We start from the raw sequence: 144,179 nt of genomic DNA on the forward strand, positions 1-144,179 counted from the left end.
TGTGGCAGCCTGAAGCTGGAAGCTCTCTAACCCAATGGATATCTGGAGAACTTTTTATATGCATACAAGGCATTCCTCTTCTGTCTGTGAAAATCTTTGTTCTGCATCTGTTATACTGCATCCTGTAGCAGTAGACAGTAGGTCTTATGACTTCCCTATCCACCAGTAAAGCAGCACCTAGGCCATAACTGTTGACATCAACACACAACTGTTTTTCATGGAGCTGCAGTGGTGGTGCTGCGGTAGCGTTGTCGCCTCACAGTAAGACGTAGTCCTGTTCGATTCTCAGCTAGAGCGTCTTCTGTGTGGAGACATGCATGAATGGGCGTACCTTCATTGAAGGTTGTGCGTCAGGGCCGGCAACTCGGCATGTAAAAATCTACTGCCAATCATTAGCGGACCGGAGTTCCGCTGTGGCAGCCCCTAACCGGGAAAAGCCGAAAGACACAAACATAGTAGGTAAGCATTAGAGCAGACCTTAACATTTTTTTAGCTTTACTGAAAACTTGGGCTTCAACATTCAGCATTTTGGAGTTGGTTGGTGTGTTTTTTTCGCTTCAACATTTCCCCAGTAACAAACACAAATCTTTCTTTTTAATAAATCTCCCAGTGGACATAGTGTGAAAAGATGTGGTACAAGTGTGCCCAAGAAATTTATATTGCATAGGGTGGGATGCTGCACAGTCACAGAGCCTGGATCTTTTAGTTCTACTATGGCTTTGACATTGCTTGTTTGCATCTGGTTTTATTCCACCAGCAAGTATTATATTTCTGGCTTACCATAACTGCATTTATCTCTGTTTAGCTCCAAATCTGGTTTGTAGCACTCATTTCACACCAAAATATTTCTAGTACAGTAGGTATACTAAATAACAGTCTTTTGAAACAAAACCTTCCAGTCAGAGCAATAAAAGTTGTTGGCTTTTGACTATCACTGTCTAGGGGTATGTGATCATCTGTCAATACCTACTTGAAGAATAAAATATGGAGAACAATCCAGCTCTGATGCAATATCTGCAGGCATTGGTAGAACAGACCTTCTGTATGACTGCATCATTTAATTTTTTTCAGTCAGCACATACTCTCACATTGCCATTCCTTTTTGATAACTGGTACCATTGGAGCACACCATTCAGTAGGTTCAGTCATACATTTAGTCATACTAAGTGAGAGAAGACATTTGAGTTTTGCCTTTGCTTTTGGAAGTATTGGAAATGTCATCATACTGGGTGGTGTCAAGGCATATGAAATAGTGTCTGACTTTAACTTTATCTTTACTCAATCACAGTTAAACAGATCATCTTCTCCAAGCACATCCACATGAATTTATTTTACTCTGGCATTCAGCCCCAAAATGCATGCTACAGTCCTACTGAGCAGAATTATTACCATACAGGCATTTAAGACAAAGATCCAAATTTTGTACTTATGCCCTTTCCACTCAGCCATTGTTAGGAATCATCCTACACACTGGGAGTTTGCCTGCAGAACTACATATTTCCATTTCTGCTTCATGCAACTGAAAACACATTGAGATGTTTCAATAAGTACCATGTGATTCTACAGTAACATCAGCCGCTGTATTTCTTTTAAAGCTTACTGGGGTTCTGTGCAGTGGGAGGTTGATTTGCCAGTCTGATTTAGAGTTTGGTACAGCAGTCACTGAAACCAAGAAAAACACTGTCAGCACTTTGCTCCATTTTATTCTCAGTGGTTACATTTTAAATAGTTTAGTTTTACTACAACAGCAAAATGTCCCATCTTGTTACATTTCTTACACCTTTTGCCATGTGCAGCACACTGCTCTGACTTAGCATGTGAATGGTTACATCTTGTATAATTGTCCAACCTGCATTCTACTTCTCACACACGCTTACTCTGCACAATATCATGCTTTTTACTGAACTTTCTATTTTCTTTGTGTTTTACCTCACATATCAACTGTATTTATAATAACATTTTGTCTCTTTACTAATTTTGTCCCTCTAACAATCTGAATTGCCTTTTTCAAAGTTAAATTCACTTCAGCTTCTTACTGCAAGAAATCTGGACAAAGCCTAAAGTAATGGGGGGGGGGGGGGGGGCAAAGGCTCAAAACAGGAACACATTTAAAACATTGCTCTTATAAACCCGGACTTAGAAAGTTGTTAGAATAACAGGATTTGTATTATCATGCATTTTCTGAAGGATATGAAGTCTGCAACTCAAAAGAATGTCATTATTTATTGACTTCAGTCCTCAGTGACTTGCCACAAAATCACAAATTTTATGAGGAACAGACCAAAAATATGATGCATAAATGTGGACAGTTAAGAGACATACTTCTAATCATAATGTCCGAGACACTTCAGTATTAGATACTCCAATCACTATTCTGTCTCTGATTTGGTCAGATTTTGTTCAGTTAAACCTAAAATTAGACAGTTCATATATAACACCTGACAAAAGTTTCAGCAGATGAACACTTAGCTCAGACACATATGAAACACCCTTTCATAAGTAATATTTCTTTTTAGCACTGTGTTCATTATGTTTGCTTATTATTGATGCATATGTATTACTCTGACCGTCAGCATTTAAATGACTTCTACTTTACCCATGGCATGAAGTAAAAGTGTTTAGATTTATTTCTTCTCTTTCCTTGTCATTTTCCTAATTTTTGATAGCAAGTTACAACCAGTCAGTGCTTTGTGGCTATTGGGAATTTGGACTATGCTCCTTAATGGTTTCATAGAAACTGCATATGAAGCTATGGACCTAAGCTTTGATGCAATGTGAAACAATATGAATATCTGCCTTTGTGATGGCCAGATGTGTGGTTTTGTGAAGTTAAATAGCTCTGGAGGATGGAATTTTGCCATTGTCAGTTTTCATTTATTTTGGGCTTTTTGGCTGAATATTTGTAAAAGCAACTTTATTAAGATCTTGTGTATTGTATCTATTGTATATTATGTATTTATGGTCTTATTGTTAGCTTCAATCCCATCTGTGCCTAAGCTTCCTGCAATGTTTTTCTGTGTGGAGCTTTTCTCCCCTGGGCCTCCATTGAAAATGGGCTCTAGCTCAGTCGGACATACCCGGTTAACAAATGTCAAATACATTTTTTTCGAAGAAATGCAACTTTCTGGTAAAAATTGCTTACTCAGTTCTGTGATAACTCCTTGGCTGTTTGCCATGGCTTCTGTCTCTCAATGGCATTTCTCTTCTTAAATTTGTTCCATTTAAGTGAAAAATATCCCTCTGGACTGATGCCATGTAATGCCATCAGCCTGAGATATTCAAGAATGGCACAAGACTCAAGCTTGCAAAGTTATAATTCAGTTTTAATTTCACACAAAATGTCAACTAAGACACAGTTGCCATCCACAGCTTCTAAATCTTATGTGTCTGAAATGTTATATATATTATGAGTACTCAGTAATAAACACACACACACTCCTGACTGCATAGCTGTCAGCTCATTTTCTCAAGAATCAGGGACAAAACCAACGCTAATTTTCCATGGCAGTTAACAGTGAAGGTGGATGCCGTGTTACCACAGGCATCCTTCCATTCCATCTACCACACACATTCTAAAATGCATACACACAAACGCACACTGCATTCCCCATACCTGTCCATGTGTTTTTAGAATGTCTCACATGTCTCCATTTTGCTGCTGTCACAAATTACGGATGATTACAGTCAGTCAGTAATGCCAGACATTGGAGTTTCACACATCATATCCTTCAGTAAATACATGGTAGTAGTGCAAAGCTGTTATACTAGTGACTTTACAAGTTTGTAGGAAGACCAATTTAAAAGCTGTCCCTAATTTTCTCTAACCATTACTTTTGTCTTTTATCATAATTTAAGTCAAGAGGTATGGCTATGTTCTGGGCCCCTCTCTTTTGTATGACAAGAACTGGTGCAGGTTGAATAAGGCCTGAGATACTCATTAAAAAAACTGCTGTGCTAACCTCTCATTTAATGCAGCAGGTTAATGCTGAGGTTTCTAGTGGCAAGGGTGCAGGGTATAAAGCCCCTTTCCCTTCCTTTGTATTTTACTTTTTTCAACTCTTCGTTTGTTTTACATTGTAACTATGGTGTCTAGTGCTGGTGCAAATGACTAATATCCTCTGTGGGAGGGAACAGGGCAAGAATCCCTTTTAGTGTCTTTATTGAATGCTGCTTATAGTATACCTGGTGTCTAGTGATTCACTGCACCATTATTTTACTTTTTATTTTATTAAGTGCCTTTAAGGCAAAAGATATAAAGTATCCCTGATGGACAGTGTTCCCCTGTCCCTTGTCATCACACATATTCCTGATGGCTAGTGTTCCCCAGTCTCTTGTCATTACACATATCCTTGGTGGCTGGTGCTCCCCTGTCCCTTGTCATCACACATATTCCTGATGGCTAGTGTTCCCTAGTCTCTTGTCATTACACATATCCTTGGTGGCTGGTGCTCCCCTGTCCCTTGTCATCACATATATTCCTGATGGATAGTGTTCCCCAGTCTCTTATCATTACACATATCCTTGGTGGCTAGTATTCCCCAGTCCCACATCATCACAGATATCCCTCATGGCTAATATTCTCCCTATCCTTCATCATCACACATATTCTTGGTGGCTAGTGTTCCTCCGACCCAGTGTTGCAGGCTTTACTTATTAGACTATGGGTGTGTGGAAGTAATGACATCCACCCCAGCCCATGCACATGTATACGCGTACAAACACACTCACATTCACGCACTCATAAACTCATTCCATGCACACAAAGACACACAGACACACAGTCCCCTACCCACCCAGTGGCACTCATGGACACATTCACCCATACACACTGTGACCCACCACTGCCAACCAATATGTGATGTGGATATCCCACCTGTGGGCCACTAGTCAAGGAGCCTCAATCCTCACCACTGGCACCTGTGGAGGGACATTCACTGAGAAGATAACAGATACACACAGTATTTCCAGATGCAGCTCTCTGCATCAAGTGCAATTTCCCTTAAGAGCACACAAAGACCACACTCAGTCCGGGGTTGGGTTCTCTCTCTTCCTCCAGATCCCCAATAAGACTCCCCACTGGCACAGCTATAGAGTTGAGATTTCAGTTGTGTGACCTAGCCAAGACCTCCAGCACCCTCTCTGTCCAACCAGTGCTTCATGTCCCTGCTCAAGTAGCTGACAAGCACACATTTTGGGCTTTGATTTACACACACACACACACACACACACACACACACACACACACACACACACACACACACACACACACACACACACACTCCTGGGAAAGGCTGGCACAAGTTTACTAGCTATGCCCCCTTCTACCCACACTATAAGGTAGTTTACACTACCACCAGTCACTCGACAGCTACTTTAAAGCCCTTAACAAAGGGTGACCAATTTTAATGTGTAATATTAATATTAATACAAATGGTAGTTTGACCAAGAGCAAGGCTGTTAGGAGTAGCCCACACAGTGTTACCAAATAAATGTTCAAGTACTCTCAAAACTTAAATATCTCTACAAAGATCAGCCACAATCAAAGGTTTAAATATATTTAATAATAAATAATAAAAAAACAAGAAAATACTGAGTATATATTCACAGTGACATCAGAGCTCAATACACAGGAAATATTTAAAGTAAAATAAAGAAAAAGTAATATCTAAACTAAACTTTACTATATTCCTGACTGTATCTAAGAAAATTACTGCATCCTAAAAACTTACTAACGGACTGAGGCAGATGATGTGGTGAATGATGGTTCTTCTTGTCAGGTCCAAGACAGAATGCAGAAAGAGACTTCTCAAAATAATATTTAAAATATTACTGCTGGGATAGCTTGCAGAATGACATTATTTCTGGTCATCTGACTTCTAGTTCTCATGCAACCCCCCCCCAATTGCTGGCAGTATTTAGCATCTATCTGTAAAAATACACAGACAAGAGCTTTTGCTCAGATCATTGGCAAGTGCTGGAAGTCATAAAACAACTGCATCCCTTCATGCTTCTAGAGTAGCAATTAGTTCACCCCAAAGACAATACAGAAAGCCTCCTAGTACAGACTTTGTATCTCTGGCTGCCTTGAAAGTGAGATACTATCTATATAGCCTAGCCTACAAAGTCATTTAATTTCAGATATTTTTCTAAAGTTTGCTGGACTGAGGTTAACCCTTGAGTTTCTGCTGTTAAAACAGATACATTTAAACAGTTACATTAATGCATGTACATTTCTCTTCTCTGCAGTAGGCACACTGTGGTTACATTTCAAGCTCAGCACTTTACAAATACATTTTCAACACACACATCTGTACAAAGAAGTTTGATATACACATGACATAAAGTTCTAATACATTTGTAACAGAAGCATCTTGTATGACATACACTTCTAATGCATTTGTAACTTCAGCATCTTGTATAAATTAGTTTGATATTCACAAATGACATATAATTATTTACAAAATTCCAGCTAGCTGTGCTGGCAGGCAGTACCTCCTTTCATGACACACACACACACACACACACACACACACACACACACACACACACACACACACACACCTACCTGACTTACATCCTCACTAACACCCTTACTGCTACCTCCCAGGCAGACACACACACACACACATCCACTTGCACATGCAACCCTTCACATACACAGACTCACACACCCCCTAACACTACCTGACAACTAAACTCCCATGCACTTACCTCTAATGCAATGGATGAACACAGCTTTTTGTCCATGTTCATTACCATGAGTGGTCAGTAACACACCTGCTTATTTATGCTGCTGAGAGACTCTCTGAATTACTTGGCTGTGTAATTGCTTTACCACAGGCAGTTCCGAAAGGAAAGCCCATGACTAATTAGCATATGCATCTCCCTCAGACTGTCTCATTAGCATCTAGCACAACCACAGAAATAGGACTATGTGGTGCTGCACTTCATCATAGTAAAGCTGTCTCTGAATGTGGAAATGATGTTGTGAGGTATACACATCATGTACACCTCTTGCTAACCTGTCTCAATTCGAGTCCATGTTTTGTCTCACCATGCATTTTCTGAAGAATATAAAATAATTGTATGAAACTCTAATGTCTGTTATTATTGCCTGATTATAATTTTCAGTGATTTACCAGAAAAACAAAAATATGAGGCCAAATCGGGGAACGTACAGTTTTCCAAAACCCTACAGATCAGAGTTCGAATGCACGAATAATGACATGTTCACCACTTGCTCCAGGGATTACCTGGGGCAAAGTAAACCGAAAGCAAGGATTTTTGCAGGGGGGCAAGCCCCCTTATACTCACACCCCCTACAAATTATATATACTAACTCCGAGATTGCACAACCCCTGGGAAAAGGAAATAGTTCCCTACTCAGGGATTGTTGATGTTGCATGCCTAGTGGCCTCCTGTATGTGGGTCTATGTCAACCTACTGTATGTCTGGACACTCTACATTCAATACAGTGTCTTTCATTTATATACACTTTATGTATATATATATATATATATATATATATATATATATATATATATAGTTGTTTGTCTTTCGGCTTTTCCTGGTAAGGGGTCGCTACAGCGGAACTCCGGTCCACTAATGATTGACAGTAGATTTTTACGAAATGCCAAGGTGCCAGCTCGATGCCCAACCTTCAACAAAGGCACACCCATTTACAAACACATGTCTTTCGAACACGAACCGCGGGGAGGACATGCAGACTCCACACAGAAAGCAAACAATGCTACCGCCGTACCACCACGGCATTATATATATATATATATATATATATATATATATATATATATATATATATATGGATCTAGGACTTTTGAATGAAAGTTCAAAAGCCGGAATCCAAAACCACTGTACACACTTTAACAAAAACACTTTCATTGATATAGCTCTTTCATTAAAGTATGTTAAAAAAAAGAAAAAACACTAAATCTACTTGAATGCAGGGGGGCAAGCCCCCCTGCACACCCCCCCTACTTTAATATTCTCACTCCAAGGTTGCACTACAGTGAGGAAAACGGAAGTTTCCCTTACTGCACCATAGTATGACCGGAACTTCGGTGAACAGCACTTTCGCACAAGTATGCTCAACAAATTAGGATTTGGTGAAAGATGCAGTGGAGCATCTGTACAGATCCCATATATATATATATATATATATATATATATATATATATATCTATACACACACACACACACACATACATACACACACACACACACACACACACACACATATTAGCTGTACATGGAATCATTATTGTCACAGTTCTTAACCAACTAAGCATGCTCTATAAAATCTTTGAGGTGGTTTATTTTTACATCATAACTAAAATCTTTGCGGTCCAGCACCTTAACCAGAACCATAAGTAGGTATTCTGGCATCCTGTGCAATTCCCAGGTCTGGTGTCCCCCACTCATCTCTAAGCTGAAAAAAATTATTAAAATTGTAGCAAACCCTATAGCTAAATACCAAAAGTGAAGCTAAACCCTACAGCTAAATACCACACATGAAGCGAAATCCTACAGCTAAATACCACATGTGAAGTCAAGCCCTACTGCTAAATACCATACATGAAGCCAAACCCTACAACTAAGTTCCATATGTGAAGCCAAACCCTACAACTAAGTTCCATATGTGAAGCCAAACCCTACACCTAAATACTACATGTGGAGCCATGGTGAATTTTGATGGATGTTCCGTGGGTGACCTTACTTTGTAATTGGAACAACTGATGCAACAAGTTAAGGTGACCTAAGCTAGCATTTCTGGTTTAATGGTTAACTGCACTAGTAACTCAAATTCTGGAGTTACGGATATTTTATCAGAGAACAACTTCAATGGTACCAATCAATATTTGTTTTTAATACCAGGAGAATCCGAGGGGAATTTAAAGAATGCAAACCTGTTCTTTATCAAAAATTGGCCAAGATCATGCGATCTGCAATTTCAAGAGGTGAGTGCTGAGTCTTCATTGCCATTTAAAGCACAACTCAAAATCTTTGAACAAAAGTTGGTACAGTTTAAAAATCTGCAGGTTGACAGTTGTTATTTGGCTGACTGTGTGAAAGTGAAAAGGGTTCCTAATGGTCTTAGGTTTGTGTAAAAATACCCCATAGGAGAGAACCTTTCTCCATGTTTCACGGGGAGCTTATTCAATTTTTCGACTGTACAGGAGTTGAGTTAATGCATCTGTTAATTAAAGAAAATGAATGCAAACTGGCCAACTTAAATTTTGAAATTAAGACTGAATGACAATTTGGAGAAGGATTTGTTATTTGACATGTACAAAGAAGATTATGTGAGTGTGTTCAAGACATTAGATAGATTAACATCAGAAAACAAAGAGAGGAAGCAAAAATGTTCCTCAGAGATAAACAGGAATATGACACAAAACAGCATACCCTGCTCCAGTAGCTACTAGGACTAATAATCAAATTGGTAATAATGTGCTTGAATTGGTTATTCACCAGAGAGGTGAGCAGAATGGTGAAAATGATTGGAATGACATGAGATTTGACTAAAATGATAACATCTTTGTAGCCAATGATAATTTTTTTTTAGTACCAGGGCAATTACACAGGTCAGAGAGAGTGAGGAGCCAGGATGGACCCCAATGGGGTTTCCAGAGACAGAAAACAAAACAAAGATAAAAGAGGAAGAATCACAGCAGAAAATACTGACCTGTATAAATAAGATTAGTGACAATGAATTTGGACATTTTAAAAACTTTAATTTAATGAAAAATGATGACTCTCTTTTCAAAAAAGGTTTTAATTTTGTGCCTGAATTCAAGACTGACATTGTAAAAACTATGATTAACTTTAAGTTGTTTACCTATAAATACATTTAAGTATGTTTTTTGATGGTAATGTGACAGGTATGCCTATTAGTAAACCCATTTTGAAGAAAAAAAGTACAATTATGCCCCCGTCATACCCTTTGGTTTCCACTTTTGAAAATAAATATTTGTGGAGATCAAATTAGGTCCCTGTGTCATAGCCTTTAAAGGGAATATGGTGAAAATTGAACAAAACAAGAGCACACTCTATTATTTAATATTATTAAAGATAAATCTACAAGGAATATGAAGGCAGACAAGGGAGGGTGTGTGATGTTAATGGACTATATGGATTATTCATGTAAAATGTTTGATATTCTTAATGATGAGGAAGTATATACAAGGTTTCGAGGAATGAAGTTAATATATCATATAAGACAACTGATTATTTGATGGACATGCTGTACCAGGGTCTCATTTCTGTTGATACCTTTGACTTTGTAAGGGTAGATAAAACAGTGATCTCTTCTATTTTAGGATCTCGAAGATCCGCAAGAACAGTACAAATCCCACTCTCATGCTATTAATAGCTGCACACCAGTCTAAAACTCATTTTCTGGCTGAGTAAGTGGATATAAACTGTAAAAATATTCTTAGTGGTTTTGATCACATGCTGCATGATTTGTGGCATTTACTGGAGAAACTTGACCATCTTGAATTTGATGGAAAGATTTTATTTGTGACCACAGATATTGTCAATTTATTTTTTGTTATACCACATAGTGTTGGTTTAGAATTATTTATTGAAATGTTGACTGATGTAACTTCCCTGGATCACACAGAAATTGCTGTCATTGGTGAGTTCATGGATATGATCATTAAGAATGATTTTGTATTTTTCAAGGGGGAGTTTTTCCACCAGATGATGGGAGTGGCAATGGGAGCCAAATGTGCCCCCCATTTTTGCAAATATAGTTTTGACAGTATGGGAAAGACATTTTGTATTTATCACCCCCCTCTTTTATTAAGGTTTTAGCATACTGTAGGTGTTTAGATGACATCCTATTGTTATGGCAAGGGAATAAACATCAGATAGAAGAATTTGTAACGTACTTGGAAAGTACTATGGATTATTTACATTTCACTTATCAAACATCTTTTGAGGCCATCAATTACTTGGATGTCATCATATATAAGGGCCTATTTTACAACAGGTGCTGTTACACTATTTTTAAAAAAAGAAACATTATCCATTTCATATGTGCTTTATTGTAGCTGTCACACTAGATTTCAGAAAAAAATATTGTTAAGGGACTGATAGTCCATCTGTCCAGATTAATTACTGAGGACAGCTACTTTGAATTAGAAATTAACAGTCTGATTATAATGTTTCTGGAGAGAGACTACCCACAGAACCTCTTAGTTTAAAGGAGTTTATATTCCAGGGTAGGGGTGATCAGTATGCCCTTATTTTGGGAAAGTATTTAACCTCTACAAGTGGGGAACTTAGAGCAGCCTATCTATCCCTGGAGGAGTGTTCCCAGCACAATAATCTGGTAGTCTACTGGCTGTTTTGGGCCAATTTCTAGCTCTTTCAGGTCCCCCTGTATAAAACCCACTTTGGCACGTTTTTTTGTGCTTGTTACTACTCAGCCAAGCTCCTTGTGGTCCTGCACAGTGGTGCTAGCAGCAGAGAGGCTAAAAGAGCGACTGCTAACCTGATAAAAGTGTTTTTTTCCTGCTACTACCTGGGCGACTGTCCAATCTAGCTAAACTGCAAGTAATTCTGCTTCTTGAACTGTTTTAAACTGTTTAAAGTTGTTTTTGCACCTGCACTTTTAAAGTTTGCCCTGTTTGTTGCATTTACCTGTTGAGGCTACACACTCTAGTGCGCTAGCCTGTGTTACATATTTATTGCACTTTCCTGCTGTTTATTGCAAAAAAGAAAAAAAAATATCCTTGTTTCCCATCTTTCCTGACCTAGAGTAGTCCAAATACAGGCTTTGCTGTATTCTGGACTTTTGGAAAGTTCCTGTGTTGCCCATTTCCTTTCTTGGATAAAGGGAGGCTTCTTTGTTCACCAGTGGCAGAGGGAAGCTTAGAGCAGCCTATCTATCCCTGGAGGAGTGTTCCCAGCACAAGAATCTGGTAGTCTACTGGCCGTTTTGTACCAATTTCTAGCTCTTTCAAGTCCCCCTGTATAAAACCCGCTTTGGCGCGGTTTTTGCGCTTGTTACTACTCAGCCAAGCTCCTTGTGGTCCTGTAGAGTGGTGCTAGCAGCAGAGAGGCTAAAAGAGTGACTGCTAACCTGATAAAAGTGTTTTTTTTCCTGCTACTACCTGGGTGACTGTCAGATCTAGCTAAACTGCAAGTATTTATGCTTTGTAACTGTTTAAAGTTGTTTTTGCATCTGCACTTTTAAAGATGTTCATCGTGCATACAGCTGCAGTCATAACAGATGGGTTTTCCTGCCGTCAGGCGGGTCCTCGGTCGGCCGAATTCCAAAGTTTAGGTCTGGCGTTGGATGTCGTCACTTCTTCCCTGATGTCAGTGCGACAGGGGTATAAAAGAACCAGCCGACGCCATTTTCTCCAGTCTTTCTTGCCACGCGGTGCCCGAAGCAGAAGCAGTTCTCAAGTGCCGGTCGGCCAGCTCCTGAGATTACGAATATTTTTCAGCCGAAGTCTTCTTGAAAACTAAGTACCCTGTTGGGGAAACTTTCTTGCCTCAGACCGATGTCAGACAAAGGTAATAATTGCATTTCATGTGGGAAGCAAATACCACATAAGGATTTCCATTCCATCTGCATTCCTTGCTTAGGCCCAGACCACGACGTCTCGGCCTGTCATTTTTGTGCTACATTCAACAGACGCACTATTAAGCGTCGGGCGGAGTTCGCCCAACACTATTTTGGCAAAAAGTTTAATTACATTATGTCGTCGGATACTCCGTCTCCAGTTTTGAGTAAAAGACGCAAAGATAAGGACCGGCATACGAGGTCCGCGACTTCTACCGACACCACGCTAAAGCTGACTACAGGTGCTCCGGTTCTCAGCGAGGCACCTACGCAGCCCCTGACTACCGATGACACTCCATTAGCGGTGTCTTCTGTGCCCGAGGTCGCAGGCTCCTCGGCCCACACCCCGACTACAGATACTGATGCCACTCTTGGCGGGGAAACCCAGAGTTTAGACAGGCCTGCCACCTCTCATGGTGTCTTCAGGCCTTCTTCTTCTTTTTCCATTAAGGCTCTCACTAAATCTAATGCAGCCATGCATACTAAAAGACAAGCTCCACAGGGCCCCTCTCAAGGCCCCATGCCTAAAAAGCAGATGCTCAAAATGGCTGAGGATTTGATTACTCTTATCAGGGGTTCTCAACCCCCCTCGGACAAAAGGCCCAGAGTGGAGAAAGAATACCCTTCCTCGGACCAGGCCTCCATTACTTCAGAACATTCTGAAGACCAGGAACATTCATACTCCCCTTTTGAAGATTCTGATGCAGAGGAATCCATTCCCTCTGTCTCCCCCCCTGAGGACTACTGTTTTGGGGAAACCTTGCATACCTTGAGGGAACACTTCCACTGGGAAGGCCAAGATTACTCAGACTCCAAGAAAAGGCTCAGGGATTTCCTCTTGCTCCCTCAGCACAGGCCTCTGGCTATCCCTCCTGTCTTAGACATACCAGATTATGTGTATTCAGAGGCCAGCCTTAACCCAGATTCTTTACCTCCAGCTCCAGTCAAGCCGGACAGGTATTACCGGTTTCCTGATTCACACCAATTCCTATACAAAAGCCATGCGGCTGACCCAGAAACTATTTCACAGGGTCCCAAGGGAATTAAGGCCTCCACTGTCAAAAATCCATTACCTTCAGAGAGGGATTCCAGAGCTTTAGAAAGGTGGGGGAAAAAGGTATACACCTCGGCCACTTTAACCATGAGGGCATTAAACTGTCAGTTCCATATGTTAAAGTATCAACAGTTTTTGTTATCTCAGTTGAAAAGCAAAATATCACAACCTGAACAACCAGACTTGAAGGAGTTGCAGGATTTGTTGCATAGTGCAGAACAAGTGGGTAAACATACCTTACAATGTGGTTTTGATGCTTTAGAAGCCTCATGTAGAGCTGCTGCTACAGGATCAGTCATACGTAGACATGCTTGGCTCAAAGAGCAAACCTTACCAGATCATGTCAAAGCTAAATTACTAGATGCACCTCTTCAAAAAGATGTATTGTTTGGTGTTAAAGCTGAGGAGGTATTAAAGAAAATGGAGGAAAAGGCAAAATCAATGCAAACAGTGAAAGATTTCCTACAGGTACAACCTCCACGTTTCAGTAGAAATTGGCCTTCAAAAAATTGGTCCTTTCCAGCCACGGACAGACCTCAAAGAGGTAGATACAGGCGCCCGAGGGGTAGAGGGCAATCTCAAAGATCATTTAGAGGCAGACAATGGCAAACACCTACACCAAGAGGTGGTGAGGATAGTTCACAGCCATTCAGAAAGCAGGACCAATGACTTTCCCCTTTGCATGCCAAGCAAAGCTCTAATGGCAGCACATTTAGGTGGAAAACTGGCATTATTTTTGAAAAATTGGCATATTGTCACAAAAGACAAATGAATCCTGGACATTATAGACAGAGGCTACAGATTCCACTTTCACACCCTTCCAAAAATGAGAGGCATGCCAAACCTGCCACACAATCAAAGGGCAGAGGCACAAAAACAAATTTCAGATCTCATGGACATGAAAGCTATTCAAGAGGTACCTGCACAAGAACAGGGTCAAGGTTTTTATTCCAGACTATTCCTGGTACCAAGGAAGGGCAAAGATTGAAGACCTATTTTGGACCTATCCATCCTAAACACATATTTACTCGTACCAAAATTCAAGATGCTCACATTACAGCAGCTTCTTCCCATGCTGGGCAAGGAGTCTTGACTGGTAACACTGGACCTCAAGGAGGCATACCTGCATGTCCCAATCAGACAAGATTGCAGAAGATACCTCAGATTTCTTGCAGGTTCAATCCATTATCAATTCTCTGCATTGCCCTTTGGCTTATCTACTGCACCCAGAGTGTTCACGAAATGCCTGGCATCAGTAATTGCCTTCTGCAGACTTCAAGGGATACAAATATACCCATATTTGGACGACTGCCTGATCCAAGCGGACAGCAAGCACATACTTCTGAAACACCTGGCATTTGTAATAAGGTTGTTGAATTCTCTGGGATACACATTCAACAAAAAGAAATCAAGACTAATACCCTCTCAAACAATAATTTTCCTGGGTGCCAGCTTGAATACAAACACCCAGATGGCCTACCTCACGCCAGAGAAACAAGGGCAACTAACCAATACTTCAGAAAACTGGCAACTTTCACCAGGCTGACTGCAAGGAAAATCCTGCAGGCTCTGGGATTCATGGCATCTTGCATCCTGCTAATCCCATGTGCAAAGCTGCATATGAGGAAACTTCAATGGTACCTAAAAAAAATATGGTCTCAACACAGCCACAGTTTGGAAACAATCATACCACTGATTCCATGCCTTCAAGAGGAATTTCTGTGGTGGGCTCAAGCATGCCAAGGAAACATAGGTCTCCCATTCTGCAAGCCTCAAGCAAATCAAGTCATCACAACAGACGCCTCGGACTATGCCTGGGGGGCGCACATGACAGATCTGTGCATTCAGGGCAAATGGTCCCAAAAAGAAAAGCACTTACACATCAATCAAAAGGAAATGCTAGCAGTAATAAATGCTATTATGGCTTTCAAAGACCTACTGCATCCAGGCCAGCTATTGATAAGGACAGACAACACCACAGTGATGTGGTACATAAACAAACAGGGAGGAACCCATTCATATTCCCTGTGCAGGCTAGCTATGTCTCTTTGGAACATGGCTCTGGAATTACAAATCCAACTTCAAGCACAGTTCCTGCCAGGCAAGGAAAACACGCTGGCAGACAACCTAAGCAGAAATATGACAGATCCACATGAATGGAAGTTACATCCTCAAGTTTTTACAAAGATAATTCAAGCATGGGGAAGGCCAGACATAGATCTCTTTGCTACTCACAGAAATTACCAATTGACAAAATTCTGCTCAAGGACCTTTCATCCACAGGCCTGGAAAGTGGACGCACTCTCTTTCAGTTGGACAACAATGACAGTTTATGCCTTTCCACCTCTTCCTCTGCTGCCCAAAGTTCTATTAAAAGCCAGAGCAGACAGACCAAAGATGATTCTCATTGCTCCAGACCGGCCAAGACAACACTGGTACCCACTCCTGAGGACCCTGACGCATTCCCCACCATGGATCCTGCCTCTAATGCCTCTTCTATTGACTCAGCACAACTTCAAAACTCTTCAGTCAGCTGAAAACACTCAATCTAGCCACATGGAGGATTCCTTAAATTCACAACAGACCCTACTCTCCAAGGAGGTGCAGGATGTCATTTTGGAGGCCAGAAGGCCTTCTACTAGAAAAGCCTACTCCGCAAAATGGAAACGGTTTTGTGCCTGGAATCAGAAAAAGGGTCAGAATCCTGGAATACTGAATTTACCTCAAATATTACAGTACCTAGCTGAGATGCTAAGCAGTGGACTTTCATTCTCCTCCATCAAAATCCATGCCTCAGCCATTTCTGCTCAATACAACACTGACCCTCCTTTATTCTCTCAACCTCTCTTAAGACAGTTCCTCAGATGGGCTAAGAATATAAAACCCCCAAGGAAGCAACCAGTACCTGCTTGGGACCTCAATTTCATTCTAGAAAAACTGACCCTGCCTCCATTTGTGCCAGCTGCTTCAACAGAACTGCAATATCTGTCATGGAAAACAGCCTTCCTTCTGGCTATCACCTCAGCACAAAGGGTTTCGGAACTACAAGCCCTCATGGTGGTGCAGCCTTTCATCATTTTCCATCAGGACAGAGTTTCCTTATGGACCAACCCTTCTTTTATGCCTAAGATAGTATCCAGGGTAGCCTTGAATCAGGCTATCCACTTACCTACCTTTAACTCTAATCCACAAAACAAAGGGGAGAGACTGCTACATTCCTTGGACATTAACAGACAGCTCCATTATTATTTGGACAGAACAAAGCCTTTCAGAAAATCAGAGCAACTCTTTGTGTCCTATGCTACAGGTGCTCAAGGGAAGCCTATTTACAAACAGACAATCTCAAAATGGATAGCCCACTGCATACACTTTTGTTACTCTTTTCATGGTAAGACTGTACCTACAGGTATCAGATCTCACTCCAATAGGGCCATAGCTACCTCTACAGCTTTCCTCAGGGGGATTCCTACCAAAGATATTTTGGAAGCAGCCACTTGGAGTTCTGTACATACTTTCTCCAAGCACTATCACCTACCATTATACTCCAAATCTAGAGCGGGTTTTGCCACTGCAGTCTTGCAGGGCATCCTGGCTCCTCCTAGTTCCACTTAGTGCCTACCACCCCTTTTTAGCTTTGGGATTCTACCCATCTGTTATGACTGCAGCTGTATGCACGATGAACATAGTACAGTTTTGTACCTACCATAAATGTAGATGTTCGAGTGCTAATACAGCTGCAGTCCAGGTTTCCCTCCCTCCCTCCCTCCCGTCTTGGGACAGGCCTAATGGCTAACACCTCCTCATACAACATGATGGGGGTATTCTTTTATGGTGTATTTGCTTACAACTACTGTTTTTTGATTATATTGCACTGCATTATTACATAAATTTATGTTTTGCCTTCCTTCTGGGGGCACCTGACATCTGGGGCAAGAAAAACTGAAGAAAATGGCGTTGGCTGGTTCTTTTATACCCCTGTCACACTGACGTCAGGGAAGAAGTGACGACATCCAACGCCGGACCTAGACTTTGGAATTCGGCCGACCGAGGACCCGCCTGATGGCAGGAAAACCCATCTGTTATGACTGCAGCTGTATTAGCACTCGAACATCTACATTTATGGTAGGTACAAAACTGTACTTTTGCCCTGTTTGTTGCATTTACCTATTGAGGCTACACACTCAAGTGCACTAGCCTGTGTTACATATTTATTGCACTTTCCTGCTGTTTGTTGCAAAAAAAGATTATCCTTGTTTCCCATCTTTCCTGACCTATAGTAGTCCAAATACAGGCTTTGCTGTATTCTGGACCTTTGGAAAGTTCCTGTGTTGCCCATTTCCTTTCTTGGATAAAGGGAGGCTTCTTTGTTCACCAGTGGCAGTGGGGAGCTTGGAGCAGCCTATCTATCCCTGGGAGAGTGTTCCCAGCACAAGAATCTGGTAGTCTATTGGCCGTTTTGGGCCAATTTCTAGCTCTTTCAGGTCCCCCTGTATAAAACCTGCTTTGGCGCGGTTTTTGCGCTTGTTACTACTCAGCCAAGCTCCTTGTGGTCCTGCACAGTGGTGCTAGCAGCAGAGAGGCTAAAAGAGCGACTGCTAACCTGATAAAAGTGTTTTTTCCTGCTACTACCTGGGTGACTGTCCGATCTAGCTAAACTGCAAGGAATTCTGCGTCTTGAACTGTTTTAAACTGTTTAAAGTTGTTTTTGCACCTGCACTTTTAAAGTTTGCCCTGTTTGTTGCATTTACCTGTTGAGGCTACACACTCTAGTGCGCTAGCCTGTGTTACATATTTATTGCACTTTCCTGCTGTTTATTGCAAAAAAGAAAAAAAATATATCATTGTTTCCCATCTTTCCTGACCTAGAGTAGTCCAAATACAGGCTTTGCTGTGTTGCCCATTTCCTTTCTTGGATAAAGGGAGGCTTCTTTGTTCACCAGTGGCAGTGGGGAGCTTGTAGCAGCCTATCTATCCCTGGAGGAGTGTTTCCAGCACAAGAATCTGGTAGTCTATTGGCCGTTTTGAGCCATTTTCTAGCTCTTTCAAGTTCCCCTGTATAAAACCTGTTTTAGCGCGGCTTTGCGCGATTTTGCGCATAGTGCAGCATCATTGGGTTTAAACCATTCTCAGCTCCACAAAGTCTGCTCTTCACTTTTTCCCTTACAACTGATCTAGTTCTCATAATAAACACCCTATTCCCACTCTAAAGCCTGGCACTTGCTCACTAAAGCAATTATATAAGTCAGCACTAAAAAATTAAAAGCACTACACCCTCACAAACTCCCCTTAAGTACTTTGTCCCCCATTGGCCCTTTTTTTCAATTATAAAGGAATTCCCAATACTATTCTAGCATGTCCAAGGGTCAGTTGTCAATATCCTCTCCGGTCCAGCTGGTGAATCTGGGAATCTTGAGGCAATGTTATAACTGCCTCATGTACACAGACAACCCTCTCCTCCTCCCAACAAATTCCAACACATGTGAGAGATGCAACCATATAGCCAAACTGGAGGATAAGCTCTCTCAACTCAGTACTGGCGTAACCAGTCAGGAGGAGAAGGAAACCATGCTCACTACAATTCCAGTCTCACAAAGACCTACCACGACAGCAAACCAAACACATAAACACACAAAAACATACCCGGAGGCTCTAAATAAAAATCTGCCTAAGCAGCAGAGACCTCCAAAGCAGACACCCAAGCAACCGCTACCCCAAAACAAAACACGTGCAACACATAGCTCACAAAGCCAGTGTGCCGAACAGTCACAGCCCTTTAGGCTAAACAACACACCTGATACACTTGTAATAGGTGACTCTATCGTCAGGCACACTGACGTCCCGCTCACCAGGCTGAACAAGGAGAAGGTCACGGTGAGCTGCCTGTCTGGCGCTAGGATCCGCCACATAACACAAGCACTCAGGTCACTCCAAGGTAAGTACAAATATGGCTCAGTCATCGTCCATGCTGGTGTGAATGACCTGAGATGTACCTCCCTGGACTACATGAAAAGAGACATAGAGGAGCTCTCTGAGCATGTAGCCCAGGCCGGTATGACCCTGACCTTGAGTAGCATCTTACCCTGAACAAAAGAATGATGCCACAATATGAAGACAAGATGATCAATTTCAACAATTGGCTTAAGTATTGGTGTCATTCAAAGGGGGATCCAATGCCTGTCTGCCTGGGATGACATGCTTGACAAGCCACAATGTTTTGCTAGGGACGGCTTGCACCTGTCACCCCTGGGCTTTTGGATATTGGCAAAGGCTCTTGCCACCCCCATAGTGCCTTTTTTAGGCAAGGCTCAAAAGACAAACCCGCCTCCATAGGTATCACAAGGGATAAGAAACTAAGAGTAATGCTACTCAACGCCAGAAGTCTAAACCTCAAGATGCACGCACTCAAAACTCTCCTTAGCATGGAGAACATTGATATCTGTGCAGTAACAGAAACCTGGTTCAAGGCTCCCGAGAGCACCCCAGCACTACCAGGTTATACCTCATACCATGTTTTTCAGCCCCAAAATTTGGACCGAACCACAAAAGGAAGGGGAGTATCAATATTCGTCAAAGATACCCACACCTCCAGGTTGGTAGCACAGCACGAAGCATCGGAGACTATCCATGTGCAACTAACAGTGGGTAAAACTGCCTTCCAGTTTATAGCCTGCTACAGACCACCCTCCCAAACCCAGAAACCCCACTCAGCCTTCCTGAGGACACTGGAAAATACGAAGATCTCTCCAAACACCATTATATTGGGCGACTTCAACTACCCTAACATAGACTGGGAGCATTACTCTAGCTCCAACACCCTAGCCCAAAGGTTCCTAGAATTTATAAACTCAAATGCTATGGAACAACTTGTTGCCACTCCCACAAGAGGGGAAAACATACTGGACCTGATCATCACCAACATGGGGACTCTATGCTCCAGACCAGAAGTGTATCCCTCACTGGTAAGATCAGACCATAAACTAATCTCACTAGATATTCACATCCCGACCCCAGCCCCTGCCCAGAAAACCACAGTGAAAAACTTCTCTAAAGCAAATTTCACACTCCTCAAAACCGAGGTGAAGTCCTTCAAAGCCCCCGGGCCTGTGGAAAATACGGCCCAGACCGCAGAATCCTTTATAAAAGCATGCAATCCCAAATAAAACCAAGACCCAATCCTCCAAGGTTAGGTGTTCCTGTCTGGTGGACCCCCGCCATAAACAAACTATACAATAGAAGGAGGAAGCTACTACATGATAGAGCAAAATCCCAAAAAGGAAAGGCATCTCTGATCAGTATTAGCAAAAAACTATGGGCACTCATAAAATCGTCTAAGGCCAGCTTCGAGAGAAAAATTGCACAGGACACTAAGGATAATCACAAGGCTTTCTTTAGTTATGTTAGGAACCTGGGTGGGAATTCCCAGATATGCTCAAAATGAGTCCAAAATGACAAAAAATACACCGAACCCACAGACATTGCCAACATCCTAGCTGACAGGTTCAGCGCAAACTTCTCCCCCCCTTCCCCACCAAAAGGGCAAATATCTATCCCAGCAGAGTGCTGCCCCCCTGACATCTCATATGCTCAGGTAAGAGCCGCCCTCTCCAAAGAAAAAAACACAGCATCAATGGGACCAGACAGTGTCCCGGGCTGCGTCCTACATGAACTCCAAGAAGAACTAAACCCAAACATAAAACTACTGTTCAATCTCAGCCTTACTACAGGATATGTACCCAAAGAGTGGCGTACTCAATTATGGGCCTGATGAGGGATGAGTAAAGAGGCACGATGGTGGGGCCTCAACGGATCCTGGAAACTATTGCCCCATAAGCCTGACTAGCTTGGTCTGCAAAGCTATGGAAAGGATCATCATGGACCTCATAAATAAAGATATTGGGGACCTACAGACACTGGATCCTAACCAGTTCAGCTTTGTTAAGGGCAGATCCTGCCTCTTAAACCTGGTCAATTTCTTTGAAACAGTCACCAAGGCCATTGACGAGGGGAAGGTGGTTCACACAGCCTACCTGGACCTTGCAAAAGCCTTCGATACAATACCCCACTCGGGCATTATAGATAAGCTCACCAGCTTAAATATAAAACCCTATGTCACTAGATGGGTTGCAAACTGGCTCAAGGACAGAACCCACATGGTTAGAATTGCTTGGGCCATGTCAGACTCCAAACCAGTTACAAGTGGCGTCCCACAAGGCTCAATCCTGGGACCTCTCTTGTTCGGTATATATTTCTTAGAGGTACAGGCTAACACGGAAGGACTGTGGCTGACCAAGTTCGCAGATGACTGCAAACTGGGCGCCATAATCGACTCTCCAGCCGACACAAGCATCCTACAAAAGGGCCTCATAGAAACAGACAACTGGTGCCAGAGCCATGGCCTCAAGCTAAACACTAAAGAGTGTATAGTCATCCCCTTTGGCAAAAACAAAGTGCCCACAAATTACCACATAGGTGGTAATCCATTAAGTACAGAAGAAGTAATTAGGGACCTGGGGACCCAACTTGATAGCAATCTCTCATTTGACAACCACGTGGCCAAAGTGGTTAGAAAAACATTTTATATAGCCCACCTAATTATGAAGGGATTCACATCTAGATCAGGGGAGGTCATCGTGCCTCTTTACTCATCCCTCATCAGGCCCATAATTGAGTACAATGCCCCTTTTGGGATGTACCTTACCAGACACCTGCAGCAACTGGAAAGACCCCAAAAGTACCTCACCAAGAGGATCATAGGGCTCAAACAGATGCCATATGCTGCCCGGTTAAAGAAACTCCAGCTCTACTCAGTGGCATACCGCCTGCTCAGAGGCGATCTGTGCCTGACGTATAAAGCCATGTCCAACCCGGAATTAATGGACATGCTGCACCTCAGAAAATCCAAATCCCATCGAGCTACGCGCTCGAGAGACTTTAACCTCAGCACTGAAATAAATAGGACTTGCTGGAGGGACAGATTCATAACCCAGAGGCTCCCTTCACTCTGGAATAATATCCCAGTCCAGGTTAGGCAGAGTCCCTCATTGACTCTCTTCAAGAGGAATCTTGATGAGTAGATGGGAGATCGTAGGTTTACCCCTGGTATCACTTCTGTGTCACTGTTAGACAGAGGCACAGTATACTAACCTCGAAAAAGGGCATAGCAAAATTAATTTAAACTAGGTGGTGAAAGCCAAACACACTCTGGCTAGGCTTATAAATGCCCTAGGGCAGATAGCCTAGTATGAACCTATGAACTACCCAAGTGAATTATAAGCAAGAAGGAGTAGGTTCTAAGATGGGAGCATTAGTTATCCCATGTAATAGGGATGCCTACAAAATTAGAAGTATCGTAACATCTAATTGGAATTTAATTTTTACTGAAGAATTGAAGCGCCAAATTGGTAAAACCCCTCTTTTTACTTTTAGTAGGGAAAGAATATAAAGCAACTATTAAAATTAGAGTTTACCAATACTAAATACCATTATAGGTCTAAAATGTTTAATGGGTGTTACTCTCCTACTTTGGACACAATAGAAGAGTCTTCATGGGTTCTCTTCAAGCAGCTTTATTATATACAAACACATCACGATAGATGCTTACTGACTTTAACTTAAGTAACTTATGTACGTACTAACGACTGCAATCATACATGCACACTCTCTGGCTGCACGTGCCTGGTATTTGTATGTGCACGTTCAGTCCTTGATATGCTTCTTAAAGACAAAGCACATGCACAGTGATCTACATCCTCCCTGTTTGAGACATAGATTGCACAACCTTATGAATCTATTTGGCATGCAGATATTACAAGTAGTTCCCGGTCATGCAATTATACAAGGCTAGGTGCATATATACAGTCATGTCCATGTTGTTGCATATTTCACACTTGGGCTTGGATATTCAACCATATCGTGTGACATAAAACTGGGATTTAGGTTTAACAACTGGAGCTGTCTCTATAGAATGTTCAACCTTGGAAGTATTTGGAACATCCTCAGGAATGGAAATAGAGGTTGAAACACACTCTGGGATGGGAACAACGTCTGGTTCGCTCTGAGCTCTTGAGTCTTTATCACAGGAACAATGCTGTGATGATGATTTTGGTACAGGAAGAAGATGCCTGTGATTTCTCCTGTAGTCCACATCCTCAAATTCTACACGGTAGGATCTCGGCTCGGCACTTTAACCTGACCGATACAGTCAAAACCTTTCACTGTTTGTATCTTCACTGTCTCTCCTTCCCTCAACGGATGAAGAAATCTGCTCGATTTATCATAACTGGATGTCTGGATAGAATGCTTCTTGAATAATTGAGCCTCGATGGTTTTGTTGGTCTTAGCTTTAGGCCTCAATAAACTGGAACTAATAGGTAGCGTTGTTCGGGTTTGCCTGGATAGAAGTTTTTGAGCAGGTGAGCCAAGTATATCGTCACGGGGTATGTTTCTGAGATTAAGTAGATTCAAAAAGACAACGGTATTCTCACGCTTTGACCTTTCAAGCAATTGCTTTGCACTCTGCACTGCACGTTCAGCTACCCCATTTGACTGTGAATATTCAGGACTGCTAGTGACATGTACAAAGTCCCATTCTCTTGCAAATTTCTGAAACAACTGACTAGTAAATTGAGTACCATTGTTGGAAATAACTTTGTGTGGACTACAATGGACTGAGAAATGATGTTTCAACTTAGATGTTAGGTTAAGAAGTAAGTCAATCTCAAACCAATTTGAATAAGAGTCTACCAATACTAAGTAGTGTTGATTGTTCCACTGGAAGATATCAGTGGCTACTGTTGACCAATGTAGTTCAGGAACTGGACTTAGCTGAAGTAGTTCTCTTTGCAAATGTGGTCTAGTACTATTGCATAATGAACAAGAAGAAAGTACTTGATCAACGTCTTTCCGTAATGAAGGCCAAAACTACTAGTTCTCTTGCTCTTCTCTTACTGGATGCGGAATCTGGGTGACCACGATTCAAAATCTGGATATATTCTTGTTGTAAGGAAGCAGGAACAACAGTTTGAGGACCTTTGAAAATAATGCCATGTTCCATCAACATTTCATCTCTGTAAGGAAAATATGTTTGCACTTCAGTTGTTACACTAGATTGCTTTGACGGCCATCCAGCATTAATGTAGTGATTGAGCTTTTGCAAAATTGGATCAGTCTTTGTGTGATCTCAGCTCATCAAGCCTAGTGGTAAAGAAATTATGCTCTGCTGTCACGTCAAAGTCAAAATTCTCTGCGTTAAGCTGTTCCGTCATATTTCTGGGCAATCTGGGTAAAGTAGCAGCCAGATAACGTAGTTTGCCTTTCATATACACCACCTTGAAGTTTTACGTTTGCAATTTGAGCATCATTCTTTGTAATCTTGCTGGAGCTGAATGCATAGGCTTCTTTAGAATAGTAACTAGAGGCTGGTGGTCAGTTTCAATCTGAATAGCTTGACCATAAATATAATCATGAAACCTGGACCATGCAAATACTATTGCCAAAAGTTCTTTCTCAATCTGAGCATATTGCATTTCAGTTTGGGTAAGTATTCTAGATGCATAGGCTACTGGACTGCCCTCTTGAAGAATAACTGCACCAAGACCAAATTTTGAAGCATCATGGGAAAGAGTGACTAGTTTATGCACATCATTTATTTATTTATTTATTTAATTTATTTGACATTTGTTAACCAGGTCAGTCTGACTGGGCAAAGCCCTTTTTCAGCAGAGACCCAAGGAAAAAAGCTGCAGTAGTACATTACTTAAACATTATATAACATAGCCAGTTGTTGCAAGAGAAAAAAAACAATGAGTACCTAAGACTAACTGTACATAACTAGTTCAGTTTTTACATAAGAAACAAATTCTATAGAAAATTATAAAAGTACGAGTAATTCAGGGATTTGTCATCAGAGACAAAAACAGCATAATGGGCATATACATAAATGTTATTATTAATAAAATATGAACACTTTTAAGTACACTTTGGAAGATGTATGTAGTAAGAGCTTCGAAAATCGCAAACAGTGACGAGAAAGAGGAATATAAAAATAACACAAAGTAAAGAGTAACAGAGGAGAACAAAGTAATAAGGTATAAGCTCGAAGCTACTATAGAGTAGAAGAGAAATAGAGGAAATAAGTATTTGGAGTAAATACTAGTAGGAAAAAGAACAGGTAGGAAGCCAGTGAAAGGACTAGTGTGGTGTAGCTGAGAGGGCAGCAGTCTATTAGTAGAGGAAGACAGCCTATGTTGGGTCATGACAGAGACATGACCATGTTTTGTGGAGGTAGTCTTTAATTGCTATTTTAAAGGTGTTAGATTTAGTGATAAATCTGACATTATGAGGTAGTTTGTTCCAGGCATTTGCTGTGGAACAGGTGTAAAGTAATTTACCAATATTTTTATTGGGCATATAGACTTGCAATAGGTTCTGTTGAGATCTGCAGAGAGACCGTTTGGGAGTATAGGACTGGATGAGAGTGGAGAGAGAGGGACAGGAAGATGGTTGATGTAAAACTGAATGAGCCAAGAGAAGTTGGGGTATTAGGATTTGATGATGAAATTCTAGCCACTGCAGATTTCTTAGGGCGATGCAGTGGTGGGTGCGGTAAGGTAGGCTGGAGGCAAATCATGCTATTTTGTTATAGGTTTTTCTAGTTTAGTGAGAAGATTTGATTGGAAGTGTGTGTGTGTGTGTGTGTGTGTGTGTGTGTGTGTGTGTGTGTGTGTGTGTGTGAGAATAGGGGCTGCATAGAACAGTGTGGGGAGTAGAAAGGCTTATGCAAGGGAGAGTCTGGAAGCATTTGTAAGGTATTTATTATGTCTGTAAAGCAGGCCTAGTTTTTGATGGGTCTTTTTAATGCAGTGCTCAGTGTGTGGATCAAATTTAAGATGGTCATTGATAATAACTCCTAGGAGTTTAGTGTGGGGTTCCAATGAGATGGTAGTATTATTCAGGGAGGAGACGGAGAAGGAAGTTTTGTGATGCTGAAGGGTAGTAGGGAGAAATAAGAGGAGTTTAGTTTTCTTGGGGTTCGGTAGTAACTGGTGAGAAGTAAGCCATCTTTTGACAGAGTGGAGGGATTCTTGGGTGAGAGTATGAAGGCATGTGATATTGTCAGAGCAAGGGATGATTGTGGAATCATCAACATATTGAATAACGGTAGAGAGTGGACAAGGAGAGTGGAGGTCATTAATAAAGATGTTGAAAAGTAGGGGACCAAGGATGGAGCCCTGGGGCACCCCAGTTTGTACTGGTAGAAAGGGAGAAAAATTAGATTGCCAATTCACAGCCTGGAATCTATTTGAGAGGTAGCTTGAGAACCAAGATAGTGCAGAGTTGGAGAGGTTAAGAGAAGCAAGTTTGGATAGTAGTAGTCTATGAGAAACAGTATCAAAGGCTTTGGATAGACCTAGAAACAGGCAGGACACTAATTTATTGTTATCATGAGATTTTGCAATAGTATTTGTGAAGGAAGTTAGAGCAGTAGAAGTACTGTGCTTTGGGCAAAAACTATGTTGTGTGAGGGGTAAGGAGATTTTCTTGGAGAATATGATCAAGAAGCTGTTTGTGGATACATTTTTCAAGTATTTTAGGCAGGGGAGATAAGATGGAAGTAGGTCTGAAATTAGAGGGGTCCATTGCATTAACGCCTTTATGCAATAGTATAACATAGTTTTTTTTCCAGATATCAGGCACAGAGCTTTCCTTGATAGATCTATTGATTATTATAGAGATAGGAAAAGTGATAGAATTAGCAGCCAGTTTTAGGAATTGAGAACGTAAGTTATCAACAGATGGAGAGCATGTTTTAAGTTTGGACAGAAGAGATTTGATGTAGGATGTGGGGACATATTTAAGAGAAAAGGTGGGAGAACTGGTAGTAATTAGTGGTGTGGGGTAGGTAATAGTATTGGTTTTGGTGAGGTTGTGGATGGACTCAATGAAGAAGGAATTTAGAAGTGTAGCTGTATCAGGGAAAGAGACATTTGGGCAGGGATTAGGGGAAGATGGGTGCCCAGGGATACAACTTATTAACAGATTGCCAGAATTTTTGGGGGATGGAGTGAGGATTAAGAGGTTTTTGAAAAAAAAAAATTGTCTAGGATGACCTTTTTTTGGTTAAATTGCATAGCTCTCTGTAGGTATGAAGATCAGAAATGGATTTTGATTTGTTGCATTTCTTCCATGCACTCTCTCTCACTTATTAGGGTTCAGGTGTCTTGTGTGAGCCAAGGGGCATATTGAGTATTGATCCTTAGTTTTCTGATAGGGGCTTGGGAGTTGAGTGTGGTTAGGAAAATGTTGTTAAAGGCAAGAACAGCATTTTCTGGGGGGAGACTGTGGAGGAAAGACCAATTCAATGAAGAGAGCAGGCCATTGAAAGTGTCAGGATTTTGTTTGAGAGTTTATGGCAGTCTTTGTTTTGTTGGGGTTTGTGTAGTTGAGGAGAGTGTTTAAGTATGTAGGTGTGTTGGTGATTGCTAAGTGTGTCAGGTAGAGTGGAGGGGTTATGGTACAGATTGGGATTGGAGGTGAGGACCCAGTCTAGGGTGGAGCTAGAGTTACTGTGTTTGTTTAGTCGGGTTGGTTAGGAGATCAGCTGGAAGAAGCTGAAGAGGTTAATGGAGGAGTTTGGCTGTCGGTGGTTAGGGCATTCCAGTCAATGTTTACATCTCCCAAGACAACAGTTTCATAGGTAATGTTTTGGGAGATCCAAGAGAGAAAGTGTTCTAAGACAGGGAAGTTAATTCCAGGGGGAAATATAAATGGAAGCAATATCGATTCTCTTGTGAGTGTTTGTTTGACAGTTGGCTATGTGGATTTCAGCAGGGTGAAAATCTGGGGGGGTGATTGAGAGAGGGTGAAGGGTGAGCTGGTTACAATAGAGGATAGCAACACCTCCACCTTTCTTTTTGATTCAGTCATGCCTTATGATATTATAACCAGGTGGAAGTATTTCAGTATCAGCTACATGAGGCTTGAATCAGGTTTCAGAGAGGCAAAGAATATCAGGGGTGTTTGAAGACACCCAGGCATGGAAGGGGGAGATTTTCTTAATGATACTTTGAATGTTCATAAATAGCATTATTAAATTCTTAGTGGATGTGGATGTGGGAATTTGGGAAGTATTTGGTGTAGAGTTATGGAGGTATGAGGGATAGGCTGGGAGAGAGGAGCAGTGGTTGGGTCCAGGGTTTGGGTGTATATCACCAGATTGCAGTAGGTTGACTGTTAGTTTTCTGAGGTAATTGTAGATGTTATTCTGGGGATGGTATCTTGTTTTGGTTATGAGAGGTGATGTAGAGAGAGGGACAAGCTTAAATTTATGTAATGAGAAGTTAGTATATATAAAGAAAGATGGGGCTATACAGAATGAATGAATGTGAGAGTGGTTGGCTAGGGGAAAAGTACTAGTAGGTGAGGAGAGTTTGAGGGGGGGAGTGCCTTCATAAGAGGTTACTGTGGCAGCTAGAAAGAGACTGGGTGTGGTAAAGATAATGAGAAGAATGGTATTTGTATTAAATAGATTGGGAATTGGCATAAGGTGGGTGTTTGGTAAAAAGTCAAAAAGGTTTTAAAACTGGATGTGTTTGACACTAGTGGCTTGAGGGAGTATGGAGTAACAGAAAGAAATATGGTTGGTTGACTGAAGTAAGAAGGAAGTGACTGTTGATTAGAGAGTGCTGGGGGAAGTTGAGGGGCGGAAGCAGTATCATAGTACCTTAATGTAGGTGGAGTGGCAAATTTCTGCTTAAGGTCTTCAAATGCCTTTTGGTGTTGTTCTAACCATGACCATGTAACATTTTTGTACATCAGCTGTCTTAAAGGTGCAGTCAACTCACTGAAGTCTGGTATAAACTTGCCTAAATAGTTGACCATGCCTAGGAAATGCTGTGGAGCTTGAATATTATCTGGTGCTGACATCTCAAGAATAGCTGCTTGCTTGGTCGGGTCTGGTCTCAAGCCAGTACTGGTAAATAAATTACCTACATATGTAACTTCTGGTAGTCTGAATTTGCACTTTGGAGGACTGAGCTTCAAATTTACTTCATGTTCTCTGTCTAGAACTCTCTTTAGGGTTCTGTCATGTTCTGCTTCACCATTAGCTCCAACCAGTAAATCCTCTACTATTATGGCACAAGGATAACCCAAAAAAAATTGCTCCATTGCATGCCGGAAGACTTCACTTGTAGAACTTATATCAAATGGCATCCTCAGGAATCTGTATCTGCCAAACAGAGTACCAAAAGTGGTTAGTAATGAGGATTTGCAATCAAGCATTACTTGCCAAAATGAACTTTTTGCATCCAAGACAGAAAACACAGTGACATTTGGTATTAGACCTGCAACCTCATCGACTGTATGCATTGCATGATGCGGTCTCTTCAATGCTTTGTTGAAATCTCTTGGGTCAATACATATTCTGATTTTGTCTGAGCCTTTTGTGTGAGCTGCTGCCTTAGATGACACCCATTCAGTTAGTTCTGTAACTGGACAAATTGCACCTTGCTGTACCATTTTATCTAACTGAGCCTTAACTTTATCCTGCATAGCTATCGGAACTCTTCTTGCTGGTCTGACTTCTGGAGTGACCTCTGGGTCTAACTTCATGGAATACGCAACTGGAAGTGTGCCCAACTTGTCATCGAAAACAGCATATTCTGAGAAAATGGCTTCAGAAAGATTGGAACTAGGATATGCACTTATATGATGAACTTCGTTGGTAAAAGAAAGAAGATTCATTCTCAAACTGTCTTTGAGACCCAATAAAGACTGTACTGGTCTTCAAATTACATAGAATAACAAGCTGTAACAGTTATTGGCCAAATAACATGAAAGAATCACTGAGCCTTCAGTTTGAATTTCTTCAGTTCCATAAGCAACAAGTTTTGCACTACTGACCACATTGAGTTGTTCATTAGTTCTCACTTTAGCAAATGTGTCCACTGATATAGCATTACACTTTGAACCAGTGTCTCCTTTGAGCTCTGTGGATTTACCATTGATCCAAACTGTACAAAATACTTCGCTTTTGCCAATAAATTTAGTGCATCAGCTCTCTCACCAATTACTGATACACCAGCTACATAGAAAGTGGACTTGCAGTCTACTTGATCAACTTGCTTTTATGTGTGACCTTTCTTTACAACTGTATGGTGTTTACTTGATTTGCAAAGCTTTTGAAAATGATTCTATTTTTTTACACTTGTGACATTGCTGACCAAATGCTAAGCATTTCTCTCTTCTAGACTCATGACTATCACCACAATTCAGTGGCGGCTCGTGTTATCAGACTGCAGGACTGCAGCCCTCCCAGGAAAAAGATGGAAGTGTATTTGACATTTGCATAAAAAAAATATATATATATATATATATGTGTGTGTGTGTATGTGTATATATATATATATATATATATATATATATATATATATATATATATATTTCATGTTTTTTATGTGTTACACAATAGTATGATAAGTCCACAAAGTCCCAGAACTCAAACTGCGCATGCTCGTCGAGTTCCAGATTTTTTTTTATTTTTTAACAATGAACATACTATCTACTATCTGACTGCTGTAAAAGGCAGTCCAGATTAAAGGAAAAGCATCAGTGTTATGCCCAGAAGTCTATGCGGTTTAACTGCACCGTAAATTAGAAGGGAGTTCGTACTGCCACGTCCGCAGGCACGTACGTGATGTGGATGGCTGGACTGCTACTGATTGGTTCTCACTCTCTTCTCAAAAAAGAGAGCGAGAAACAATCAGTGGCACTAGCACAGTAGTACTGTACTTGTCTAAGAGGTTTGGACCGTTGGATTCAGTGGATCATACCGGCATTGTCGTTGGTGGTGCTTGGTAAAAGTTAAACAACTTTAATTTTTTTGTCTTGGCTAAGGGCCTGCACTGCAGTCAGAGACAGGAAAAGAAGAAGAAGACGAGATACATAAACTGAGGTAGGTGCTGCTGGACTCGGCTCTGTACCCTTGTTTTTTTTTTTTGCTGCAAGCGTGGCTGCAACTCTTATACACCTGTAACAAACAGTAACCTAAAACTAAACGAAGCACACTATTACCAATTCCAGATGGAAAAATGGCCACATGAAGTCCAAAGATAACTGACTTGATTAATAATCAAGTGACTTATCTTTGGACTTCATTGTGTGGCCGTTTTTCCATTCGGAATTGGTAGCAGGTGAAAGGTGCTTGACTGCTCGTGCTTAACTTTTAGATCATTTGAACCTACAAAAAATTAATAGTGTGCATGCTGTGACAATATTTTGTATTGCTATAAAGTATGGTCACTCCCTCCATGGCTCAAAAATAGTATTATGCCATTTAGAGTTATCGAAAATACAAAGGTCTTTCTTAAATGAAATAATCTAGTGTGTCACCATGTTTCAAGAAGGTATAGATTACTTTACCTGACTTTTTGAAATTATCATCTTGGATAGTAATTCTTTATCTATGAAGTGGTCTTTCCATGTTTTTATTTTACTGAGGTAAGCAATAAAATGAGGGTAAGGTAGTATTATCCCTTCCAAATTCTTTTTCATATCCTTATATGAGCATTTAAAATAGTCTCTCTTACCTGTAAGATACCTGGGTATTGCAATAACTTACCTATGACTCTATAATGTAAGTAACTAAATATGTATGTGATACCATTTCAGACATAAAACTGAAACCACCATCTGCTCTTGTGATAGATTAAAATTGGAAGTGGTAGTCACTTCATGTTTATCCTAGTTTCCAAGTTCCTTTTCAGATTAGCTAAGTAAATCTAAGTGAAGATATATGATATAATATTGTTCAGATATTGTGAACAGTACTGCATGGCACAAGTGCTTATCCATATATTATTGTTGAAAACTATTTTGTTATATTTTGACTTGGTTATATATGACTTGAATGGAGAACAGGTGAAGGGCAGGACAGTACAGAAAGTGATAGTATTAAAGATGAGGAGACTAAAATGTAACAACTGGTAAGAAATAAGGCAAAAAGTGGCAGAAAAAAAACTTCATGGATAACAGTATTAAAAAATAAAGAAATGTTAAGCCTAAGAGACACTTAGGGCAGACATTAAGATTTGCAGAGATTCCTCATCTTTGGAAATGCATTCCTTGATTCACGATATGCCAACCATGAAACAGTTTCATGGAAATAGTTTTGAAAAGCTAGAAGATTTAATGATAATGCATCTTGTAAATGTGGGGGGATATGTATTCTATAATGAAATCTTAAGGCATGAAGAGAACCTCAGTTATGTTCAATGAATTGTATACTTCAGAGAGGTAGTAGCCTGATTGCATGAAATTGGTGAAAGAACTTTGAAAATGGCAGTTAAAGATTACATTAAGCAAATTGAAGGAATCTGGTGACTCATATTTGAAGTTCAGCAAAAAAGAAAGAAAAATTAAAAAAAAAAAAAAAAAAGAATAAAGGAATGGATAAACACCAGTGTATAGACTGAACATAATGGTACAGCAAATCCAGTTTGAAGGTGTCCTCAAAATGTAAAAAGGATATAGTTGAAAGCATAAGAATGTTCAAGTTACGAAAGCTGAGTGGGGGATAGTTAGCAAAAGAATTTGGAATTAGCCAGTGATGTGGAAAGGAAGGCAAGTGAAATGGTATAAAACTGTAGTAGTGTTACTGATATATAAAAACTGTAAAGAGAAGGGAGATAATATAGAATACTATAAACAACAACCTAAAAAGAAGGGGGTCATTCTTCAAAATTAGGAAGCCAGGGCAATAGGCTAGCTACTACATAACACCTAACTGGGAACATGGCAATAATATTTCCATAGGATTAAAAAGGCTGAGTCGAAGTTCACCCAGTATTTCTTGCCCAAACCAACAAACATTTCATGGTCCAAATTAGTGACCCTGTTAAACAGCAGACTGCAGAAAACTGATAATAGCAGAAACTCCTGGTAGAAACAGAGATGACTTGCAGTAGCTGTAGAGGAGTTTACCAATGTTTTTGCTGGGTGCATAGACTTGCAGAAGATGTTATTGGGAGCTACGGAGAGTGCAGTTGGGAGTATAGGGCTGGATGAGGGTCGTTAGGGGCTAAAAATGTAACATTCTATATCGGTTACCACTTTAGGTATGCTATCCACTAGGAATACATTAGTAAAAAGTGCTGTGGGAAGAAATTATTATTATTACATATTAAAGTGAGTTACAGGTTTTAAAAGCATAGTAAATGTTATTGTCAGAATTAACAGGATTTGGAAAATGGTGTCTGTTTTTTATTCTGAACTTTGTTTAAATAAACAAGCCCATTTAGCATCTATTATAAGGCAGTGCAATATCTATAAGTAGGTTCCAATCAGTAACAGGTTTACCAAAAATTAAGCAGGCATTGCATTATGATGACACATTTTATAATGTTCTGGTTACTTGAAACTGCAGAGAGAATTTATGAACCATGACTTACTATTCAAGTAAACAAAGTCCAGTTAGGAACAGTGTACTAATATGTTTGAAATAAATGGATTGTACTTCATTGACAATCGGATGTTATCTCATGGAAATAATTCAACACACACTTCTCACCTTAGTGGGACTATTAAGCATGGGAAAATTGAAAATTTAGCCAAGAGTCAAAAAGTTAAATTAAAGCATGCTTTGTAGTAAACATAGATTGTATGAGACACACTGAAAAAAAATCAGGGGAAATACTTTGTGAAAAAAAGTTTTATGACCCTAGTGGCTGTGAAATACAAACAGCTACAGGTACCTTGCTATGCATGTTTTCCTTGGCAAGAAATATTTATATGCAATAGGGAAAATAATGAAACGGCAAGGGAGACACATTCCTAAAGAATATGTTATGAGATCTCATTCAGTTTTAACCCCATGTGCACTGGGGAAGCAGAAAAGGACAGAAATGCTAACAATTCTGTTTTGATTTGAAAACAGTACTGACCTCCTCGATGTACTGAACTAGAACTATTGCAATTTCTTTTCCATTCAGGCTATTTGGATATGGGAACCCCCCAATTTGCCAAGAAAGCTGAATGAATATTCTCGCAGTTTCTTCATTTTGTATTACAAATTTGAATTTTATTTAAATCTGAGGCAACAATGCAGGTTTTGTTAAGGACTGAAAAGAAGGGGAAAAGCAGACTGTTCTCCTACTAACAGTAAGCAAAAACTTTGATAATCTGCCTATGTGTCATTTGTGAATACTGCATAGTTTTGTGACTCAGTAAAAGTTTCCAGTTTCTCTAGAAACTGGTAGAAAAAGACATTTAGATGCCGGTAGAGTTACTCTGTCACCAGCTATCTGTATAACATATTTTTTAATGTTTCCCCTGTGCTCTCAATTACTGACTTTTACATTTAATTGGAGTTTACGTGTGTGTGTGTGTGTGTGTGTGTGTGTGTGTGTGTGTGTGTGTGTGTGTGTGTGTGTGTGTGTGTTTGTGAAAATAGGTTGATTCTGTTTCAAATACCATTTGTAAGAATGCCCTACAAGCTGCTGTCCTCAGAGTTACGTGGGTGGAATCCTTGGTAATTAGTGCTTACTATCCTATGCAATAACTGTTATGTGTAAAACCTGAGTGTATCAGTTGCTGGGCATAACTAGCAGCAGTAGCTTACATTTGTTTTAAGCTATTAAGGCCTGTCACCCATTTGAATATCTCTTCGGGTGACAGTAGTTGAGAATTAAAACCGTTACCCTCTCCCTGCCATAATTGTTTCAAGAGGTAGAAGATTCAAATCCAGCAGTCCTTTTCTTTGCAGTATTTCACACAGTGACCTAAATACTGCGGTCTTTGTCTGCCCATTAATTTTTCTATCTATATATGTATCCATCTGTCTCTAATGTATAAGCAAAGGAATACACATGCAAATTTTAATAATGCACAGCTTTTTTCAACAGACAACAGCATTACAGAAGTCTGTAATGACATCTGTCCTTGTCAGAACTTTACAATAGTTACCTATACAAACTGTCCTTCCCAAAAAGACATGTAAGAAAGCAATAAAGTGACACATGCTGAAGGTATAAAGCATATGAACTGAAAAAATATGGGACGGCATTTTCTTTTTTTCTTAGGTTCTTTCTTTTTTTTTCAGCATGTTACTGAAATTTTTTTTTTCCTCTCCATTCATTATGTCTTGATTGGACTCTCATAATGACGGTTTGACACCCAGGTCAGCATATTTAATTAAAGTCCCAGTTTTTGTGGTTTTAAGCATAGCTCAGCCCCTTTCTGGTTGGCCACACCCCTTCTCGTTAGCCCCACGCATTCAGCTGTCTCCTGCAGCCCCTCTTTGATTTGAAGTCACCAGCCACCACTGCCACAATTGTGACAGTTAACAATAAAGCTGGACTTGGGTTTTCCTGATTCATGCTTGTACTGCACTGAGAGGTATACTCCCTTAACTGAACTAGATTTATAACTTGCTGGAAAGCTACGTGGTTTCCCTGGTGAACCAGCAGGGGTTGTGGCTGCCATGTGCTTAGGCCTGCTTCTGTTTGCCACGTGTAGCATGCTATCTACATTTGCTCTGAAACCTGCTGAAACCATGTTCTTGTCACTTGCAAGCATACTTGTGCGTTTTTCTGTCAACTCATGGAACTGACAAATCTCAGTGGCTTTACTCAATGTTACATCACTGTTATGAAGCAAAATCTTTCTCACAGCAGCACTATTAATACCACACACAAGCCTGTCCTTTATTAACTTATCTTTTAAGTCACCAAACTGACACCTTTTGGCTTTATTTCTCAGGTCAGTTATATATGCTGCAAAGGTTTCCCCTGGTTTCTAATTTCTTGTGTAAAACAAATGCCTCTCTAATGTAATATTTGTCTGGGGGTTATACATTTCTCTGAACCTTTGCTTCAAACACTCAGGGTCTTTACTTAATTCAGCCTGTACAAAAATACGAGTTTCACCTTCTCCCTCATACACTGCTGGTGCATACACAAATGAACGCTCTCTTTCTATGTCCTCTGACCCAGCTCAGTATAGCAAAATGAATGCCCTGGTGCATGCCTCTTTATCTGAATAAGCTGCTTGCATAAAAATATCATACCCTTGTGCAAATATTCTCCAATTCTCTGCAATATTCTGATCAAATACAAGTGGTAAGGGCTTTTGAAATCCATCTGCCATATTAACACATACCAGTGAAGGGTTTTGCAAATAAGCACGAACACATACACATATGCCAGAAATTTATGCCAGTATTTCTAACTTTGCCCAATAGCACAATAAGCCTCTGTATAACTGAACTTTGAGAAATAAGTTTCTCAGGCACTGAAATACTCTTGAATTTACTGTACTGCAAAAGTAATTTATCATCATTTTAAAAAACATTTCAAATAACTGTACTGAACTGGGCAAGTGGAGCTCAGAGTCAATAACATTTCAAAATAATTGCACTTTGCGAATAAACTGTACACAGCACACTTTAAATTCCCCAGAATGGCAGTACGTTGCTAGGCAATTCTTTACAGTGCAAGAAACACTCTGTAATGGCAGCACTTTGTGAATAGACACACCTAGCAAAAGAAACTTTTCAAAATGGCTATACTTTGACTGCACTTCACAAAATAAGTTGAACTTTGCACACATATAAACTCTTCAGAATACATGCACAGTAATAAGCACACACTGCAAGCACTTTTACATACTTTGAGATACTTTGAATAACTCTAGTTATGCCCTTGATACAATGCAAAGTCATAGTTATGTCAAAACACAGATCTTTGCCATAAAACACACAGTTGCCTTGTTATGTTTATGCTTCATGTGTCATTTTTTGCCCTTATTATATTTGTTTTGCTTGTTTAATCTCCTTTCATGCCAAGCGTACTTTTCTTGTACTTGTTTTACTCTAAACATGCCAGTTTTGCCTTAAACACAATTGTTTTGCTTTAAACATACTTGTTTTGCTTTTCTGATATTCATTTTTGTCAAATATCTCAATTTTTAACATTTCCCTTTAGTTAATAAACCTTTTGTGCCTCCCGCTTGCTTAATAATGTGATTTGTGTCCTTGTAATGCTCCATTTTATATTTTTTTATAAAATAAACAGTTCATGTGAATTCTTATTACCTTTGATTCTTTTCTGGCTCTTTTTTTGTGCTTGTTTCTCTTAGCTTACCTTCACTGTCATCTCTGGACCTCATGGCTCCAATTATCATTCTCTGGCATCCCACTTCTGACACCATGCCACTCTCCTACTTTGGACACAATAGAAGAGTCTTTGTGGGTTCTGTTCAAGCATCTTTATTGTATACAAACACATCATGATAGAAGTTTACTGACTTTAACTTAAGTAACTTGAATTTCATATTTTTTAATTTCCTTGAATTTCTGTATAGTGAACTAATGCTGTTACTCAAAGAATATATTCTACTGTATATTATATATATTGTACTGTTTTTTGGAGCTTTTCTCCCCGGGCCTCCACTGAAAATGGGCTCCTGGCCTAGTCAGATTTTCCTGGTTAACAAATGTAATAAAATAAGTAAATAAAATAACTTGTATACAAACTACTGCAGCCAAACATGCTCACTCTCTGGCTGCACTCTCAAAATGGCACTAGGAACAGCATTGTGTCCTGTACGTATATGTGCACACACAGCCTTTGTCATGCCTCTTAAAGCTAAAAATGTACACTCTGATCTACATGGGGTATGTGTTCTGTTTGTAAATACATTAATGATGGACCTTATGCTGTTGTTAAAAGCCATTTTTGAACCATCAGTTGCCCAGGTCATGTGAAATTTGTAATACAGTGGGAGTAGTATACCTGGCAACATATGTTTTTTGTACCACCTTTTATGTCAGTAAAACTAAAAGAAAACTTAGGAAAAGAATTCAGAAACACTTAAGGGACATTCAACATGAAAGGTCCACCAATGCCTTATTTAGACATTCACTAGAATGTAAGAATTTAAAAAAGTTCCTTTTTATTATTATTGACAAAATTAATGTGAGCCCTAATGATAGGGACATTGAGAACTTGGTGGAATATAAAGAGCTGTGTTGGCAGATTAAGTTAAATGCCACAATTTTGCTAGAACTAAATGATAGCCTTTCTTTGAAAAGTGCTTTAAAAATTTAAATTCATGCACACGTAATTAAACATTTGCTGTGTTTAATGGAGTTAGATGTAATTATAAAATTGAACACTTTAATGTATATAATTTTAAATATACACTTTAAATATACATTTTAACATATATTTTTAATGTATATATTTTTAATATTAATTTATTTTTTTTACCACATATAAGAACAATTCATGCATTTATTACCTATGAATTATTAAGCATTACATTGATTGGTTTGGAAGTTATCCACATTTTGTGTATGTATTTTTAAATTTAGTAATTAATTATTCATGATTTTTGGAGTTTTAGCTTAACATAATTGGTTTTGAAATTATATAAGTAACTGTTGTTAAATTTTGAAATACACTCTGATGAAGTACCATTACAATTTGGAAGGGATGAAAGTGCTTAGTGTATCTGCTTGCTTTGCTGTACTTATTTTTAATAAACATTCAGAGCCTTTACTTGGGTGTTTTTTTTTTTTTTACCTTTGTTACCCCTACAGCTAAATACCACACGTAAAGCAAAAGCCTACAGTAAAATACCATGCGTAAAGCACTGAATGCCGGTGCTGCACTACCTCCAGATTGGTATCTGCCGATTGCATCCCATAACCCCTTGTGCCCAGGTCAGCTGCAGTCTTCCCTGCCCTAGCTATGCCTTGGACCTTAACATATAGCCAAGCATATCTGCTCTTGTCTAGACAGTTTAACAGTTTTGGTCTTCCTCTCACCTTCTCAAAGGTTATAACTGAATCCCAATCTTCTTTAAACAGGGGCATCCCTTTTGTGAATGCTATCATACTCCTTGTTGTGTCTTTAAAGTTCCATTTTGCAGTCCCCAGCAGCATATAAACACTAAATAAGGCCACTCTTCCTGTTCCCAAATAACCTTTTACCCCAACACAACAGTTCTGCAAATCATCCAGAGTGCCCTCTATCTCAAAAAGGACAGTTATTAGCCATGAAGGATATTATCTCTCTCTTTTTAAATCCTCTAAATCATTTGGGTTTCTAACACCATGACAGGAATGGAATCCATTCCTAAGTCAGAATATAATTAAAGTTCATAACATTTAATATTTTAATCTTTTATGTTAGCCAAAAGTGCTCTTCACAGCACCTGCAGTGTGCCCAGAATTGACTTCTGCAATTTCTTTGGAGTTATATATATATATTGGTAGCATATCTAAATATGACTGTAAATTCTTTTTTTATTAGACCCATTATTCCTACAACTGTTGGAACTGTCTGGGAATCTTTCTTGCACACTGCTCACATTTCTGCCTGCAAATCCTGGCATTTTATGAGTTTGTCTCTCTCTCTGTATATGAGACACTGAAATCGCTAGGTGTAGCAATTTCTGTGATCAAGGCTACTTTTGTATTTTTTTCATTTACAGCTGTATCCGGTTTTCTTGCATCTATTTTTTGAATTGTTGGTAATGGGTGATTCCACGTGATGTACACTTCATCATTCTGTATAATGCTTTGTGGTTCATTTTTTCTAATGCTTCTCAGCTACTTCTATATTGTAGTGTTTGCACAATCCCCACTGCAACAATATTGCCACATTATCAGGCCTTTCAGTATACAGGCCCTCTGCCATGAGTGTATCACACCCAACAAAGTGTGCAGTTGTTTCCAATTCTGTTTTTTACAGAACCTATATTTGTCTGTTTCTCCCACATGTACAGTGAACTTTGTAAACCAATGTGTATGTTGTCCACTGGGCTGTCATTATCAACCTTTCATCCTATGGTTTCAACTCTACTGTCATTAACCATTCCTGCATCAAATCCTGATCAACATGAGGTTGTTCCAGGAAATCTCTATACTTGCCACTATATTTATGGCTTTTCCACATTCTTTTCCCTCTCATCTGATTCTTCTCCTAATATTCCTTTATTTATTTTTTGGTACATGTAGTTGCTGCATGATTTTTATCTACTTCTGGTTTGCAGTGGCAGCTGGTGACTTCATATGAAAGGGGGGCTGCAGGAGACAGCTAAATGTGTGGGGTCAATGGGAAGGGGTGTGGTCAACTAGAAAGGGGAGGAGCTATTCTCAAAACCACAAAACTAACTTTAATTAAATACGCTGCCTTGGGTGCCAAACCATCATTATGAGAGTCCAATCAAGACAAAATGAAGTGTAAAAGAATAAAAATATTTCAATGCATTGGCTGCATGACAGCTTACTTAATATCTAGATGGAAACAAAAAGGTTGTGAGGCATGAAAAAATAAATTACTTTTTAAATACATTACTGGAATGCCAGTCAAAATCAAGTATAAGAAAAACAAGAGGCACTCAACTCAAACCACTTCTCCTTGCACTGCAGTTCTAATTATAATTTATATTCAGCTTTATTAAAGTACCAAGTAACATGCTGAAAGTAGAAATCTCTGTCATGCCCCCACTTGTAAAAATGTTTCTTATCCAAAAAAGACCTGCTGCCTAACAACTATCTACTTGTTTCATGGGAAAAACATGATCAAAGTAAAAAATGAAAAGCAAACAAGAAACAAGCTCAAGATACATTGCTTAAAGGATTACTGTACAGGTTATGGACCACACATGATTGGCATTCTGTTTAGTTTACGGGTAAAGCCTGCAGAGATGACTGGAAGTCTCCAACAAGTGTAATGAGCTTCTTAAAATAATGTAATCCTGTCCTTTATTACAAATGCTGTCATATGCATTTCAATACCCAAGGCTTATACATTATCTAGTTAAGTATTCTCTGCATGGCAAGAACAGAAAGGCTTTCAATGTTGGCAATTCTTTAACAGTATGCTTATTAAAGCTTACTTGCATCTTACAATCTCAGACAGGCTTACCTGGTGGTCATTAAACACTTACTTAAACACAGAGCAACAGGCACTTTGAGTAATAAGCATAAATCAACAGTACAAAAATATGACAAACCAGACCATTCTGCAAAATCAAGGACAGATGAAAAGCCACTGTAGTACTTGTGCATACCTTGGATGGGGGATACTTTGCACATTTACACTGCATAACTACTCCTTGCCTTGCTTGGACACATCCAGAGTCACTACATGGGGGAGTGGGGTGCAACAAGTATGTCACAATTTGAAATGTCTCTGGCTGACTGTGATGGCCCTGACACACTTGTCATACCTCTCAACCTCAGAGCAGGAAATCTGGACAAAGCCACACATAGAAGAGGGACAAAGGCCCAAAAATAAGGACAATTTTTAAATATTGCTCTTATAAACTTAGAAAGATAATAGAATATGTCTTGCACTAGTATGAATTTTCTGAAGGGCATGAGATCTGAAACTCAAATGTCTGTCATTATTTTCTAACTTCAGTCTTTAATGATTTGTCACTAATTTGCCAAAAAAAACAAAACAACATTTTATGAAAAATGGACCAAAAATGTGATGCAAAAATATAAAATAGCCACACAATACAGCTGGGAACCTGTCAAAGAAGGGACACGTTAATATTAGTACTGCTAACTTGAGCAGCTGACAAAATAAAAGAATCTACATGCATTTCTGAAATAAAAGTAATCTATAACTCTGATTATTACAGTTATTTCTTAATTGTAAACCCTCCATGTTTTCTTCCAAAATTGCTATTTTGCGGAGGGATTATTAGGGGAAAGAGCAACATTTTGAGCCAAAATCGGGGACAGTTGAGAGGTTTGGCTATGCCTAATTCTATAAAGCAATTTATTTGCATGTACCTCTCAACCTGTTAATGCAATAAATCTGGACAAGGCCAAATATATTGGGGGAACATATAAACAGTACTAAAAATTGCTCTTGTATAAACTGAGACAGTTGATAGAATAACAGGTCTTACTTTCGCACGCATTGTTCTGAAGGTTATGAAGTCTGAAACTCAGTGTGTCATTATTTAGTGACTTCATTCCTAAATGATTTGCCAGAAAACCACAAATTTTATGAGGAACAAACCAAAAATAAGAAGCAAAAATCTATTCATTCTTTGAAAATCTGGACAGTTGGGAGGTATAGTTCAGCTGGGGCTGTCTACGTTTGCCGCCCTTCCCCCTCACAAAATCATGGTCGAATGGAGCCTCCCCCCTGCAGCCATTCCAGTGATCCATTACTTGGCTATTTCACTCCATTTACCATAAACACTAATGTGCATACTGCTTTACTTCTATGATGATTTGGACTTCATTTGAAAGTTTTATTTTGCATTTTAGAGCACAAACACTAAGACATCTGCTAAACAAAGCAATGCAGTCTCCCAATGAAAACAGACTTAGCATTAAAACTTCTCTGCCCTTGAAACTCACATTCATTGAAACCCACATTCAAAGAAAATACATTTTGCCAGTGGCAGATAAAGATCAATTCTGGGCTGTTTTCAAATCATAGGCCCCTTGCATATGAAACATACATGTGCTCTTTGATACACCTTCCTGATTGTACTAAATTATATTCCTTGTACAATACACTACAGTTGTTAGAGGGCATTTTAAATTTATTAAACAATGAAACAAAACGCATGCACCAATAATGACAAAACTGCCTAGTTCAGAACATTTCCATCATAAAAGTCTACTCAGACTTCTACAGTCCACCATTATCAGTAAATATGCACAATTCTACCGTCCACCATTATCAGTAAATATGCACAATCTCTGAAGTAGTAAAAGTCATCTAAATAATTCCACATTAAAGAAATCTGTAACTAATGAAGAGGTTGCTGCTAGCAAACACCTTTATATTTCATGGTTTCATCAAAAAATAAAGTGTCTGTTGCCTCTGAGGAATACATTGCCTATATTACATTAAAAAATGATAATCTAGTAATATTGCAATAGGAAATGGATGGCAAACTGATAACAGGCTCATAGTTAGTATCTTCACCAAGGAAGACATTCTCAGTACGGCAGCATCCACCCCTTGTGGGAGTAGAACCCACAGCCTTCTGCATCAAAAGCAAGTACACAACCTGTTGTGCTATTAACAATGCAAGCAGACTTAGCATATGCAGCACTAAACTTCTCTTCCCCTGCAGCTCTCAGCTCCTTGTAAAATCTACTCAATACTCAACTGAATCTCAACTTCGCATCACAAGAAATCTGGAAAAAGCCAAAATTTATTGGGGGGGGGGGTCAAAAACCCAAAAACCAGAGGCACATTAAACATTGCTTGTATAATCTTGGAAAGTTGCTAGAATAAAATGCTGTGTTACCACCATACATTTTACTGCCAAGGTCCCTGTGCAAAACAGTCAGAGCAACATACCACTATGCCAAATATTTTACTGCCAAGGTCCCTGTACAGAACAGTCAGAGCAACATACCACTACGCCAAATCAGCTGCTTTGTGAAAGAGAGGAAGACTGAAACTTAAATGGCTATCATTTAGTGAATTCAGTTCTCACCATAGCTGTCAACCTCTTAGCACAAAACACCTGGACAAACCCAGTAATAAGGGAATACAGCCCTCAAACATATTCAGTGAATTCAGTTCTTGCCATAGCTGTCAACTTTAGCACAAAAAACCTGGATGAAGCCAATAATGGGGGGATACAGTCCCAAAAATAGGGACAAATTTCAAATATTCATCTTATAAACTTAGAAAATTGCTAGAATAAAAGGTTGTGTTACTATGTATTTTCTGAAGAATCCAAAAATGACTGAAAAAGGCAACACCAAAGCAGATAATCCTTTTAAAATGGACTTTTAATCCAACAGTTTATAAAGACAGTGAGTGCTTTCACGTTATCACAACGTTTCATCAGACTTTAAGTAAAAACCATTAACTGCCAACCATAAATAGTTAATTCAAACCCTTCTGGCCTATGGTTCAACAGAAACAGTTATGACATCATGTTGAAATTTAAAAAGACATGCTTTATAAACAACATTCTTCAAAATATATACATAAATAAAGCATGCATCATAAGAAGCACTTATAAAGCACATGTGCATTCAATATATAAATATTGATATAATATATATGCTCATAAATATCACAAAAAACATACACATTTTTCTATTTAAATAAATTTAAAATTAAAAAATGTAAGTAGTGTAGTTCATTCTAACAACTAACTAAAAACAGTATATATGTATGCTTGTGTAAGTTTAAGTTTAGAGCATTAGAAATTATTAAGAAATCAGGCAGATTAGGGAATGTTAAGACTTATATGGAGGGTAGAGAAAGTAGATGGATAATACGCTTGCAAGCACATAAAATGAGTGGACTGAATGATAGGATGACGTTAAAACCTTTTTTATCAGCCAGACCACATGCACATTAGTCACTTTAAATAGAATTTTAATTTTCACAGTTTTATGTGGATGAATTTTAGACACAAGCATACATATATACTGTTATTATATTTTTTTAATTTTAAATTTATTCAAATAGAAAAATGTGTATGTTTTTGTGATATTTATGAGCATATGTATTATATTAATATTTATAAATTGAATGCACATGTGCTTTATAAGTGTTTCTTATGATGCATGCTTTATTTACGTATATATTTTGAAGAATGTTGTTTATAAAGCATGTCTTTTTAAATTTTAAATTTCAACATGATGTCATAATTGTTTCTGTTGAACCATAAGCCAGAAGTGTTTGAATTTACTATTTATGGTTGGCAGTTAATGATTTTTACTTAAAGTCTGATGAAACATTGTGATAACGTGAAAGCGCTCACTGTCTTTATAAACCGCTGGATTAAAAGTTCATTTTAAAAGGATTATCTGCTTTGGTGTTGCCTTTTTCAGTCATTTTTGGATTTTTCTTTGTTTATTCTGAAAGGCACTTTATCCAGGACTGATTGAGTGTTTTTCTTTTTATTTTCTGAAGAATATGAAGTCTGAAATTCAAATGCCTGTCAATTATACGTCTGACGGAACAAAAATGATTTTCAGCAGATGCCCAGGGAGAAATACTACAGACACATCTTTGTAAAATGGCAGGACACCAGAGCAAATCCACACAAACACAGGGAGGAGATGCAGACTCCACACAGGAGACACCCCAGCCAAGAATCAAACCAGAAAACCTATAGCTGTGAGGCAACAATGCTACCACTGCACCATCAAATATTTAAAGAATTAAACATTCAGAAACCAGAAGTCTGAAATTCTAATGCCTGTCAATTTTATTTAACATTTGTTAACCAGGACAGTCTGACTTGGAACAAAAAAAAAAACAATTTTCAGCAGAGGCCCATGAAGAAGTAATGCAGACATGTCTTTGTAACATGGGAGAACACAAAAGCAAACCCACACAAACACAGAGAGAAGATGCAGACCCCACACAGAAGGCACCCCAGCCATGAATCAAACCTGAAGCTTTGAGGTAACAATGCTACCACTGCACCATCAAATATCAAGCATTTAAACATTTAGAAACCACAGATATTATGAGGAATAGAACAGATCAAATATGAGGCAAAAATCTGCAAATTGTTTACAAATGGTGGTGGGTAGGGAATTCAGGCCCTTAACACCTGTATACAAGGTACAGGGTTCAAGCTTGAGGTATTCCCTACACACCACCATGAGTTTGCTCTAGCCACCAGTATATAGCAACGGGGGCATTTCACACACACTCACACACACACACACCACCTGTTTAAATGTGTCCAGACCGAAGCAGCAGTACAATTCAAGTCCCAAAGCCTCCATGAAGCAGTATCCCACTCGAAATCCAAGTCCCAAGCCCGCGATGAACGTAATCCCCCACGAGAGCTTAAAACTCACCTCACCACTCTCCTGATTGGTCCTGTCTGCTGATGAAGCAGTCCGGAGCTACTCTGTTCTGTGCGGTCGTCACCGCACAGATTCCTGGGCATATGCTGTAAAACTTTCACTGTTTGGATCTGATGAGGTCAGCAGATATGTATTCAGTCCCATGACTGCAGATCTGTACATTTAATCAATTTTGAGAAGGTCTTTCCTCCTTCACAGTGAGAGATATATAATTTTGGTACATACTGATTTTTTTATATATCATTTGATAAGCGTGAAGCATTTTTCTTATTTTTCTGTCCAAATGATCCAATACCTTTTGGGGCCAGTCAATCACACCAAAGCTTTAAGTCAAAGCAGGGAGAGCAAATTGGTTTATAGCTTGGACTTTATTCCTAGATGTCAAGGCTGTTTTCAATATTAGTTTTAGTCTTGTGAAGTATTCCTTACTAAGTTTTATTTGCATTTGTTCATGTTTTATTGCTGATCCTTCATCAGTTCCCAAATATCTATACACTCCTTCCTGCTCAGGTTTCTTTATATCACATTTTTGTCCTAGATTGTTATTTTCTTGGTATGACAACTGTGACAGCCGTGCCCTGGCCCAGCAATCAAGGAGCCTCAATCCTCACCACTGACACCAGACAGGATGACTCCTAGAAGAGGAAAGGATAACTAATACACACAATAAAGTACAATTTCCCTTAAGTGCACACAGAGATCACAGTCAGTCTGGGGCTTGTTGCTCCCTTGCTCACCAGGTCCCCAATAAGACTCCCCACTGGCAGAGCTACAGGGTCCAGATCTCAGCCTAGCTGGCAAGCTAACCTCCAGTACCCTCTCTGTCCAACCAGTGCTGCCCAGGTAGCTAACACACCACACAGACCCTCCTGGGAAAAGGCTGACACAGATTCACCAGCTGTGCCCCTTTACCCATACTATACAGTAGTAATTATTGCTACCACCAGCTTAATATAATTATCAGTTACTAAAAGGCCCCTAAAAGGGTGTCCAATTATTACTGTTCAATATTATAATCCAATGGTAGTATGACTAGACAGTCAAGGCTTAATTTGGAGTGACTTAGACAGTAAAATCTGTAAATATGTAATGTACTTTAGAGGTTAAATTATCCCTACATAAACCAGCCACAGGTAAATGTTTTAAAATATTTAATAATAAATAATTAAAACACAAGACAATACTAGTACACCACAGAGATATCTAAGAGTTCAGAGATCACATAGAAACTTAAAACAATACAGTAGGACAGGTCTGATGTCAAAGAAAAACACTTAATCTAACTTTCTAATCTTTAGCTAATCTTAAGAGAAGACGCAGTGCTATAATCCTACTTACATACATAAAGCATAAGCAATGCTGGGTTAGATGTCCAAGATAAAAATGCTTCCTAGTCTCTCACTCAACAATAATTTTTAAACACTAACCAACAGCTCTCTAAGGCCCTCCCAAATTACATCATTTTGACACTTAGTCTGGAGTTCCCAGGCCACATACTGCATTATTTAGCAAGCTAACACCTGCTCAGGAGACTACAACAATAAAATGCATTTCACATATACACTCTAGCAGAAACCAGAGCAATAAAGCACCTTCCACATGTAAATTCTGGCCCTTAACATTAACCTTAAAACAATGGGCCTGAAACATTCATGCAGACTCACTGGGGCCGACTTGTAAACATCAAAGAGATTCATAAGATCTTTTCAGCTTCAGAAGCACCATTTGAAATGCTTGGCTTGGTTTTCCTTACAGCAGATGGCAATGTTGCAACAATCTTGAAGTTCACATTTTACAGTGTTTTTCTTTCATTTAAAAACACAAGCCTGTATTTTACATTTATTTATACAATTGATAGAATTATGTATCACATTCTATTTGACTAGACTGGCAGCTTTCGCCCATCTTCCTCCAATATTCACAACTTTCTTGCTTTATACATTGCTTTTACACATTTATCAAGACCAAATGTGATTCTTATATCATCTGAGAAAGTTGTAGTCACTTGCAGTTATGTTTTCAACTCCTCATGTGGTGAACTATATCATTTTACTTCATCCACAAAAAGTAGATGAGAAATCTTTAAGCAAGTTTGTTTTCTGTGAGCCAGATTATAACCAATATCAAATATACTAATTAAACAGCTTAATTGCTTAAGGGAAAGACAAAACAACAGCAGTGACAAAGAATCACTGTGGAATCCCCCTTTACATTTTTAACCCTAGGATAATAATTTGCCCTTTGGCATGGCTTAATTGCAAAGTGGTTTTCCACTATGTCATGGTCACTGTAATGTAATTGATCAATGTAGGATGCATCTTGTATATCTGTAAACACTCCTTTATCCATGAATGCGGGATACTGTCAAATGCCTTTTTTTTTGTAATCTGCCATACCATATTTAGATTCTTCCCCATTTTAAAATTCTGCATTATGGCTTTATTTAGCAACAAATGATCCTTTGTTCCACATGACTTTCTTTGGTTACCCTTTGGTTCTATTGCCATGATTGAGTGTTCTTCTAAATGTCTATAAACTCTGTCAACATCAGTTCCAGTACATAGTTTGTACATCACTGGAAGACGACTAATTGGTCTATACTTTTTAATATGTCTTATAGGTTTACTCTTAAGGAGGAGTACTGTTTTTCCTGTTGTTAACCAAACTGGTGTCTGTTTTGGATGTGCATATAAGTAGCTCTTACTCAAGGCTAAATCTTCATGTAACAATGTTAATACTTTTAGCCAAAAGTTAGGTACTGCATTTGGGCCTGAGGTTTTTCACTTAAGAGTTTTTCTTAATTTTGATTCAGTTTCTCTGGCCATTACTTCATCCTGTTTCATATCCTGTGCATTTGAACTTCTTACTGTTTCTTTTACTTCTATCCGTTCAACATCTTTGTTATGTTCCACAGGGCCTTCATAGGTATTTCTCCAAAATTTGTCTGGTTTTTTTTTTTGATGGTGTTTCTATTCATTTTGATTTGTTTCCCAATTCTCTATAAAACTTTTTAGATCACCAACGAATTGCTTATTTTGTACTTTTATATTTATCTGCATATCTTCTAAGATTTTTGCTTGTGCCGATATCCTAAGTTTATTATTTGCAAGAGTATATGATAAATCCTGGTTTGTTCTGATAATGCACCTTGCTTTTTTCACATCTATCTTTGTAAGTATTTTTGTTGATCTGTTCCCTCTTCTATACTCTTCTAACAGTGATATTTCTTGCCTTAATTGCTTTATAGATTTCTCTATTCGATGCTTCCATGATGACATTTTATTTCTCCTCTTCTTTTCCATTAATGCTCTTTATTGTTTTGGTAAGACTTTATCTGTTATTAATTTAGCTGTGCAGTAATATATCATATTTACTTCTGTCATACCACATGTTGTTGTGTCTTTCGGCTTTTCCCGGTTAGGGGTCGCCACAGCAGAACTCCAGTCTGCTAATGATTGGCAGTAGATTTTTACATGCCACGTTGCCAGCTCTGATGCACAACCTTCAACGAAGGTACGCCCATTCACGCATGTCTCCACACAGAAGACGCTCTAGCTGAGAATCGAACAGGACAACATCTTACCGTGAGGCGACAACACTACCGCAGCACCACCATGAATTTCTATTAACTGTGTTCATATGTTTTATCAGACTTTTAACATTTTGGGTCTTAGTTACTCTCTGTAATCTATTTCTTTCACCAGTATTAATGTATCTATATTAAATCAAGCAACTCTTCCCTAACATCATTTTCTTCTAAAATGAGGAAACATTCTTTGCTCTCTGTTTCCTGCGAGTATCTTACATAAAGTTCTAGACTGCCATCCTGTGACATACATTCTTCAGCTGCATCATGCGTCATGTGTTGCTTCTCATGCGTCATGTGTTGCTTCTTCATATGGGTGATCATTGGCACATCATTCCACAACATTGACTATGCCAGAGTTGCTACTGTTTCCTGCTCCTTCACTTGCTGTGCAGATCCAACTGAACTTTTGTTCTGGTTTCCTGCTGAAGGCTTCAGAGTACCTTCATGTGGCAAGTGATCATGCGCTTTCCGTTCCACCTGTTTTCCCCCTAATATGGGGACTAGTTGTTCCAACATGCTGTGACATTACCTGAGTTGAATTTTCTACAGGAAATCCATCACTTCATATGTAATCCATAACTTCTCCATTACTAATCCTCTTTTCTACTTTCACCCTTTGTTTTCTTATTTTTTTTTGCACTGTGAGATTTTCCATATTTGGATGCATTTGCCTGTATTCCTCTTCAAGTATATTTGGTGCTGCTTTTTTTTGTATTGATTAGTTTTGCTTTATCCTTTGCATAAATATTGCACCATATTAAATCTATTTTTCTTTCCCACGCCCATGTTTCTTCTTCAGATGTCTCCCACTCTGTTTCTTCTTAATTTGGGGACTTATTGTTCCATCATATTGTGACATAACCTCGGTTAGACTTTCTACATTAAATCCTTCACTTTGCAATTGTTCCATAACTTCACCTTCTATTTGTTTAACTTATTCTTTACAATCTTATATTCTATGTTCTCTATTTGTGATTTTATTGTTTTTATTTTGAAGTTTTCCATATCTGGGTGCCTTTGCCTAAATTTCTCTTCAAATATCTGTGGAGCTGCTTTTTTGTACAGATTAGTTTGGCTTTGTCCTTTGCATAAATATTGTACCATATCAGATCTCTTTTTCTTTCCCATGTCCATATTTCTTTCTTATACTTTTAAAAAATCTCTAGGTTTTGCTCTTTATATTTCCTCACTTCTTCTGTCGCTTCTTTTTCCAAATGGCCCAACATTTTTTTGTCTATGTAATACTTTTCATGGAACTGTTGCATTAATTAACTCAAATCTGCATTTGAAGCTTTTGACTGTTTTTCTTGTGCAAGTATTTTTCTTTCATCTAACTCCCACCCCCTTTCTTAATATTTTTGAATATCTTCTATCTGGAAATTCTGAACTTCTGACGTAATAATAATAACAATACATATTTTTTCTTTATCCTCAGTAGTCTACTCTATCATCTTTATGGCTCTTTTTTGGCCTATCAGTTTTTGTGATTTTTGTGGACTACTACTTCCTTCTACAACAGTGGGGGCTATCTTCACTCTGGGACTGGCCTAACCCCACTGTAGGAATGTTTCTATGTCTTGAGGATTCTGCACAGTCATTTTTCCAGTCCTGGCACCAGTGCTCATACCAGGCTTGGGCACTTTTTTATCCTGGGACTTGTGAACCCAGCTGTCTTATTTTTATTTTTAATCTACCTCTCTCCATGATATATGCTATATAAAATACAGTCTGTATATCAGTGTCATCTTGGTAAGATTTTGTGAAAAAAGGTCCACCATATGAAGGTACTCATCAAGACTTGAGGATGAATTCAGTTCCAACTACTGACTACTCTCCTTTTCCTGATGATTTTATCATCTCTCCATTCAGGCCCCTCTCCTGTGTTCTCCCTCATATGAGGAAGCAAACCATCAGTCCAACAAACTTTCTATAAACCATTATGCTTTTACACTTCCATCTATGTTTCCTTCAGGGCTGCTACCCATGGCCTTTGATTGAACAAGTAACTCATTGGTAAAACCATTCATAGTCAGGGAAGTAAAACCGATCCTTTCTCATACTTATTGACTCCCAGCACATACCTTCCATCCAAACATCTAATAATATCCCAAATGCCCTAAAGTTACTCAAGATATAGACATTGCAACAGCAGTATAAAAGTAAAATATTTTACTTTTTTGAAACTTTACCCATTATTTCAGAAAGTGCATGCCATCCCAGCTTTCAAACAGTAACAGCATTATTCCATGTGTCCCGTATTAAATTTTCCCTAAGTTCCCCCAAATGTTCCCAATTATTTTTAAACTTGATCTAGCAGAACTGCGGTCAACAATACCACATTACAATTTTTCCTTGCACTTAATAACAAGAAATTTTGCTGACATAAATGTATAGCATCATAGTTCCAATGGATAAAAGAGTAGCATCATGATTGTAAATGCAAAAGAAGAAACCCCAGAAAATTACTGGTATTCATCAGTCACTTTTATTGTTCCAATATATGTCTAGTTGTAAACACAAAGTCTATGTATTGAAATTAAATCCATCACTTCCACTATGTTCAATATTAGATTATCTTTATTTCTACAATGTACTCACCATCATTTCCATCCTCAAATTTCAGAAAGTGGGTGCAAGCTCATTACATCATTGCAATAATCCTGCCATCAGTGTAGTTCCTCCCAACAAAAAAAAAGAACCCGTAACTTATAACACACTAGACATACTGTATCATTTAACTTTTGCTACTTCCAGTGTCTCTCAAAATTCACTACAATTTCATCCTCAAGTAACTTTCCCCAGAAAAGTGTTGTCCCAAAATAGAGCTCACTCATTTATCCTATTTATCATATAAGCCCAAGTATTTATGGCAACTTTCTGCACCTCCCTTTATCTAAATATTAGAGATGGTTCCAGATGCAATGATCTTCTCATTGCTCATAACAACTCATCTCTCAGATTTCTTGATTACTCATCTCCATGGATGAAGCCTTCTCCCCATCTGCAACATTCACACCCATTTCATCTCGATCTTTGCTGAATTATACTCCCTGATTGCCTTGAGTGCTACCTGTGAATCTTCAAAAGGCTTAACTGAAAAAATTACATGGAGCTGCTTACTGCTTGGTGTGATGGATTTGAAGTGTTCTTAAGACACTCAGTCTTGCTGACTGGATTCTGCTAAAATTCAAAGTCTGGTTATATTTGCATTCACAGTCTGTTGCATACAGAAACTTGCAGAATATACACTGATGAGAGAATATACTTTGCAGCATCAACTTTAGAGAGCAGTAACAAATAACTTTTTATAATAAATCAAACGGAACCACGTTGCAGCTTAAAAGTACTGTTCCAACTTTACTTCTCATATAGTACAGATGATGTGAGAGATATAACATTTGCCTTAGGACTTGTGTCCCTATCATACCTCTAACATAACTGGATTTATACAGCTCTTTATATACAGTTTTAGTGCTGTAGAAACAATACTAAGCTTCCTTGTTTAACAATGTCTTGTAAGAGACCAGCTTTTCTGACAGTGTGAATATCCTGTAACAGTGTCCTGATGTCCATGTAGAAAAACATATGAGAAACTGGATTTTTTTTTACATGGGTGGCTTCACCCCCGCACCAATCTATGTTAGGGCTTTTGACTTATGTATCCTGACTCACAATCACATAACTGCAACCAAAGTCATTTATGCTTTAGTTGACAGTCTGCGTGTCGACTATAGCTAATAGTGCAGTAAACTGTGTACCCAGTGAAAGCAGTTCTTGATGAACTACTCGGCACTGCAATTATAAATATCTTATATATATGTTTATGGCAACTGAATGATATGCAAAAACATTAACAGACTCTTAACCAATGCTTGCATATTGAAAATCACAGTTACCAAAACTGAAACCACTGAAGTACAAAAAGATCACAAATGGAAAAAAACAAAAACATACTTTATGTAATCATACAAGAAAGAAAAAACACCATCACAATCAGCTCAAATATGTATGAATAGTGTTAGTGTTATGGAAAGTGTTTTCCAAGGAAATGTACAGTGTTACGGTTAGGGTCAGGGCAAAGTTAGGGTTAAGGATAAATTTTGTGGGTATTATTAAGGTGGCACAGGGAGGATCTTCTCCCTTGCACCACCTTATTAATATCCACTAACTCTAACCCTGCACCTTAGCTTTTCCATAACACTATCACTACACAAGGCAGGCTCATTTACACATTACACACACCAACATATATCCGCAGCACTAAAATTATCCCTTTACCTAACCCTTACCCTTACCCTTAACCTAACCCTAACCCGCATACAACTATGCGCACACACACACACACACACCTAACCCTACACATCAAAAGAACTTAGTCTATCCCATTACCTAACCCTTACTCTAACCTGCATACAATCACACACACACACACACACACACACACACACACACACACACACACACACACACACACACACACACACACCTAACCCTACACATTAAAAGAACTTAGTCTATCCCATTACCTAACCCTTACTCTAACCTGCATACAATCACACACACACACACACACACACACACACACACACACACACACACACGCACACACACACACATCAAAAGAACTTAGTCTATCCCATTACCTAACCCTTACCCTAACCTGCATACAATCACACACACACACACACACACACACACACACACACACACACACACACACACACACACACACACACACACACAAATGATATATAATTATTTACAAAATTCCAGCTAGCTGTGCTGGCAGTACCTCCTTTCGTGACATGTACACACACACACACACACACACACACACACACACACACACACACACACACACACACACACACACACACACACACACAGACTTGCTCACACATTGATACAATGACACACATATACAGACACACACACTGACACACACTCACACATAAGTCCAGCAATCACTGCTACTTTATTGACAGTTTACACCTGAGATTTTTTATTCTGATCTAATGAATGAAGAAATACATAAATAATAGCAATAGTAACATATTTTAGGTCATTACTGTCAGACACTTACAATGTAAAGTATTACAACTATCTCTCCACACATGCTTGTGTGTGTGTGTGTGTGTGTGTGTGTGTGTTTGTGGTTACATATTTACTTTGTTGACTGTGGACAGCTCAGATGTCTCATGGTGATCAAATGAATGATTTAGACTTAAATAATAACCACCACGATACCATTTCAGCTCATTGCTGTCAAACTCATTCTAATCCATTACCAGACATGCATGAGCAACACACATGAACAAACATATGTACAAACACATGGACACAAACTCACACACACAGACACACACGTGTGTGTGCTTCCTTTTAACTGGTGCTGGAATGACTTACTTTAGCATTTTTCTCCTTGTTAACCATGGCTCTAAAAGCTGCAGTTAGCAAGGAGAAAGAAAATGGCATTTCCTTGTAACTGCTGCTGCTGCAATTACTTGTGCTAGTTCTATTATTTTTATTTTATTATTATATTTTTCCTGCTTCCTAGTCATAGATTTTAAGAGCTGTGGTTAGTGAGGGGAAAGGAAATGGCAGATACCTCTCTTCTTTTACCATGTTCTCCCTGTACATATTCAAACTTTCTAAAGATGCAGTGTTCACTTCTTGCTGAAATTCCCTTATCTATGTTAAAGTGGAACAAAATGACTAGAAGTAAGACACTAAGATGGGGAAGAAAATTCAAGCTACCATTGGAAAGTGATTGTGCTGACTATAAATTAACCTTTTTAATTTGTTTGTTGATGGTGCACCAAATTGAAATCCATTGAAAGGTGTTTCTTGTATCATCTTTAATGCAAACTTTTATTTTTGTGGTCCACAGGATCAATCCTATGGTTCCCCTTCCTGAATACAGTTGATCCAGTTATTCCTCCATCAGGGCAAGACCTGTCTGTGCCATTTGTTTCCCAGTGGAGGCAAGTGTTGGCTGTTAAAGAGTGGGTCACTGTGCAGATCCTGCAGATGTTCTTCGTGTTTCATTGTTGCAGTCATCACTTGTGGGTTGTCCCTGCTGGGTAGGCCTCAGCCGGCCCGAATACCAGAGTAAAGGCTTCCCTCCTGCATCAGCTGTTCTGTGGGTGTGGCTGTTGTCAGGGCTATAAAGGGAGACAGCTGACACCATTACATCAGTCTTTCTTGCCGTGGAGCCCAAAGTAGAAGCAGTTTTGTGAGTGCATTGGTTGGCCGTTGCCAGAGTGAGGAGAACCGTATAAAGCTAAGTACCCCATTGGGGAATCTTTTTTTGCCTTAAACCGATGTCAGAGAAAGGTAATAACTGTCTCAGTTGTAGAAAGTAGCTCCCACACCGAGGCTTCCATTCTCTCTGTGTCACTTGTTTAGGCCCAGACCACAATGTTCCAGGGTGTCAGTTCTGTGCCCTGTTTAATGCTCGAACTGTAAGAAGAAGAGCTGATATTGTAGCGAGGCATTTTAGTCAGTCTTTCTATCAACACAAAATGGTGTTGGTCTCTCAGGCAGTTACTGACTTACCTAGGAAGAAAAAGGACAAAGATAAGGCTAGGCCTCTAAAAGTTAGGCCCTCTGATGACTCTGGATAACAGTCAACTTTTACTCAAAGCAAGGCTACAGCTGAACTCAGTGAGGTACCTTTGCAGCCCCTGACAACAGCCGATGAACCATTGCAGGCCTTTACTGAGACCCATTCAGAGTCTGATATGCTGCCGGATCAGCCTCCTCCTGCCGGGATGTTGTCTTTTCCTCATGTAGTTTGGTCCGGAGCCACTTTGCAAGCACCGGCTTCCGCTGAGACCCCACCAACATCCGAAGTCAGAATTAGACCAATGACAACACCACCAATCAAATTGACTCTGTATAGGGCTACTAACCCAGCTAGGCCCAAACCTAAATCTACCCCCAAAAAGGTCCCTTCACAAGGCCCCTGCCACTGACCTACTACTAGCCAGCCTGTCCCTCAGTTGCAGCAACTGCTCAGAATGGCACAAGACCTAATGACTCTGATCGGGGTAGCCAACCTTACCCTCCCCACCAGCCAAAAGAAAAAGAGACACCTCCCCAGAGGTCCTCATTGACCAGGAATCAGTAGATTTTGTTCTGGAGGAGTCAGGCACGGAAGACCAGCCCTTAGCACCATTTGAGGACTCTGATGCTTATGATCCCATTCTGTCTGTCTCTCCCCCTGAGGACCTTTCCTTTGAGGAAACCCTAAATACCCTCGAACATTTTCAGTGGGAGGCCCAGGACTACCCCCAGTCTAAAAAGAGACTAAGTGAATTTCTCAGCATAAGCCCCTGGCCATTCCTCCTATCCTGGATGTAGTAGAGGATGTTTTTTCTAGAATTTGCCCTCTCTCCAGATTATTTCCCTCCAGCACCCAGGAAACCTGACAGATACTACAGGGTGCAAGACTCACACAAATACCTATTTAAAAACCATTCTGCAGACTCTTAAGTAATTACTCAAGGCCCTAAGGGAGCTAGAGCAAGCTCTTCAAAAAACCCCATCGCAGCCGACAAAGAAAGCAGAGCTCTAGACAGTATGGGTAACAAAGTTTACACTTCAGCCACTTTAGCTGAGGGCATTAAATTGTCAATTTCATATGATAATATTCCAGCAGAATGTGCTCAAACTCATTAAACAGAAAATATCTGCTATGCCTGACATTAACACTACCAGAGAATTAACAGACCTCATACAGTCTAGCTCTCAGATAGCAAAGCACCCCTTGCATTGTGGTTTTGATGCCCTAGAAGCCTCTACCAGGGTTGCAGCTACAGAATCAGTTATCAGATGGCACACCTGGTTAAATGAGCAACCTTTGCCTGACCAGGTAAAATCCAAACTTTTAGATGTCTCTCTGGATAAAGAGCAGTTGTTTGGCCCTAAGGCCAAGGAGGTCATCAAGAAAATGGAGGACAAAGCCAAATCCATGCAGACTATCAAGGACCTTTTGCAGGTGCAACCTCCCAGATTCAGTAGAAACTTCCCTACTAAGCACTGGTCCTTTCCCTCTCAAACAAAGCCAATACAGAGAAAGGGATGCAGAGACAGATCCCCTAGACAGCAGGCACACAGCCAACAAAGAAATAGGCAGTGGTCTACTGCCACTCCAAGGCAGGGGAGTTGTAAGCCCACTTCCTTCACCAGGGACTCACAATGACTCCCTCCCCTCCCCTCTGCCTCTCAGGTCTCCAGACAAGCTAGGAGGAAGACTTTCCCTCTTCCTAGAAAACTGGCAGGCCATCACTTCAGATCTATGGGACCTGGAAATTATTACCAGAGGGTACAGATTCTATTTCAAAGAAAAACCAAAGAGGTCAGGTTGCCCAGACATCCCTGCAAACCAGACAGCAGAAGCTATTCATCAGATCAAAAACTTTACCCCCAGGGTGCTGTAGAACCCATGGCCAAGGGAAAGACTGAGAAGGGATTTTACTCGACTATTCCTGGTTCCGAGAAAGGAGGGCACATGGCACCCTATCCTAGACCTCTCCACCATGAATCTGTCCCTTCTGGTTCCAAAATTTAAAATGTTGACACTACAAAAACTACTACCCATGCTCCTGCCACAAGCCTGGCTAGTGACCCTAGATCTGAAGGACGCCTATCTGCATATTCCTATCAGACAGTCCTGCAGGAGCTGCCTAAGGTTCAGAGCAGGGTCCCAGCACTTTCAGTTCTCTGCACTGCCCTTTGGCTTATCCACTGCTCCCAGAATCTTTACAAAGTGCTTGGCTTCAGCAATTGCCTTACCGCAGACAGGGAGCCATACACATTTACCCCTACCTCGACAACTGCCTCATTCAGGCAGAAACCAAGGAAAAGCTCCTACAGGACCTCTCCTTTGTGCAGACCATACTGACCTCACTGGGATTCACCATCAGCTTGGAGAAATCCTAGCTATGACCCACACGAAGGATTACCTTCCTGGGCACCCTACTAGACACATCCACACAAATGGCCTTCCTACCTCCCCCAGAAGCAGACCTTTCTTCAGCTCTACTTCCACCAGCTGGCACACAAGACCTACCTCACAGCCAGGAAAATAATGCAAGCCCTGGGATACATGGCCTCCTGCATCCTGCTGGCTCCCCTTGCCAGATTGCATATGAGGAAACCGCAGTAGTACCTAAGGAACCTCTGGTGCCAACACTCCCTGTCTCTGGTGCGCCAACTCCTACTAATTCATTGCTTATGGAAGGAGCTCCTCTGGTGGGCCCAGGCTTGATCCCTGAACAAGGGCCTTCCTTTTGTCCTTCGGCCACACAAGCAAACCTTGACCACAGATGCCTCAGATATTGCCTGAGGAACCCACACAGGAACTCTGTAAACCCAGGCCTTTTGGGAACAGGAGGTTCTAAGTCTCCACATCAGTTTGAAAGAGATGCTAGTGGTGCACAGAGCTGTCCTAACCTTTCAAGAGCATCTGTCACCTGGGGTACTCTTAATCAGGACAGACAACACTACTGTCATGTGGTACATCAACAAATAGAGGGGCACTCATTCTTACCCTCTTTGTCACCTTGCCATGGAAATCTAGCAGTCAGCCTTGAATCTGGGACTGCATCTCATAGTGCAGTACCTCCCAGGGAACCAAAATACCCTGGCAGATCACTTAATCAGACAGCTCCTGGATCCCCACAAGTGGCAGTTGGACAGGGAGACCTTCTTACAGATCAGTCACATCTGGGGGGAACCAAATATAGACCTTTTTGCAAGCTACCAGAACCGTCAACTGACCAAATTCTGCTCAAGACAGTTTCACCCAGAAGCCTGGAGGGTGGACGCCCTTTTCTTCCACTGGGGAAGCCTGTTTGTGTATGCCTTTCTCCCACTTCCTCTGATGCCCAGGGTACTACTCAAAATTAGAGAGGAAGGACCAAGGGCTATCCTGATTGCCCCAGACTATTGTCTTACCCCACCCAGCAGTTGCCTGCAGTTCTACTATAGCTGCCTTGGGATGTGCATGTGTTCTTTTCTGTGTGCACAGCCAAACAATCAAACAGCCTGCAGAACAGGAACGGGCACTCTAGGTATTTCATGCTCTGGCAATGCACCTGCATTTCTGTAGGTGTCACTAATGCAAAGAGCCAAGCTGCCTGTCTCTCCCCATGATGGGTGTGCTGTTGCTGGCCTCTCAGTCCCACCCTGTCCCATGAGATCCCTTCAGCACCAGTGTCACTAGTTAAACATGGATGATCTCAGGTATAGTCAGGGCTGCATCTCTCTGTGCTTTTGCTCCAGACTTCTTAAGATGACCTAATGGGATTAAGTCTGATTTGCCTTGCCTACTATAAAATACAGTCATGTCATAATGAATGTTTGTTGCATTATATCTAGTGATATAACAATTACATCTTTTGACACCATACTGTTTTGATAACTAGGATGAGGTATTACATTTTAGTAATATAGAATATTCTAAAGTGTGTATTCCTTTAAGCTAAGAATACATGAACATATACATATATGATAAACAATATGGTGTGTCGTGTTTTATTTTTTTATATCTTCATCTTATTTGACGTGTACTTCAGCATGAAAATAATACATACATCTCAAACTCTGTACATTAAAAATTGTAGCACTGGCCTTTAAAGACCATAGCACAAGATTAAAAACGGGTGGACTTTTCCTAAAGAGATTAGACCCCATGTATAATAAAGAATTTTTGTACATGCTTAGTTATCCTATGTAATGCTATATGTACTCATAAATATGTATAATTTTATGAAGGAAAATAGTACATTTAGGAGAATCAAGGCAAAATCTAAGAGCAAGAATCATAGCAGCTGAGAGGTATGAATGCTACAGGTATATTCCTACACTTTCTTATTATTCTGTATAATCAGACATATTTTACACTGCATTCAATATGTATTGAATGTAAATATTACTAAATTTATATGACATAGCCTTCTTTTTAAAGCATGTTATATTGTTTTACATGTTGTATAACAAGAAGATATACAGGATATAATTATATCATAATTTTTATGCCACATTCTAAAATTATATATACTCAATGATTTGGTTCCATCTAGTGGTTACTGACTATTTTACACTTCATATAGTATTATTTCTTTCTCTTTTTTAAGTAATTCTTTTATTAATTCAACATACTTACAATATAGACACAGAAAGGAAGAAATTCAGCATCACACATTGTTATACAATGACAAGAATACATTCAATCATCAAGATAAGCTTATACAATTACCACATTATGAGTCTTGGTTTTTAAATAGCAACATTTCAAAGTTATTCCAACCACTAGGGGTCTTAGTATGATTTATACAGCCTATTCTGATGTATTCTTTTTCAGTTTTACATAGTACAGCTGTCACATTTAAAAATTCTTTGTATGTAGAAACTGAATTCAATTTTCAATTTTTTTGTAGTAACTTTTCTAAGAATTTTGCTCTTTGGCTTTTACAGATACAGGAACAGGAACATTCATTAGTATTACTGATCTAGTTAAAGACGAATTATCAGACCATAACCCCTTAAAAACACACACATCACTTCCCAATATACATTTATTTTTTTACAGTCCATAAATATGTGTATCTCATCAGCCTTTACATCTTTACTACATCTCCAACAAACTGAAGCAGCCATTTTACTAAACTTAGTGATTTTTATAGGGAATAACAATTATTTTGTGTATATATTTCCACATAAAAACTTTCCAATATAAACATGAATAACTTTGATTAACTAATTTGAGTAACACATTTTATTATTACCATCTATGGAGATACTTGATCCACTACTATCTAAAAAGTTCCAGAATTTTGCATCAAAATTATTATTATTTATAATTAACTTTAACTTGGACAAGCTTCCTTTGTAGGTCAATCTACCTTTGGTGATAACATTTATATAATAGGGGAATAGTGTTCTGTTCTGCTTCACTCATATTATCTATAAATTCATATAGTTTCTTACTGATGGATAGTATTAGCTGGTTAGCAGATTCATCCAACCAATATTCTTTCATTAAATATTCTGGGGACTTAGTTTTTCCTTTTTCAAAGCAAACAGACCATAATACTAATCCATTCCTTTTCAGTGAATTCATTTTAATATTACTCTGAGTTTCTTTAAATCTATAGGTGTGTGCAATGTGAAAGCACAAAAACTTCCTTTTTGATATTAATGGAGTTTTAAAAACACGTTTCTTAACTGTTTTAAGAATTAATTTCATATATGCAGGGTCTAAAGATTGAAATGAATTTCCTTCTAAGGTAAATTTTGTTAACCAGATGAAAGGATTGTTACATATTTCAAATTTATCATATCTAATAAACTTATAAGAATTTAGTATAATCAGCTCCAGGATGGTTTACCATTCGCTAGTGTAAACTGAGCCTGTCCAGAGTATAATAGAGTTAAAATGTGTAACAATACAATAAGATTCTACATCTGAGCATTCCTTCTTTCTTTTCTTTTCTTTCTTTATTGACATTTTGTTCCAGGAAAGTTCAACTGGATAATTTTATCTGTTTTCAATGGAGGGCCAGGGAGAAAAGCTCCACAAATATAAGAACAGAAGATACATATACAGAGGTGAAAACTTGCATCATACTTTTTTTGAAAAGGACAAGCAATGAATGAAGGGAAATGGTACACATAATACCTCAACCTGGCCAAAGTTTTTGACACAATTCCTCACTCAGGCATAGTGGAAAAGCTAAATAAACTGGGAATAAACCTCTATATCACCCACTGGATTGCCAACTGACTCACAGATTGGATGCAGGAAATCAAAATACGGGAAGTTATCTCCAGAAAGAGACCAGTCACCAATGGATTCCTCCAGGGCTCTGTGCCTAGGGTCTCTTTTCTTTGGCATCTACTTTTCTAAAGTAAAAGTTAATACCAAAGGGCTCTGGCTGACTAAGTTTACAGATAACTGCAAGAAAGGAGCAGTCATTGAATCCCCAAATGATGTAGCCATCCTGCAGGATGGTTTGTCCCAAATAAATTACTGTTGCCAAAATCATGAACTAAAATTACATGCCAAAAAATGCATTAGTGTATCCCTTGGGAAGTCATCTAACCTTGGGAGCTATCACATTGAAAATACGCATCTAAGAGTTGATCCAATTGTTTAAGATTTGGGAACTTATGTGGATGGTGACCTAAATGTTGACCAACATATGTGTATTGTCATAAGAAAATCCTTATGGTTATAAACAAAGGGATTGTGTTTAGATATCAGAATGCCATTGTCCCCCTTTACTTAGTCCTCATTAGAACAATCATTGAGTACAATGCCCCCTTTGGCATGTATCTGTCCAGACACATGCAACAGTTGGAACTCCGATAATGATACCTTGCTAAAAGGATAAAAGGCTTAAACAACATTTCCTACATGGACTGACTCAACTCCCTGTCATTATACTCAGTATCATACAGACTGCTAAGAGGTGACCTGTGTCTGTCATACAAGGCATCCTCCAACCCAGTACTGATGGATTTACCACACATCAGCAAGTCAAATGGCATCATAATTATGCAGTCTAGGGATCTAGACCTCTTCTGCAACATCAAGAGAACCATTTGCAGGGGCAGGTATATATCTCAGAGCATACCACTGCTCTGGAATAGACACCCTATCAATATTAAACAAAGTTCATCCCTGTAAAAATTCAACAGCAACTTGGATCTACGGACGGGAAACAGAAAATTTACCCTAGGATTGTCCCCTGTACTAGTAATGGACACCGACAGCCCCTAAAGGCTTTAGCCCATGCATATATCTTCTCAAATTATCCCAGTTATTAACATTGTGGGTAATATATAATTATCGACCATGGGATTGCCAAAGCCAATGTCTAACCAAATGGGTTAGGTTATTTCAAGCATAAAAAAGGAAACTGACTAGACTTAAAATGGTCTGCAAGGGCAGCTAGCCTATTACCTACCTGTGAACCTATATTATAATATACTGTAACTGAAAAGATTAATGCAAATATGAATCCACGTATGACATGTAGAATAACACACATACACTATCATATTACAAAATCTTATGCAAAACAGTTTGGCTCCATAAAGGGGATGATAAGTTGTCCTAGTCACATCCAGGTAACCACAGATACTGACATCAAATTAGATTATGTTGAAAAAGAACTATGTGAACTGAATCCAAACAAGGCACAAGGAGGAGACAGAAGTAGTAGTAATAATCTAAAAACACTTCAGCAGGAACTTACAGTACCATTGTATCTATTATTTACTAGGTCGTATAAATATGGCGAGATTCTTTAAGATTGGCGACATGCACTTATTAAACCTGAAACCTGTCTTTAAGGGAAAGGGGAGTAGGACAAACCCAGAGTCATACAGACCCTTAAGTCTACTTTCCTGTTGTGAAAAAATAATGGGGAAGTTAATATTGGATAAGTAATTGTCAGAGACTTGAAATCATATATCAGCATACATATGTTGAAAATAGATCTATTACTACCTGTAACATGATGTTCTGTAACAATATAATAACAGCTATGAATGAAAAATTGTGCTGTGATGTAATTTATATAGATTTAGCTTCAACATTTGACAGGGTCATAAACAAAACACTGATCCATAAATCAGAGCAATTAGGTATTGATGTGTTTTTGATAAGATGGAGAGCTGCATAGCTTACAATAAGGACATAGCAAGTATCATACAGCAACTGGACAGGTGAAATCCTTGGTTACAGTCAGGGTGTCCCACAGGGGCTCTATCCTAGGCCCAGACTTGTTTAGATTGTATTTTACAGACCTAACTTTTTCATCTGAGGAGTTTGGCTATATGCGGATGACCTGGAATTGGGTAAACTGATTATGTGTGTTACAGATAGGGCATATCTGTAAAAGAACTTGACTAAATTGACCATTTGGGCACAGGAGAATAATATGCTGATAAATACATCAAAAACTAAGCATATGAGATTTGGGAGACATATATTTAATACAGCGCGCAATGATTGAAACTGTAGATTCATTTAAGGACCTGGGTATATGGGTAGATCCAGCTTTGAGTTTTTCTAATCATATCAAAAATTGGTTAATGATAGTTATAGAATTATAGGTTGTATAAACAATTTGTAAAGTCTAGGAAATCAGCAATGATGAAGTCATTGTTTAATTACATTAGACCCAAAGTTGAGTATGGAATAACAATATGGAAACCTTATAAGAAAACAAGCGTTAGTAAACCGGAAAGAGTACAGTGGTAATATGCCAAGGGCATCCATGGATGTGAAAATTTAAGTTATTATGAAAGACTAAAATATCTGAACTTGTACAGTGTCTCATATAGATATTTAAGAGGAAATCTTACTCAGGTATATAGGGCATTTAGAGACAAATACCCGGAGAATGTTTAGGGTTATCAAAAAGTAGTACAGAATCATCAGACAACCTATGTAGAAGATTGTATAGGAATGAGAAGTGTACTAATTGGTTCTGTGCGAGAGTAGCTGATGCATGGAACAGACTACCAAATTACATTAAAGCAAGCACTAGTTTAGATATTTTTAAGAACAGCATGGACACTTATAATAGGAACAACTGTTTTCGTATATTGGCAGGCTAGAAGGGCATTGATGCCTGTGCTTGAAATATTTGTATGTATGTATGTATGTATCGGTAAAATAAAATGAGTACAATATCACGTAACATTGAAATGTGTTGACATGTTATACATGAGTAGTTTATTGTTCACTCATAAAGCAAATGTCAGAGTGGAAGATTCAAGCAGTGGATAAGGAGGAGGAGAGGAAGGGAGGGGAGAGAATGAAATATTAAGAATTTGTTAGTGGAGATAAGTGGGGCAGATAAGGGAGGCAGTAGAAACAGAGGGAAGGCAAGATTAACAGTAAGAGAAATAAAAGTAAGACAGAAGTAAAAAAATGAAAAGCAGAGACAAGATGTGTATAGGTATATGCACCGTAGGTATATACTACCATAGTCACCACTGTCTCTCACTTGCTGAACTGGGCTGGCTTGAACTCCCTCACCTCCTTCAGTGGTATCAACTCTCACTCACCCACAAACTAGTAAACCATCCACTAAATGTCCCATCCCTCCAGAATCTATTCCAACCCTATCGCACCACCAGACCACTAAGATCCAGCAGCAAAAATCACTTGCAGATCACTAAAGCCAATAACTCTACTGGTGAAGCACTATTCTCTTGCACCATAGCCAAATTATGGAACTCCCTCCCACCCACAATTACCTCCATACCATCATGCACCCACTTCAAAACTTTACTAAAAGCACACCTAAAAACATGCTGGCTATGCCCTTGCAACTCCCACTCTAATATCACCCACCCCATCCAACCACTACCTTTCTTTCCACTCCACTAACTACCTTGATTATAGCAAGCTCAGATACTCATAAGCCTAGCACTTATTATGCAGCAGGAACTTCTTATTGTAACATTTGTTAATGTCTGTTATGTACTTCACAGATAAAGATTCTAGTTGTCTACTGATGTACTATGTTCTTCATCTGTAAATATGTTGTAAGTAATTGCTATGTTAAATTGTTAATCGCTATGTAATTCAATGTAACTACTGTCTATTTTAACTGTGGAGCTTTTCTCCCCGGGCCTCCGCTGAAAATGGACCTACGTCCAGTCGGATACTCCTGTTCAACAAATGTAAATAAATAAATAAATAAAAATAAGAGGAGCAGGAGCTGAAGTTACTAGCAGAAGAGCAGAAAGTGCAAAACCAGGAGTCTGAGATGAATTCTTTTAATTGTTTTTCAAATAAGTGAACTTTGTCTTTTATCCTCATTGGTGCAACAATTGTGTTCTAGACATTTGCTACAGAGTGTGAATACAGACTTTGACCACAATTTTTGTAAGTCTTATAGATGTCAAGTAGATTTTTATCAGAAAGTTGAAGGTGACAATTTGGGAGCTAGTGGAAGGGAATTGTTCTTATAGTTGGGCAGAAAGTGCCATTATATATCCTTTTATTTCTTAAGCTAATTTAGGTATAATTAGTGAATGGAATAATTCTAGCCAATTTAGATTTCAGAACAGTGAATATTCTATGACTATTCTATTTTATGACTTGTATTAGCTGCAGTTCTTATTATTTTGCTGTAACACTGTTGTAGTTTAGATTTTAGGGTGGCTGAAGGTTACTCAAGATGGGAAAACCATAAAATAATTAGTAACAAGAGTGACTCTGGTGGATGTAGTAAGGATTTTTTAGCTGTATATAGCATTACTAGTTTTATGTGAGTTATTTTTTTGTATTGTTATGTATGTGGAGGTTGTCATCTATTGAAACCCCCCAGCAGTTTTGTATGGGACACTACTTCAATTGGAGGCTTGTTTAGGGATGTGATTTTAAAGTTATGTTTCTCTTGGGTAAGTGAATTAGGGAAAAAATAAAAGTAGTTTGCTTTCCTTTGATAAAAAAGGAACTGATGGTTACAAAGCCAGTCTTCTCCCTTTTTAATTTCTCCAAGTCTTTTGGGCTTCTAATGTCAGGAAGGCAAAGTATGATTAAAGTTCGTGAAATTAGTATTGTTTCAGTCTTTGATGTTAGCCAGAAGTGCTTTTCACAGCACCTGCAATGTGCCCACCAGAGCTGATTCCTTCTGCAATTCGTACGGAGTTACATGTATTGGTAACATATCTAAGTACGATTGTAAATTCTTTTTTTATAAGACCCGTTGTTCCTGCTATGATTGGAGCTGTCTGGGTATCCTTCTTCCACATTGCCCTTGTTTATTCATGCAAATCCCTGGTATTTTATGACTTTCTGTCTCTCTGTACGTAACACACTGCAGTCACTGGGTGTAGCAATTTCAATAATCAATGCTACTTTTGTCTTCTTTTCATGGACTACTATATCTGGTTTTCTCGCATCTGTTTTTTGAACTGTTGGTAATGGGTGATCCCATGTGATATAAACTATTTTCTATCATGCTTTGTGGCTCATGTTTCCAATGTTTTTCAGCTACTTCAGTATTATAATGTCTGCACAATCCCCAGTGCAACAGTCTTATTATTATGTCTTTCAGTATACAGTCCTTCTGCCATTAGATATCACAAACAACAACAAGATGTGCAACAGTTTCCAATTCTGTTTTACAAAACCTATAGTTTTCTGTTTCTCCCACATGTTTAATGGGCTTTGCAAACCAATGTGTACATAGTGCAGTATCTTGAGCCGCCAATGTTAGCCCTTCCTATTTTGGTTTAAGTTCATCTCTCCTTAACCATACCTCCATTTGATCCTGAGCAACATGAGGTTGTTCCAAGAGTTTTCTTTCTTGTAGCTATATTTATGCATTTTCTACATTTCCGTCCTTCTCATCTGATCCATCACCTTATATTCTTTCTTTTGTTTTTTTGACACATTCAGTTGCTGTCTGATCTTTGTCTGCTTCTGGTTTGATTTCTCTTCCCACTTGACACCAATATGTTTCTGCTAAACTAAGCAAGAAAGTAATCTTAGATTTATTCACCTCATGTTTTAAAACTTTCACTATGTTTGGGTCTTGTGAGGTCAGTAGATATGTATGCTGTCCTACAATTGCAGATCTATACAGGTAATCAATTTTGAGGAGGCCCATACCTCCTTCAGAATGGGGAATGTATTGGTATACACTGATTTTTATAAATCATCTGATAAGTGTGAAGTATTTTTCTTGTTTTCCTGTCCTACTGATCCAGTACATTTTGAGGCCAGTCAGTCAACCCAAAACTGTAAGTTAGAACATGGAGAGCAAATTGGTAAATAGCTTGGGCTTTGATCCTAGATGTCAGAGCTGTTTTCAGTATTAATTTTAGTCTTCTAAAATATTCCTTACTAAGTTTTACTCACATTTGTTCATGTTTTATTGTTGATCTTTCATCAGTTCCCAAATATTTATACAGTCCCTCTTGCTCAAGTTCTTATACATTACATTCCTGTCCCAGGCTTGCTTTAAAGGTTGCTTTTGCACGTTTATCAAGACCAAATGACATTCTTATATCATCTGCAAAAGTTTTGACCACTTGCAGTTGTGCTTTTAGTTCCTCATCTGATGACCTATACAGTTTTAAATCATCCACTAAAAGATGAGAAGTCTTTACACTTTGTTGTTTTCTGGGAGCCAAATTGTAGCCATGACCTAATCTGTTAAGTAGACAAGTTAAGGCAAAAGAGCAGTGGTGACAAAAATTCACCCTAGAATATCCCCCTTTTTAATCTGTATCCTTGGAATAATAATTTTACGTTTATCATGGCTTAACTGCAAAGTGGTTTGCCACGGTGTCATGATCACTGTAATGTAATTGATCAGTGTAGGGTGTGTCTTATACATTTTTAAGCACTCTTTTATCCGTGAATGTGGGATACTGTCAAATGCTTTTTTGTAGTCTACCCATGCCATTCTTGGACCCCCTTTTACAGTTCTCCATTATGACTTTATTTAACAACAAATGATCCTTTGTTCCATATGACTTTCTTTTGTAACCCTATTGCCACGACTGAATTTTCTTCTAAATGACTATAAACTCTGTTGGCATCAATTCCAGTATATAGTTTATATATCGTCGGAAGGAAAGTTATTGGTCTATAGTTTTTAGGACAGCTTGCAGGTTCACTCTTAAGGAGGAGTATTGTTTTTCCTTTTGTTAAACATGTTGGTGTCTGTGGTGCACATATAAATATTTCTAATGGCTAAATCTTCAAGTAAAGATGGTAATACTTTTAGCCAGAAGTTATGTACTGCATCTGGGCCTGGGGTTTTCCAGTTAGGATATTTTCTTAACTTTGTTTCTATTTCTCTGGTTGTTACTTCATCCCATTTCTTATCTGTACACTTGACCTTCTTATTCTTTCTTTTACTTCTTCTATCCATTCAGCATCTTTGTTATGTTCCACAGGATCTTCATTGATATTTTAGCAAAATGTATCTATTTCTGTTTTTGTGGTCTTTCAATCCCTTTTGCTTTGTTTCCCAATTCTCTATAAAATTTGTTGGGTCATCAGTCTTCTTCTTTCAGCTGTTCCTGTTAGGGGTCAGCACAGTGGATCATCTGTTTACATTTCTTCCTGTCCTCTGCATCTTGCTCTGTCATACCATCCAGCTGTACGTCCTCTCTCACCACATCCATAAACCTTATCTTAGGCCTTCCTCTTTCCTCTTACCTGGTAGCTCCATCCTTAGCATCCTTCTCTCAATATACTCAGCATCCCTCTAAAGCATGTCCAAACCAATGCAATCTCGCCTCTCTGGCTTTGTCTCCAAACTGTCCAACCTGAGCTGACCCTCTAATATACTGATTCCTAATCCTGTCCATCATTGTCACACCCAAGGCAAATCTTAGCACCTTTAATTCTGTCACCTCCAGCTCTGACTCATGTCTTTTCATCACTGCCAATGCCTCCAACACATATAACATAGCTGGTCTCACTACCCTCTTGTAGACCTTCCCTTTCACTCTTACTGGCGCTAGTCTGTCACAAATCACTCCTGACACCAGTGGTGGCTGGTGACTTCAAATCAAAGGGGGGCTGCAGTAGACAGCTGAATGGATGGCATCAATTGGAAGGGGTGCAGTCAACTAGAAAGGGGAGGAGCTATGCTCAAAACCACAAAAACTAACTTTAATTAAATACGCTGCCCTGGGTGCCAAACTGTCATTATGAGAGTCCAATCAAGACAAAATGAAGTGTAGAAGAATAAAAATATTTCAGTGCATTGGCTGCATGACAGCTTACTTAATATCTAGATGGAAACAAAAAGGTTGTGAGGCATGAAAAAATAAATTACTTTTTAAATACATTACTGGAATGCCAGTCAAAATCAAGTATAAGAAAAACAAGTAGCACTCAACTCAAACCACTTCTCCTTGCACTGCAGTTCTAATTATAATTTATATTCAGCTTTATCAAAGTACCAAGTAACATGCTGAAAGTATAAATCTCTGTCATGCCCCCACTTGTAAAAATGTTTCTTATCCAAAAAAGACCAGCTGCCTGACAACTATTTACTTGTTTCATGGGGAAAACATGATCAAAGTAAAAAATGAAAAGCAAACAAGAAACAAGCTCAAGATGCATTGCTTAAAGATTATGGACTACAAATGATTGGCATTCTGTTTAGTTTACGGGTAAAGCCTGCAGAGATGACTGGAAGTCTCCAACAAGTGTAATGAGCTCCTCAAAATAATGTAATCCTGTCCTTTATTACAAATACTGTCATATGCATTTCAATACCCAAGGCTTATACATTATCTAGTTAAGTATTCTCTGCATGGCAACAACAGAAAGGCTTTCAATGTTGGCAGTTCTTTAACAGTATGCTTATTAAAGCTTACTTGCATCTTACGATCTCAGACAAGCTTACCTGATGGTCATTAAAGCATTGCTACTTAAACACAGAGCAACAGGCACTTTGAGTAATAAGCATAAATCAACAGTACAAAAATATGACAAACCAGACTATTCTGCAAAATCAAGGATAGATGAAAAGCCACTGTAGTACTTGTGTCTACCTTGGATGAGGGATACTCTGCACATTTACACTGCATAACTACTCCTTGCCTTGCTTGGACACATCCAGAATCACTACATGGGGGAGTGGGGTTTAACAAGTATGTCACAGTTTGAAATGTCTCTGGCTGACTGTGATGGCCCTGACACATTTGTCATACCTCTCAACCTCAGAGCAAGAAATCTGGACAAAGCCATACATAGAAGTTGGACAAAAGCCCAAAAATAAGGACAAGTTTTAAATATTGTTCTTATAAACTTAGAAAGATAATAGAATAGGTCTTGCATTAAATCCAGAAAATTTATTGAAAAAAGTTAAGCACTTTTGTCAAAATCACAAGACCTCATCAGAACAAGAACAAACAGAAAATGCCATATTTAAATACCCTAACCCTTACAGCCATTGGTTGACAAAGCAAACATAATTTCCTGAAAAATAATTAAGCAGTTTAAAAAGACAGTAACTGCCCACTGCAACACACCAATTGCCACCTACCAACCACATAGACATTAATGTGTTGTCTATTGAAATATGATTTAAAACACAGATCTTGAATAAAATCACATAAAAAAAGCTGATTTTAGTTTTAATACAGAACTAATGGATAACTTGTCATTGAGCCCAGGTGGTTGACATGCATTTAATTTAATCTGCCACTTGAGCTCTAAATATTCAAGGAAGTCATCATCGGGCCCCCCTCGTGGACCCAGGTCTACTTGTTCAAGTACAAAAAATGTAAAATAATGTGTCGGATGTACCTTTATATGCCTAAATAAAGCATTGGTTTCTTTGTTTTTTAGTATATCATAGTTGTGTTGATATATTCTTTTTCTGAAGGCTCTGATTGTCTTCCCCACATGGTACCCCTCACATACCATACAGGTTGCAATATATACCACTCCCTTGGTGTAACAGTAACACTTCTTAATAGTAGTAATTTTACCATAGTTCCTGATTCTAATGGAATCAGTGTCCACTATATAGGGGCATTGTCCACACCTCCCACATTTAAAAGTTCCACCAAGGCCTGCCTTTAACTTTTTTTCCCACCAGGCCTTTCAAGGAGGTGCCCTTTTTGTAAACCACAACAGATTTCCCCCCCAACCTTTTGTTGATCTTCTTATCCAAACAAAAAAATGGCCCAAAAATCATAAATGATGCCTCTAATGTTAAAAAAATCCCTGGTGAAGGACAGGACGCATGCCCTTGTAAAACTGTCAGTTTTTACCAAACCACAGGTTCTATTCAAACCTTCAGGCCTCTCCAAGAGTGTAGAATAAATACCCCCAGCTCTTTTTGATTTTACTTCTTCAGCTATGTCATTGACAAAGTTAAAGGGGTAACCTCTTTTCTGCAACATACCCATTAGGACATCTCTTTGATACACCTTCCTGATTGTACTAAATTATATTACTTGTACAATACAGTACAGTTGTTAGATGGCACTTTAAATTTATTAAACAATGAAACAAAACACATGCACCAATAATGACAAAACTGCCAAATTCAGAACATTTTTCCAGTAAACAATGAAACAAAATGCATGCACCCATAATGACAAACCTGCCCAGTTCAGAACATTTCCATCATAAAAGTCTACTCAAATTTCTACAGTCCACCATTATCCATAAATATGCACAATTCTACAGTCCACCATTATCAGTAAATATGCACAATCTCTGAAGTAGTAGAAGTCATCTAAATAATTCCACATTAAAGAAATCTGTAACTAATGAAGAGGTTGCTGCTAGCAAACACCTTTATATTTCATGGTTTCATCAAAAAATAAAGTGTCTGTTGCCCCTGAGGAATAAATTGTCTATATTACATTAAAAAAATGACAAGCTAGTAATATTGCAATAGGAAATGGATGGCAAACTGATAACAGGCTCATAGTTAGTATCTTCGCTAAGGAAGACATTCTCAGTACGGCAGCATCCACCCCTTGTGTGAGTAGAACCCACAGCCTTCTGCATCAAAAGCAAGTACATAACCTGTTGTGCTATTAACAGTGCAAGCAGACTTAGCATAAGCAGCACTAAACTTCTCTTCCCCTGCAGCTCTCAGCTCCTTGTAAAATCTACTCACTACTCAACTGCATCTCAACTTCGCAGCACAAGAAATCTGGAAAAAGCCAAAATATATTGGGGGGGGTCAAAAGCCCAAAAAACAGGGACACATTAAACATTGCTTGTATAATCTTGGAAAGTTGCTAGAATAAAATGCTGTTACCACCATACATTTTACTGCCAAGGTCCCTGTACAAAACAGTCAGAGCAACATACCACTATGCCAAATCAGCTGCTTTGTGAAAGAGAGGAAGACTGAAATTTAAATGGCTATCATTTAGTGAATTCAGTTCTCACCATAGCTGTCAACCTCTTGGCACAGAACACCTGGACAAACCCAGTAATGAGGGAATATAGCCCTCAAACATATTCAGTGAATTCAGTTCTTGCCATAGCTGTCAACCTTAGCACAAAAAAACTGGATGAAGCCAATAATGGGGGAATACAGTCCCAAAAAATTGGGACAAATTTCAAATATTCATCTTATAAACTTGTTAGAATAAAAGGTTGTGTTACTATTTATTTTCTGAAGAATATGAAGTCTGAAATTCAAATGCCTGTCAATTTTACTTCTGATGGAACAAAAACAATTTTCAGCAGATGCCCAGGGAGAAATACTGCAGACACATCTTTGTAAAATGGCAGGACACCAGAGCAAATCCACACAAACACAGGGAGGAGATGCAGACTCCACACAGAAGGCACCCCAGCCAAGAATCAAACCAGAAAACCTATAACTGTGAGACAACAATGCTACCACTGCACCATCAAATATGTAAGGAATTAAACATTCAGAAACCTGAAGTCTGAAATTCAAATGCCTGTCAATTATATTTAACATTTGTTAACCAGGACATTCTGACTTGGAACAAACAAAACAATTTTCAGCAGAGGTCCAGGAACAAATAATGCAGACATGTCTTTGTAACATGGGAGGACACAAAAGCAAACCCACACAAACACAGGGAGAAGATGCAGACCTCACACAGAAGGCACCCCAGCCAAGAATCAAACCTGATAACCTGCAGCTGTGAGGCAACAATGCTACCACTGCACCATCAAATATCAAGCATGTAAACATTTAGAAACCACAGATATTATGAGGAATACAACAGATCAAATATGAGGCAAAAATCTGCAATTTTTTTACAAATGGTGGTGGGTAGGGAATTCAGGTCCTTAACACCTGCTTACAAGGTACAGAGTTCAAGCCTGAGGTATTCCCTACACACCACCATGAGTTTGCTCTAGCCACCAGTATATAGCAACTGGGGCATTACACACACACACACACACACACACACACACACACACACACACACCACCTGTTTAAATGTGTCCAGACCGAAGCAGCAGTACAATTTAATTCTGAAATCCAAGCCACACACCTACCTGTTTAAATGTGTCCATGTCCAGACCCAAATCCATGAAGCAGCAGTCCCAAACCCTCCAAGAAGCAGCAGTCCCAAACCCTCCATGAAGCAGTAGCCCACTTGAAATCCAAGTCCCAAGCCCGCAATGAACGTACTCCCCCGCGAGAGCTTAAAACTCACCTCACCTCTCTCCTGATTGGTCCTGTCTGCTGATGAAGCAGTCCGGAGCTCCTTTGTTCTGTGTGGTCATCATCACAGATTCCTGGGCATCTGTGGGGCAGAAATTCCTTCCCTGTATCTGGACTGCTGACTCAGGCAGTCTGAGTTCGCACAGATTTCTGGGCATCTGCGGGGCAGTCTGAGTGCATCCGCGGAGTTCTGGGACTCGTGAAAAATAAATTTTTTGTTTTCTTAATTTTATGTTTCACGGTTTGTTTTCTTTTTGTTTCTAGGTGGGAGGGCTGTCCTGCAGTCCTATAGCACGAGCCACCCCTGCCTGACACTCTTCTCTACCAATTCCACCCTGCCTGTACTCTCTTCTTCACTTCTTTTCCACACTCACCAATATGCTGAACTGTTGATCTCAAGTATTTAAACTCCTCTACATTCGCCAACTCTACTACCTGCATCTTCACCATTCCTCTATCCTCCCTCTCATTCACATACATATACTCTATCTTATTCCTGCTAACCTTCATTCCTCTCCTCTCTAGAACACATCTCCACCTCTCTAGGGTCTCCTCAACCTGTTCCCTACTCTCACTACAGATCACAATGTCATCTGCAAACATCATACTCCACAGGGACTCCTGCTGATCTCATCTGTCAACCTGTCCATCACCATTGCAAATAAGAAAGGGCTCAGAGCTGATCCTTGATGCAATCCCACATCCACCTTGAATGCATGCATCAATCCTACTGCAGACCTCACCGCTGTCACACTACCCTCGTACATATCCTGTACCATACATACATACTTCGCTGCCACTCCCGAATTCCTCATACAATACCACAACTCCTCTCTAGGCACCTTGTCATATACGTTTTCTAAGTTCACAAAGACAGAATGCAACTCCTTCTCAATAAATTGCTTATTTTGTACTTTTCCTTTATGTTTATCTGGACATCTTCTACGTTTTTCTGCCTGTGTTGATATTTTTAGTTATTTGTGATAGTGCACGATAGATCCTGACCTCTTTTGATACTGTGCATTGCTTTTATCACATCTATCTTTCTAAGTATTTTTGTTGATCTGTTCACTCTTCTGTACTCCTCTAACAGTGATACTTTTTGTCTTAATTGTTGTATAGCTTTCTCTATTCGATACTTCCATGATGTCATTTGATTTTTCCCCTTCCATTCCCTCACTGCCTTGTGTTTTTACGGTAAGACTTTGGACCGGATTCACGAAGGCTTGCATGGAGTCTAAGAGTAGAGTAAGACTCCATGCAGCCAACATGTCCGCGGAGCGATCCAGGAACAACCAGTAGGGGCGTGCAACAGAGCTCCTAAAACAAGTCTTACACGGACAGGGCTTGGATATGCAAATTACCTCAATTGCAGGTGAAAGCTATGCAAATGAGGTAAATTTGCGATCCAGGAAACCCGAACCTGTCGGAGTAAGAGTAGTGTTATTTGCAGAAATGTACTCAGTTGACAACTGAGTACGGTTCTGCAAATAGCAAAATGGAGCTGTGACAGCACGAAATAAAGGTTGCATCCAGTTGAGGAAGCATGCCAATGGCCAAATATATGGCCATTGGCAATGTTCACCGATGCAAAATAAAAATAAAAGTATTTTTTTTTATCCCGATCACCGATGTTTAAGCGTAGCTCAGCGCAGCACAAATGCTCTACGCTCTAAAAACCAATAATTAAAATCCACAAATGTGGATTTTATTGTAATTCCTAATTTACAATGCAAGGGAATGGCAGGCCGAAGACAACATGGCTTCCGAGTAGAGGTTGCTAAAGGGGGAAGCTCAGTCTAAGAGATGTAACCAAGCATTAGTAGGCAATCCTATGTAAATCAGGGTAAGGATAGTGAACCCCAAGTTTACATAGCAAATGAGCACAGTCAGTGGAGTGTAGGAGTAGGATAAGGGGAGTCTTAGAGTAGAAGATAGGTGACATCACAAGGGGGGTATGTATGAAAGAAGTGAAGCTCATTGGAGCAGAGTGGCATGTGTTTGCTGTCATTTACTCATCACTGGAGGAGGTGTGTCAACAGGTACCCTAGCTAAAGTCATGAAATTGAAGGTGTAAGCCATGGATAACACTAAAGTTTCTTGTAGAAGTGCATGCAACGTGTTTGCGCACAGGTGCGCGCCTGTATATCTGAGTAAGACTGTGTGCACGCATGTACGCCTGTGTGCACAGGTTTAAGCCGGAGTAAGCATGTCTAAGGTTGTTTAAAGTTGTGTAAGTGCGTTTGCACCAGTGTGCGCGTGTTTTAGCAAGAATAAGCAAGTTGTAGTCCATGTAAGCATGTGTGCATGCGTGTGAGCTGGTGTGAGCGTGTTTGCACTTGTGTGCACGGCGCTGCCCCCCTGAGGAAACAGAAAGGGAAAAGGAAGCACACCAAATAGTAGGAAGTTAACCAGGGAGTACTAGTAGAGCTAGCAGGTGAAAACAATCAGAATCAGGCAATTACACAGGCAGTACACTAGCCCAGCACAGCACTTAAAACTCTGCAAACAACATTCCACTATGTTTCTCTCAGAGACACTGCAACACTGCAGTAAGCTAATAGAAGTGAAAACTGAAAAAGCTTTACTGAGACAAAGAAATGTTAGGGGCTGCCATTGCTGTTATAAGGCAACATATGCAACATGCTGAGGGTGGTGACAATGCGAATGCTGCTGGACAACCCACAGTGAGGAGACGGAGAAGAGTGTACAGGCCCAGGGTAACCTATCAGGGGCTACATGAGCTGGAGATAGTGGAGCGCTATAGAGTGGACAGAGCCCTCATGCAGCAAATTGTTGAGCTGTGCAGGCCACGCCTCACACACAGAACCAACAGAGGGGAACCCATCCCAGTGGAAACCAAGGTATGTGTTGGCCTAAGAATATTAGCAACAGGTACTGTCCAGAGACCAACTGGTGATATGATGGGGATATCACAGGCATAAGCATCCAGGGTACTGCACCAGTTCCTGAATGCCATGTCAGCACATGTCGGTGATCATGTATATTTCCCCAATTCCCGTGAGGTATTGTCCAGCAATATGCATCACTTCCAGGAAATAGTGGAATACCCTGAGGTAGTGGGTGCAATAGACTGCACGCACATATGCATCAAAGCCCCAGCTGGTGAGTGGGGTAGGGTCTACTTCAACCGCAAGGGCTTCCCCTCCATCAACTGCCAGGTTGTGTTTGATGCCCAGGGCATAATACTGAATGTGTGTGCTGGCTGCCCTGGAAGCTACCATGATTCCCATATCTGGCATCTGACACAGCTGTACCAGACATTTACCAATGGGGGGACATCCCTCATGGTCACCTAGTGGGGGATGCTGGCTATGCACTGAAGCCGTGGCTGATGACACACATCAGAAACGCACACACACCTGAGCAGGAACGCCATAATGAGGCATACGCACAAACACAAAATGTAATCGAGCATGTGTTTGGGCTGCTCAAGTCACTGTTCGGGTGCCTGGACACATCTGGTGGAGCCTTGCAGTACTCACCAACTACATGTATCCAAATTGTCATGGTATGTGATGATCCTGCAAAAACAGCTGCAGCAGGACTAGCATAGGCCCGGGCCAAACAGCCCCCCACCATTGCCAAGGCCATCACAGGCAGAGTGTGACTCAGAGGAGGAACAACCTGAGCCTGCCCCAGTAGGCAGAAGGAGGCGTGCCCAGTATGCTTTGGCCTTGGCAAAGAGGCAACGCATAGCACATACACTGGCTCAGTAGGAACCCTGGAAATGATACCTCTCTCTGACTCGCACATATAGTAAAGGGGATGCCTAACTTGACACTACCTGTTTTCAAAGTTGTATAGGGAGTGTAGTATGTGCATCTGACATAGGCAGCCATGCAGCACCACCTGAGGCATGATTGCCAAGTGTTAACAATATAAAGCAGTGCTAAACAGCTTTTACCACCATTTAGTATATGTAAACAAAATTGCACACACCAACTAGCACAACTGTGGTCAATGTTGAGCAATATTGGGCAACGTTCAGCAATGTTGGTTAACGTTGAGCAATGTTGGACAAGCTTGGTCTAAGTTGGGCATAGCTGAACAAAAGCCAACATGCTCATATTTGCTCTACTGGCCCTTAAGCAGTCTGGTATGCTCAGTATAAAAATATAAAGCAGTGACAGGCCTCGAACCCAGGATACTGTGCACTATAGTCATAGTACTGAACCACTAAACCATGACAGTATTTCAGTGGTCAGCCTGTATGAAGAAATGTTGATAAGTCTATGCAAAGTATCTCATGGAAACCCTGCAGGCACAGCATAATCTCAGTTGAGTTATGACACAAAGGTGAGCCCTGCAGTAAGAATACAATCTGATTTTCAACACACATATAGTATAAATGTTAATATTGGTCATGTTCACACACATCAACAAATGTAGTGGACCTCAGACAGCAACATACTGAAAGGTCACACTGGGCATGCTCACACACTTGAATAAATGAGACAAATGTCAGGCAACAAAACAGTGAAAGGCCAAACTGGGCATGCTCACACACTTAGGCCATGTCTGAGTACAACAGTGAGCCACACATATCCGGCAGTTGCATGTGTTAACCCAGGAACCTCTCACTATTCAGCAATCCACCCTGTGCACACAGTTATATGACAACAGACACATATATAATATAGTGGAACCCTGTCATAATCAAATATGTTCTGCAGATACTTAGGTTGTTCATAAAAAGTGGGAAAGCAAAGAAGATAAAAAATCTGCAGTCAGTATCATCATCAATAAACAATGTGCATCCCGAACATTATCATAGGTTCAGAGGTTGATACTAGGCTATCTGCCCTAGGGCATGTATAAGCCTAGCCAGAGTGTGTTTGGCTTTCGCAACCCTGTTAGATTAGTACACTATGCCTGTGAATAGTAGGTCACACAAGATAGACCATTTACGTTTAGTCTATTGTGCCTCTGTCTAGCAGGGACCCAGAAGATATCCCAGGGGTAAACATACGATCACCCATCCACTTTTCAAGATGTCTCCTGTAGGTGGTCAGTGGGGGGCTCTGCCTATGCAGGACTGGGATTTCATTCTGGAGTGAGTGGAGCCTCTGGGATAAGAATCTGTCCCTCCAGCATGTCCTATTAACATCTGTGCTGAGGTTTATGTCCCTGGAGTGTGTAGCTCCAAGGGATTCAGATAACCTGAGGTGGAGCATGTCCATTAATTCTGGGTTGGACATGGCTTTAAACAACAGGCACAGATCGCATCCGAGTAGGCGGTAAGCGACTGAGTAGAGCTGGAGTTACTTTATCCGAACTGTGCAGGGCATCTGTGTGAGTCCCTAGATCTACTTGTTGAGGTACTTTTGTGGCCATTACAGTTGCTGCAGGTGTCGGGTAAGGTACATCCCAAATGGGGCATTGTATCCAAGCATGGTCTTGATGAGTATAGGGGCACAATGACTTCACTTGATCTAGATGTGAAACCTTATGGGATAAGGTGGGCTATATAGAAGGTCTGTCTAACCACATTGGCAACGTGATTGTCAAAGGCGAGAGTACTAACAACTTGTGTCCCCAAATCCCTAACAACTCCTACCGTACGTAATGGATTACCACCTATGTGGTAATGTGTGGGCATGTTGTTATTCCCAAAGGGGATGACTATGCATTTAATGGCATTTAGCTGTAGGCCATGGCTCTGGCACCAGTCATCCATCTCTGTGAGACACTGTTTGAGGATGCTTGTGCCAGCTGGAGAGATGATTATGGCACCCAGTTTGCAGTCATCTGTGAACATGGTCAGCCATATTCCTCCTGTGTTAGCCTGTACGTCAGAGAAATATATACTGAACAAGAGAGGTCCCAGGACTGAGCCTTGTGGGATGCCACGTGTAACTGGTATATAGTCAGATATGGCACCTGCAATACTGACCATGTGGGTGCTATCCCCTATCCAGTTAGCAATCCATCTTGTGACATATGTGCCGATATCGAAGCTGGTGAGACTATGTATAATGGCCGAGTGGGGTATTGTGTTGAAGGGTTTAGCGAGGTCCAGGTAGGCTGTGTGGACAACCTTCCCTATGTCTATGGACCTGGTAACTGTTTAAAGAAGTCGAACAGGTTGAAGAGGCAAGAACTGCCAACAACAAAGCCGAAATGTGTAGGATCCAGTGTCTGTAGGTTCCCGATGTCTATGTGTATGAGTTTCATGACAATACGCTCCATAGCTTTGCAGAACAGGCTAGTTAGGCTTATAGGGCGATATTGTCTGGGGTCCATTGTGGCACCACCACTGTGGAGCGGGACCCTGTTGCTGTAAGCATTTAATTGGGTACATATCCTATAGTAACTCTGATATTGAACAGTGACTTAATGTGAAGGTTACGTTCGTCATGAAGCTCGTGTAAGTCACAGGCCGGGACACCGTCTGGTCCCATTGATGCTATGTTGTCTGCTTTGGACAGGGCAGCACTCATCTGTTCATTTGTGATGTCAGGGAGGCTGCACTCTGTTGGGATGGACAGTTGCTCTTTAGGGGGGATGGGGGGGAGATATTTGCACTGAACCTGTTTGCCAGGATGTTGGCAATGTCTGTGGGTTCAGGGTATGTTTAGTCAGTATGCAGTAACTCACAGCATATCTGTGAGTTTCCACCCAGGTTCCTGACATAACTAAAGAAGGCCTTGTGATTGTCCTAAGTGTCTGGTGCAATTTTCCATTAGAAGTGGGCCTTAGATGAATTCATGAGTGATCGTAGCTTTTTGCTAGTACTGATCAGAGGTGCCTTCCCTTTTTGGGATTGTGCTCTATCATGTAGTAGCCTTCTCCTTTCGTTGTATAGCTTATTAATGACCGGGGTCCACCAGACAGGTCCCCTGCCTTTGGAGGAGTGAGTCTTGTTGTTATTTGGGATATCACAATCCATGCATTCCAGTAGGTGTCCATAGAATGCGTTTGTAAAGGATTCAGCGGTCTGAGATGTATTTACCATTGTCCCAGGGTCTTTGAAGGTTTGGAGAAGTGTGATGTCTGCTTTTGAGAAGTTCTTCACTGAAATTACCTAGGATGGGGGTGGGGACGGGATATGGATGTCCAGTGAGATAGATGTATGGTCTGACCTTACCAATGAGGGGTATACCTCTGGTGTGGAACATAGAATCCCCATGTTGGTGATGATCAGGTCCAATATGTTTTCCCATCTTGTGGGTGTGGTGACCAGTTGTGCCATAGCATTTGAGTTTAGAAATACTAGCAACTGTTGGGTGAGGGTGTTGGGGCTTGAGTAATATTCTCAGTCAATGTTTGGGTATTTGAAGTCACCCAATATAATGGTGTTTGGGGAGACCTTCATATTCTCCAGCGTTCCCAGGAAAGCCGAATGGGGTTTCTGAGTTTGGGAGGGTGGTCTGTAGTAGGCTACAAACTGAAAGGCAGTTTTGCCCGCCATTTGTTGCACACGTATGGTCTCCGATGCTCCGTGCAGTGCTACTAACCTGGAGGTGTGTGTATCTGTGATGTATATGGATACTCCCCCTATTTTTGTTGGCTGGTCCGAGTCTTGTGGCCAAAAAGCATGGTATGAAGTATAACCTGGCAGTGCTGGTGTGCTTTCGGGAGCCTGAACCAGGTGTCTGTTACTGCACAGATATCGACATTCTCCATACTGAGGAGAGTCCTGAGTGTGCGCAGTTTGAGGGTAAGACATCTGGTGTTGAGCAGCATTACCCTTAGTTTCTTTTACCTTGTAACGTCCATGGAGGTGGGTTTGTCTTTTGAGCCTCGCTTAAAAAAGGCACTATGGGGGTGGCAAGAGCCTTAGCCAGTATTCGAAAGTCAGGGGTGACAGGTGCAAGCTGTCCATAATGAAGCTACATGGCATGCTGAGCATGTCATCCCAGGCTGACAGACACTGGATCCCCTTTGAATGACACCAATATGTTAGACAACTTTTAAAAGTGATCAGTTTGTCTGCATACTGTGATATCAGTCTTGGTGTGGGTAAGATGCTACACAAGGTGAGGGTCATACTGGCCTGGGCTACATGATCAGACAGCCCCTCTATGTCTCTTGTCATGTAGTCCAGGGAGGAACATCAGAGGTTATTCGCACCAGCATGGACAATGATTGAGCCATTTCTGTACTTGCTTTGGAGTGACCTGAGTGCATGTGTTATGTGGCGGATCCTGGCACCCGACAGACAGCTCAAAGTGACCATCTCCTTGTTCAGCCTGGTGAGTGGGACGTCAGTGTGTCTGACAATAAGTGTCACCTATTACAAGTGTATTAGGTGTATTGTTTAGCCCTAAGGGCAGTGACTGTGCGGCACACTGACTTTGTGAACTATGTGATATGTGGGTATTGTTGTGGGGTAGCAGTTGTTTGTGTGTCTGCTTTGGAGGTCTCTGCTGCTTAGGCAGAGTTTATTTAGAGCCTCCGAGTATGTTTTTGTGTGATAATGTAGTTGCTGTCACTATAGGTCTATGTGAGACTGGATTTGTGGTGTGTGTGGTTACCTTCACCACCTGATAGACTGTGCCAGTCATGGGTCAAGAGAGCTCAGCCTCCTGTATGTCTATATAGTTACATCTCTCACATATATCTGAGTTTGTTGGGAGGAGGAGAGGGTTGTCTGTGTACATAAGGCAGTTGTAACATTGCGTCAAAATTCCAATATTCACTAGCTGGACTGGAGAGTACACATGAAACCGACCTTTGGACATGCCAGGCTATTATGATGACATACTCTGTTGACTGATCACAAAGGATCAGTAGGGTGTTAAGTGTGTAAAAGAGTATAACAGGGGTTTAGTGCTCAGGTTTGTCTGTGTTTTGGAAAAATTATCTGCGAAGGAGTCCAGACTGAACCATGACACCTCCTTCAGCTATGTCATAAATAGCAATGTACACTCATATATGTCCTGAGTCAGGGTCAACTCTACCTGACTGACAATGCCGGCATCCTGTCAGACAGGCCCATATATACATACCCACCTCCCACTGACAAAAGGCCCTATCATCATACCAGGAGATATCACATGTAGAATGGGTAAACAGCTCCCCCCAAAGCCGAAAGCATGGCATCAATTGGATTACATTGTTTCCCTATATGTGTCATGAGTGAACTACAGAACAAACAGACCCTGCACCTGATAAGTCTGTTGAGCCTCACCCTCTCTACAGGATCTGAAACCATTGAATGTGTTACAGCAACATATGGCACTCCCCACAAGTGTTGGTGCACAACAGACCATGGGAAGTATAGTCCAATAAGCCTATGAAGTCTGATCTGCAAGGCCATGGAGTCCATCATGACTGAAGTGATAAACAGAGCTATTGGAAGCCAACAAACACACAACCCTACCAACTGTGGTATGTTCATGGGCAGATCATGGTTCCCAAACCTGCTAGACTGTTTGCAAGGCAGCCACCCAGGACATACATCACTGAACGGAGCTACACACATCCCACATAGACTTTGAATAGCCCTTTATCAGCATCCCAGACACATGTTGTATCCACAAAATCAACAAGCTGTGCATAAATATGTATTGTCATATGAAGGAATGGCAATTTGTCCACAGACAGATCACACAAGCTAAGAATTGTGGGGTCCTGTTCAAGCTGTTAACACCTGCTGACCCACATGGTTCATTCCTGGGATTGCATAAAACAAAGTGTACACACATTACCATGTCCAGTCTGATGATGTCAGCATCCTACAAATATAGCAGGAGAAAAGAAACCACCCAGTAAAGCATATAGCACATCGTGTTAATGTGTATCTCTCTAGTATCATAACATAGTTAGGTAGGGGTTCAAATCCTGCAATTGCTGACTGTGGGTGGGGGGTGTATGTGTGTGATTCCCTTTGAGAGGAGTGCCCTTTTTGGAGACTGGGAAAACACATTAAAAGAGGTAAATTCCTCTTTGGAAAGTCTGATGATGTCAGCATCCTACAAATATAGCAGGAGAAAAGAAACCACCCAGTAAAGCATATAGCGCGTCATGTTAATGTGTATCTCTCTAGTGTCATAACATAGTTAGGTAGGGGTTCGAATCCTGCAATTGCTGACTCTGTGTGTGTGCGTGATTTCCTTTGAGAGGAGTCCCCGTTTTGGAGACTGGGAAAATACATTGAAAGAGGTACATTCCTTTTTGGAAAGTCTGATGATGTCAGCATCCCACAAATACAGCAGTGGAAATGAAAACTCCCAGTAAAGCATATAGCGCGTCGTGTTAATGCGTATCTCTCTAGTATCATAACATAGTTAGGTAGGGGTTTGAACCCTACAATTGCTGAGTGTGGGTATGTATGTGTCTGTGTGACTTCCTTTGAGAGGAATGCCCTTTTTGGAGACGAGGGAACCACCTTAAAAGAGGTGTATTCCTCTTTGGCAAGTCTGATGATGTCAGCATCCTACAAATATAGCAGTGGAAATGAAAACCCCAGTAAAGCATATAGCGCGTCATGTTAATGCGTATGTCTCTAGTGTCATAACATAGTTAGGTAGGGTTTAAATCCTGCAATTGCTGAGTGTGTGTGTGTGACACTGTTGGTCAATGTGGTGTGGGTTTTGCTTTTACTATGGTATGACATATCAGGATTAAAACAGTATGTGCATTGCACACATCAGGTATCTGTGTGGCAAATACATATATGTACATGTGACCTCAATTAGTACATAGGTGTGAAGCCTGCATACTACATGAATACATTTGTTACCTTTGACAGATTGTGCTGCTGCTTCTCAGATTTCAGGTCACATATGTATGTATGTGACAAGGCCGGCCACTGTATTGATCTGTGGCCAAGGTCATCTGTGTCACACACACCCATGACAGTTACTATAGACTAGTGTGAGTGAGGGTACATGCCTGGGGTATATGTCAGACATGTTCATACACAACAAAGTCTGGCAATAATGGACAGTCATTATAGGTGTACAACAGCCTTGTGGATATGCATACAGGGCCTTGTGGATATGCATACAGGCCCCTAATTTCTTATGTGATACACCGAGGGACTCCACAATACCTTTGGATATGTGGATACCAAAGGACAGATGACATAACACTTGGCTGTATGTACACATTGGTACCTGACATACATGTTGGGGGCTACCACCTATGTGGTACTGTCGGGATAGTATGTATAGTAAATGTGGATGACTATGCTATAGTTGGCTTAGAGCTATACAGCATGTGTTGGACAACAGGTATCTGTCTGTATGATACCCTTGTGTAGGATATGTGTCCCATCCAGAGAATGCATTGTAGGCCAATGCATGCATTTCCAGATGTGGATTGACATATCACTAGTATGTTTGCATGTACCTAAGAGGGCTATATGCCAAACAGGTGTGGTCCCAGGAACGGGTGGCGGTCAATGCCACTGGTTACTGTTATAGTATAGTACCGGAAGGATCCAACTGTTACTGAGTTCCCTACATCTGTGTGTCAGTTGTCAGGACATCATCTAATGATTGGTTATAGTCAGACTGTTGAGGTTGTGTATACTACCAGAATGCAAAACATTGACAGATAGTAACAGTATCACCCGCAGCATAGTGTCAAACCATGTCATACACACATGTGTACCCATGTTAGAACATATCTGTAGTAGAATGCATACTGGCCACCGAGAGATACTATGAGATGTTAACACTGTGTAATACAGGGTATGTCACACGTCCGATGTGTCCACTATGCACATACATGCAGACAGTGCACCCCCACCATGTTCACAGATGTACACCTGTTAATCTGTACTGCACACATCACACATGTACTGTCCACTCACTAACACATGCTGGCAACACTATACACTTCAGCCAAGTGGCACATGGGTGGACAATACATACTCTGACTTAACACTGGTGTAAACAATACTACATTGACATTCATAGCTTTGATGCATCATGCCTGCTCAGATATATCTACAAGGATATCATTACACTTTCCTGTTGACAACATGCTAACATTGCCACTTTGCTATAATGTCACCCTGTGCATCAGCACCATGTTAGCCTGTTCCTGCATCAATGTTATAGATGACAGGAGGTGGCACAGGTTTCATCATATGCACAGGGTGTGTTGTTGGTTTGCCAGAGCTCGACATTGACCCATCCAATCAACATGTGTGTGTGTGTGTGTGTGTGTGTGTGTGTGTGTGTGTGTGTGAAAGACAACAGTACAGCATGGGCCAGTGTTGATGTAATGTGTGTGTGTGTATATGTGAGCCCTAGGTATTTGGTTTATGTGTGTGTGTGTCTGCATGCACACAGCTCCACCATGTGGCTGCCATATACAGGAGTTTGTGGGACAGCCACAGACTCTACCTGCCAGGCTGTACAGATCATTGTATCTGGGCACGGACACGGTACCTGTGCCTGGCAGGGGTGCTACGGACAGTATCGGGTACCAAGCCTGACTGGGTACTATCATCAGAGGCAGAGGTATGTTGACTGGACTCATGTCCCTGCTGGGACTGGCCAGAGCCACGTGCACATGGTCTACTAGGATGGTCAATCGACAGGCCAGCCCCAGCATTGCTGGGGCTGGTACTGCCACTATGGGAGTGGCTGTGATCTGTGGGTCGTCCGTGATGACTGCCAGCCATTGATGTTGCTGGCATACGTCCGCGTTGACTTCTCAACCATCCCGCATGGTCCTGGCTCATGGAAAACACATTGTGGAGGGCATCTAATGTCTCCCCCCAACGTCTATCAATGACCTCGGTGTAATTACAGATGGCACCGGCAAGGTCAAGGATACTGTCATTGATAGCAGTGTAATGGGCCCTCTGCACCCTTAGTCCCTGTCTGGTGTACCGTTCCATATGTGCCTGTGCCTGCATTACAGCCCGGAACATACTTGAGGTTGTAAGACCTGTGGGGGCACGTCTGCCAGGGGCATTATGACCAGCGGTGCTCCCACGAGAACCCCTGGTCATCTGCCTATGTGGTACCATTCCAGAAATCCTGGTATGGCTGCTGTGAGGGGATGCATGTGCCATGGATACCACACTATCCTGGTCAATGCCAACTGTATGCTGTCCCTCGGCTAAGGCCATTGGTGATGAGGGATGTATTGGCAGTATGAGTGTGCGCATAGATGGGGTGGAAAGCTGTGTACTGTCGATTGGCGGACCAACGGCAGACCCTGTCAAACCTGCCTGTGCCACAATACATGTATCATCATCTCCACTATTTATGGCAGTGACTTCAGGTTCCCTGCTGCATTCAGCCAACCCAACCTCAGCACCTGTGAGAGGAAGACAGGAAACACACTTTACAATCTGTACATGATGTTATCACACATGCACACATGAACACATGCACACATGAACACATGAACACATGCACACATGCACACATGCACACATGCACACATGAACACATGCACACATGCACACAAATACACTCCTCACTACAGCAGATACACACACACACCAGCAATCCAAGACATACTCAATAGTGGTTGAAGGTGGGTGACAGTATCACAAGGCAAACAGTCACCTCACACATGTCAGCATGCAGAATATGTGTTGCTCAAGACTATGCAGTGCGAGTGTAGACAGTCCTAGCTAATAACAGTATACATGGCTTTGATGCATGTGCGTAGTTGTTCAGTGATTGGCTACACCCTGGAACACAATGTGTACAAGGACACAACATTGCTGTGCAAGTATTTTCAGCTCTGCAATGTCCTGTGCACCATCACTCACAGGTATACATACCATGGCTGCATGTGTTATCTGTGTGTCACATAGATTTCCATGTCTGATTACAGTGTCTGTGTCTGTAGCAGATAACAGTGGGCACAGGTGTAGCACATGCATGCTATGTACACACACGGGATGAGTGGTGCATGTATATGTGATGGAATACCAATGCTCGACATAGCCATTGTACAGTGGTTATGGTGAGTTTGGGACATATTGCAGATATGTCAGTGCCAGCCATGACATGGCATGCTACACGACTGCAACATTAAACACCACACATACCCAATGTGTGTCATGTGACCTATACACCCAATAGCATTCCAGGACATATATGTGCCACTTTGTACAGATGGTGACTGCTATGCATATTGTGTATAGTTGCATATGTTTGCACACACACAACATGCTATGCATATTGTGTATAGGTGCATATGTTTGCACACACACACAACATGCTATGCATATTGTGTATAGGTGCATATGTTTGCACACACACAACATTGAGGTGCAAAGCAATGACTATGTGTAGTACTGTGGTCCCTGTAACTGGATGGGGTGTAATACCATGAGCCATCATCATCATGCATCATGTGATCACTCAAGGCTACTAATGTGTGACAGACCACCACCTAACATGCTGTACCTGAACTGCAGTGCCGTGGCTACGTTCACAATTACACAGCCACTTTGTACATGGGTGTGTGAGGTGCCCAATAGGAAGCATTGCCTAACATGACTGTTATGTGTTGAAGAGTGTTGCTCAGCCCCATGATAGGCCTCTACCCCTCAGGTATATCATGTGTGCTGTGTGGATGACATGTGGGATACTGAAGTGTGACCTTACAGCGGGTGTGTGGTTACGCCATGTGTAGCATGTTGAGGTGTACTACGTATAACAAATGTGTTATGTTGTGTACAGCTGTATCAACTATGCCTATCCAATGTGCAGTACAGTGTTGCCTCAAGTGTGTCTGATGCTCTGTGTATTGCATGTGATTGAGGCAGCTACTGACATTACTGAAATGTGCAACATCTTACAGCAAACGTGCACAGCATGCATTATGCGTAGGTGTGTTACGTGTACATGGCCTACACCTCACCTATGACATGCACATTTCATTACCAATATTGAAGTTATAACACACTCACCAGCATGGACCGTCTGCCCTGCTGTCACACCAGAGGGACCTACAAGAATATGAGACAGTTCGTCAGTGGCCACAACTTTGGCATTGCTACTGTGGGTTTGCTAAACTACAGTAGAACAACAGTCGACAATCACAGTTGTACAGATAATATTCCAAATATCAGTATTGCACAACACTAGGCAGCACAACTGCTAAACACACAGTACACATCTCACATATGCATAATCTAACAATACAGGTAACTGTAGTCAACAGATAGGGCATGTTACCTGCACGCTCCATATCAACATGCTGGGTGGCTCCGGCCTCCATGTCGACACATGTCTGTGGCAGTTGCTGTTGTTGGCCAGGAGCCACCACACTTAGGAGCAGCTCCTCTACTCTGGTGAGGGGGGGTGAATAGCCACCCCACCACCTGTGACAAGCTGTTGTCTATGGATATCAGATGCATGCCGCCAGATATGTCTAATTAAATCACTGCAGTGATGGCGTACCTGCTCATATGTCCAGTTATGCATGCCTATGTCATTTACCCAATGAACAAGATCTTGCCACAGTGCAGACCGCTCATGCTGGTGCTGGCTGCTTCTGGAAAACAGCAGGGAGTAGTGCTGCACCAGGCTGTGGTGGATTTCCTGTTCCTCCGCTGCTGTGTAACAGGGATTAGGTTGGTGGGCCATCAGCCTGAAAGAGAAATGAACAATATGTGTGAGCGAGTCCTGTGGCACACTTTACACCCTTAACTACAGATATCACTTAACTGCCATATATAGTATCCGTTTGTCTGTTAGAGGATACACACGTTCAATACCACATATTGGTGCTCAGGCCACAACTGACTGACAGTGCCTGGCACACTCTATATATCTAACCACTATACAACAGTACCCATCACACTGTTTGTGACACAATGCACAACCTCACCACAGGGGTATATATCATGCTAATGCACAAAGAAAGATGTCAACCATTGCAATGAATGTAAAGTACAGTTACAGTAGTACCAGTAAACCACCCTAGTCGTTGATGCCATACCCCTGCCTAACATATGTGCACAGTTGTTAATATAGGTGGCATACTGCTGTAACAGAGTATATATGTTGCTAGATACACATGTATACCCTGTAACACATATATGATTGCAGGCATGGTACAGGTATAATTACACACACATAAGACAAACATACAACACACCAATGTATTTCAACCCAGATGAGCTTTACCTGTGTACCATACAGTATTGTGTGCCACTACTTACAAAACCTTATGCCTGAGGTATGTCATCTGTGCAGACTACAGGAAACACACAAGACAGTGTTTCCAAACAATGTGAACATACATCATACTGTGCTGTTTAGGCCTACAGCTTCAGGTAATACTACAGTTCATATGGGAGTTGGATTCACCAGCAGTACCACTCACTAAGCATACATGTATTGCTTTATTCTACAATGGGACACTGCAGGCATCAACAAGGAACTACGTCACAACGTATGCCATACTACTATGTCTGCCTAGCAATAACATACACATCTTTTGCTGGCCTCACAGCTAGGACACAAACTATCATGTCAGATACAAATTCACACTAAGCTATCACACCTTTACAGACCTTGCACACATTCAGTGTTACACTCATTCAACCTCACATAGCAGGTATTGCATTGAGTACATGTGTGTGCATCGTGTCATAGGTAGGTAATACGCTATTGGCCCTAGGGCCTAGAGCAGCCTAGCCATTTGCTACCCTGGCCTTTGACACACATGTGATTTGATTTCACTTGCCCCTGTCAACCAGAACCACAGTGGTGATTCCCGGGGTGTATTACCTATCTCCCAAACAATCATCAGGGGTATTTATGACAACTGCTAATGAGGAGCCTTGTTTGCTATTGCTAGGTGGTTTATTCCAGAGTATGGCATATCTCTGAGATAGGAACCTATCCCTCCAGCATGTGCTGTTTAGTGAGCTGACGAGGTTTAGGGCCCTAGAGCGTGTAGCCCGGAGGGATTGTGATATGTTGACATGGTGGTTGTCAAACAGCTATGGGTGTGACATACCTCTGTATGTCCGGCCCCGTGGGTGGTATGCAACACAGTCTAGCTGTGGTTTTGTGAGTCAGTCTGCATAGGACATCTGTTTGAGGCCAGTATTACTCTTTGTGAGGTATGTCTGTGGCCTTTCCACTTGCTGTAGTTGTCATGTGAGGTACATACCACACGGGACATTGTGATAAGTAGAGGGGAACACTGACCTATATTTCCCTAGATGACACACCTGTTGTGATGACACGTACCACATAGACAGATTACAAGACTAGTGTGGCACTGTGATTATCAAAGGGGAGGCTACTGTCCACCTGTGTCCCATGTTCCCTTATCACACCTTCAGTGTTAGGTAGATTTCCACCTATGTGGTAGTTAATGGGTACAGTGTTTTGGAAAGGAGGGATGGCACTGCAGTATCAACACTGGTCTTCAGTCCATGCCTTGGTCACCACGCACCTGTTGTGGTACATATGACCCCGTCTCTCTCTCTCTCTAAATATATATATATATATATATATATATATATATATATATATATACACACATATGCATCTAAACATCCATTGCTGTACATATAGATGTACATATAGGCACATGTACAGTCCACCTTTCATGGTGGGGATATCAATTATGCGACAGTTGTGAGATATACAGTTATGTAAAAATATTGCACAGTGTTGTGCAGAATGCATTTTGGTGTCCTCAGCCCATGTAGCTTTAGCAGGCCTCACTGGCTGTAACACAGCAGATCTGACAAATCAGTCCCACAGCGTTTAACCACCACATGACATATACCAGCACTGCATGCTGTTTTCTATGCCACACACTACAACCTACATAGATATATGCACATAACAACCTTCAACAACATATATATGTCCACCCTTCACTAACAGTTGCAGTATGTCCCTTGCCCTATGCACATGTGCAGATACATATAGATACGTACTGCTGCCACATATGGATGATTCACAGTGTGTAGAGTACTCTTCAAGAACATCTGCTACATGCCGGCTAATACATATGAGTTACATACCTTACCTTTGTATTTCCCTGCTCCGTCTGTTGTTACTGGTTTTCATTTATTTGTTTTTTTAGGGTTTTTTTGGGGGGTTTTCTCTATCTGTTTCTGTTTCTGTCTCTTTGTCTGTGTCTCTGTCTCGCTCTCGCTCTTGCTCTCTATCTCTCTGTCCCTGCAATGATATTATTGCATGTGTGGACAGCAGGTACAGCCTGCTTTTCTAGGTATCTGCACATGTGCATGTGACAGCCTCTGCACCAATTGGTGCCCACCATTAAGTAATTGCATGCAGCCTGCTGTGTGGTAATTGCAGTACTCACTGTGATTGCAGCCCACTGCTATAAAATGCTAGGTTAGGTAGGCATAGCCCTTTCAGCTTTCCAAGGTGAAGCCCATGCTTGTTTGCTCTGGACACCATTGTGTCAGTCAGAAGGTTGGTATATGTCTCATATCTGAAACTAGGGTTGTAGCCAGTGATATGCATGTTGTACTCAAACCTGAATGTTGCTGCTTCCAGTACATACTTCTCAGTGTAGACTTTTACTCACCCCTCCAAATGCTACAAACAAGATACATTGGAGTATGTACTTTCTTTTTGAATTAGACAATTAACTGCCATACAAATGTAGTTATTGCAATGTATTCCTCTGGCACATGCACTGTTTGTGAACTGCTATACTGTAATTATTAAGTTACTCACTTCTGAACAGTTTGTGGTTTGTTTGTGTTGACATTAGCACAGGCTGCTCAAGACAACTGGACATATTTCAGTACTGAGTATGTCTACCTACACCCTTGGTTTTGCCTGAATACACAGGTATGTCATACTTTTGGGTAGGGGTGCAGAACTGCAAAGAGCATCATTTATTATCGTGTGATGTTTATCTTGCTGAACATACAGGGTTGCTGTGTACCTGTTAGTCTATTAAGGCAAGTAGTCTGTGTGCGTAGCTCCCACCTCTGGACATATCCAGATGGTAGGCAGAGGTTAGCCTATTATTCTTTGTCTGTGCACCACACCAGTCTTTTCAGCACTGGAACAATGGCATTGTCACAGTTGGTTGCTAGCAGTACATGGCTACATCCTGTGATATTTCTGTGTTGTACTCCTACATAAGGGCATGTTTGTGGAACTCCTTCCAAAGCTATTTACAGAGTGTGTAACAGCAGAAATGCTGATATGCCTGTGTGCTTCTGCCTCTGCCAGGCCTCAGATACTCTCAGGTATATATTTCAACAGCCTCAGGGAAAGGTACATATAAGTGAGATACACCAGTAATATATTACAAACATATTTCAGTTGAGACTTTCTTGGGAATCAGAGCATATGTATTACTACACCTTTTCTGATGTGCAGGCAGTGTCTACACTCACTTATTGACATTATTCATTAAGTGTGATTTCCCCACTTTTCTGCCTAATGTTAGTACTTTTCAGAGTGATTCAGAGTGGCACAGCTAACATTTGTTTACGAATCAGGGACATCTCTGTAAAGCAGTCACAGTTGGGAAGTCTGGCCTCTGCCTTATTCAACTATGCCAGTGTTTATCCTGGTCTGATACTGTGTGGGGTTTGTAAGGTGCTACTGTAACATTATTCCCTGCTAGAATGGCTGGTTCTCTTTTCACAGTCATGTCATGCAATTCCACAACAATTGCTGGTAAAGATCCACAGAACAAGCTTTGTGTTATGGCCTTCCTATTTTTCCTTTACATTCACTCATTGTAATACATGATATATTTATTTCAGCATCACGATATTGTATATCTGCTGTGGCTTAGTGGTACTTCATGCAGTCTAGTGTATCCAAGGTCTGGGGTTCGAGACTGACAGAGGTGTTTTATTTTGCTGTTGAGCAGAACAACGGCCCTGACATTGAGTGACTAAGGCACTTTTAAGCAGTTATAAGCGGGTTTGCACAACGCTTAGCGATGCTTAGCTAAGCGCACACACGCGCACACTCACTTAAACCCGCTTACTACTGCTTAAAAGTGCTTACTCCCGCTAACCCCTACGCTAATTTCTTTGAAAGAAAAGAAAATGGGAAGATAGGAAAGTGGTGAAAAAGGGGGCACAAAGAGGGAAAGACAGTAGGAAAACAAGCTCGGGATCTGCAGGACAGGTGTAGAGAAGGTCCATAGCTGCCCATTTCTTTACCAGCAAAAGCTGTGCATATGCAATAAATTTGGAGTGACATTTGAAACCTTCCACCCCTGGGAGAGTGGTGAGGACAACAAAGTATGTTGTACTGCCAATTATAATTATCAGTTTACATGTCCAGCGGACATGTGTGCGAAATGGGCAGCTATGTATGGGGCATAATTTTTTTGTGGGTACAGATTGCCCTTTTTTTTTTTCAGGTGAGAGTGGAAAGTGAGGTAGAGGAAGTAGAAGGAAGAGGGTGAACACAATTGACGGAGATGGATGTTTGGCAATCACAAGCCCATGAGCCCACAGATGGTAACAGTGGAACTGAGATCCCCACCCATGGGCAGTCACCACTGCACCTTCACAGCCCCGAGGGTGGCTCTGCTGGGGGCTGCGTAGGACGGGCAGGCTCACCCATGAGACGTGCCACTCTCGCCTCGAGCTGGCTTAGGGCGTCAGCGACTGAATGCTGGATCTCCCTACACACCACAACCCGGACCCTTCGAAGGGTGATAGGTGGCCCTTCTTCACCCATGCTTGCACGGGGGGATGAGCCCCATCCCCTGCAGTGCTTCCACCCGAAGGTGGCACAGGACCAACTGAGGAGGGGAGCCCGGGCTGGGCACCAGACCTACTGGTGCCAGGTGCACTCACCAGCTGAGGAGAGACAGGTGGGTCCGCTGGGGCCGGCCTTCCCATACGTTCTGTGATTAGGTGTGTTTAATTACAACATAAACAACAGCATTCCAAATTAGTTGTAACAGCATGCAGTAATATTCCCATTAACCCAACACACCAAGGTTCCAACAGTTGAACAGCAAGCATAACACATGCATATATTGAACGACAGTGGACATTCCAACAGCATGCAGGGATGATTGGTAGCAACAGGCCACCATGATTGTGGTGTTTGAACAGGGCACATGCATCAAAGTGAATGCAGATATTTATAGAACAATAGGACATATGTCCCAACAAATGTTTGAGATTACACATACCCATTGAGGTGTGGAATTGCATGGTTTATGCACATACAGTAGGGTGTAGAAAGCAACCTCAATTAACATCTTATAAGTACTTTTAGTCTACACTACATTCTTAGTGGCTGCAGGTGTATATCTCCTACATGTATTATTATACTTGCCAACATGCATTAGGTTGTGTAATGGGTTTGGCTAGTTCATTATATACCTGACCTATATCTGACATACTAACTGTCCAAGATGCAGATGTTACTGCTACATATTTCTTGATTTTATTTATATTTCTTTATCTACATATCTGGATGTGTTCACATGACATTTTCAGTTCAATTTGTACAGAACCCTGCATTTCTTGTAGCACACTCACATTTCTGGGGAACAAATTAACAAGCTACTCATGTGCCAGATTTACTTATGCATGCCAGCCAGTAACTGACTGTTGTTGAGGAATGTATATATGCTTCACAGCTACTAGCACTTCCATCACCCACTTTAGATGGGACTGCCCAACTGTGGGTTGCCAGCACTTATTAAAACAGTACTATTTGTATAATGCAAGGGTATAACAACATTTCAAAGTAAGTGACACAGACACACTCCAGGTTTCATACCTTTATTAATTACATTACACACTTTTCCACAGGCTCTCTCCTTTATTTGATATTACAGTGCATATGGAAGACATATTCAAGACATATTATACCTTTATTAATAGGTTAGAACACTCTTTTTCAGGCTTGCTCACTTATTTTATATGACAGTACCTGCAGAGATATTATTCCGGACATATTTTACCTTTCTTAATGGGTTATTACACTCTTTTTCTGGCTCTCTGACTTATTTTATATAACAGTACATGCAGAGGACTTATTCACGGCATTTTATGGCTGTATTATTGGACTACAACACTTTCTTTCAGGCTCTCTCACCTATTTTATATAACAGTACATGCAGAATAATCACTAACCTGCCTGGTGGCACAGCCTTAGCAGTCAATCTGTATAGGCTTGCTGATTCGCAGCATGGTCACCTGCAGCTGTGAAGTAAATGAAGGGATATTGAGACATACCTATCCATTATACAGAATCAATTATCATTTCTTACATACTGCATTCCATGGCTACCTACTCAGTTGTGGGGCATCTTGCATCCCACGGGCCCCCTGTATCCATTGTTTCAGTAGGTCCTGCTTCCATCTCTTCAGGTCTGCATGTTGGTGATGGACCTGCTCACCAGTCCGAGGAACACCTGTGACACTGGTGAGGTCATGAGCTAACCGGTTCCAAGCCTCTGCCTTGTACTCCGTCCCTTGGAACTGGCCCTGCAGGAGTCTTGACTCATGATGGTGGACAAGGAGCCAAACCATGTATTTTGACTCCTCGATGCCCCAACTTTGCCCTCGGAAGCATGTACCCTCTCCAGCACCAGCCATTCTAACTGCAGATGGGAGCTACAATCAGTTATGGTGAGTATTCCCGCCTATGGGGCTTAAATATGCCGCATTTCCCGCACTTTTTTGTGATTGGCCATTTTTGAAAATTCTTGGCTGACTGCAGACCTGCTTAGTAATGGTTATTCTCCCATTTATAAGTATATGTATGTTAACAGTGGCTGTTTATCCTACGCTGTCATAGCTTAGTGGTTCAGTACTTTGATTATGGTGCACAGAGTCCTGGGTTCGAACCTTGTCATTCATTTTGGTAGCGGCCTGTGGCTCTGAGGTCTAAAAACAAAGAAACAAGTACAGCATTCTCCATAGTTTTTCTTCTAAACTATGGGCACATTGTTTGTTATCCATTTCCTGCAGGCATTCTACAGGAAGTTCCAGAGCATCTTCCTGTGCCACATTCTCTTCAGTTTCATCCTGTGTCATCTGTTGCTCTTTCATATGGGAACTCACTGGCCTATCACTCCACAACGTTGGCTGTATCAGAATTGCCACAATTTCCTGTTCCTTCCCTTGCTGTGCAACTCCATCTGAACATTTGTACTGATTTCCTGTGGAAGGGTCCAATGTATCTTCATATGGTAACTGATCAGATGTTTCCCACTCCACTGGTTTCTTCTTAATGTGGGGATCCATTACTCTATCCTGCTATGCTGTTATCAGACTTAGATTTTCCACACTAAATCCTTCATTTCATATGTAATCCATAACCTTAGATGTTCATCGTGTTTCACTGTTGCAGTCATTACTCTTGGGTTATTCTGCTGGCAGGCTACCCACAGTCAGCCTGAATTCCAAAGTCTTGGTCCAGCGTCGGTTGCTGTCGCCTCTTCCCTGATGTCAGTGTGCCAGGGGTATAAAAGATGCAGCTGATGCTATTTTCTTCAGTCTTTCTTGCCGCATGGTGCTCGAAGCAAAAGCAGTTCGCAAGTGCCGGTCGGCCGACTCCTGAGAGTTTCAAAATCGAATTTTAGATCCGAAGTCTTCATTAAAGCTAAGTACCCCATTGGGGAAACTTTTTTCTTGCTCCAGACCGATGTCAGAAAAAGTGAACAATTGTATTTCTTGTGGGAAGCAAATACCTCATAAGGATTTTCATTCTTACTGTATTCCTTGCCTAGGCGCTGATCACGACGATGCTAGCTGTCAGTTTTGTGCTAGATTTAATCAACGCACTATTAAGCGTCGGTACAATTTCACCTTTCATTACTTTGGCCAAAGGTTTAATTATATAATGCCGTCGGAACAGCCGATGACTGGAGTTTACACAAAGCGCAAGGAAAAGGAAAAGGACAGGCATCCGAGGTCCAAAACCGACGAAAAGGCCCTCGCTAGGCCAGTTGCTGGTTCACCAGTTCTCAGTGAGGCGTTTTCGCAGTCCCTAACGCCCACTACCTCAGAGACACAGGCCGCTACCAACTCCCACGTGGAGCCGACTAGGCCTCTGGATACTCAAGGTTTTGGACCCTCAGAAACTATTCCCTCAGATGGGTCCGGAGCCGCTGAGCAGGCATCGGCTTCTGAGGGTGTTTTCAGACCTACAAAATTATATGTCAAGCCTACCTCAGCTTCAAAGACAAAGACTAAAACAGCTCTAAAAACAAAGAAACAAGTACAGCATTCTCCAGGACAGACTTCTATGCCTAAGAAACAGATGCTTAAAATGGCCGAAGACCTAATTACTTTGATCAGGGGTTCCCATCCCCCTCCTGATAAGAGGCCTAGTCAAGAGACAGAATATGACTTCTCAGATCAGGTTTCAATTTCTTCTGACTCCTCTTCTGAACAGGGATACTCTTTTCCTCCCTATGAGGATTCTGATGCTGAAGAATCTATTCCTTCAGCCTCTCCTCCTGAGGATTATTCTTTTGGGAAACCCTGCATACCATGAGGGAGCATTTTCACTGGGAGAGCCAAGATTATTCAGAATCTAAGAAAAGGCTCAGAGATTTTCTTTTACTACCTCAGCACAGACCTCTTGCTATTCCCCCTGTTCTAGACATTGTAGATGATGTATTTTCAGACTCTGGCCTGTCTCCTGACTCTTTACTCCCTGCACCTGCCAAGTCAGACAGATACTACAGGGTTCCAGACTCTCATAAATTTCTATATAAAAACCCTGCTGCTGACCCAGAAACTATATCTCAGGGTCCCAAAGGGATCAAGGCTTCCACTGCAAAAAACCCTGTCCCCTCTGATAGGGATTCTAGGGCACTGGACAGATGGGGGAAAAAGTTTACACTTCTGCTACCTTGGCTGTAAGGGCTTTAAATTGTCAGGTTCATATGCTTAAATATCAGCAATATTTAATGTCACTGCTTAAACAGAAAATGTTGACAAATTCTGAATGTTCTGATAACAAGGAAATGCAGGATTTATTGCATGCAGCTGAACAAGTGGGAAAGCATATTTTGCAATGTGGTTTTGATTCACTAGAGGCCTCATGCAGGGCCGCAGTTATGGGTTCTGTCATTAGAAGGCATGCTTGGGTAAAGGAACAGAATCTGCCTGATCATGTTAAAGCAAAATTATTGGATGCTCCATTACAGCATGATACTTTGTTTGGTGTTAAAGCAGAAGAGGTGTTGAAGAAAATGGAGGATAAATCGAAATCCATGCAGGCAGTTGAGGATTTCCTACAAGTACAGCCACCCAGATTTAGCAGGAACTGGCCTACAAAGAATTGGTTCTTCTCAGTGTCAGACAGGCCACAAAGGGGCAGATACAGATGCCCAAGAGGCAGATCCCAGCCTCAAGGCTCATACAGACCTAAAAAATGGGGTGCTTCTACCTCCAAAAGCGGAGAGGACAAATCACAACCATACAGGAAACAGTCCCAATGACTTTCTTCTGCCAGAACCAAGCACTTATCTTTTGGCAGTCCCCTTAGGGGGAAAACTAGCACTTTTTTCACCCAAATTGGCACATGATTACTCAGGACAAATGGGTCTTGAACATAGTTTGTCAGGGCTACAGGTTCCACTTTCACACCCTGCCAAAAGCAAAAGTTATGCCAGACCTGCCACACAATCAATGGGCAGAGGCACAAAAGCAAGTTTCATCCCTCATGGACATGAGGGCCATTCAGCAAGTACCACAACAAGAGCAGGGACAAGGATTTTACTCGAGACTATTCCTGGTGCCCAGAAAGGACAAAGCCTGGTGACCAATACTGGCCCTATCTATTCTAAACACATTTCTGGACGTTCCAAAATTCAAAATGTTGACTCTGCAGCAGCTACTGACCATGCTGGGCAAGCAGGCTTGTCTTGTTACTTTGGACCTAAAAGAGGCATACCTGCATGTTCCAATCAGACAATCTTGCAGAAGATACCTCAGATTCATAGCTGGCTCAATGCACTACCAATTCTCTGCACTGCCCTTTGGCTTATCTACTGCGGCCAGGGTTTTCACCAAATGCCTGGCACCAGTAATTGCATTTTGCAGACAAAGAGGAATTCATATATATCCTTACTTGGACAACTGCCTTATTCAAGCAGAAAACAGACATTCTACTACAGCATCTGGCGTTTGTAAAAAGATTACTAATTTGCGTAGGGTACACAGTAAACGAAAAGAAATCAAAACTAGTATCCTCTCAAGAGATAATATTCCTGGGTGCAAGCTTAAATACAATTGCCCAGATGGCTTATCTCACGTCAGACAAACAAAGACAACTGACGTCTTACTTCAAAATGTTGGCAACAAAGACCCAGTTATCTGCAAGAAATATTCTGCAGGCTTTGGGCTTCATGGCATCCTGCATACTGCTAATTCCATATGCCAGACTGCATATGAGGAAACTACAATGGTATCTAAAAAGTGTTTGGGTTCAACATTGCCACAGCCTGGAAACATTAATTACCCTCATTCCCTGCCTGCAACAGGAGTTTTGATGGTGGGCATAGGCCTGTCACCACAACAAGGGACAACCATTCACTTTACCCACAGCCAGGCAGACACTAACAACAGATGCATCAGATTATGCCTGGGGGGCCCACATGGCAGGAAAATGTATTCAGGGCACATGGCCCGCAAGCCAGATGCATCTTCATATCAATCAAAAAGAGATGCTAGTTGTTCAGAATGCCCTGACAGCTTTCAAGGATCTACTTCATCCAGGACAACTATTAATAAAGACGGACAATACTACAGTCATGTGGTACATAAACAAGCAGGGAGGCACACATTCCTACCCCCTCTGCAGACAAGCCATGACTTTGTGTGACACAGCATTGACTTATCAAGTTCACCTGCAAGCACAATTCCTGCCTGGAAAAATAAATACTCTGGCAGACGAACTAAGCAGAAAGCTCATGGATCCCCACAAGTGGAAACTGGATCCACAAGTCTTCAGCATGATAACAAGGAAATGGGGATGCCCAGACATAGATCTATTTGCCTCCCCTCACAACTGCCAACTACAGAAATTCTGCACAAGAATTTACCACAAGCAAGCATGGAAAGTGGATGCCCTATCATTCAGCTGGAAAACCCTAACAGTATATGCCTTTCTCCCACTGCCTCTCCTCCACAAGGTACTCCTAAAAGTCAGACAAGAGAAGCCAAAAATGATACTGATTGCCCCAGACTGGCCACGCCAGCACTGGTACCCAATCCTAAAGAACTTGTCTCAAGGACCAGCCTGGACATTACCTCAAACTTTTCACTTCCTGACCCAACAAAACAATCAAATCCTGCACAGCCACATCAGTACCTTAAATCTGGCAGCATGGCGGATAATGTAGCCATTCATAACACTCCACTCTCCAAAGCTGTAGTGGATGTTATCTTGGAGGCCAGAAGGCCCAGTACCAGAAAATCATATGCAGAAAAATGGAAGAGATTCTGTGCTTGGAACCAGGAACAAGGAATTGACACGTTTGTACCAAATATTCCTCAGATTTTACAATATTTAACTGAGATGCTGGACAAAGGCCTATCCTTTTCATCAATTAACATTCATGCCTCTGCCATTTCAGCCCATTACAATATGGAACCGCCTATCTTTTCTCATCCATTATTAAGGCAGTTCCTCAGGGGGGCCAAAAACATAAGACCCCCAAGAAGAGCACCAATACCAGCATGGGACCTAAATTATGTCTTGGAAAAACTCACATTGCCTCCTTTTGAGCCAGCCTCAACAGCAGATATTAAATTCTTATCCTGGAAAACAGCTCTGCTCCTAGCAATAACCTCTGCAAGATGAGTCTCAGAGTTACAGGGACTCATGGCTGTGGAACCTTTTATCATTTTCCATCCAGACAGGGTTTCTCTGAGGATGAATCCTACATTTATGCCTAAGGTGGTGTCCAGTGTGGCCCTTAACCAAACCATTCCCTTGCCTACCTTTTATTCAAACCCACAGAACAAGGGTGAGAGACTTCTACATTCTTTGGACATACACAGACAGCTGTGCTTCTACTTGGACAGAACTAAAGGCTTCAGAAAGACTGAGCAACTTTTAGTAGCATATGCTGCAGGATCACAAGGAAAGGCTATCTCAAAACAGACTATTTCAAAATGGATAAGCCATTGCTTTCGTTTCTGCTACTCACAGCATGGCAAATCAGTGCCTAAGGGCATTAGGCCTCATTCTACCAGAGCAGCAGCCACTTCAGCAGTCTTCCTCAGAGGAGTACCAACCAAAGACATCTTAGAGGCTGCAACGTGGAGTTCAGTGCACACTTTTTCTAAGCACTACCACTTATCTCTCTACTCTAAATCCAGAGCAGGCTTTGCCACTGCAGTCCTGCAGGGCCTCATAGCCTCTCCTAATCCTATTTAGCCCAGCCACCCATCCTCAGCTTTGGGATTCAACCCAAGAGTAATAACTGCAACAGTGAAACACGATGAACATAGTACAGTTGTGTACCTACCATAAATGTAGATGTTCGAGTGTATTCATTGTTGCAGTCCAGGTTACCCTCCCACCATCCCCCTTTCATTTGCTGGGTCTTATCTGTACTTCTCTATTCTATACAACCTATGTGGTGTATTTGCTTGTAGATGAAGGAAATGTTTACCTTAGTGCATGAATGTTTTTTGGCATAATCTATTTGGCATACCCTTTTGGGGGCACCTGACATCTGGGGCAAGAAAAACTGAAGAAAATGGCGTCGGCTGCATCTTTTATACCCCTGGTGCACTGACGTCAGGAAGAGGCGACAGCAACCGATGCTGGACCAAGACTTTGGAATTCAGGCCGACTGCGGTTAGCCTGCCAGCAGGATAACCCAAGAGTAATGACTGCAACAGTGAATACACTCGAACATCTACATTTATGGTAGGTACACAACTGTACTTTTCTATTTCTTTAACTTCTCCATTACTAATCCTCTTTTCTACTTTTCCTCTTTGTTTTCTTATTTTTCGTATTGTAAAAATGTCCATATCCAGATGCCTTTGCCTGTATTTCTCTTCAAATATCTTTGGTGCTGCTCTTTTTGTATTGATTAGTTTTGCTTTCTCCTTTGCATAAATATTGCAGGATATTAAATCTCTTTTTCTTTCCCTTGTCCATATTTCTTCTTCAGATGTGCTCCTTACTTGAGGGACTTGTTGTTCCGTCAAGCTCTGTTATAACTTGTGTTAGACTTTCTATACTAAATCCTTCACTTCGCAGGTGTTCCATAACTTCAGCTTCTATTCTTTTAACTTCTACTTTATTAATCTTCTGTTCTAAGTTCCCTCTTTATGACCTTATTTTTGTATTGTGAAATTTTCCATATCTGGATGCCTTTGTCTGTATTTCTCTTTGAATATCTTTGTGGCTACTGTTTTTTGTATTGATTAATTTGGCTTTCTCCTTTGCTTAAATATTGTACCATATCAGATCTCACTTTCTTTCCCATATCCATATTTCTTTTTTGTACTTTTTGAAAAAATCTCTAGATTTTGTTCTTTTATATTTTTGCACTTGCTTAGTCACTTTTTTTCCAAATGGCCCAAGGTTTCTTGGTCTATATAATGTTTTTCATAAACCTGTTGTATTAATGAGCACAAATTTGTATTTGAAGCTTTTGACAGTTTTTCTGGTGCAAGTATTTTCTTTCCTCTAATTTCTCTTAATCTTTTTGTATATCTTCTGTGTGGAAATTATGGGCTTTGTGCATAATAGTAACAATACATAATTTATTTCTTATCCTCAATAGTCCAATCTATCATCTTTATGGCTTTATTTTTTTGTTTGTTTTTGCATGCCAGTTTTTATGATTTTTGTAGTCTACTACTTCCTTCCACAACAGGGAGACCATCATGGTTAAATCTTCAAGTTTTAATCACTATCATTTTTTTGTTGAGAATCATATGAACATAGTATTTCAAAAGAGTTAAAAAGATGTTGTGTAATATTTTCTAAGTTTTCTTGATTGTTTGAAATGCAGACAAGGGTGGAATCATCCACTTAGTATACAAGGGATGATTGTTGTATAAAAGTATGAAGATTGTTTATAGATATTAAATAGAAGAGGACCAAGGTTAGAGGCTTGACAGACACCTGTACTGAGGGGTAAGAGAAAGGGTAGAATTCCATATAACTGACTGGTAGTGCTCTGATAAGTAACTTTTAAACCACTGAAGGGTAGATTGTGAGATACTCATTGTAAACAGTTGTAGTAGGAGTTTTATTTTATGAGACTCAGTGTCAAAATCTTTTGATAAGTCTAGGAATAAGCAAGATACAAATTTACATCTATTCCTGGCTTTATGTATGTGATCTGTAAAAGCTGTTGTGCTACGGACCGGTCTAAGACTATGCTGAGTATTGGTTAGTAGTTGTTCCTTTAAGAGATGTGGGAGTAGTTGTGGATGGGGCACCATAAATTTTTACCGGAGATAGAGCCCACAACCCTCCTAGACATTGACAGTCATCACTAAATGCAATCTTGGGTATTGACTAGCATTTCTTTGGTATTACATTGGGATGAAATGGCTAGACTTAAAATGACCTCCTGGTTGATAGCCTAGTAATCTCCTATGATCCTATGCTCCCATGGTCCTTTATGGACACATTTTCCAATATTTTTGAGAGGTGGATAAGATGGCAATGGGTCTGAAATTAGATATCTTTGTAGACATACCACCCTTGGGAAGAAGAATGATGTGTTTTTTCCCCAGACAGCAGGAATATAGGATTCCTGCATGGGTCTGTTTATAAGGATGGATACTGGATATGCAAGGGTGTTAGGAGCAGTTTTGGAAAGACAGAGGGTGAGCAGGTTTTAAGTTTGGATAATAACTTTTTTATGAAGGGGGTAGTGACTGGTTTTAGTTTGAGGGTGGGGGTATTAGTTCATGGGAGTAGACATGTGTTAGGAGAGTCAGGAATGGCTTCATTGGCGAGAGCAGCTCTGCTGTCAGTGAAGAATGAGTTAAACTTGGTGGATGTTTCTAAGGGGAAATTATTGGGACAAAGGTTAGGGACATTGCCCGTTCCTGTGTATAAAACTTGTTTGATGGATGACCAGAATTTTGTTGGGTTATATCTACAGTTGTTTTGTAAATCAGAATAGTATTGTTTCTTATCAAGATTGACTTCCTTTTTTGGTATTCTTAACAGTGTAGCGATTGTTTCTCTTTTTTGATTCTGCTTTTATCCCCCCAAAATGTATAAGTAATTACAAAACTTTAATTGGCTTAAATATGTTTTTAGCTCCCTCCTGCTGGTCATCAGCTTCCACCACCTCCTCTCTTCTCCCTGCTCATGGTTTTGCCAGACCTTACTTAGCCTCCCTTGGACGTAAGCTGACTCAAGTCCATCACCAGGGAGGAAATTAAGGATGCTGGTGCAGTCTCACATAGCCACCAAGGGCCATGCTTTACAGCACTCTGAGACAGCCGTGCAAGCTCCAGTATGGCTGCCTTTAGGATGTGCATGCACACTTCCACAACCTCCCAACATAGCTGTATACTGCCTGCTGTATGGTGCTCACCCAACTCTTAATGCTGCTGTTACAGTGAGACAGGCTCTCCCTCCCCCAAGGATGGGTGGGGTGGCATTGACCACTCACTTCCATGCTCTCTGCCTCTTCAGCACCTGTACCGTTAAGCAAACCCAGGTCATCTGGAGTGCAGTATGGAATTTATCCATCTGTGCAACGGGGCTGGGTCTAATTGACTTATACATATTGAAAGTATTCATGACATTTTATTACAAATCTTTAATGATATATAAATAGGCTTAGATTCACTTGTATCATGTTACTTTTTGTTACAGTCAAGTTAATTATATTGTTTCAGCATGTGTTATATTATTTTACTTGAATGATTTATATAATTATGTATTTTCTATTTATTTTTTACATATAAATGCATATTTTTCTTTCTTTTCCTGTCATCTATATATCTTTATTTATATATTTTGTTTCAACTCTTAAGCTGCATTAATATGTTATCATTACATTTAATTCTAAGATAGTAATGATGTTACATAATTTGTAGACAAAACTAAACATTTTTATGTTTATTAAAATAAATACTGTTTTAATTTATCAGTTTGTTTAACCAGCTTTAAAGTTTCAATCATTATCTTTTTGTTGAGGATCATATGGAAACAAGCTGAGATATGCAACCCTGACAGTCTTCCAATCAGTATTATACCACCAATAAAATGCCCCTCCTTCAGCGTCATTATGTAGTTGTACAGTCCCCTTGGTCTAGTCATTTCCCATATAAAATGTTCTGCATTTCATCACTGCTGCAGTAAACGTAGCTGTATGGGTTATATCTGCTATGTCCTGCATAGGCTATAACAGCTTGGCAGCTTCCAGAGCTTAAAGGCTCCTTTCGTATACCCAAGCCTTGGCAGCTCAAGCTTAGTTGAAGACAAACAGCAGTTTGGGTACAAAGACATTCAAAGCATTCCTATGTTGAAGAGCACACCTCTTGCAGGCTTCCGAGGATTGATGGCCTGCTAGCATTTTCACCATTGCTGAGTGGATGAGTTTCCTTGGGGGGAAAAAAATTTCCACGTTAATGATGTATGGTGCTTTTCAGTTTCTTTGTCAGAGTTTTCGTACTGTACTCAGACTAAGGAGTTCTAGTCTTCCTTTGTGACTTATGGAGTTTCTTCCTGTTGTTATAAAGTTTATTTATGTCAATTGATCACCAGAGGGGTGGGTATTTTTAATTTCCCCATTATATTTGGGTCTAGTAAGGACTGGTAGATCAATGCATTTGTCTAAATGGGTAGAAATCCATAGTGTAACTTGGTGTAATGTTGTGGGCAAATTTAGAACTTTAATCATAGGATTCTATACAATTTGCCTTTTTTGTAGTCTTTAAAGAGGGTGGATGGTGCTAGTTACCAGAGGGATGGGAGGTCTGAAAGTAAATGTCATGAGCTGTTGTCAGATTTAACTAGTGAATGGGGGAATGGGGCTGGTGTAATGGTTAAGGTGTTTACATCACAGACACAAGGTACAACGTTTGATTCTCGTCTTTGAATAGGGAAATTGCTGAGGCTTAAAATGGCCCACAAAGGTAGCTAGCCAATTGCTTATGAACCTATAAACTGTCTTCTGCTAATACTGTTGCCTATCTTATCCTTTTCTGTAGTTTTCTCCACATCTTTTTGTCACATCTGACACTTGAACTTACAGTCTCAATGTCACTGAAAATCTCATTTGTGTGTGTGTGTGTGTGTGTGTGTGTGTGTGTGTGTGTGTGTGTGTATACATATATATATATATATATATATATATATATATATATATATATATATATATATATATATATATATATATATATATATGGTTCCCTATCAGAAGCCTGAAACACTATAAGCCTGAAAATCAAAATCCTGAAACCAAAAGCCTGAAAATTCAAAATCCCGAAAACCCAAAATCCTGAAACTCAAAATCCTGAAAACACAAAATGGACATACTGACGTCATTGTGGCTTTGCTATTGTTAGCCCTGTGGTGTTAGGTCATGCGTTGGGTTCAGGTAAGTGTGCGGTTTGTTTTCTGTTAGGGTTAGGGGCGGTTTAAGTGAGTTAGGGTTAGGGTGCAGGTTAGGCATGTATGCAATAGTGACAAATATTGGGGTTAGGGGCGGTTTAAGTGGGTTAGGGTTAGGGCGCGGGTCAGGTGAGTGTGCGATAGTGACGGACCTTAGGGTTAGGGTTAGGGTCAGGGTCAGTTGGTAGATATTTGTGTCTTTATAGTGACATATTAGCATTATTTGTGTTTTCAAGATTTTGAGTTTCAGGATTTTGGGTTTTCGGGATTTTGACTTTTCAGGCTTTTGGTTTCAGGATTTTGATTTTCAGGCTTATAGTGTTTCAGGCTTCTGATAGGGAACCATATATATATATGTGTGTGTGTGTATGTGTGTGTGTCAAGGATTTTTCTTATCACATTAATTCTTTAAATGCAATGGTTATACTGTTGTTGCAATGTTTCCCATAATGAATTCAGTAATTACTTCCTGGAAAATGAATGGGTTACACAGTCTTCTTCAAATATCTGTACTTTTTCAGCATTCTAAAACAGTGCATCCAAATAAAATAAAATAATTAAAATACAAGAAACATCTTTATCTGTATACAAAAATAATGATCTTGAATAGAAAGGTCTTCTATACTGAGCTCACTCTTCATAGGAAGTCAGCAAAAAGTATGTGTTGCTATTTTAGTTGCTAAGTGTAATACCAATATCATAGTAATCAATTAATTTAATGACAAATAAGTCAATGTGAAAAGAAAAATATAGCTTTAATTGTTAAGTGCAATACAAGTATTACAATAATTAATTAATTTAATGGTAATGAATGTACTTTAGCTGGTGTACATATACAAATAGGGTATGTAATCCTACTTACATGAACACATTTGTACAAGTCTTTAGGGAAAGTAATTGCAATAGTAATGCAATCCTGTACATTTAAGTGAATGTGAATTTTATTGTACTTCTTTTGTCTTGGCAGAGATATTTGCTATCTCTGTGTACCATATATGTACATATGTGTATATATTTATGTAAGTGGGAGCTTTTTTCCTCAGGCCTTTGCTGAAAAGGGATTGTATTGCACAGTCAAACCTCCCCAGTAATCAAATGCAATGAATGAATAAATGAATAAATAAATAAATAACATTTGGGCTGGTCGCTTTACCTCACTACCTCTCTTACTAGATCATAGAAGAAAAAAATTAAGAAATGCCATGTTGAACCACTAACAGAAAACATGTAGAAACAGCTGTGATGTAATACCTTTTATTCAATGAATATAGAGTTTGCAATGACTTTAGCTTTTGGGCTATCCTGACCTGTCAATAGGTGTTATTAAATTACACGTGTTAAATGTAGTACTTAAATATCCACTTGTGTCTGGAAAGGGTAGTATATAACTTCTTTCTTATTGGCCCAAAAAGATAATTGAAAAATGCAAGTGTGCAGCTCAGAAACGTTGTATGACAACTACATGTCAGAGCCAGACACAGTGTGTGTGTGTGTGTGCATGCACACATGCACATGAGTGTGTGAGACAAAGTGTGTGTGAGCTGGAAACTGTGTAAGGCAATTCTGTGCCAGATATGTCCGTTGCAGTTCCTCAATGATATTTCTGTACACCTTTGGAAAGAAGAGCAATGGAGATTAAGCGAATTCAGTTAAGTCTAACAGTCAGTGGTTTGAACCTGGATACTATTTTATAAGACAGTATAGCACTTAAGAACTTTTCCTTCTGAGCAGTGTAAATTAGACACAAATAAGTTGCACTTAAGGGCAACAAATATTTCTTATTCTAGTACTGCATGATTTTGTGATACATTTACCCTGAATCCAAACTGTTGTTCACATCAGAAATATAACAGTAACTGTATGATTACTGGGGTTTGTGTTTTGGCACCTATGTTTATTCAAGGCAGTAGTTATTATCACATAAGGTAACATTTTTTTGTCAGAACACTAGTAAACATAAGCTTAATAGTCAGTAAGGCCTTAATGTTCAGGCAGTTTTAACAGTATAACAAAAACACTGTTCAACAGTGCTACTCTTCACAGGTATCTGTCAGAACCTTAGACTGACATGTCAATACATTTCTGTCTCTCACTCCCCCAACACCACACACACACACACACAGCTTGTACAGTGTACTAACTGCACACAGCATCCATATATTCTAACCTATTATACAATTCCTCCCTATTAATATTCTAAAATGTGCATGCTGATTGGCCAGCCCAACCAGCGTGCCCATTGTAAATCCCACAATATACCAACGGAAAAAGGTCCGGTCGCCTAGACTTTTTTCCGTTGGTATAAACTGCCCCAAATCTTTTTTTGTACAATAAAAAAAAAGAGAAAAATCGGAGCAATGGAGACTGTCTTTTCTCCGTTGCTTCCGTTTCAAAGTCTTGATGTACTGGGTATGCGTGGGAACGCAAGTTCCATAAGCATGCGCAGTACATCAAAAAGCAGAATCGGTATACCACAACCAGCAGAAGAACAGCAATCCGCCATTATACAAAGACATTATTTAAGAAAAGTAAGTATTTTATTTTTTTTTCTTAAATAATGTCATTGTATAATAGCAATAACCGACTCCGTGGTTGTGGTATATTAAAGATTTACCCACAGATGGCTTTGTTTAATCACACCGACCGTGGGTAAATCTTCAATATTCCACACCACGTCATTGGTTATTGCTTAAATATCTTATTGCCTTGGTAGCCTCTGCCTTTTTCATAACACATTACTTCACCATGAACTGTACATTATTGCAAATTCACATTTTCTGTTAATGAAAATATTTATCTCACAGAACTTACTTGTTTAAACAGGCTAACCAAATGCAAATGATTGAATTAGCTTCTGGTTTTCCTTCTCTGGATTTTACTTATTTCTTTTATTGTGATTTATTTTCTCATTAAGTGTTAGAGCTGTCTCTGGAGAGGATATTTTCTTAGTTAAACTAGCATGACTCTAATGTAACATGTAAGGAGAACCTTTTCCTTTTTTAAGGTAGGTTGAAACCTGTTCTTCTAAAGTTTTAGGTTCCCACACAGTCAAATAAACACATCCTTTTTCTGACATCATTAGTACAACATAAAAGGATTGCCTGGTCATACTTTGGAAACACAAAGCTTAAAAACAAGCCTGATGACCATAACGTTAAGGTGACTGTAAAACATCCCAAATAACATCCAAAACAAAGGTTAGAAAGGTCACATAGACAAACCATTTAGTAAAAACAGTTCAAAAGTCCTAACAAAGCTAGAGTCTCCACTGCATAATACTTTAAACCTCATACAGTGGAGGACCATGTGATATGTGCAAATGAGCCCTTAAGGACATACCAGTGCTTCAGCTACATGGCTTCTGGATGTCAATGACTTTTTACTTTTACTTTTTAAGAGCAAAACATAGCATGTCTACAGCTAGTCGGGTTTGGATTTATTGGCCCGAATGCATCAGTAACGACTTAAAAAGTAAACATAAAAAATCATGGGCATTCAGAAGCCATGTAACTAAAACACTGATGCATCAAGGGGTCATTTGCATATATCCCATGGGCCTCCACTACAGGAGATTTAAGGCATTACACAGTGACTTCTCTAGATTTGTTGGGTCTTTCTTACAGTTATTGCTATATACTGTAGCTACTCTGACATTTCTGGCTGTTTTTATGCTCATAATATGCAGAAGCCAAAGATTTCAGCAGTAAATACAACTTTACTGACAATACACTAAAAGAGTTCAAATATAAAAAAACACACACGTTGCTTTGCTCTAAAAAATAAGAATTAATAATTGTAGTCATTTCTCAGTGATATTTTATACAACAATATAATTATAGCATTACCAAGTAGGCACTTTACCTAGTAAAAATTAAGAAACAGTTTCTCAGTCTTTCAGGTGCCTGTATCCCTTGACAAGGTGCAAATTGCATACCACAAAACATCAGCAGCAACTTGTAGAATTCCTCTGGCTTTTTCTCTACAAGTTGGATAAATCTAATTCAGATAGGTTACATTTTGTTTTTCGGGGAAACAGGCTTCTCTTTCACATTCTCCCAGAATTCCCTCTAGGATTAGAGACAAACAACTCTAACGCTATTTGTGAGGAGTAACCCCTTAATATATTGACTTGAACAGCTAACTCTCATTAGCTTTAGTAGCTGTTTCTGCTGAAGATTCTGTATCTGCCTTCTGTTGTGCTCCCCTAGTCCATATCCTAGGTTTAGCAGTGACATGTCTTTCTTCTGCTATGCTCCACCTAGTGTCCAGTACCAATTTAGAAGTCACTGCATTACATGCCTCTCCCAGTGCAGAACCACCAGTTCTCATGACTTTTGATGATGTGTGCAGTCATGACAATCCATCAGCATTCACATGATGGTGACCCTTATGGTGTCAACATTTAATCTGAAAGACATGTAGAGATAAGGTAACTATCTGTTTGCATATATAGACACTGAATGGGGTGCATAGTCTGCAACTGGTAAGCACTCTCTGTGTGAAGAGAATACTTACGATTGGATGCAGGCATCTTAACAGCTAAATATTCCCTTTCCATTGCTGAATATCTCTGTGCACCTTTTGATTTAATTACAGCATTCAGTCTTCTTCGTACACACCTGCCATCAATTAAAGAGACTCTGATTAACCCCAAATAAGGTTCAGCTGTCCTAGTAGGATTTTCCTGACATTTACTCAGTTGCCTGCTACAGCAAAAGCCGTGGTTCGCAGAGAGCTTACAAAGCACCAATGGGATCCCATTGTTGAAAAGTATGTCAAGAGAAGGGTACAAAAAAAATTCCACAGCATTGGATATACCATGGAACATAGTGAAGACAGTCATCAAAAAGTGGAGACAATATGGGACAACAATGACATTGCAAAGAACTGGACTTTCCTCCAAAATTAATGAAAAGATGAGATAAATCTGGTCAGGGAGGCTGCCAAGAGACCTACAGCAACACTGAAGGAGCTGCAGGAATTTCTGGCAAGTACTGGTTGTGTACGATATGTGACAGCAATCTCCCGTATCCTCCATATGTCAGGATTATGGGGGTAGGGTTGCAAGACAGAAGCCTTTTCCTACACAGAAAAACATCCAGGCCTGGCTAAAATTTGCAAAACACTACTTCAGGTCTCCCAAAAGCATGTGGGAAAATGTGTTATGGTCTGATGAGATCAAGGTTTAACTTTTTGGCCACATTTCCAAAAGGTCCATTTGACGCAAAAACAACACTTCACATCACCAAAAGAACACCATCCCCACAGTGAAGCATGGTGGTGGCAGTATCATGCTTTGGGGTTGCTTTTCTTCAGTGGGAACTGGAGCTTTAGTCAAGGTGGAGGGAATTATGAACAGTTCCAAATACCAGTCACTTTTGGCCCAAAACCTTCAGGCATCTGCTAAAAAGCTGAAGATGAAGAGGAATTTCACCTGTCAACACGACAGTGACCACAATCATACATCCAAATCAACAAAAGAATGGCTTCACCAGAAGAAAATTAAAGTTTTGGAATGGCCCAGCCAGAGCCCAGACCTAAATGCAATAGAAAATATGTGGGGTGACCTGAAGATGGATGCGCACAAGAGATGCCTTCGCAATCTGACAGATTTGATCACTTTTGCAAGGAAGAGTGGGCAAATATTGCCAAGTCAAGATGTGCCATGCTGATAGACTCCTACCCAAGAAGGCTGAATGCTGTAATTAAATCAAAAGGTGCTTCAACAAAGTATTAGTTTAAGTGTGTGCACACTTAAGCAACCAGCGTATTGTACTTTTTTTATTTTTTATATTTTTTCCCCTAACAGGTTTGTTTGTTTTTCAGTTGAATTGTACAGGTTATAGGTCACATTAAAGGTGGGAAAAGTTTTGAAATAATTTATTGTGGTCTCTTTTTTATATCACAAAAATCTGGCATTTTAACAGGGGTGTGTGTAAACTTTTTATATCCACTGTACATACATAAATAAATAAAGTTAGAGATGAACTTGTGGTAGTAATTGGCCAGTCCTAAGAGAGCACTGATCTGTTTTTAGCAATGTATATAGGTCAGTTTCATATCACGTCTGCTGTGGTTTCATTACCCCTCTTCCTATCATTTAATGGTAGTACCAACCTTTGATAGTTTACATTAATGGGGCTGGCTATTAACATTGCTTGATGCAGAGTTTAGAACAGCTTGGCCATTGTGTAGATGGCTTTCCCAGCCTTCTGAGAAAATAACTATGTCTTCAAGATAAGCCATGGCATAACTAGTGTGAGGTCTCAAAATATGGTCCATAACTCTTTGAAATGTTTCCAGATTTCCACAGAGGTCTGACAACATGACCTTACAGCAGAAACGTTAATCCAGTATGGAGAATGTTGCTTTTTCCTTGACCTCTGGAGTTAAAAGGATTTGCCTAAAAATCTGTGGTTAGTTCCAGAACAGTCACCATCCTAGCTTTGTCCAAATTTTCAAGCAGATCATCTACTCTAGCTATGGGGTAGGAATCCCATTTGAAAACATATTCTATACTTTGATGTAATTGCAAAATCGTGTAATGTCATCATGTTTAGGAACTAGTGCAGTGGGGCTGGCTATTCAACTCACTCTGTATGATCCCTTCATGACCTCAAGTTTAAGCATTTTTTGTACTTCCTCCTTAAATCCTTGGCATTGGGTGTCAGGTAACTGAAATGGTTTTAAATGTACATTTTAACCAGAGATTATCTCAATGTGATGCTGGATTAAGTTAATTCTGCCAAGTAATTGTTAAAATAGGTTCCTGTTCCTGAGTACAAATTCTGCAACTCCTTGTCTCTGGACCACTGACAGTGTCTAACCTATGTAAACTTCAAGATATGCTGTTATATAAACAAAATTCAAATAAAAATATTTAAAGGATAAGATATGCTGTTGAGCTTTAATATTTTCATCAAATACACTCATTACATAAATAATTATTTTTCCAGTGTTTAAAGCAGTTATTTGATACAGCTGTTCAGGTTTCTTTTACCAGCTTGCCTTGCATTGTATTTCACTTCCCCTACTTTCTCTGTCATTTCAAAAAGACTTATAGGGGGATTCAATAAAGCCTACTTGATCATTTTGACCATGTGCATGTTGAGGTGTAAGGCGCACATTGCCCTGAAAAGTTTTAGATTCAGTAAACTCAGCATAGTGGTGCACACTTGTGCAAAAACTTTTGTGGCGTGCAAATTACAGCATAAGTAGCTGAATTTTATACTAATGAAGCAAACCAACATGGTGGAGCAATTCAACAACTTCTAAAGCAACTGTGTAGACTCCGTGTTCGTGTTGGCCGTGTATTCCAAAACTTTCCAAATACAGCCCGGAAAGGAGTCTACACAGAAACAAGAGCAAGTAAAAGCTCTTACATTTGTATAGTACTGACCTTAACATGTAACACTGCACATATTATTTCCTAACTGCACATTATGGAAGCTAGAAAATCAGAGTAACAAATATAAAAACACCTTTTTAAGTGCCATGACATAAATGCAGCTTTGCTCCCCCACTCCAAATGAAGAATATACTCATAAGTAGTGCAAGCTGCTAAAATGTTTAAATGTCATAAAAGAGGCTGTTATACTGTAATTTAAGCATATGCAATATATAGCTGATGGATTACAGTCCCGTTTTATTAAAACATGTATTCCCCTGTGCAGATATATAGGCAAAGTAATACCTCCCTTGCGTTTACATTGGGCTACCGTGCAGTTTCCATGCCTACACATTTACTAACCATGTAGATTCCAGATTGTCAGCATGGTGAAGATGCAAATTAGGTCAAAACTCATTAGAATTGTTGAATTTCAAAAAAGAGTAACCGTGTAGGGATGTTTACTATGTGTAGGCACTTCCATAGTGTTTGTGTTGAATGCATGGCAACAGTGAATGCTGACATCAGGGGAGTGTGAACATGTAGGGCTGTGAAGAGTGAAAGTGTTTGTAAGCAGTGCAGAGTCCCCAAGTTCTGTGTCATCCTCATTATTTGGTTGTAAAAATATGTGGTTTCTGTCAGGTTTATTTTTATTTTTTTGCCATTGTTTGCATGATATGGCATTTAGTACAACCACGAGAAATAGAGGAATGAATGGCAGGTTTCTCTCGGTTGTTATGTAGCTATTCCTGTGGCAGCACATGTATGTGTTAGGGCTGGAAAATAGATGTTCTTAGGTTTGACTACAGGGAGTGCAACCTTTCCTTCACTTTTTATGGTCCATGTTTGCATGATATCACAAGAACAGAGAAAACAAATACCAATTTTGCCTATACTTACCTTATTTATGTGAAGGCAAGCAGAGATGCACAGAGGTGTGAGGAGGTGAGCATAGCTCACTAATGAGCAAGCAACAGGTGTGTTTAATAGATCCTAATTATAGCATAAGCAGATGAATTGCATGTTAATCAGCCAATCCAACAATGGTGGAGCTATTCAGCAATGTATAAAGCATCCATGTAGCCTCCATTTTGTTTTTTCCTTAATCCTTCAATACCATTGGAGTAGAGGCAAAGAAAATTTAACTTACCCAATGCTAGGGACTGCTGCAGCTATTTTACATATGCATGTGCTAGAGGATGAAGCCAGTGCTGCTGGTGCTGCTGACAGTAGGCCTAGGCTGAGAAGGAGAAGAGTGTTCAGACCCAGGGTAACTTTCCAGGTGTTACATGAGTTGGAGATTGTAGAGCACTACAGGGTGGACAGGTACACATTACAAGAACTCTGTGAGCTCTGCCGGCCTCAACTCAGAGCCAGAGCTAAGCGAGGAGAACCCATCCCAGTGGAAACTAAGGTATGTGTAGCCCTTAGAATATTAGCTACTGGTACTTTTCAAAGACCAACTGAGGACATGATGGGTATGTCACAGGCATCAGCCTCCAGCAACCTCCACCATTTTCTGGATGCTATGCTCATACATGCCAGTGAGCATATATTTTTCCCCAGTAGTTCTGAAGAGATGGCCAGCAATATGGAACTGTTTTACTGTGAAATGCGCTACCCTGAAGTACTGGGTGCCATAGATTGATTGCACTTGTGTACACATTAATGCATCACCTGGTGAACAGGGTAGAATCTACATTAACCGCAAAGGATAAGCAAGTAAATAGTGGTGGATTTGTACAGAAAATACCTTAACATGTGACATTAGACACTTATTTTACTTATATTTGTCTAGCAGTAATTAGTAGGTCTCAAGCAGGAAAGATTCACACAGCCTTACCTTTGAAGAATACTGATGTTCCCTGTATCGTCTCAGTTTAGCACCATACCTTTGTACTGGTAAATAACTAAAGACAGAAATTAGAAAGTGATGTTACACATTGCAGTTTCAGAATTCAGACTTGTTTGTGTCATGACAGTAACTGAGTTTTGCCCCCCACCCCAAAAAGGAGTGTACCCTTGTTCCTGCCATAACAGTAACTAAGCTATTTTGCTACCAAAATAACAGTATATGTATGTTTGTGCCATCCAACTTGGATTTCATTTGTTGGCAACTGCATATCATATTATTCCCAGTTAATATCCTCTCACTTGTTAAGACCAATGATATGGAATGGCTTACACACTGCATGTGTTCGATAACTGATGAATGACCAAGAAACACAGAATGGGAAGACAGAGCTGTATATTTGTAAGCATAATTATGACAGGTTGTGTGATCACTAACTGTTCTATATCTAAATATAGTAAAGAGGATTAAATGTACAAGTCACAGCTGATGGTTTGCTAGCAGTGTGCATTCTAATGCAGTTGGTTGTGTGAAGAATGATTTCATTTCATTGATGCACAGCTGCTTGTGTGGCAAAAAGGACTAAGGCATCCCTCCTGTTTTCTGAAGCTGTATTGGTGTGAGGATACAAATATTGACATATGTAGAAATTTGTGATGTGTACTATCAATTCTACTGTGCTTTTACAGATTTTGTGTATGTGTCCCTTAGTTTTATTCTCTTTTCCTCTTTGTCTTCTTTTAATTCCACTTTTGCACAATATGCAGTGCCCCAAAAAACAGTTTGGCTAAGTTTATTTTGTTTGTGTGAAGCGCAACACTGTGGAAACAGGGAAAAACAGATTGGCTAGAAAGTAGACACCCAAAAATAGAAAATGGATGCAGTCAATTAATGCTGTTAGCCATCAAGAAAAGCCAGCCTAAAGTACAGATGGGAATGGGGTATAGTAGCATGTATATATCACATAATAGTAACTGTGAGACATTAGCAATGCAGCTTATGTTTGCTCACTGCTTTCCTATCTAGCATGTATGTACACTTTGTTAACCATTGTGTAAATCCAATGCTCATTGCACTATGGAGTTGTATATATGATATTTTATTATTGGTGTTTGTTGTCCAGTTCCTTTGTATGACATAAAACTACATGTGAAAACATTGCGAACTAAGGGCACAGTATAACTATATGTCATGTATTTACAATACAGCCATTTGTTTCCCCCCAAACCACCCCAAACAAGCACTACTCATTACTTTTTCCACACATATATCAAACACAATACAAAGTGTTACATATAATGTTGTGTGCTCACTCATGGACAGGGCCACTTGGTTGTGCTCACAGCCTTGCTCTGCAAAACTCAAACAACCAGATATGCTCAATAAGGATACTTGTGTTGTTACATAGCTAGGGTTCTAAACAGTCTACTGCTTTTAGGCTACTAGCATCAGATAACACTCTATAGCAATGTGCCAATGCAGGTCTCCCAACCTCTTGTCTCTCACATGGCCTGCCAATGTCATCTACTATAAGTTCACCTGCAGTCCTGTCAAAATCAGACTTGTGCCATGGGAGGTGCATTAATTCCTGTGTTCTGTAGTATGTGTACTTGGGTAGGGGTTCTATTCTCACTGCAGTCAAATGGGGAGGGGTTGGTGTGTGTGTGTGTGTGTGTGTGTGTGTGTGTGTGTGTGTGTGTGTGTGTGTGTGTGTGTGTGTGTGTGAGTGAGTGTGAGCTGTTGTTGGACTTTACAGTGAGCCTTTTACAGCAGCCTGTGGGACACTGTTATCTTGTACTGAACAGACAGTGCTGATGTCATTATCTATAAAGTGTTGTCTGACACACTCCAAGTCAGACTTGAGCCATGGTCCTTGCATTAAGTACTGTGTTCTGTAGTCTGCGTACTTATATAGGTAGTGGCTCTATTCTCACTGCAGTCAAATGGGGGGGGGCTTGCTGTGAGTGTGGGTGAGCGGTTGCTGGACATTACAGTGAGCCTTTTACAGCAGCCATTGGGACACTGCTATCTTGTCCTGGACAGACACACATCTGCCATTACTAGGTTATACAGTAAGCAAAATAAACTGGTATCTACAAATACAAAAGTGAGAACCCAGAACTGGAAGACCACATTCCTTAGCCTAAACAAGCAAATAAGACAAGCTGTGCAATCTCTCATCTCAACCCTTATTTTCTCTTTTTTTGGGGGTTGTTTTTATTCCCCCCCCCCACAGCACAGCTAGGTAGGCCTGGTCCATGGGATTCACCCTCTCCCACTCCACTGGCTATGGCACCAAGGCCATCATATCTGAGCCACAACCTGGTAGCACCCCTTCTGCTGCCCCTGCACTACCTGGCCCTTCAGGTACTTCTGCCCCAGAGGACAGCCCTGTGGTTCCCTACAGGAGCAGTGGCAGAATGGATGATTTTATTACCTGGGAAGAACTGCTGAGGATGGTGCGTAGGATTGTGTGCCACACTGTGGACACATACCTAAGCCAGATGGAGACACTGCTCTCCATCATTGTATTGAATAACACAAGGAGATGCAGATGTCAGGCACTGCAGCAATTGGTACAGTGAGGTGACAGCGATGACAGTCCAGTGGAGTGAGGACTGGATTCTCACTGTCGCCCAGCTTGACATCCATGAGTTTGTGAGGTGCACACCCTTACCCCAACCATGGTGTTCACCCACTTCTTGTGTTCTTCACCATCCCTGTGTCTTGTCTTGTATGTCCTGTCAGCAATTGCTTCCTCACTTGCCAAATTACCTACCCCAGACATACCTACATCCCTTCCCCAACATTCCTCTCTCTCTCCTGTCCCCCAAAAATGGGCACCTGTTCCAAAAAAATAAGTCAGCCTGTACATAGCTCTCAATATCACAAAAGTGTCTACTTGACACACTTGAGTCAGCCCAATTGGCTAAACAACATGATTATGTTGTCACTTCTCTCTCTGGAGGTGACAGCCCAAATTCAGCTAAACTTCTGTACATTTGATCAGTTTTTCAGAGCACATTCTCATTATATGTCATATATTCACAATACATACATGTGTTGTCCATCACCCCCAAAGCAATACAACCCTGGATGCTCAGTATTTTTTACGTACATATATCAACTACACTGCAAAGTGTAATATATAATGTTGTGTGCTCCCTCACGGACAGGACCAGTCAGTGGTGCTGACAACCTTGCTCTGCTAAACTCAAACATCCAACTATGCTCAACAAGAGTACTTGTGTTTTTACACAGCTAGGCTTCTACACACCTAGGGCACACTCTACAGTTAGGATACTGGCCTCATATGAACCCATGAATCTATGTGTCTATGCAGGCTTCACAACCTGCTATCCCCTACATGGCCTGCTGATGTCATCTACCATAAGTTCACCTGCAACCATGTAAAAGTCAGACTTATGCCATGGACCGTGCATGAAGTACTGAGTTCTATAGTATGTACACTGAGGTAGAGGTTCTGTTCTCACTACAGTCAGTTGTTGCATGTGTTTCTGTGTGTGTGTGTGTGTGTGTGTGTGTGTGTGTGTGTGTGTGTGTGTGTCTACTCAGCAGAGTAGGTATGCTATCCTACAGTTACTTCTCCAATGGCATGGCTTGTTAGTCTTTTCATACTTGTAGAAGCCTACACATCCATTTCATGCAGACCTCCCATCCTGTTATCTCCCACATGGATTGCTGATGTCATCCATTCTAAGCTGATCTGCAGATGTATAAAACTCAGACTTCTGCTGTGGTGCTTGTGTTCTGTAGTCTGTGTATTAGATAGGTACGGGTTCTGTTCTCACTGTAGTTGTGTGTGTGTGTGTGTGTGTGTGTGTGTGTGAGATGGATGTTAATTGACATTACAGAGATCCTTTTACACCAGCATGTGGGGCACTGTTATCACCATATGCTCAACAGACAATACTCCTTGCATTAACCAGCATAACCTTCAGTTTGTCTGTAGTGGATTCTTTTACGTTGGGACTTTAGTTGTTCTGCCATTGCCTAAAAAGGCTACTATGGGGGAGGCACGCACCTTCATATAGTACAGTGAGGTATGTCTCCAGTCATTCACTGCAATGTGGACTCTGACAGAGTCATAATGGCACTTATTGTTGAGAGATGTGAGTGCTTGCATGATCTGATGGACTCTGGCACCTGACAGACAGCTGATTGTGACTTTCTCCTTGTCCAGCCTGGTGAGGAGGACATCTGTGTGTCTCACTATAGAGTTGCTTAAGAGCAAGAAATTTGGTTTTGAGGTGTTTTTCCTGAGGGGGTTATTGGCTGAGACATTGGTGTGTGTATTATTGTGCAGTGGATTCTGTTGGGTCTGCACTGTGTGTAGTAGGTTTGCACTTGAGAGGTCTCCAATCTTAAGTTAGGCTTCTAGCGAGTACCTCCGCATATGTGGGTTTATGTGTTGTGAGCTTGTTATGTGCAAGAGGTGAATTGTGTGTGCTAACAACGTTTGATATCTGGTTTGTTGTTATGTGAGAGAATTGATTCCTAATTCATAGTACAGATACAGCTCTCATATGTTGTATTAGTTTGTTCATAGGTAGGTACTAGGCTATTGGCCCTAGGGCCCATACAAGCCTAGCCAAAAAATGTACCTTGGCTTTCGCCACACAAGAAAATTATTTTCCTGTGCCCCTGTCGAGCAGAGCCACATAAGTGATCCCCAGGGTGAATTTCCCATTTCCCATCCAATCATCAAGATTTTTCTTGAAGAGTGCTAATGAGGAGCTCTGTTTGACATAGATAGGTAGTCTGTTCCAGAGTATGGGAAGTCTCTGGGACAGGAATCTATCCCTCCAGCATGTTCTGTTTATTGTGGTGACAAGGTTTAAGTCCCTAGAGCGTGTAGCTCAGAGGGATTGGGATTTCTTTAAGTGGAGCATGTCCAACAGCTCTGGGTTTGACATAGCTTTGTAAGTTAGGCAGAGATCGCCCCTGAGTAGGCGATATGCGATGGAGTAAAGCTGTAGTTTTTTGAGACGGTCTGCATAGGGCATTTGTTTGAGGCCAGTAATCCTCTTTGTGAGGTATTTCTGTGGTCTTTCTAGTTGTTGTAGATGTCTTGTGAGGTACATACCAAAAGGGGCATTGTACTCTATAATGGGTCTAATGAGTGATGAGTAGAGGGGAACAATGACCTCTTTTTTTCTGGATGAGAATCCTTTTGTGATGAGATGAGCCATATAGAAGGATTTCCTGACCACTGTGGCGATGTGATTATCAAAGGAGAGACTACTGTCCACCTGTGTCCCAAGGTCTCTTATCACATTTTCGGCATTAAGTAGACTACCAGCTATGTGGTAGTTCATGAGTACAGAGTTTTTACCAAAGGGGATGACAATAAACATTTTGGCATTGAGCTTCAGGCCATGTCTTTGACACCAGGTATGTGTCTCAGTGAGGCCCTTTTGTAGTTTGTCCACATCATTAGGAGTTTCGATTATGACTCCTAGTTTGCAGCAGTTTTAGCAGTAAATGGTTGTCAGTATACATGAGGCAATTACTCTGTTACTCAGGATGCCCATGTAAATCAGGCTGTCTGGAGAAATGGTGGAAAATTGTCTATTCATTATGGAAGGTATATACTGTAGTAACTAGTGGGGAGTGGGCTAGGTGGACCAGGTTTTGGTGTAAGATTAACAAAATGTGCCCATTCTATGGAGAGCTAGGGTTACAAAAATGTGTCAGTGTTTCACAATGCACAACTAAATTGCTCGGAGTGCAGCAGTACAAGCTTTGAGCAGCTACAGTAAAATGAGTGCAAACCCCCCAAAACACAATGCTGGAATACAAGCAAAGTTGAACTATTTTTAAAAAAAGTAAAGAAAGGGAAAGGCCAACAGTGAGCCTTATTCCATCAGTCCCCAACTCAGATGTGTCCTTGGCTGCACAGTTCTGCCACAAGGGTGCATAGGGGCCTTCGTAATGTAAAAGGGCTGGTTTTAGTGCTCCAGTGATACCAAACAGTTTATATTCAGCAAACCTGAATCAAGCCTATGCTATAAAATGCAGAATTACTAGAAATCCAAAGTGCAGAAAATTACAATAACAACAGAAGGACAAACAGTTTACATAAAGCAGAAATTCAGTAGAATACTCCAAGAGTGTAAATAACAAACCTTCCTGTTGGGAAATACGTGGTCTGGAATCCAAGTGCTTAAATCAGAACTAAGGCAATTTCAGAATTACAGAAACAAGACACAATAAGCCTTCAACTATCAATTCCCAGCTTAGAAGGTTGTAGGCTATCCTCCCCTGCCACAAGTGTCTATACCACAAACCTTCCTAATGTAAAATAACTGGTTTGGAAGCCAAGTGCTTAAAACCATAAGAAAGAGACTTAGAGCAACAGTCACAATAAGCATTCAACCAGCAATTCACAGCACAGAAGGGCAGAGGCTACCGTCTTCTCTCCCCAGAGTGTAGACTACAAACCTTCTTAATGTTAAGACAACTGGCCTGAAGCACAAGTGCTTAAACCAAATGTAATAGGCTTAGAATAACAGTTACAATGAAATGCAATATCAGACAGTGACATGTCTTTTAATCTACCCACATATATCATGTCATGGTTAGTAGGCCCTGTGTTATCTTGATGAGAAAGCCCTATGGTCTGTCCACATGCTGCATGTGTCTGGTTAGGTTCATGCAGAACAGAGCATTATATTGTATTACTGTTCTGATGAGTTTGATTACAGTGCTGTCATACAATCCTGCGATCTGAATGTGATGGTGTGTCTTATGATGTGCACCATACGTATGTGCTGGAAAACATTAAAGAAAAAGGTTCTAAAGTAATGACACGCATTACATTTCCTCACTTCACAACCCTTACAAGAGAATACACTAGAACGTACTGTCATGATGATGCTATCCACTGTATCATTTGGCAAGAAAAATATAACTGGCAGGTACAATTACCAGTTCAACAATACAAATGCAGATATACTAGGCACTAATGTCACTATGCACCCTGTGCATCGGGCACAAAGCTTTTGTATCCCTGAATCCAAAAGACAGAAAACAGGGATATGGTAGAGTTGTCATCACTTGCACAGGGTTCTGGGGGAAGGCCTAGTCTGATACAAAAGGTTGGTGAGTGTGTGTGATGGAGAAAGGGAGGCAGGTAGACTGTGTGTGGCTCTGTAATTGTCCTCTATGTGAAAGTGGTGTGTTAGAGTTTGCATGAACACAGCTAAACTCACTGCTAGCTCTACATCTTGGTATGTTGGACAAGTGTGAACTATGCATGGTAGAGGTGACAGTTCATTGTTGTCACCCCCAACCACAAGAACTGGCTCTTCCAAGAACTGCACTGACACCTCCATACCCAAGGTCAGATAGAGTGCTGCTACCTGAGCATGCCCGATGTCTGATGGAATACTTCCTTCGCAGGAATACCCAAGACCACAACCCCATGCCCTGCCACATCCAGATGTGGACAGCACACTCACCAATGGACCTTCAAAAGTTCTGCCACTACAGAAGCATGATCAGGAACAGCCATGTTGGCTATTAGCAGATGTTGTGGTCGACCTACGCCCATGAGGATACCATTCTCCTCCCAGCAGATGTTCCATCACAGACACTGCTCATTCCATGACAGAAACCCCTGAGTCCATCACAGACTCCCCTCTTTCCAACATGCCATTCATCAGATCCAGGGATTGGTGACACGCTGAAGGCAGTCATGCATGTCAGATTGTGCCACAAACACAGTCCTAAGAATTTGTCTGGAGCACCTTTCTAAATGTGCCTGTGCCTCCATGATGGCCCTAAACTTGTGTGACAAGGGAAGAGACACCTGCAGCAGTTGGAGGAGGGACAGTAGGTCCCTTCTGAGCACCCTTATTAACCCTCCTGCATGGCAACTCACCAACACTTTGGCGCCACAGTAGCCACATTTCCCTGATCAATGTCATCACCCTGCACCTATCCTAAGCATAGGCCTACTGGCTATGTCCAAGGAAGAAGAAGGGTGTGGCTGGATGTCAACCTCTGTATCAGACTCAGCCTCTGCACCCCCCTGAATGTGCTTCAGTTTCGCCACCATCATCATCAGTGTCTGATGAGACACTGACATCAGTTGGCACAAGGTTGCACTCCCACTGTCATGATCACCTGCAATAAAAAGGGAGAAACACAGGCATACATTAATACCTGCACTACTATGGTGCAATATATGCTAAACAACTAACAGTGCTACCACTTTTACAGACAGTGCAGCAATACACACAACAGGCCTAAAATGACACATTATATTTCTAGAAATTGATCTGCAGTTCTGAAATAACTTGCTTTGGCTTACCATCTGCAGGAGGTCTATGTTGCTGGATTCCTGATGGTCTTGAAATAAGTTAAGCGAGAGGTAAAGCCAACATCATAACATTTAACACTAAGACAGGGTGTACTACATGTACTCCTCTCAATCATTATGACGTGTTACTTCAACAAGAAAGTGTCTGACAACACTCCAAAATGAGTTTATCACTGTACTAATATTCAGTCCCCCACCCTAAAAACACATGACACAGAAATAATTTTTATTTCAATTGTTTTACTATGCAACAGCATTGAACTGGTCATCTCACATAAATCACATATTGTGGGCCACTCTGCTGTGAGTTGTCCTGCTATAGAATATTCGCCAGGAATTCCTTATTGGGGGTGAGAGGTGGTTCTGCAGCAGGCCCACCCCCCAGTTACACTCTGGCCTCCATGCAGATGTGAGTATGTCAGTGGCCCTGTGGCGTACCTGTTCATAAGTATGGCCGTGGCTGTCATGGCATTTATGTTAGCAACAATCTGCTGCCATAGTCTCAGCCTATCTGACATATTGGGATGACCTCTTCCAAGAAGAAAAGCATCATGTTGATGGAGCACATCCACTATGATTGTGTTCTCTGCCTCACTGAAGGTGGTTCTGGACCTCAATGACATTGTGAGTCCTAAACACAACAGAATGATAATACACATAACTATCACATAACTACAAAGTAACTGTTACCAGATAAAATAGTTAAGGTAAGCAGTCAGTAGTACCCACTGGTTCATGATGTCCCCACTGTCACCCCAACCATGGTGTTCATCCACCTCATGTGTCCTTCACCATCCCCACACATTCCTCCGGCCCCTCACCAACATTCCTTTCTCTCTCAAAAAAAAAAAAAGAAAAATAGGCACCAATCCCACAAAAAAAAAAAAAAAAAAAAAAAAAAAATTCATCCCATGCATAGCCCTCCATTTCGCACACGTGTCTTCATGACACACATGATTCGGTCCAATTCCCCATACAACAGATTGTGTTGTTGTCACCCTTCGAAGTGACAGTGCAAATTCGGCAAAATTAGTGCATATATGTTCATGTTTTATTCCTGAAGAAATGAATAGCTATGGTTCTTGACTACATCCTTTCTGCACATTCTTGCCTTGCTTTCACTTTGTTCTTTACCCTGCTTACTCTCCATTTCACCACTTTCCTGTCTTTCCCATTTCTTTAAAGCATAATTGTGTGATGGCGCCCATGGCTCACTAACACGCGGCTAAGGCAAAAACAGTTCTAAGTATTATATAGTTGGATTGGAAACCAGTACCATATAGTCATATTTTAGACACACCATGCCAACTACCACACTTCAGAATTTGGATTTACATGTAAAATTATTTGAAACTGTTACATACACTTGGATTTGAACCAAGTACCATCTGAACAAAAAATACATGTATCACTGCATTAACAGGTGGTACTACAGCCTCAATTGATTAGCGGGTGTATTTTAGAGACTATATAACAGATGGCAGACTTAACTGCTGTTGTATACACCTGCTTGTTTACTGAATCTCTGGCTGCAGGAATTAATGAACTTAATGCAGTGATAAGTTCCTTTTTGGGGTAAATGGTTTAGCTATAGGTAATACTTTAAAGTATTTTGGTAAAAGCATTGCTTGTTGATGCTGTGGGATGAGCAGCATACACAACATCGTGCACTACTGCTGTACAAAACGAACTGAGTATTGTGCAATAATGCTTTATAAAAAAACATTATAGGGGATCATGCAGTGCTACTTCATACAAATTTAATGGAGAAGATACGACATTAGTGATATGGGGAGCAAGCACAGGGGAGTCCAAAGGGAAACCTTCCCTAAACTATGTCACTCACCATTGAATGTATTAAATACATCTGCTAGCTAACTGACTCTGTGGCAGCAAGAGTTCATGCATTGTTGTTGGAGGCAGGTAGTACTGGGATCGAATACGGGTGGAAGTAATAATTTTACAAGCATGTACGATACTTTGACTATATCTGCTTGTATTGCTGGCACTTACTGTTGCTTCACATTGGTGTGCAGTGAGCACCGTTGCTCAATAATTCTTTAAAGAAAAGAAATGGGGAAGACAGGAAAGTGATGAAATGGGGAGCAAGCAGAGGGTAGGACAAAGTGAAAGCAAACAGGAATGTGCAGGAAGGCTGTAGAAAAGAACCATAGCTATCCATTTCTTCCAGAATAAAACATGAACATATATGCACATATTTTGCTGAATTTGGACTGTCACCTCCAGAGAGACGTGTGACCACAACACAATCTGTTGTATAGAGAATTGGAAGAATTATGCGGGGGACAGGTGCCCCTCCCTTTTTTTTTAGAGAGAGAGAGAGAGAAGAATGTTGGGGAAGGGCTGTAGGAATGTCTGGATGAGTTAAGTTGGGCAGGTGAGGAAGCAATTGCAGTCAGACAAGACAAACATAACAAGAGACAGTTTAGAGATGCATGCTCACTGTTATTTGAGAATATGGCACCATTGCTTTGTGCTACAGACTAAGGCATGCATAGTTTCTTTTACAGTTTGGATATGCATGCTCAATTTGATACAACTCTATTAGATACCAGCTAAGCAGTCCTTAACTTTTAATGCTAGGAAATTACTATACAAATTATTATTATTATTAAAATACTATTAGACAGTACTGTTCTGATGCATTCATACTACATCCTTCTTGCATCCTTACTAGATGTGCAGCATGGGACCGAACATTTGAGGCTCGCTGTTCAGCAGCTGTGGAAAAACAGAACACCATTATGAATACCAGTCTTGACTATATTCAGCTTTTAACTCTTACTCATTGAAACTGATACTTACACATCTGTGGGGTGCCCCCTGCCCAAATTTCCCTGATCCAAAGGTTGAGGGTATCTCATTTCCTCCTCTAGAAGTCATCAAAATGATGTCTGCATTGCTCGCCAGTGCAGGGGATACCTGTCACACTAGTTAAGGCCCTGGGTTCACTATTCCAGGCATCAGATTTATAATCTGAGCCTGAATAGTCACACTGCAGTCCATGCTCCTTAATTAGGAGTTCAACAAAAATTTTGGACTCCTGGACACCTCTACACTGCAACTGAAAGTACACACCCTCTCCAGCAAAGGAGTTCAACAAAAATTTTGGACTCCTGGACACCTCTACGCTGCAACTGAAAGTACACACCCTCTCCAGCAACTCCTGACATGCCTGTCATATTTCAAGTTCAATGTATAATGAGCATTTCCTCCCAATTGCATTTTATATGCTGCTGTTTTCCTGCCTGTTGCATGTCTCATGCTTACTGAGAGTGCGCACATTTTGGTTTTGCAACATTTGAAAACGTTGCGCATTGCTTACCATCAAGCAAACACAGTAGACGAGGGTGCAGAATACCAGGCACTGTATTTATGCAATGTTAAGTGATGTGCAACAGTTTCAAACAATGCAATTTCTACATTATTAGGCATAAAGGCACTTGTGCAAATATGCTAGTCAAATGTACCATATATACAGTTCTCCTACATTTATAGCTATTACCACAAGAAAGTTGAGAAAACACTTGTGCATTTTTGCACTTCATTGCGGTAATCTGCAATCTCACAACAGTAAAACAAAACTTGCACACCCTATACTAGAACCCCAGACCTTCTGCACTAAATACCTACACTTAACACCTGTTGCCATGGGATTAGTGAGATGATACAGCTATCTTAGTAGTTATTGTAAGGTTCTCACTGTTAATCTTAGTGCAATGCCTCTTGTGTTTGCATGATGCACAATATTATAAATTGAATACATCTGCTTTTTATGTGTGGCTTTATAGGTTCATAGGTAAGTACTAGGCCATCTGCCCAAGGGCATTTATAAGCCTAGCCAGAATGTGTTGGCTTTCGCCACCCCCTTAGATTAGTTTCCCTGCGCCACTGTCCAGCAGAGCCACCGCAGTGATCCCCGGAGTACATTTTCTGTTTCCCATCCACCCGTCAAGGTTTCTCTTGAAGAGTGTTAGTGAGGGGCTCTGCCTGATGTATATTGGAATCCTGTTCCAAAGCTTGGGGAGTCTCTGTGACAGGAATCTATCCCTCCAGCATGTCCTATTTATAGTTGTGGTGAGGTTTATATCTCTAGAGTGTGTGGCTCTTTAGGATTTTTTTTTTTTTTTAGGTGGAGCATGTCCATCAGTTCTGGGTTGGACATGGCCTTGTATGTCAGGCAGAGATCACCTCTGAATAAGCGGTATGCAACCAAGTACAGCTGGAGTTTCTTGAGTCGGGCTGCATAGGGCATTTGTTTGAGGCCAGTAATCCTCTTGGTGAGGTACTTTTGTGGTCTTTCCAGCTGTTGCAGGTGTCTTGTAAGGTACATCCCAAATGGGGCATTGTATTCTATGATGGGTCTAATGAGTGATGAGCAGAGAGGCACAATAACCTCTTTTGTTCTAGATGCGAACCCTTTTGTGATTAGGTGTGCCACATAGAAGGATTTTCTAACCACCTTGGCAATATGATTATCAAAGGAGAGATTACTATCTACTTGGGTCCCCAGATCCCTTATTACATTTTCTGTATTTAGGGGACTACCACCTATGTGGTAGTTCGCAGGTACTTTATTTTTTCCAAAGGGGATGACTATGCACTTTTTGGCATTTAGCTTGAGGCCATGATTTTGACACCAGGTATCTGCCTCAGTGAGAGCCTTCTGGAGGGTGTCTGTATCAGCCAGAGAATCAATTATGGCCCCTAGTATGCAGTCGTCTGCGAACTTGGTCAGCCATAGTCCTCCTATGCTTGTCTGTACCTCTGAGAAGTATATACTGAACAGGAGGGGTCCTAGGACTGAGCCCTGGGGGACGCCACTTGTATCCGGTTTAGAGTCAGACAAAGAGCCTGCAACTCTCACCATGTGGATTCTATTCATGAGCCAGTTGGCAACCCATCTCATGATGTAGGGGTTTATGTTCAAGCTGGTGAGCTTGTCTATAATACTAGAATGGGGAATGGTGTCAAAAGCCTTTGCGAGGTCTAGGTAGGCCATGTGGCCCTCCTTTCCCTTGTCTAATGCCTTGGTAACTGTCTCAAAGAAGTCCACCAGGTTTAGGAGACATGATATGCCCTTAACAAAGCCAAATTGGGTAGGGTGCAAGGTTTGGGGGTTCCCAATGTCTCTGTTAATGAGTTCCATGATGATGTGCTGCATAGCCTTGCAGACCAGGCTAGTCAGGCTTATAGGGCAATAGTTCCCGGGGTCCGTTATGGCTCCACCTTTGTGGAGTGGGATAACTGTTGCTGTGCGCCACTCTGTGGGTATATAGCCTGTAGAGAGGCTGAGTTTGAATAGTGTGTTTAGGTGAGGGGTTAGTTTATTTTGGAGCTCTTGTAAGATGCAGCCTGGGACACCATCCGGTCCCATTGAAGCTGCGTTTTTGGATTTGGATAGGGCTGTTTTAACCTGTGTGTCGGTAATTGATGGGGCCCTACATTCTTCTGGTATGGTTATGGGCCCTTTAGGGTGTGAGAGTGGGGTGAAGTTTGCACTATACCTGTCTGCCAGAATGTTGGCAATATCAGTCGGTTCAGTGTATTTTGTGCCATTCTGCATTAACTCAGAGCAGATCTGAGAGTTTCCACTTAGGTTCTTGACATAGCTAAAGAACACTTTGTGGTTATCTTTGGAGTCATTGGCAATTTTTCTTTTGAAACTAGCCTTGGATGATTTAATGAGGGATCATAGTTTCTTGCTGGTACTGATCAGGGATGTCTTTCCTTCTTTGGATTTTACTTTTTTCTGTACTAGTTTCCTCCTTCTGTTGTATAGCTTGTTTATGGCAGGGGTCCACGAGACTGGTTTCTATTCTTGGAGGAGTGAGTCTTGGTTTTACTTGGGATAGCACGATCCATGCATTCCTGCAGATGCTCATAGAGTGCCTTTGTAAAGGTTTCAGCAGCTTGGACAGCATTGTCCTTTAGCATGGGGGCTGTGAACCTTTCCGCCTTGGTCTTAAGTAATGTGAAGTTTGCTTTTGAAAAGTTTTTCACGGTGGTTTCCTTGATTGGGGGTGGGGGCGGAATGTGGATATCCAGAGTGATTAGTCTATGGTCTGATCTAACCAGCGAGGGGTTGACCTCTGGTATGGAACACCGGTCACCCATGTTGGTGATGACCAGGTCCAATATGTTGTTCTCTCTGGTGGGGGTGTTGACCAGTTGATCCAGGGCATTCGAGTTTATAAATTCTAGAAAGCATTGGGCAAGGGAGTTAGTACTTGAGTAATTCTCCCAGTTTATGTTTGGGTAATTTAAATCACCCAGTATTAGGGTGTTTGGTAGGACCTTCATATTTCCCTCCAGAAATGAGGAAAGGGGGTTCTGGGTCATGGTGGGTGATCTGTAGTAAGCTACAATTTGGATTGCAGTTTTTCCCATTGTTAGTTGCACATGGATGATCTCTGATGCATTGTGCTGTGCCACTAACCTGGAGGTGTGGGTATCCTTGATGAATATGGATACACCCCCACCTTTTGTTTTTTGGTCCTAGTTCTGTGGCCGAAAGGTATGGTATGAGTTATAGCCTAGTAGTGCTGGGGTGCTCTCAGGAGCTTTAAACCAGGTTTCTGTTACTGCACAGATGTCGATGTTCTCCATACTGAGGAGTGCCTCGAGTGCATGCATTATGAGGTTTAGACTTCTGGCATTGAGTAGCACTGCCCTCAGTTTTTGGTTACTTGTGCTATTTATGGTGGTGGGTTTGTCTTTTGAGCCTTGCCTAAAAAATGCACTATGGGGGTGGCAAGAGCCTTGGCCAGTATTCGAAAGCATAAGGGTGACATGTGCAAGCCATCTCTTATGGAGCAATGTGGCTTGTCGAGCATGTTATCCCAGGCGGACAGATACTGGATCCCCTTTGAATGACACCAGAAACTTAGCCAATTGTTGAAATTGATAATTTTTTTTCTTTATACTGTGGCATCATTCTTGGTGAGGGCAGGATAATACTCAAGGTCAGGGTCATATCAGCCTGGGCTACATGATCAGAGAGCTCTTCTATGTCTCTTTTCATGTAGTCCAGGGAGGTACGGCTCAGGTCATTCACACCAACATGGACAATGACAGAGTCATATTTGTACTTGTTCTGGAGTGACCTGAGTGCTTGTGTTATGTGGCAGATCCTGGCACCTGACAGGCAGCTAACTGTAACCTTCTCCTTGTCAAGCTTAGTTAGTGGGACATCAGTGTGCCTGACTATAGAGTCACCTATTACTAGTGTGTTGGGTATGTTATTTTGCCTTAAGGGCTGTGATTGCGTGGCACGCTGATTATGTGAAGTATGCGTTTCGTGGTTGATGATGGGGTGTAGAGATTGCTTGGATGTCTGATTTGGAGGTCTCTGTTGTTTTTGCAGATTTTTATTTAGAACCTCCGAGTATGTTTTCATGTATTCATGTGTGTTATTTGCCGTTGTTGGTTTATTAGGTCTATGTGAGACTGGTGGTGTGTTGCAAGTATTAACCTTCTCCTCTTGACTGTCAGTTCCAGTCTTGGGTTGAGAGAGCTTTGCCTCCAGTTTGGCTGTATAATTGTGGGTCCTGTCTATAACCTGCATGGTCTATTCCTCCAGTTTGTGCACTGATGTGCTTCGCTCAAACTAGGTGAATATAGCTAAACGTATTTGTACCAAGCAGCACATCAAACACTGGCCAAAAAAAAATTAAACACAAAAGAGAGACTGTCCACAGTTTTGCAGAATGCCCAGATATTTGCATCATATTTTTGGCCTGTTTCTTGTAAAATGTGTGGTTTATTGTGAAATCGTTGAATATTGCCGTCAATATATAATGACATACATTTCTTTTCTGTACTCCATATCCTTTAGAAAATGTATGCTTGCTCTTTATCCCCCCATTAGTTTAGTGTTTGACCACATTACTGGCACTAAACATTAGTGTGGAATGATCCGTATTCAGTATACAGGTTTAGCAGCCAGCAACACCAGACAGAGTTGCAAAACCTTGCTTACACACACTGCACATCATTAATATTCATGATGCTAGACTGAGCAATGCTGTGCAATGAGCGGTGTAGGCTCTGCGCGGAACCTACATGGAGTTTATTCAGTCCCGGAGCTACTTGACAAGGAATGTGTTTTCTTAGGTGGGTTCTAATATAAGTATTGTGCCCCCTGCTTTAAACTCTGTAAGATAAGAATTTCCACTATAAGTTCTCTTTTGGTAGTCCTGAAACATTTTGGTAAGTGAGGGAAGGGGAAATGAGGAAGTTGTTTTTACGGGGCAGGGGTGGGATGGGAAATAGTAACTCTGCCTATATAAAGAGGAGGGTAAGGAATGCTGGATTTAAAACCTTATTTTAAAGCAAAAATATTCAGAAGATTCTGTTTAATGCATATGGAAACGTAACAAGAGCTAAATGGAAGGATTTGTTGATAACTCAGGTCGTAGGACAACAACAGAGAGCAATTGTAGAGAAACGCTGGAAAATCATAGCTCAAATAATGAGTGTGGTGAACATCTTCAGGGGTGGTTGATGAAATTTGCAACAGAAAAAGAGATTAAACCCTGAGTAAAGCTACTACTACCCCTAGAATATTCAATAACACCAATACATAGAAAAATACAGAAGAAGCCCTCAGACACTTGGAGAAAGAAAAACTACTTAATCTATTTAGGGGTAACAATGGAAAATCATGGTACAAAAATGGCAGCAAACAGGCAGACAAAACAGGTAAAAATGACTTTGCTATTCAAGGAGGCTAGGACAGATAAGGCATATAAAAGACATCTAATAGAAAGGACTTACACGGTGCTTCAGGAATCATATAACATATTACATATTACAGTTTGATGAAAATGGAGCAAAACCTTATCTATGGAATATTGGGAAAATAGCTGGTCTCAAATAATAATAATGGCACCAAGATATGCCACTAGAAGCAGAAAATTTAGAATATTTGCATGGAAATGCCTACATAAATATTTGTATACCCCAGAAAGGGTAAACAGAATTTTCCCAGGGAGTAATGACTACTGTTCGAGATGTCACCAAGAGATTTAGAGGTGCATGGATGAATATACCAAGGTAGAGGACAGTCATGGGCATTTCCAAATTACTTCCTGAGTAGGGCAGGATTGCTACTACAAAGGAGTACTTTTCATAGATGGCTTCACCTCTGACAGACCTCTGCAAAAACTACTAACAATGCAGAACCGCATCTGCTGCTTTATTGCTGAAAATGGCAGAGGTCTTTGTCACTGTCTTACAGTTAAGCAGGCTGAATGATTTCATATTGACCAGATACTTAATTGATCTCATTAGCACAGCCATGTATAAAGTTATTTTCATGGACCAGGGCAAGGCCTTGCATTGACTCATTTCTCTCAGAAATACTGTAGGTCTCTCAGATCCTGTCTCTCTACTGCAGTGTTACTTACCATTACACTTTATTCCTTTATCTGCACTGACAAAGCTTTCTCCCACCAGTCTAGTCTACCTGCAACTCATTCTCAAGAAGCTGTTGTCAGCTCCCTGCTCTTATTCCCTTCATCAACATGTTTAAAAGTGCATCCCGAGCAGCAAGCAGAATGTAAATGCACCACATCTGTAATTTAGTGTTTAACTTATTATCTGCAGGTATAATCTGTTGTGCATCTATCAAAATAAATTTTAAGTGCTGTGTATTTTTTCTTTTTGCGTCTTACTACTGCTTATTTCTTTATTTCTGTTTAATGGTGGCTGTATTTAACCTTTCATTCTTTGTACTGACTGAAAAGGTACCCTAGTAATCCAGTGTACTTATCTGCTAATTAAATAAATAAGGGTCTCTATCCCAAGTATAATAAAGCAGCAGTTAAGAATAAACTTTAATTAATAAATACAAGCAAGCTAATAAACATTTAAATTATTTGCTTTATGCATTTATATATTATTACTTAATAAAAACTGACACATTTGCAAGGGCTAAAGAGGAAATCCTGGCTTATAGACTCATGACTGGAAGAGAACATACATTTACTCAAGGAATACAAGATATGGCAATATGGAATAGCATCCTGTACAACTAAGTACATTAAGTTTTTTTTTAAATAAAATTCTCTGTTCTAGTACTCTCAATAGTTTTAACATATTCAGTTTACTTTAGTAACCATATCCAAAGATAAAGGAATAAAACAACATTAAATATGAGTCCAAGATAAAAGAAATCTCTGGAATGCTTAACTGAGCCACCTTCTGCTGTCCTAATGTGCCAGCAGAATGTAATTACCTGTTTGGCCAAGAAATAATTGGGTTTAATTACAACATATAATCAATTGGAAAGCAGTTTGTTAATTGCCAACCTGTTAAATTAACAGTTTGACAAAAATAACCATCACTTAATATTAATGTAGGACAGTTGGAGATGAAACATTTAAACTTCCACATTCAGTAAGAGTTCTAAAAGTAGCTGTTATTTTAATACTTAGAATTTATTTTTCAACAAAAGGGCATTTGAAAGAATGAACTTTTTGTTGAAATCTATAGTTAATACAACATGACGCAGATGATCTTTAAGTAAAACAGAAAATTAGAATTATTTACACAGGAAGGAAATGTTTATAGTATGAATATAAATTCTGTAGGGATATAAAGAAAGAAGACTGGTTTAAATAATCTCCATGCTTATGCATCTGTTACTAATATAAATTGTACATTAAAGCATTATTCAACACATAGCATAGATAATGAAAATTGAAACTGATATGATTAATTCCATATCTCATCTAGTTAGTCTTGTTTAAAACAAAAAAGCCCACAATTTGACCAAGTGGAAATAAATAAAATAAAAAATAGATGTGTTTCTAGCAATGATCCCTACTTATGGCATTATCTAACTACTGATATGAGTTACAGCCGCGGTGGTGCAGTGGTAGTGTTGTCACCTCCCAGCAAGAGGTTCTCCCGTTCGATTCTGGGCTGGAGAGCCTTCTGTGTGGAGTCTGCATGTCCTCCCCGCAGTTGAGTGGCGTTCGAAAGACGTGTGAATGGGCGTACCTTCGTTGAAGGTTCGGCGTTGGGCTGGCACCTCGGCACAGTAAAAATCTATTGCCAATGATTAGTGGACCGGAGTTCCGCTGTGGCGACACCTAACTGGGAAAGGCCGAAAGAAGAAGATTTAAAAAAACTGACTACAAGCGGGAATGCAAATATTTAATGCAATACTATATGTAAATCATACACTAAAATCCTTTGTTGAAGTATAGGATTATTTAAACTTTTTCCCCAAGTACTTATATTTAAAAAATAGGCTGTAAACTAACCTAGAGATTCAGAAACATGCCTTCTGTGATTGTGCAAAGATGTTGAGAGGCAGAATGCAGCTCAAAGATAATTATCAATTAACAAGTAAGAATTTGTCATCCCAAGCATGAACTTATTAAGAAACCCACTTACAGAAATGATAGTGCCAGTGGGGAGAGAAAGTTGTTTTTATGATTACAGCTGAAGAATTCTCAAACACCAGGGGCGAGTATGTTGTATGCAAATGAATATGCATGTGCCCAAGTGCAGCTTAGTGAATAAACTTGGCATGACAAAACAGTGTAAGGATGTGAACAATGGCATTTAATGAGTGACACAGCATTGCAGTGCCTACATATGTTTACATTTCTCGTCTTTAGTGCCTATATAGGCAATAATATTACAGTACCTTTACCCATGTTCTCATTAGGGTCATTGAGCTGCCAACTCTTGGGGACACTCTTGCAAGTGTCCCTATGTGTTTCCATTTTTGCTCTTTAATGCCTATACAGTAATAATATTACAATACGTTTGCCCATATTGCTGCTGGGGGGGGTCACTGAACTGCCTATGCAGGTACTCATACAAATGCTCGAAGTTCACTGGGCTGCTATACATGACTTAGATGGTGAGATAAAAGTATGATTCAGAAAATTTGCTCTAAATGGCTGATTAGCACAATAACCATGCTAAGAGCCTCAAAACTGTACAACAAAACAGCCATAGCCATTATAGTATTCCATAAAGTGATCTATGCGTTGAGAAAATACTGGAAGTATTTAGGAAGTGTTATTATTTTATTGCATTTGTAAATGTTATAACACATTTATGTGTTGATTGTTGAAGTGCATGACATTGTGCTGGGGTTGGGGTGGGGACTGAACTAACTGATAAAACTGACAATAGGTACATGGTTTACTATTAAAATCTTATGCACCTCGAATGCATGTTCCCCAGTTCCCATAATACCGGTCCAGAAATGTTGAATCCACAGTAACAAATGATAGTGAAACAGACGTTCCAATAACAGATCACACTACACTGGGAATCAGGAATGTACCCTTTTACCCGCTGTAGTGTGATCTCTGAGTTGGAATATATAATTTGCAGGGGGTGTTGGGGGCAGGTGAGCTTGCCCTCCTGCAAAACAGTAAAAACTACTGTTCTATAATTAAAAGTTTTAGGAGACATTAAATAATATAGCCTGGGTGTCTGACATCACCTCCTACTATTTTATTTAACTACGAATGTGGATGTCGGAGAAAGGATGTTCAAAATTGTAGGCAAATAAACATTATAGTGCAACATTGTGTTTCATCTTTTTGACTACATTTTATTTTGACTTTCAACATTTCAATAATAAATCTAGGTACATACCTTATGAATAATGTGAACAGGGGCATGGGTTTATGCCGTGGCAGGAAAATTGCAGGTGATAATCAATAGCCATTTATCTAAAAAAAATTGTGCTTTGTTCTGTGTAGGAGGCATAGGCCCTGGCATAGGTTGAAGACTGTGTGTGTAAATCTTTGGAGGTATTCTGTTTGATGCTAACTAACTGCCATGCACTGTGGTGTATGCTATGGTGTTCTATAAGAGAAAGTTACATCTATCAAGTGGGGAGTATGCCATGGCAGCCCATTAATTACTATGTACTGTATGTTTGTTACTGGGAGAGAGCATGGGGCACCTGTGTATTCTAGCGCACATGTAGTGAACCTTGTACTCTTCACCACTCCATGGTGTGACTACATGATTGGTGTGTCCATGTACAGTTTACAACCTCCTCCTCTTATGGACTTCTGATGCGGGGGAAGTGTGAGAGTGTGTGTGTGTGTGTGTGTGTGTGTGTGTGTGTGTGTGTGTATGTATGCGTGTGTGCTCGTGTGTGTGTGTGTGTGTGTGTGTGTGTGTGTGTGTGTGTGTGTGTGTGTGTGTGTGTCTCTCTCTGTGTGTGTGTGCGTGTGTGCATTAACGCTAGCATCATTTAGATGGTGAATGGGGAGCTACAGTAACAATGAGTAAGTCTATGGTCTACACTTTCTTCACTGGGGTTTGCAGCAAGAACAACTGTCTGTCTGATTCAGGGATTGCCTTTCCTAAGGCTTCTGTAGCACTTTCATTCATCCTCTTCTTACATCTGTACTAGGATGTTATATGTCTGGATTGTGGATTGTTCTGTTGTGGGGATGCCTCTACATATACCTTCAATCAAATCCTCTGCTGGGCCTGTAGCATTCAAGTTTAGAAGAGTATCAAGATGTATTTTTTCACACTTGTAACCCCCCCCTCCACAGTTTACATGGAACCAGTATTTTTACTATTGTGGCCCATCGATATATTTGGAAGATTTGAGCTGTCCCAGAAATGTCCATGTTTCTGCAAGGTTTTCTGGTCAGGGTAATGCGGTGCCCTGCCCTCTGTTAGAGAAACACCCAGTAACACAACATACGCACCGCTGCCACACAGAGATGGCAACTCCACTCATGGGTAGTCCTGTATCATGGTTTTCACATAACAGGGGTCTTGTCAACCTTAGGCATTGTTTTTGTGTTGCTGGGAAGGTGTATACATGTGTGACCTGCCACCAGCTTAAACCGTATTTTTTGGATATTACAAGTTGTCATGCTTGCAGATGAATGTCACTGCAAGGGTAAATACTTTCAAGCAGAGAATGACATCCTGCTGCAGGACCTCTGTGAGCATGGTTAGTGGATGTGCTGAAAAGAGAGAGATCTAACTGGTCCATCAAGTGATACCCTATTCAGGAGATCAGTGCTGTCAGTGGCCAAAAATAGACATATGAGCATGACCACAGAAGGCTACTGACATGATTATACAGTCATGCAATAAGTCAATCTGCCTGGCTGAGGAGCTGTGGGCCAGGGGTATGTGTTCAGCAGCAGAGTCACCACTGAGAGACACAAAGGAGTTTCTGACATCTCCTTCAGGGGGTCCAGACATCTTAAGTATCCATGGTGGAGTTCTGGACTTGGGTGAGAATTGCATGGGGTGCATCAAACATCTGTTGGTGTTGCATCAGGTAGGTATGTATTTACATATGGTACTTGTTATGACCCCCCATTGGACCAGTAATCAAGTAGCCTCATTCTTCACAACTGGCAACAGTGGGGAATGTTCACTGAGAGGATGACAAGTAAACACACAGTATTTCCAGATGTAGCTCTTTGCATCAAGTGCAATTTCCCTTAAGCGCACACAGAGACCACAGTCAGTCCAGGCCTGGTTTCTCCCTCTTTCTCTAGATCCCCTGTAAGACTCCCCACTGGCACAGCTATAGAGCTGAGTCCTTGGCCAGGATTCCAAGCCAAGTCCTCCAACACTCTCTCTGTCCAACCAGTGCTTCATGTCCCTGCCAAGCAGCTGACACCCACATTCTTAGAGATTTGTTTTATATACACACATACCTGAGAAAGTCTGGCACAGGTTTACTAGCTATGCCCCATTTTTGCCCAGACTATAAGGTAGTTACCACTGCTACCAGAACCCCCAATCAGCTACTTTAAGGCCCTTAACAAAGGGTGTCCTATTTTACTGTGCAATATTGATATTAATACAAATGGTAGTTTGACCAATGACAGGGCTGTTAGGAATGGCCTACACAGTGTCACCAAATAAACATGCAAGTACTCTCAGAACTTAAATATCTCTACACAGATGAGCCACAATGAAAGGTTTAACTATATTTAATAATGAATAATAAAAGAACAAGACAATTCTAAATATATATTCACAGTGACATCGGTAGAGTCACAGTACAGGCTCACACAAATAAAGAAAAACATCTAAACTAAGCTTTATTATATTCTTGAGTGTATCTAAGAGAGATATACTGTTCCCTAGAAACTTACTTCATTAGAGCAAGGCAGATGTGGTGAATGGTTCTTGTCAAGTCCAAGACCAAATACAGAATGCTCTGTCTCACTAAGAGACTTCTCAAATTAATATCTAAAATATTACTGCTGGGATAGCTTGCAGAATTACATAATTTCCGGTCATCTGACTTCTAGTTCCCAGGCGAAAACACCCATTGCTAGAAGCTGGCAGCATTTAGCATCTACCTGTAAAAATTTACAGACAAGGGCTTTTCCTCAGATCGTTGGCAGATGCTGAAAGTTATAAAATAATTGTATTCCTTCCTGTTTCAAAAGTAGCAATTCGTTCACTTTAAGGACAACAGAATGCTTCCTAGCACAGACTCTCCCCAGGATTCACTAATCCTCCGTGTAAGACTAGATTAGTCTTACACGGAAGAGCCAGTCTAAGAGTAAGACGGCAGCGTGCCATGCATATTAATGAGGGTGTGCTGCCTCAACTCTAAGGCTAACACAGAGCGTGCACGAGTACAGGGGGCTTGCCGGACTGCCGAGCAGTCCAAAAATTCACGCCCCTGCAAGTCTGACACTCGGGAAATGTCTACTTACATGAGCGAGTCCATTACACTCCCCCACATTCTAAACCCCTGTACAATTATAAAATGTAAAAATTTTTTTTTGTATTATTTCCGATATAGCTGCCCGTATTTGCGCGGGTTTGCCCATTGCTTAGCTACAGTTAGCAGTTTAGACACTGAAGAGGATAATAAGAAACTTATATGCAAATTAAGTGAAATAGCGATAGCGTAGTGGTTGAGCCTTCGCCCAAAGTGGAGGCATTCCCGGTTCAAGTCCCCCCACCCCCCTTCTATTTTCTGTTGGAAATCTGTATATAAAAATAATTCCTGCCATTTATCATTTAAATTTTTGTAAAAAGCATTGAAATGGCCTATGTAGTAGTGAACGAATTTTATATATATGTATATATATATATATATATATATATATATATATATATATATATATAAAGGTGAAATGGTTATGCATACTGATGGATGCATAAGTAACATATCTTAAGCAATGTGAAGCATTGTTAGGCAAAGTTTACCAGTATTAAGCATATTTAAATGTAATTGCTCATAGCTGAGTGCTGCGTTAACTAGCACAATGACTTTGCGCGTAGCTGCGCATCGTGCCAACTAGAGCAAATAGAGCATGTTTGCGTGGAGTTGCACTCCGCACTAACCAGTGCAATGTCGGGCAACATCGAGCAATGTAGAGTGGCTAAACACAGCCACACCTCCTAGCCGGTCTGGCCAGAAGTAAAATAAAAAGCAATGACAGGGCTCAAACCCGGGATACTGTGTACCATAATCACAGTACTGAACCACTAAGCCATGACAGCATTTCACAACCATGCACTTTCAACACACGCATACATATCAATGGAAGTTTACCCATTGCTAAGCAGGTGTGCCTTCAGCTGAGTTTTTTCAAAACTGGCCAATCACAAATAAGTGCGGGAAATGAGGCATATTTAAGCTCCATAGGTGGGAATACTTGCCATAACTGGTTGTAGCTCCCATCTGCAGGCAGCATGGCTGGTGCTGGAGAGGGCTCTCGATTTTGAATGCAACGTTGGGGCATTGAGGAGTCAAAAGTAATGGTTTGGCTCCTTGTCCATAATCATGAGGATAGACTCCTGTGGGGCCAGTACCAGGGCACCCAATACAAAGCGGAAGCCTGGAACCGTCTAGCTCATGAACTCACCAGTGCCACAGGTGTCCCACGGACTGGTGAGCAGGTCAGACACCACCATGCAGACCTGAAGAGACACAAGGAGGATCTACTGGACCAGTGGATCCAGGAGGCCCGTGGGATGGAAAATGCCCCACTACTGAGTAAGTAGCCATTGAATTAAGTATGTAAGAATTGCTATTCTAGTCTATACTATGGATAGGTATGTCTCAATATCACTTCATTTACTTCACAGCTGCAGGTGTCCACGCTGTGAACCAGCAAGCCTATGCAGATAGGCTGCTAAGGCTGCGCCACCAGGCAGGTTAGTAATTATTCTGCATGTACTGTTATATAAAATAAATGAGAGAGCCTGAAAAAAGTGTTTTACCCCAATAAATAAAGGTATAATAATTCTTTAATAATTATTCTGCATGTACTGTTATATAAAATAAATGAGAGAGCCTCTAAAAAAGTGTTTTAAGTCTTTAATAAAGGTATAATTCTTGGAGTGTGTCTGTGTCATTTTCTTTGATATGTTGTTGTACTCTTGCATTATAGAAATAGTACTGTTGTATTAAGCGCTGTTAACCCACACTTGAGTAGGCCCATATAAAGTGGATGAAGGGAGTGCCAGTAGCTTTTAAGCATATTTACAGTTCTCAACTGTTGGTTCATGCCCAGCATGTACAGGTTAATCTGGCACATGAGCAGGTTGGTATTGTGTTCCCCAGAAATGTCAGTGTGCTGCCAGAAATGTAGGGAGCTGTTAACATATAGCTGATAATTTCACCTGAACATATCTAGATAATTATAGGAAAGTAGAGCTGTCAGTGTACCATCTCAGCAGTAGTGTGTCTGAGCAACTCACAAAATATGTAGCAGTAACATCTGCATCCCGGACAGTTTGTATGTCAGATACAGCTCATGTGTATAAAGATCTAGCAAAACCCATTTCACAATTTAAGGACAATTGGGTAGCATAATAATACATGTAGGGGACATA

The sequence above is a fragment of the Protopterus annectens genome, chromosome 4.part0, assembly GCF_019279795.1.
Source record: "Protopterus annectens isolate FY-2018-M chromosome 4.part0, PAN1.0, whole genome shotgun sequence".
In the NCBI taxonomy this organism is placed as follows: domain Eukaryota; kingdom Metazoa; phylum Chordata; order Ceratodontiformes; family Protopteridae; genus Protopterus; species Protopterus annectens.